Source organism: Danio aesculapii, chromosome 6 (assembly GCF_903798145.1).
Source record: "Danio aesculapii chromosome 6, fDanAes4.1, whole genome shotgun sequence".
Classification (NCBI taxonomy): Eukaryota; Metazoa; Chordata; class Actinopteri; order Cypriniformes; family Danionidae; genus Danio; species Danio aesculapii.
Window position 1 is genome coordinate 5,640,853 of NC_079440.1, and position 102,500 is coordinate 5,743,352.

General features: G+C 36.1%; 4 protein-coding genes across 12 annotated transcripts in view; 3 read left to right on the forward strand and 1 right to left on the reverse strand.

The window, feature by feature from the left end:
• Window positions 1–3,735, forward strand: part of gad1b (glutamate decarboxylase 1b) — a 42,756-nt gene extending 39,021 nt beyond the window's left edge. For all 4 annotated transcript variants that reach the window (XM_056459375.1, XM_056459378.1, XM_056459376.1 and 1 more), the window contains one exon: window positions 3,004–3,735. In XM_056459375.1, coding sequence (XP_056315350.1) covers window positions 3,004–3,177 — 174 coding nt within the window. In that variant the 3' untranslated portion in view covers window positions 3,178–3,735. The remainder of the gene's footprint in view (window positions 1–3,003) is intronic.
• Window positions 3,736–7,569: 3,834 nt separating this feature from the next.
• gorasp2 (golgi reassembly stacking protein 2) lies at window positions 7,570–17,503 on the forward strand. Of its 2 annotated transcripts, XM_056459385.1 has the most exons (11): window positions 7,570–7,756; window positions 8,448–8,528; window positions 9,166–9,369; window positions 9,641–9,727; window positions 12,184–12,314; window positions 12,395–12,527; window positions 12,612–12,735; window positions 13,713–13,799; window positions 13,945–14,085; window positions 16,680–16,950; window positions 17,314–17,503. In XM_056459385.1, the coding sequence occupies exons 1-10, from the start codon at window positions 7,694–7,696 to the stop codon at window positions 16,928–16,930; spliced, it is 1,302 nt and encodes a 433-aa protein (XP_056315360.1). In that variant the 5' UTR covers window positions 7,570–7,693; the 3' UTR covers window positions 16,931–16,950; window positions 17,314–17,503. The 2 variants fall into 2 exon arrangements, with proteins under 2 accessions (XP_056315360.1, XP_056315359.1); XM_056459384.1 differs by having other exon boundaries at window positions 16,680–17,503.
• Window positions 17,504–18,641: 1,138 nt separating this feature from the next.
• Window positions 18,642–67,011, reverse strand: tlk1b (tousled-like kinase 1b). Of its 2 annotated transcripts, XM_056459386.1 has the most exons (22): window positions 66,697–67,011; window positions 53,251–53,369; window positions 46,664–46,735; window positions 46,540–46,578; window positions 44,481–44,556; window positions 42,566–42,609; window positions 42,245–42,334; window positions 39,853–39,939; window positions 37,219–37,311; window positions 37,003–37,113; window positions 34,579–34,715; window positions 32,238–32,423; window positions 31,922–31,988; window positions 31,481–31,578; window positions 31,047–31,128; window positions 28,615–28,706; window positions 28,446–28,535; window positions 26,098–26,267; window positions 23,616–23,751; window positions 20,999–21,110; window positions 20,801–20,908; window positions 18,642–20,339 (listed from the first exon to the last, which is right to left on the reverse strand). In XM_056459386.1, exons 1-22 carry the CDS (start codon window positions 66,830–66,832, stop codon window positions 20,175–20,177), a joined length of 2,310 nt encoding a protein of 769 aa, XP_056315361.1. In that variant the 5' UTR covers window positions 66,833–67,011; the 3' UTR covers window positions 18,642–20,174. The 2 variants fall into 2 exon arrangements, with proteins under 2 accessions (XP_056315361.1, XP_056315362.1); XM_056459387.1 differs by lacking the exon at window positions 46,540–46,578.
• Window positions 67,012–76,791: 9,780 nt separating this feature from the next.
• Window positions 76,792–102,500, forward strand: part of dync1i2b (dynein, cytoplasmic 1, intermediate chain 2b) — a 27,849-nt gene continuing 2,140 nt past the window's right edge. The window contains exons 1-17 of one of the 4 annotated variants that reach the window (XM_056459388.1): window positions 76,792–76,915; window positions 80,657–80,765; window positions 81,591–81,705; window positions 83,163–83,253; window positions 86,170–86,229; window positions 88,055–88,170; window positions 89,663–89,749; window positions 90,109–90,271; window positions 92,071–92,170; window positions 92,721–92,846; window positions 94,899–95,045; window positions 95,120–95,233; window positions 97,289–97,422; window positions 98,015–98,159; window positions 100,004–100,144; window positions 100,219–100,344; window positions 101,979–102,500. The exon at window positions 101,979–102,500 is cut by the window's right edge and continues 2,140 nt beyond it. In XM_056459388.1, the coding sequence (XP_056315363.1) occupies window positions 80,658–80,765; window positions 81,591–81,705; window positions 83,163–83,253; window positions 86,170–86,229; window positions 88,055–88,170; window positions 89,663–89,749; window positions 90,109–90,271; window positions 92,071–92,170; window positions 92,721–92,846; window positions 94,899–95,045; window positions 95,120–95,233; window positions 97,289–97,422; window positions 98,015–98,159; window positions 100,004–100,144; window positions 100,219–100,344; window positions 101,979–102,092 (1,887 nt within the window). In that variant the 5' untranslated portion in view covers window positions 76,792–76,915; window position 80,657 and the 3' untranslated portion in view covers window positions 102,093–102,500. The remainder of the gene's footprint in view (window positions 76,916–80,656; window positions 80,766–81,590; window positions 81,706–83,162; window positions 83,254–86,169; window positions 86,230–88,054; window positions 88,171–89,662; window positions 89,750–90,108; window positions 90,272–92,070; window positions 92,171–92,720; window positions 92,847–94,898; window positions 95,046–95,119; window positions 95,234–97,288; window positions 97,423–98,014; window positions 98,160–100,003; window positions 100,145–100,218; window positions 100,345–101,978) is intronic. The other 3 variants (XM_056459389.1, XM_056459390.1, XM_056459391.1) reach the window with 3 other exon arrangements.

The following is a 102,500-nucleotide window of genomic DNA, read 5'->3' on the forward strand; positions in this document are numbered from 1 at the left end:
AAAACATTGGTCATTTCAGAAACATTTGAGACCTGGCAAATCTGTGTTTGATTGACTGGGTCAGAATCTCATGTAGCCTAGTGGACCGTGCGTGTGCTCAGAGTAACTGTGCTGCAAATGTCCTGAGTTCAAACCCGAATGTACAAATGCTCCTAAATTATGAATTTTTTATTCATGTTATTAATGTTCATTTTTTATGACCAAAACAAGACATTTTTAATCAGAAAGTGTTTATTCGGATGTCAAACCAATGTTAAAACAAAACACGTCACAAGAGCATTTAAAAACTAATGTCTATAACTGCATCACCCTGGATTCGAACCCTTTTTTCAGCATGCTAGTCAGGAACTCTCACTCCACTAAATCACTTGTAACCTCAATTCAACAATGTGGAGTATAAATCCTCAATTTGCGTAAATGTTTCTTTGCTGGAGCTGTTCCAGAGCAATACATAAAAATGACCACTAGGTATTACTGTACAGACAGGTTTAAAACGAAGCTTCGACACATTTATTTATTTATTTATTTAGGTTTTAATGCCATATCAGCAGCATTGGCTATATTCATGGCAAAAACATATACTAAATATACAATATTTAATCATATAATCATATCCGTTTCTTACCAAACAGACATTGTAACAAAAAACATACACGTAGCAACAACACGGAAAAGAGTCAGATACAATCTTTTAGTTTGATTAAAGATAAATATTCTAAAATTGCTATAGAAAGCACCTGTTTAAACATTTCCCTTAAAATATTTCCAGAATAAAAACGTTCTCTAATATCATTTAAAAATACACATTCTATTAAAATGTTTGTTGGCGCCAATAGCCTAGTGGTTAAGTGCGCCAACATATAGCACCATGGTGCTCACGGTGACCTGAGTTCGATTCCCGACTCGAGGTCCTTTGCCGACCCTTTCCCTCTCTCTGCTCCCAACTACTTCCTGTCAATTCTTTGCACTTTTCTATCCATTAAAGGTAAAAAAAAAACTAAAGAGCTATTAAAAATGTTTTATCGTCAAAATATTCTTACACCAGTCACAAATAGGTTTTTCGTCCCCTTTCAGTAAATATGCGTAAGTCTTGAGTGTCCGATTCTACATCTCGTAGGTCCAACTTGGTCATGTCTATCTTCCAAACTGTAATTATTTCTTTCATTTTGAAGCTTCGACACTTTTTCTTCGACTGTTTGTGCGTCACACATGGCACTATGGCAGTGTTTCCCAACCCTGTTCCTGAAGGCACACCAACAGTCCACATTTTCAACCTCTCCCTAATCAAGCACACCTGAATCATCTTATCATAACATCAGAAGAGACTCCAAAACCTGAAGTTAATGGGTCAGATAATGGAGACATCCAAAATATGTACTGTTGGTGTGCCTCTAGGAACAGGGTTGGGAAACACTGCACTATGGCGTTCACAGTGACCTGAGTTCAATTCCCGGCTCGTGGTCCTTTACCGATCTTTCACCTTTCGTTGCTTCCAACATTTTCCTGTCTATAATCTCCACAGTCCTATAACATTAAAGGTGAAAAACCCTTATCATGTAAACATAGCCTACGGCTGCATTCAAAATCACATACTTCCATACTATATAGTATGCAGTGTTGGGCAGTAGCTACTAGCTTAACTACATTTCTCAGTAGCGTGGCGGTAGCGTCGCTACTTTATAAATCCAATAGCTTTTCAGTAGCGAAGCCTTTTTTTTGGTCAAGTAGCACAGTAGCGGCCACACAAGCTACATTTACCGATCGCAGATCAATAAGTGACTGCACCGACATTCACGGAGCTGTGAGGCCGGTGTCTAGCCGATGAAGGTAAATCCATATGATGGCGAGCATGATGATTTCTTCTTCTTCCTGTTCGATCCTGTACGATGGTTGACAACAAACATTTTGGTGTGTTTCTGCCACCTCTCGCTCTGGTCGGTGACATCGCAAATCAATCATTGGGCTGACACCAGAAACTTGCTTGATGGAAAGATGACTGAGGGAGAGGAGTTATATATATATATATATAGTTTACCGTAGTATTTATATATAGTTTACTGTAGTATATATATAGTTTACTGTAGTAAATATATAGTTTACTGTAGTAAAGTATACTATGGTAATTACTATTATTTCATGATGATTAGTAATGATACCACAGTATGTAAGTTAGTGTAATTTAATGCTTAGTAGCTTTTTTTTTAGCAAAGTAGCTTTTAGCTTAGCTTGCTACATTTCCCAGGGTGTAGCTTTTAGTGTAGTTAAGCTACATTTTCAGTAGTGTAGCTAATAGCTTAGCTCACTACATTTTTCAAGTATCTTGCCCAATACTGATAGTACAGTAAAAACAGTATGCGAGCCGAGTAGTATGTCCAAATTCAGAGTATCAAAAAACAGTATGTGACATGACCTGCTACTTCCAGCAAGATTCTGTATTGTGGATCCAATGGACGCTATGCTATCCCATGATGCCACACGAGAGAATTCATGAATGAGAGCTAGGTCATGTGATCATGACAAATGGTGGATGTTGTGCATCTGAGTTCAGTTCATACTAATCACATTCATACTATATAGAACGGATTTGTCTAACAGTCGAGTAGTAGGCGATTTCAGACGCAGCCTAATGCCTCATTCACACTAGCAGCGACTTTGTAGCTGCATGTTGCTCTGGGTGGTTATCTGCTGCAAACACAGAGGTCTACATCGTGGAGAATTGGCTACTATTGGCTGTCGCTCAAGATAGTCGCTCCTCATTTGCATAAAGTTGAAGGAATCTCAACTTTGTCGGGTCACTCGACTTGCCCACCTGGTCGCCAATGGTCGCTGTTGCTCACGTAGACGGAGGCCGCAGGAAGTCGCACACACTCCGTTGATATGAACGGTCACTTGTTGCTTTGCCGCTACGAGTAGCTTGTATTGTGAATGAGGCTTAAGACTCTTTTAAAATCCCTATTGAAAATATCTGGCCTCTCATTATAACCCTCTGTGACTCTCCTGTAGGTGGCGCCAAAAATCAAAGCAATGATGATGGAGTGCGGCACCACCATGGTGGGCTACCAGCCACAGGGAGACAAAGTCAACTTCTTCCGAATGGTGGTTTCCAATCACGCCGTCACCAAGTCGGACATCGATTTCCTCATCGATGAGATCGAGCGGCTCGGTCAGGATCTGTAAAACGTCTATAATAGAGGCTCAGTGGTCGTCAACGCGTTTAATGGCTATGTTTCGACGTTGTGTAGTTCTGTCCTTTCTTCTCAATGTCTTTAGATCTTTATATTACAGATTGCATAGCCTGCATAGCTACACAGTCACCTTACGACATATAGTTGAAGAATCTATTGGGATAACAGCCGGTGCTTCGGTATGTAAATACTATATATGAAGCCGAGCAAAAGCGCAACACCCTTTTAACGAAGCCCCTTTCGGTGTAATAGTGGGGTCTGTGTTTAAACCAGTGGTGGATCTGTATTTAAGTGTTGTGTTTTTAGATCTTCCCTTGTAGTAGGTCTTGTAAAGTGTTTAATCAGCACCTTTGTGAGGTGAAACATAAGTATTCAATTTTAAGTTTGAAATATTCTACTGATATAGATATTAAAACAAAGACCTTTATTATATCGTGAGCCAAACAGTCTCTCTCATTTGTAATGGTTCTTCATTTGTATTGAAAGACGAGTTATATATATATATATAAATATATAATCAAATAAATTTAGGCTAATGTTTAATGGTCCAGTAGTGAGCCAAAGACAGAACTAGTGCCATACATTTTACAATATACTCCGTATTCTTTGAAATAAGCAAGCATATAAATGATAGTATCGATCTATACGCATTTATATAAATATGAATATATATATATACTGTGTATGTTTGTCAGTGAGGCCCTTAACTCTGTGCAATCAGTGTGTTTGTTAGTGTGTGAAATGTTATCGTGTGTATCTTTGACTGAATGTTACAAGCAATCCTATCAAATATCTGAAGGTAGTTAGTTACCAGATGTATATTGCTGATTATTGATATTCAACTCAGGCGATTATTGCATCATGTTTAAAAGAGAAAATACTAATAAATAAAAGGGGAAGGAAACAATAAAGCACAAACATCGAAGGAAGGCTGGACATGTCCTCAGGATGCTGGAAGATTGTGTTAATACTAATATTTATTAAAGGTTTATTATTAATATTTAGATTCAGCTGTTGTCTTTGGAACATGTGAACGATGACTGTTTAGTTCATGTTCTCTAAGTGTTGACAAATGCACAATAATCTTTTTCTTTCCTCTGTTGTTGACTGTAGATGTTGAATGTGAGGAGGTGGATCTGCTCTCCTCAGCAAGGCTGGCACTTTAAAATGCAATCACATGACTATATGTAAATGTTATTATTACACGTGTGTGTACGCGGCACAATAAATATATATTACAGTATATGAATGTTCTGTTAGTTGGTCGTCTTTTAAGAAAATGTCAAATCGTGCACCTTTATTTTAAAGCCTATAATAAACATTTCACACTGAGTTGGTTTGAGTTTCGTTTATCATTTTATTTCAGATTGACTGTTTTGGTGTTCAGATTTTTTATTAATGATCAGGAGATGTAAATAAATCAACGAATACAGGAAAGAAAGATGAATGAATGAAAAATTAAAGTATGAAGGTAAGAAAGAAAGAAAGAAAGAAAGAAAGAAAGAAAGAAAGAAAGAAAGAAAAAGAAGGGAAAAAGAAAGGAATGAATGAAAAAAGACAGTATGAATGTATGGAAGAAAGGAAGATGAATAAAAAAATAAAGCATGATAGCAAGAATGATGAATGAATCACTAAAGAAAGAATAAAAGGAAGAAAATGAGAAAAGAAAGAAATGAACGAATGAAAAAATAATGTATGAATGTAGAAATGGAAGAAAAGAAAGAAAGACAGACAGACAGACAGACAGACAGACAGACAGACAGACAGGAAGGAAGGAAGACAGACAGACAGAAAGATGAATGAATGAATGCATGAATGCATGCATGAATGAATGAATGAATGAATGAATGAATGAATGAATGAATGAATGAATGAATGAAAAAAGACAGAAAGAAAGGAAAAAGAAAACAAGAAAAGAAAAAATAAGAAAAGAAAGAAATTAATGAATGATGAAATATTAATGTATGGAAGAAAAAGAACAATGAATGAATGAATGAAAAAGAAAGATAAAATAAATGAATGAAAGAAAGAATGGGTGGATGGATGGATAGATGAATAAATTAAAGAAAGAAAGAAAGAAAGAAAGAAAGAAAGAAAGAAAGAAAGAAAGAAAGAAAGAATGAATGAATGAATGAATGAATGAATGAATGAAAAAAGAAAGAATGAAGGAAAGAAAGAATGATAAATGAAAGAAAGAATGGGTGGATGGATGGATGGATGGATGGATGAATAAATTAATGAAAGAAAGAAAGAAAGAAAGAAAGAAAGAAAGATAGAAAAATAATGAATGAATGAATGAATGAATGAATGAATGAATGAATGAATGAATGAATGAATGAATGAAAAAAGAAAGAATAAAGGAAAGAAAGAATGATAAATGAAAGGATGGATGGATGAATGAATGAATAAATTAATGAAAAATTAAAGAAAGAAAAATAATGAATGAATGAATAAACAATTAAAAAAAGAAATAGAATTAATAAAAAAAGAAAGAAAAAAAGAAAAGAAAGAAAGAAAGAAAGAAAGAAAGAAAGAAAGAAAGAAAGAAAGAAAGAAAGAAAGAAAGAAAGAAAGAAAAGAATGGATGAATAAATGAAAAAGAAAAAAGAAAATGAATGAATGAAAAAAGAAAGGTGATTAAAAGAAAGAATGCATGAATAAAAGAAAGAAAAATGAATGAATGAATGAATGAATGAATGAATGAATGAATGAATGAATGAATGAATGAATGAATGAATGAATAAGAAAGAAAAGAATGAATGAAAAACTAAAATAAATCAGAGTAAATCAGGAATCACATCAAGGACACCAAGATTCCAAATTAAGCATAAAGAATAAAACAGGAAAAGGTTTCAGAAACATTTCCAAAAGTATCGAAACGACTTTACTATCACGTGTTCCTGTAATTGACCTTTACTCTGCCACGGGGAGGCAGCAGATCTACAGCGAAAGGTTTTGATCGCCCCCTCGTGGTTATGCTACAAATAATTGAATGAGCTGAACAGTTTCCTACATGTTTTATTTCTAAAAATCAGAACAATAATTTAACACTTTATTAGTATTTATTTATAAGTAATTATTTTAATAACAAGGAACTGGCTGCATTTCCTGATTTAATTTAGAGAAGGCCTGTTTCCTGTGAATATTGTATTGCATTAAGAATCTAAGTCCCTTACCAGGTTTGTTTTCACATTTATGTCTTAAAATGTAATAGTCTCACTTTTTCACTTGTACTTGCGGTGTTTCTGAAATGGCTGCCAAACAAAATATTAATGTCAAAATTATGGGAAATATTAGAAAATTGTAACTCAATGTTATTGAACATTTATTATTAAGGCAACATATGTGTCGTAATATTCATAATAGCTATTATTCAGAATAATTAATAATAAGATCAGTTATATAACATATATTTAACATCATTTAATAATGGCGCTCACTCTTTTGAGATTATCTGTGTTGTTGCTGAATGCTCTTCTATTTTAATATTATTTAGATTTTAAATTTAGTTTTTTTGTTTGTTTGTTTGTTATTTTCTGTTTGTTAGAAAAGCAAGGATTACACAAAACTGCCAAGGGCGCATATTAACAGAACAGTCAAATACAGAGCCAATAAATAAAATTCACTATCAAGGACCCCGCTACAACCGTTGCTTGAAACTTTATTACTATTGTTTGAGAGAAGTAGGTAATAGTTAAGAAGATTGAGAAGAGAAGTATGGCTATTGAACCGGCTGATCAGGCAGTCTTGTCCTAGGAGACTCAGAGTGGGGGCTTGCTCTCATTGGTGGAGGTGGAACCTTTAGAAGACCCCTGATGCAGCCTGTGGAAGAGTAGAGGGATGTTGAGGTAGGAAATTGCGTGGGAGGGAGCGAGAATCTGAGACAAACGGTTTCCCCTACATAGTAGACGAGGGATGCTAATGGGTTTAGACGTGGCCCCGCTACTAAACTTTTGTCAATCCATTCACTCCAGATATATCTGTAGAGTTTAACAGAAGAAAATAAATATATAAAAATATGTATATATAAAATTGTAGAATATATATTAGCTCTTATCATGGTGATATACGGTCAAGTATGAGTTTTCTACACAGAACACAAATAGAAAACAAGTGGGTCATTACTGAAAGGAACAAATCGTTTGTCCGATTCAAAAGATTCATCAAGAAGATCCGACTCAAGCGAACGATTCAATCTGAATCCGGGATCGTGTTTTCTAAAGCTTTGGTTGAATTTCGCAACGTAATCCTGCGTTATAGCTACAAATGAGCTATAAAACTGCTTTACTTTACTGCTTTATAATGTGAACGCAGCATCAGTCGCAGTCTCACCTGTGCGCCACATAAGCACGAGCACGCGCACGCGCCCTTCTTCCGGCACTGCCACGTCACTGAGTGACCGCCGTCGCGCGCATCCCTGGGATACTCCGACGTGTCTGTCCACAAAACCGGCTGCTGGAGAAGAAAATAAAATAAGGCATTATAACCGGTGACACAGAGCGGGGATCATGGGGGGATCGCAGAGCGTGGAAATTCCCGGAGGCGGTTCGGAGGGTTATCACGTTCTCAGGGTGAGTGTGCTTTAGAGATGCGTCCGCTGTTTGCCTCTCTCTCTTTCACTCATACCGAAGATCGCGAGTCGCATGCGGCGGACATTCAAATCTAGCCCGGGGATGTCATTGCGGCCTGCTAATAGCGGCTAATGTAGCTAAATCAAAATCTTTGCTGTTACAATGTAAAGATGTTTACGCTCCCAGTGAGTGGACGTGCTTCAGCATTTGACATGCTTAGGCTGGTCCTGTTTAAAATGCACGCCTTAATTTATCTTGCTGTATTACGATATTTTTCCTTAGAATTGCTGCTGGGTGTGAGGTTTAAAAAAGCTTACATGTCATTATTGTGCTTTAGTGTTTACATGTTCAGCTTTCATCTGTCACAGCTCTGATTGATCCAAATGAGGGCATTTTACGCATGACCCATCTGAAACATGTAGGAAACAGCATCATTTGTGGATGAAAAGCATGTCATTATTGTTATTGTGAACATAGATGAATGAGCCAGTAGTTTAAAGGATAATATTTCACTCAAGTGTCTGATTGGAAAGCTGAATTTACTTTGACATTTTCATGTTACAAACTACATTACTGCATGATCATATTTGCTAGTTAATGTTTTGAAATGTATTTTATTGGTTATATGTACTTATTTGATGGTTCTACTGTATGCCATGCTTTATCTGGGGCTTTTTCCTCTTTTATTCAGGTGCAGGAAAATTCACCTGGACATAGGGCAGGTCTCGAACCCTTTTTTGACTTCATTGTGTCCATCAACAACACCAGACTGGTAGGTTTGATTCACATGGTGCATGATCATCCATTATTCAGTAAATTCTTGATTTTGAACTGCAGTTAGGGTTGCAAGTTAAACAGATTTTTGGATTTACTAATTATCGTTATGTATGTGTGCGCGCTTTTTCTTTATTTACTACCTATGACATTTCTTCCCAATTAAAAATAATAAATAAATGTCTTTTTTGTTTGCATAAAATGGCGATTGGTCAAAATGTTAGTCAAGTTTTCAGATGTTTATATTCATTCAAACCACACAAAACCAATGTTTTCAGAATTTATAAAATTAATTATGACTTTAATTTGCAGTAAAAACAAAAACTTCTGTTATTTTTGACCAATTTATAATAAAAACCAGGAAAATATTATATAATAACTTATTTGAAAATATGGAACAATTCTTATTGGACATTTAAACCAATATTATCATCATAAATTACTTGTATCCATTCCTAGTAAATCCAGAAAAACAATTTTCAAGGGGTCTATTTTTTTTCCACAAATAAGTAAATAAATAATATGATCCAGATGCCAGGTCTACATACATTTTAAAATAGTATCATACTATCCAGTCCGCATTCATATGCTAATTATTACAGTTGTTTTTGAATGGATTGTTTTTGTTTCCTAAGAACAAGGACAATGACACGCTGAAAGACATACTGAAGGCTAGCGTTGAGAAGCCTGTGAAGATGCAGGTGTACAGCAGCAAAACCCTGGAGCTGCGGGAAGCCACTGTTACCCCGAGCAACATGTGGGGTGGTCAGGGTCTTCTGGGGGTCAGCATTCGCTTCTGCAGCTTTGAGGGAGCCAATGAGAACGTCTGGCATGTTTTGGTAAGGAAATGAAAGGGAAGTCAATGTAAACAGAGAAAGCTGGTGGCATGAGTTAGTTACATTGCATATTTTGAATGGGTGGAGACGCTTTCAGTGAAAATAGAATGCTTTGATCTCATTTTGATTAACAACTTTTGGTTAATTAGTCATTATCCTGCACAAAGCTGAAATTGGGTGTGTTCTTGTAAGACAGACCGGTCGGTCGAGTTGTGGGATGAGAAATGCAAGCATTCAACGTGATTCCTTCATGCATATTTTTCTTGTTTTGTAGGAAGTGGAGCCAAATTCTCCTGCAGCATTAGCAGGTTTGAGACCACACACAGACTACATCATCGGAGCAGACACAGTCATGAATGAGGTACCATATCAGTTCAGTTGCAATCAATTCAAAATGTGAATAAATAGTCATATTTTGATGTCAATGGACACTAAAATAAGTGTTCAAGACATTTGGGACCTTGGATTTTTTTGAGACTGAGCTCTATTAATCACTTAAAAGGACAATATTGGGCTGAGATACAACTATTTGAAAATCTGAGGGTTCACAAAAACAGAAACGTATTGAGAAAATCACTTTTTAAGTTGTCTAAATGAAGCGGTTAGCAATGCACATTGCTTAATACTAGTTTTGATACATTTTCAGTAGGAAATTTACCAAATATCTTTATGGAACATGACTTTAATTACTTTGCTTCAAAAAAATCTATCATTTTCAGCCAGTTTTTGGCTATTGGCGAAAGTAAACCTGTGCAACATTAGAGCTGTGCAATTAATCGAAAATTCGATTTCGATTTTGGCTTTTAACGATTATGAAAGAATATTTAACTAGATAAAACAATTATTGCATCATATACCGCCCCCTTTCCAGTTGTACACATTTGTTGCTTTGCACAGCTCAGTTTCATGTGAACATGACTAAAAGCATGTAATGTAATGTAACGTTTGCAGCCAGGGATCCGCATCATTCAATGATGTATATTTGAATCATTCATGTTTTTAAAAGCACGAAAGAGATCGCATGCTGGTTTGTGTATGTGTGCGTGGGTGCACGACTGCGCTCAGCCTCAGAGACGAGCAGAGCACACACACATCTAAAGTCATCTTAATGCGAGCGCTTTAATGGTCAAATACATGCAAATTTGTGTCTGCATGGTGTTTAGTGATCATTCATATTAACCCTCATTTGTGTAATAAACAAGTTGAGAATCAAAAGACATGTGAAAGAGGAACCATATCAGCCGCACTATTCTTAAAGTGACAGTGCACAATATTCCTGCTGCCGACTGTTTTTATCATTAATCAAACAACAAAAGGAGAAAATCCCTCACTGCTCTTGACTGAAGGACTTTTGTAGCTGTAATTAACGTTTTTTTCTTACAGTGAAGATGCTTAAAGCACTGTTTTTCATATTTTTATTCTACTGTATTTCCCTTTTCTTATTTACAGGGAGGAAAATAACTGTATACAGAATTATTAGCCCTCCTTAATTATTAGCGACCCTTTATCCCCCAATTTCTGTTTAATGGAAAGGTAAAAAAAAAACAATTTCTAAACATAATAGATTTAATAAATCATTACTAATAACTTTTATCTTTGCTATGATGGCCGTATTAAAAAAATGTCTTTATTTTTCAAGATACTATTCAGCCTAAAGTGACATTCAATGGCTTAATTAGGGTAATTAGGCAAGTCATTGTATAACAGTAGTTTCTTCTGCTGACAATCATAAAATATATATCGTTTAAGGGGGCTAATAATATTGCCCTTAAAATGGGTTTCAAAATATTAAAAACTACTTTTATTCTAGCCAAAATAAAACAAATAAGACTTTCTCCAGAAGAAAAAATATTATTGGAAATACTGTGAAAATTCCTGAATCTGTTAAACATCATTTGGGAAATATTTATAAAAAAAAATAAAAATTCACAGAAGGGCTAATAATAATCGTTTTGAATAATCGTGATTACAATTATGATCAAAATAATTTTCCCATAATCAAGCGGCCATGTGCAACATAAGACTTTGATAACACCGAACATGCTTTTTGAAAGGTCATTTTGCGCATTTCTTATGCACGTTTCACGTTTTAACCGCCTTCTGTGCCTGACGTTTTAGGACTATTCTAAAGGCTGGTTTATACTTCTGCGTCGAGTGATCGGCGTGACCCACTGTGCCTTGCACGTAGCCATGCATTTGTACTTGTACTTATGTTGCTCTGCAATAACACTTCCGAAACGCTAACTTATGTTATGTAATGTTCATCTGTGTCGAGTTTCCTCATGTGTGTTTTTTTTCGTCTGAATGCTACCTTAATGTACAAGTAGCTAAAACTCGCTTATTTAGAGGCAGGAACCGGCGAACGTGCAACAGCTTTAATTATAAGGTAAACACAAAACAAAATATTCCATCTGGAGCTCCTTCATGGGTCTCCACACTTGTAAACACTCGCTCCATCAGGCTCGCGGCTCTCAGCACCACCCACACTTGTCACCGCTACCAATCACAGAGCTTGCGCTACGAGTTGTTGCAATGTGTAGTTACTTTTGAGAGGTCAGTGTGTGCATCAGCCACAGTGAGGGTTATGCTTGCATGTGCTTGATGCAGAAGTATAAATCAGCCTTAAGGGACTTTTGCACTTTTGGGGCCCCCAGAGATACTATTACTATTACTATAACGCTGCTCTTCACTTTTATCATGACACCCTTAACCCCCCCCCCCCCCCCCCCCCCAGCAGTTGTTGTAGTTTTTGTTTGTTTGTTTTTTATTAATATTTGACTGGTATTTAATTGTGTGTGCATTATGCTCTTTCTCCAGTCAGAGGACTTGTTCTCATTGATAGAAACCCATGAGGGCAAAGGCCTGAAGCTCTACGTCTACAACACTGACACCGACAACTGCAGAGAAGTGGTCATTACACCCAACAGTGCCTGGGGCGGAGAGGGCAGGTGTGTGTGTGTGAATATACTACCTTTCTGTGGTCCTTTACTCTGTTATCAAACCTAACATGATTATTTATCTAAACCAGCCTTGGCTGTGGGATTGGATACGGCTACCTACACAGAATCCCAACACGACCCTTTGAAGAGGGCAAGAAAATCAGTTTCCCCGGACACACCCCCAGTGAGCCTGTGAGCCCGCTGAAGGACGGTTTTACAGAGGTTAGTGTTTGTAATTGTGTTCTTCAGATGGTAGGTTTGAAAATATTTTATTCAGACGTTTGACTTCTGTACTGCTCTGTTTAGGTTCAGCTGTCTGCAGTAACTCCATCCCCCGTGTCACAGCCTGTTCCTACAGGCCTTGAGGACAGCCTGTCTGGCCTGTCACTCGGCTCTGCCCCGCCCACAATTCCCAGCGAGCTCCACACAGGTGATACACTTTTATTCTACACTTCAAATGTTTTTCTACTATAAATCAAGTATATTTATATTACGAAAAACCTGTATTGTTTTATTTTAAGGCTTTCTAATTTTGTTTTGGAAAACACTATAATAATACACATTGTAGCATCAGCTCACATTGTAGCATCAGTCTCCTATGTTTCTGAAGTGGTGGGTTCAACAATCCAAGTAGGTTTCCCTGCAGCTTGGAAGGATTACAAGTGGGAGGGATTACACCACAAGGCTGGGTTTAGGGTTGGTGTAGGTGTAGTGGACATTAATAAAACAAAACCAGTTACTGTGAGATTGGGTTTGGGGTATGTGTATAGGATAATAAAACAACAGGTTACTCTGAGGTTGGGGTAGGTGTAGACCAGGGTCACCAATCTCAGTCCTGGAGGTCTGGTGCCCTGCAGGGTTTAGCTCCAACTTGCCTCAACACACTTTCCTGGGTGTTTCAAGTATACCTAGTAAGATCTTGATTAGCTTGTTCAGGTGTGTTTGATTAGGGTTGGAGCTAAAATCTGCAGGACACCGGACCTCCAGGAACAAGTTTGGTGATCCCTGGTATAGACATTCATAAAACACAATAGGTTGGAGTTTAAATAATTAAATAATAACTTTAACGAGACATTAAATAAATGAGCTCTAAGTGGGCAAACAAATGTCCTGGAACTCAAGTCCCACCCAGTTGCAGCTAGCTCGGACCTCTGGTTATACCATTCAGAATGTGATCTCTCTAAACCCCTCCCCCTCTGAGAGCCTACTCTACTATGATTGGTTGTTGTTTACAGGCAGCTGATGAATCCTGTAGCCTGGCATTATGCAGATGTTTCAATTTAAGGCAGTTCAAAACTAAAAAAATTTTCTATGAATCAATAACTCTTTACAACTTTTTATACCTTTTATACCTGCAAACAGCTATATTACACACTGCGTTAAATCATTGTAATTTTTTTTTGTCAGGTGTTCCCACAGTCCCCCTGCTGCCCACTCATGTGACCCCCGGGCTGGGTAACCTCCCACTCATCAACCCCTCCACCAATGGACCAGGTAAGAGGACATGCTTTTTACTTTGTTTTACTGATTACTGAAAGCATGATGAAAATCAGCTATTGACCATTACCTAACTCTTGTTATTTTTAATTTAGTGAATGATTTTCATTTTGCATGATTTTTTAAAAATATTTGTTTTTAGGTCTGATGTCCTTACCAGCTGGCCTCCCTCCTCTGCCAAACCTGCCAAACCTCCAGAACCTCCCAAACCTCAATCTCCCTTTACCAGACCTCAGTGCTGTATCGTTAGCAGGAATCAGTGGGTTACCTCCTACTACAGCAGGTAAACATGCCAAGACGACAGTAACCAGGGTTCCCACAGTTCCTTAAAATTAAATAAAGTTTAAGGTCATTAGATGGCTTATATTTCTTACATGGTGCAGCAAATGAATTCATTGTAGGAGTAATTTAAATTCAAAGATGGTACTGTAGTAATTGTTATATTACTGATTAAAGTTAGTGCTGCAGGTTTTATGGTCAAAATGTCCAGACTTTTGATTTTGTGGTCCAAAGGTCACAATTAAGTGTTTTATGTGATAAGAATCACTTGAAAGCTGAATAAATGAGCTTTTTTGTTACAATACTACAGTATTTGGCTAGATACAACTACATGAGATACAACTATTTGGTGAGATGCAAGTATTTGAAAACCTGGAATGGGTTAAAAAAATTGAGAAAATCACCTTTAAAGGTGTTCAAATTAAGTTCTAATCAATGCAATCATTTTGCATCTACTTGTGAAACAAAACTTCCAGGGTCACTATTGTGGCAACTTCTAAAGTGCAAAGGTTTGCTCGTGCCACAGGCAGCAAGTTCACCAATCGTTAATAATTATTTACGGTGTAATGTTGAGGAATGTATGGTTTAACATTATGGCGCTTGTAGTGTAATATTTTGTTGATCATTGTTGTAATGCTTACGTTTATCTCTTATGTTCTTGAAAGAGTGACTGGAAATAGTGAAATATAAACTAAGAATGATTTAATTATTCAAAAAATATGTTTTTAATTCATAAAATTTCACAAAATATTTTTAATAACCCCCATTAAAGGGGTTAAATCTGAAATTTTCATCTGTAATTTTTGCACAAAAAAAATGAATTCGACCTCGTATTGGGTCAATCGTATTGATACCGTCTCCGAAACTTTCGTCCGTCATTAAAGTCGAACCGGGTTTAACTTTTTTTGTTTGTTTGTTTTTTTTCCTCTTTGAGTGGTGTTTTGACCGTTCAGAGCCACCGTACAAACAAAAAGCTAAATACAGAATGCGGTCAGTTGAACCACTGATAACTTTGACAAACACAGTGCATAAAATAAGACTGTGGCTGAGGGTTGACAACACCTATGCTGGATTCACTGACTGGCACACCTGTGCCCTGCTGCTGTTTGGGGTGTCCATACATTTGACCTACTACTATCTATAGGCATAATAAAAAGTATGGTCCAATTTCGGACCGTTGCTTCAATACGTCAACGCAGCCACCATCTATTATAATGTCTATGTACTGCTAGTCTCTATTCAGGATTTGTTTATGTATGGAAATGTGTGAAGTATCACAAGGAATGTATCAAAATTTGTGGATAATCCAGTGCAGCTCTTTAATAATGAGCTGAACTCTCCTTCCTCTCTATGCAGTATTGGATGAACACAATATGTCACATTTTCTACTTTGGAGAAGAGAGGAGAACAAAGTATCACTGCTTGAACTGACTCTGAAATGTTGTGCATATTTTCGTAATGGATTAATTAATACGCATCGGACTCCAGTGTGCAAAGACCTTTTTCCCCAATGAGTGCCTTTATAAAGGGTTAAAAACACTTAAAAGTCTTCATAAACCGGAATCTGCCACCATTTTTTTTCATACACAGTTTCTAGAGCAGGGGTTTTCAAACTTTTAGGACACACGCCCCCCCCAAGGTTGTCCAATTTCACTCCCACCTTCACATATTACTTGCTGCGTTTAAAGTGTGTAGAATTAACTACATTGAAACTTAAATATACAGCTTACCTGATTCAGTGTGATGGCTGAGCCTGTTTCTGTGAGGACAACATGCTAATCTGTGGTCGGATTCCTGACACGACTATCCGTAAATCATCCCACGCCGCCAATAAGCGTGAGCCATAGCCTACTTGCTTTTGATGTACATATAGAAAATGCTGCATCGCAAAGCCCTGACGGCGTGGTTGAGTCGAACACTGAGTATATTTACATGTGCAACAATACTTTAATACGATTAAGACAATACTCTGATTAGAGTCTACCATGTAAACAGTGATTTTTGATTACCTTAATCCGACTGAAGTCATAACTGAACTAAACAGAAATGGAATTAAGACATGTGGAGGATGCAGGTTTTAGTGGCATTATTGAAGTAAACACCGCAATCAAACTATCACCGTCATGTAGGACTTTTCGCCATATTTTGTGACAAGATCCACACACACACACACACACACGGCTGTCAGTAAAGGACCACACACACACGCACACACGTATAACAAAAAGCGGAAGTTTTTTTTCTTTCCACTCGATGTGCGGTATCAATAAAAGCAACAATCTTCCACCAGTCCTTCATATTCGCGTCTTATACCCCAGTTTGTCATGGGGGCATGAATGAAATGTTTGAGTGAAAGTTAAACTGCTGAAGTCGAGAAATTACATGAGAATTACATGAGACGGCATCATGAAAGGAATACTCGAAAAGCAACTGATGTAAATGTCTTAATTTTATTATTGTCTTAATTATATTAAGGCAAATAATTCGATTACTGATGTCCATGTAAACGTAGTCAATGTGAGCTAACAACATCACTATGGGTATTTTGAATTCATATGTACTTTAAGTGTTCATTATTCTCTGTGTGTCTCTCTACAGGTTTCCCACCTCTCCCTCTAAACCTGCCTGGCATCTCTCCTCTGCCCATGCCCTCCGTTCTTTCCTCCACGCTTCCCAGCATGCCAGGCGTCACGCTGCCCTCTCCGCTGGCACCGTCTGACCTCGTACCGCCCGTCTCCATATCGACAGAGCAAACGCCAGCGCTCATAATGGATGCCACGCCCGTCAAAGACACGCTCTCAGAGATGCCCGTTTCCACCGAGACGACGTCCCCAGCAGAGTCCTCGTAACGCCCAGAGCCTGACCCTCTGTATGTCCCTGATGTATTTATTCAGTACAACAAGATTCCAGTGTGAAAACAAACACACACAGAGACCGCCACAGTTCTGATGAGAGACGCCTGAGAGAATTGAGCATTTGTATGTACAGACATCTAACATTAAGAATGCCTTTAATAAATAAAGATGACTGGTGTATATCTGGTTTGCGCTCTCCTCAGAAACAGTGTCGTCTCTTGCTTTTTCTTTCTGTATATCCTGTAATCAACGTTAGTATAGCATTCCCTGTAATTACCAATTGCTATGTGATTTTACAATGTAACGTCTGACTTTTTTTTGTTTTATTCCTCCATTTCTTTGCACCACGGTTGTTTCGAATGCTTCGGTTTCCTCAGTGGTCAGACTGGGCCTCTGTTTCCCTCTCTTGCTCACACGCTCGCTGTAAGATCGCTCCGTCGTCAAGATGAATGCAAACACGGATAGAAATGTGCTGCAGAGCTGAATGTGCGCTTGTGCAGTTTGAAGATTGTGAAGGATTCTACGGTTCAAACATACACAAGCAATAAACTACCCTGTTTTACACTACCACCGTCTCTCTGTCTTCAGTCTATAATAGGGCAATTCCATTCATTTAAAATATATTTATTAATTAAAAATATTAAAATGTTTATTCATTTAAAATATATTTATTAATTAAAAATATTAAAATGTTTATTCATTTAAAATATATTTATTAATTAAAAATATTAAAATATTTATTCATTAACAATATATTTATTAATTAAAAATATTAAAATGTTTATTCATTTAAAATATATTTATTGATTAAAAATATTAAAATGTTTATTCATTTAAAATATATTGATTAAAAATATTAAAATGTTTATTCATTTAAAATATATTTATTGATTAAAAATATTAAAATGTTTATTCATTTAAAATATATTTATTAATTTAAAATATTAAAATGTTTATTCATTTAAAATATATTTATTGATTAAAAATATGAAAATATTAATTCATTTAAAATATATTTATTAATTAAAAATATTAAAATGTTTATTCATTTAAAATATATTTATTAATTAAAAATATATTTATTAATTTAAAATATTAAAATATTCATTTAAAATATATTTATTAATTAAAAATATATTAATATAAAATATTAAAAGGTTTATTCATTTAAAATATATTTATTAATTTAAAATATTAATTCATTTAAAATATATTTATTAATTAAAAATATATTTATTAATTTAAAATATTAAAATATTCATTTAAAATATATTTATTAATTAAAAATATTAAAATATTTATTAATTTAAAATATATTTATTAATTAAAAATATATTTATTAATTTAAAATATTAAAATATTCATTTAAAATATATTTATTAATTTAAAATATGAAAATATTAATTCATTTAAAATATATTCATTAATTAAAAATATTTATTCATTTAAAATATATTTATTAACTAAAAATATCTAAACATTATACTTTAAATTTAACATAAGCTAAATCAGGTCATAAGCATTATTGAATATTTTTCTACATTTTATTTTTTTGCCTGTAATTTGTTATCTAGCAGGGGCCCTAAAAGCAAACGTCAAACACCATGAACTCACAAGAAAATGTCAAATGCATTAGTCAACACACACACACACACACACAACCCCACACACACACAACCACACACACACACACGATGCGTCCGAATATTTTCAAAATGTTTATTTCTCTTTTGGCTACATTCTCTACAATCGCAGCAGCACTTTAGAGACAGATCACCATATGTGGAGCTGAAGACTGCTTTTCTGGGGGGTTGAGAGAGTATTTAGAGAGAGGAGACCACAAAAAAAGCTGAGATTCTTCCCCTGAACACAGACTCTGGAAGCGTTGACAGTCTGATGGCGGTCCGGTCCTGATGCTGACCTGACTCGGGCTCCGGGATCAGCCAGGGACCTGCTAAAGCAACATGACAGCACTGGGTCTGGGCATAAAGGGGTTCAATGATCAAGGGTGGGATCCGGCCCACCTTCCGTCTGCTCGCATTCACACACACACACACAGCGCATTCACAACCACACTTCTCATGCCGTTTCCTGGGTAATCCAATTTATAATCTTCATCGGAGTAGCAAAATCAACTAAAAGCAACATCAGGTAGCAGCGAGGTGATGCTGCGTCGACAACAAACGTGGAGAAAAGAGCTGGATTCATTGTTACACACACTGTTATTGGAGATGATTTTTTTTAACGTCTGATCCTACATGCAGGATGAATCTCCCAAACTGGTCAACAACATGTCCAGGTCATTTTCCACACCAAAATCTATTAAAAAGACTCCTGCTGTCTCATTCTGACTAAGTTTAACTGAAATAAATGACACCGTATACATACTAAACTGTTGTGTTTGTGTGTGATATTGCCTTTAATTCATGCTGACGACGTCGAACTAGTTTTTATATGCAAATTAATATTAAATAATCTTAAATTATAACAGAAAAACTCTTGAAATAGTCACAATGTGCCTATAAACACCACAATGTTCATGGCGACTATTGTAAAGTTTACTGTCACACATCATTTATATGAAATGAATCTGGATTTCAGGTGTGAAGTGTGACCTGGACATTTTGAGCAAGATTCACGCATTTATACTGTTCATACATCTTACTCTCAAGTAAAATAGACACAGCATTTTTGTAACGCGCGCGCACACATACACACATCTTGCTATATGTGTCCGACACACATGTATGTTATAAACAGCCAACATATAACGCTGTGGCGTGAACCATCCATTCACAGACGCATACACACGATTCTCTTAGACACTTTTGTGTCACATTAAATCACTCGCTCGTCTATTTCCAATCACACTACAATTAATTGCCTCTAAACTTCACACTTACACAAAACAAAACACCTCCATAGAGGTGTAGCTCAGGGAGGATATCAACAAGAAGCTAAAACGTTAGCGCAACCCTTCCAAATCTACTCCAACAAGATGCCTCTGGTAAAAAAAAAAACCAAATATCCACTTTTCAATGGTTCTAGCTCTGACTGACATCTGGATCCACACAGGAAATGACATCGGCCATTCCTGCGCCAATATCAATGGCAGTCACTGCGGCCGGTGTGGGCGTGTCCTACATCATGTAGCTCCTCCCCCTTTTATCCGCCCAAGGCGGTGAGGGGAGGGAATTTGCCATCAGAACTGTCAATCGTGATCGATCAGCCAATGAGATCAGTAGGAGATGATTCCTGAAGGGGCGGGGCTGGCAGGCGTGGCCTGTAGGTTTCCCGACGAATTGGATCGTCTCATGTGAGGAAGAAGATAGGAGTCACTTCCCAGCTGGTGCACGTCAAAGCGATCCTCCTTCCTGTAGGCCAGACAGCGGCGGATAAACGCCTGCAGAGTGCAACAAAGAGATCAGGATATTGTTTCATGCGTGTATTTATGGGTTGTTGACATGATGTTGCATTTTCACTCACACATGACAAAACTTATAATCAGCACTGACAATTTAAAATGCAGTGAATGGCTATTTAAGGGTTATTAATCTTTATTAAATTTATTAATCAAGGGTCGCCACAGCAGAGTGAACCATCAACTTATCCAGCATATGTTTTACGCAGCGGATGCCCTTCTAGCTAAAACCTATCACTGGGAAACATCCATACACACTCATTCACACTCATACACTACGGTAACCACTCATACAGTACTCATCTATACTGATCACTGTATTTCTTTGTCTTCAAAAATGGAGTTTTACAAAAAAAAATGAAATAAAATAGTGCCATTTATTTACTTAGCATTTATTTGGCAACTAGCTATACATAGAAACTCACATCACAAGGCAAACTAACCTTGGCCTCATTGCTAGCCACAGGTTTGGCCGGAAACTGCACTTCAGTGGCTTTGAGGATGGTGTTCTCTTGAAGGATGTCTTGCTGGGATTGATTATGGCCAAACGGCTACAGAAACACACCAAACATTCAATGCAGATTCATCCTAAATGCACAGCACATCAATAGCCGCGCGTAGCTTGTAAGTAAAGTGTTTACCTTTCGTCCATACAGGCACTGGAAGAAGATGACGCCAACAGACCACACGTCCACTTTATTGGAGATCTTTGGAGGCTCTTTACCAACGACAAAACACTCGGGTGGCAAATACCTGGAACATCACAGCACTTTTGTTAAACATATAATCCCTAAAAACCTTTTCATCTAATACACATTTATTATTATGTTGATTTATTTATTATATCATATTAGATGCATTATGATCATTCATGACACCTATACCTATACATCCCCTGTTGCGATGTTATGTCTATGTGTTTATGTGCTTGTTGCTGGGGCTTTTATCCCCTTGATCTCATACTTCAAGGACAATCTGGGAGGGGCTTTTTTTGCCTCCCTTTTCCCTAATGTATCTTATTTCCTCTTTCTAAAGCTACCTCTCGTCTGACCTGTCTTCCCCTGAAATGTGTGATGTTTGTGTATTTTTGTGTTTGTGTGTGATATTGCCTTTAATTCATGCTGACGACGTCAAACTAGTTTTTATATGCAAATTAATATTGAATAATCTTAAATTATAACAGAAAAACTCTTGAAATAGTCACAATGTGCCTATAAACACCACAATGTTCATGGCGACTATTGTAAAGTTTACTGTCACACATCATTTATATGAAATGAATCTGGATTTCAGGTGTGAAGTGTGACCTGGACATTTTGAGCAAGATTCACGCATTTATACTGTTCATACATCTTACTCTCAAGTAAAATCGACACAGCATTTTTGTAACGCGCGCGCACACATACACACATCTTGCTATATGTGTCCGACACACATGTATGTTATAAACAGCCAACATATAACGCCTTTTATCCCCTTGATCTCATACTTCAAGGACAATCTGGGAGGGGCTTTTTTTGCCTCCCTTTTCCCTAATGTATCTTATTTCCTCTTTCTAAAGCTACCTCTCGTCTGACCTGTCTTCCCCTGAAATGTGTGATGTTTGTGTATGGTCTGAGGGGTCCAATTTCGCTACATGTAAAAGTGTATATGACAAATAAAGGTATTTTCATCATTATCATCACCATCACAATCATCATTATCATCGTCGTCACATATTCAAATAAAAAACACTAAGCAAACTTAGCAAAAATATGCATTTTGTGCAAATGATAGTATTTTATATGGATAAAAAACAATTGTAATGTAATGAGATCTTTATAACAGCATTACAGGCTATTCAAATATGCGTAAAATATTAGGTACATTACATAAGTAATAATTAATGACGGTTTATTGAATTTTTCTAAATTAATGCACAGCTGAATGGGTCACAACATGTATTTACCATGATGACAGTACAAAATATTTCACAAGATATTTTTCAAGATGCTAGTATTCAGCTTAAAGTGATATTTAAAGGCTTAATTAGGTTAATAAGGCAAGTTAGGGTAATTGTATAACAATGGTTTGTTCTGTAGACCAGGGATTCTAGACCGGTGAGCCGCAGCCCACTAGTGGGCCTTAGTGATCCTGCAGGTGGTCCACGAGATGGCTTAAAATTAACTTAAATATTATACTATAATTATTTGATTTCATTATTAAATATCTCATCTTAAAATGATCGAAGTTTTAGCATTTCCGGTTTTCTATATTGAATAGGTTAATTCGGACTTAAATACAGACATATCTGTTGCTTAAACTTCCAACCGTTGCATGTCAACTAGGACTACGTTCTCAGTTGTATAAATCAAACCTTCACGCAAACGTAACAATGGTTATGAGTTATAATAACCAGTTCACGTGTGCCTCACATCTGCAAATCGTACTGTATCAGAGTCGCACAAGTCCTGGATTCACAAACTATGCGTGCTCTCTTTTTGTGAACACTAAAATATCTGTATAGTATCTGTAGTTATTAAATGTCCTGCGAGTGTTTTACAACGGACGCGTGCCCATACAGTAGGATCTAGTGAGACTCTGTGGTGTTTCAGTGGTGAACAGCTGTTGTCAGCAAACTGGAATAATATTCAGCTGCAAACCCTTCAGAATCAGATCGATGTGTTTCAACAGATTTAGAGTGTTGGTACTGTATTTTACATTCCTTTGTTCATTTTTTAATGGATATAAACAGTAGATCAATAGATGAATAGTAGTCAGTCCAATTTAAAGCAGCAGCAGTTTTTGTCCTGTCAGGTTCATTTATTCAATAAAAGACCCAAATGCAGTTGTAAAGAATAACTGAAGAAATCAGCTTTGAATCTGTGTAAAAAAAAATTTATAAATAAAAAAAAAATTTGATAAATAAAAATAATTAAATAAATGTAATATATATAAATATAATATATATACATAAATATAATATATATACATAAAAATAATATATATAAATAAATATAATATATATAAATAAATATAATATATATAAATAAATATGATATATATAAATAAATATGATATAATATATATATATAAATAAATATGATATAATATATATATAAATAAATATGATATTATATATATATATATATATATATATATATATATATATATATATATATATATATATATATATATATATATATATATATATATATATATATGGGGGGGGTAATTTTGACTTCAACTGTATGTGTATATGCACAGTGCTGTACTGACCAGTAGGTTCCGGCTCCCTGTGATGTCAGGTCCATCCCGTCTACTCCATAGCTGTCGTCATCCATAATTTTAGACAAGCCGAAATCTGTAATCTTTATCTCCCCACATGCCGTTCCGTCCACCAACAGGATATTTCCTGAAAGACAAACAAAAACATTTCCTTTATAAGTCTGTTTAACAAATAACCATTCTTTAAAAGAAATCATACATACAGCTGGACAGATACTGACACCAACTCAAATATATGAACGCTTGGCTCGTTTCTCTTGATGTTGAACACGCCCAAGCATGTTTCAGATGATGAAACTTATATTCCAGAGTATACAGAGGGGTTGCACAATATTTTCAGCATCAAGACAACAATGTGCTAATATAACTTGGATGTGTGGATTAATACAGACAAGAAACTGTTGTTTTTTTAGCTAGTACAATGATAATTAAAAAAGACAAAAAGACTGGTTCAAATTAGAGTCACCTATGGTTGAAGAATGGATTGATCCAGCGCACTGATTACATTCAGTAAACTTTTTCATGAAGAACACAGAAGACTTTTTCCTAATCTGAAGTACATGGATTGATTATATGAAACCAGTATGTCCACATTTTCCCTGAATTGTAACTTGTTTTTCAAGGTAATCTTTTGAATTAATTAAATGAGCTGCCCATGTTTTTTATGGCATATAGTTGCTGTTAAAGGAAAGAAAATACAACGCACATGTAAGAAATGTACGTCTCTTGCTGTCTGAGATATTATGCATGTCCTATATCCTAAATAATCACATTTAAGAAATTAGTACTACATACGAGCATTTCAATGGAATTTAAAAAAAAATAATTTATTTGATTTATTTATTTTCGAACAAAAGTATCATACATAAAATATCATTAACAAAAAAAAAAACAGTTCAACATGGCCGAAAATGGAGCAGGATGAAGCATAAGCTTATTATTTTCCCACCCCATTACCACATACATCATTCATCTATTACTTAAACTTATTTCTTCTTTTACTTATCTCTTCTTTTTACATGAAATATATTTTATCCTTTTGGCATCTTTGACAAATTATATGTTTGATTCCATTCATATAGATTTCATATATAATATATTCATTCATTCATTCATTCATTCATTTCTTGTCGGCCTAGTCCCGTTATTAATCCGGGGTCAGATGTGAAGTTCAGCGGAATGAACAGCCAACTTATCCAGCATGTTTTTACGCAGCGGATACCCTTCCAGCCACAACCCATTTCTGGGAAACATCCACACACACTCATTCACACTCATACAATAGGGACAATTTTAGCCTACCCAATTCACCTGTACCGCATGTCTTTGGACTTGTGGGGGAAACCGGAGCACCTGGAGAAAACCCACGCAAACGCAGGGAGAACATGCAAACTCCACACAGAAACGCCAACTGACCCAGCCGAGGCTCGAACCAGTGACCTTCTTGCTGTGAGGCGACAGCACTACCTACTGCGCCACTGCGTTGCCCACTATATATATATATATATATATATATATATATATATATATATATATATATATATATATATATATATTTCATATAAAAAAAAAATAATAATAATAAAAAATAAATAAATTAAAAAAAAATTAAAAAAAACAAGACTGCATCCGAAATTGCATAGTTCCATACTATATAGTACGCTAAAAACAGTGTGCGAGCCGAGTAGTAGTGTTGGGCAATGTCGATCAGTTTGGCATCGTACGATGTCTAATGTGAAACATTGCGATGGATGACGGCATCGCGCCGCAGGCAGCGGTGAATTAATTATTCATGAATAATTAATTATTTGTAGCCTACCCTTTCAACTACCTGACCTGCATGGTCTTTGTTTTCCATAACTAAATCATAAATAAATAAATAGAAGTTACACACAAATGACCACCTGTCAATCACTTTTTCTGCAGGACTCTAGCATGAATAGTCAGAGTGATCTGTGTTGTTATAATGGCGTCGACAAACTTGGTTGGTAAAAAGGTGCACAACCAACAGGAACCAACCAACAGTATCTGAGGTTTGCTACAATTACTAAATACAAGCGTGAAAGCGAAAGATTGAAGCAGTGTACTGACGCTTTGATACGTTACCTGATAGTTTCAAAAGACACAAGAGTCGTTACATAGAGACAAGATTAAATATCATGTTAAGCTATAGTGATCCAGTGGTACATCCTTGATAAACTGTGCGACGTGCACTAGGGCTGTGCAATTAATCAAAAATCCGGTTTCGATTTAGATTTTGGCTTCTAACGATTATGAAACACCATTAATCGAGATAAAGGATTATTGCATCATAACCCCCCCCCCCTTTCCAGTTGTACACATTTGTTGCTCTGCAAAGCTCAGCTTCACATGAAAATGACTAAAAGCATGTACTGCAGTGTAACTTTTACAGCACGGGATCGCAGCGGTTTATCCATTATCATGCCAGCCCTGTAGCGTGAGCTGAATTCACCTGGCTTCAAGTCGTAGTGGATGATGGGAGGTTTGATCTCGTTGAGGTATCGGAGCGCATTGACAATCTGCATGACGATAGATCGAGCTTCTTTCTCGGACATCAGCTTGTGTTGCTTCAGATAGAAATCCAGATCATTCCCCTCACAGAACTCCAGAACAGTGCAGAATCTGAAGCAAGATAAATAGCAAACCCAATTAAATATACAGTTGAAGCCAGAATTATTAGCCCATCTACATATTTTTTTGTCCCAATTTCTGTTTAACGGAGAGAAGATTTATTCAGCACATTTCTAAACATGATAGTTTTAATAACTCATTTCTAATAACTGATTTATTTTATCTTTGCCATGATGACCGTTAATAATATTAGACTAGATATTGTTCTAGACACTTCTATACAGCTTAAAGTGACATTTAAAGGCTTAATTAGGCAAGTTAGGGTACTTAGGTAAGTCATTGTATAACGTTGGTTTGTTCTGTAGACAATCGAAAACAAATATTGCTTAAAGGTGGAGTATGCAAGCTTAACACCCAGTGGTTGAACTAGGTATTGCACACCTGGTTCAAATATCCCACAAGGGCAGGTTGCCAGATTGAGGACCAACAGGAGTGAGTCTGACAATCGAGTCGAAAGGCTGATTTAAATCATGTTCTATATAAAAGCAACGGCATACGATAGGAAGAGTATTTTCATTTTAAAAGTTTTTGTCCTAACCAACACCTCAAATTGATATATTAGAAACGGCTTTTATTTCTCACCGGTGAACAACAGAAAACTGACAATGATCACCTCGGGTACACCTCATGTGCTTTATTCAGAGTTAAATGCTAGCAAAGTGAGTTTAAATGCCATTTTATTATTATTATTATTATTATTATTTCTTTATTTAGCCAGGAGATCACATTGAGACAGTAAGTCTCTTCTTCCAGTGAGACCTGGTCAAGACGGCAGACAGCACATAAAGTTTCACATAAAAATCACAAAAAACAACATCACAAAATTACAAAATCACCATTTATAAAAAGGTCAGATCATTAAAAACAATTCCAAGTATCCTTTAAGACGTTGTACAGAAGATGTTTAAAGATACTCAGAGTCAGAAGCGTGTCAAGATTAGACTGATTTTGCAGGTCATTCCAAGCTCTAGGAGCATAAAAGGGAAAAGCACATTTGCCAAGTTCTCACAATACCTTTGAGACTGTTAAACGAATACCGGAACCGAATCTAGTGGGTTGGTTATTTATGTGAAACAACCAAATTATTTTACATGACATTTATTACCATATACTGCAGATAGTCCACCTCAGATCTTGAAAATAAATCGTTTAAAATTGAACTTTAGATCTGTGACTCAAAACCAACACGAGTGATTCAACATCTACATTTAATAATGTTAAAGAGGTTTAATATGTATTAATTAGATTACAAACATCACCATTTTGTTGGAGTGCAGTGAGTGCACTATTCTGTGCTTCTGAATGGCTGTATTTAAATTTCTGCCTGGTGCAAACGACCAAATCGCCTATCAATGCAAATCTCATCATGTAGCATTTGTTAGGACACGGGGTTACAATGTAACCTGCACACCTAATGTTTACGTTTGTAATACTTATGTTATTTGCTAATTAATAACCACCTCATGTGGAACTCTGTCTTTGGCTGCTATTGTCCACTGTCGCATTTCAGTCACAGACACATACTTTGAGATCCTTCCTGCCTGAATGAATGAATGAATGAAATACTTGGTTTTTCACCAAGGCAACCGGAGTGCTGAAATATAATTGGCTAAACTGGCATTTGGCGGATTAAAGGGACAAAAACAAAGACAGCCGTTCCGGCACATCAGGGGTCCCGTAAGGGGGGGGTAGTAGTTAGGAAGATTCTAAGGGCCCATACATTTAGGGGGGCCCCAGAGACATTATCAAGGGTCCGCCCCAACCCCTACCCCCACCAGCGGCGCCACTGTGGCACATAATGCACATTTTCAAAGCAGAATATCTGACTTCAGCATTGTTTTTTAAGACAAACAAGTATTCACTTAGCATGTTTCTTAAATATCTGCAAACATTTTATGATGTTTTTATGCTTTAAAAGAGTCAAAAACTTACAGCACTTTTAAAAGGGTTAATAATACTGCCCTTAAAATGGTTTAAAAAGCTTTTATTCTAGCTGAAATAAAATAATTTCTCCAAAAGAAAAAATATTATAAGAAATACTGTGAAAAACTCCTTGCTTTGTTAAACATCATTTGGGAAACATTTGAAAAAGAAATTCACAGGAGGGCGAATAAGTTCGACTTCAGCTGTATAAAAACACAAGCAACAATCAGACTTAATCAGACTTACGTGTCGGTGTCCAGCGAGAAGTAATCATAGAGTTTGACTATTCTAGGATGGTCCAGTTGCTTGTGGATTCTGTATTCTCTACAGGCATGTCTGGAGCGGACGAAACAACACATGAGCATGAAAAACATCGGAGAGGAGGGAAAGACATCAGAAGCGATGGCCAACATACTTGTGGTAATTCTCTTTCTTCTCTTCTCTCCAGTTCTTGTTGAGCTGGTGGATCTTCACCGCTGCGTATCGCTGCTCAAACAGGTCAAACGCCTTCAACACAACAACAACAACAACAAACAAGTTTGATTAGTCACAATAATCACAAATTAAACTCTCTGACATGTACATTAAAGTTAATAGATGATCTCAATGGCTGGCTGACATCTTTTTGTAACTGGATTAGCTGTAACCATATCTCTTTCTCAATAGATTACTATGAAACTGGTTGTAATTTAATATTGAAGATCTGGGATATTAGATTGCTGTTTTATAACAGTATCAAGTCAGTCAAGGTGTGTAATCTTACTATGGTGAAGTATGTTGTGGCTTTTAATTATTATACCCACTAAATACACGTCTGATCTTACTGTCAAACATTAAATTATTACAAGCAAAATAAATTAAAAACAAAAAGTTTGACTTTGTCCAGCACTAGGCACTTTTTGGGCATCAATTATAGTCAATTTCTGAATGCTTTCTTTTAGATATTGAGCTGTGCGCCCTAGTAGCATTATATGGACTTAACCCTACAAATGTTGCCTTGTCATCTACACAATCAAATGCACTTGTCTTCTGTTTAATAATTGCTATTAGGCTTATAACACTGAACTGGAAAAATCCTTCCCCTCCCAGTTATGTACATTGGATGCATGATCCGATGCAGTCTATGCAAATAGAAAAGATTAGATATACAGTTAGCGGTAAAACTGAATAATTTGGCACTATTTGGCAACCCTTCCTTTTAGATAAAAAAAAATACATAAATAAAAATAAATAAATAGGTATTTAGGTGTTTTTTTAATTAATTTATTTTCTACTGCTGTACCCTTTGAATATTTTTATTTATATATATTTTTTGTATTGTTGTAAGGCCTAATATGCTTTACTTTTATCTATAATGAAGAAGAAGAAGAAGAAGAAAGAGCTTTATTGCCAGGTATGTTCACACATACGAGGAATTTGTTTTCGTGACAGAGCTTCTACAGTGCAACAGGATAACAGAGACAGGACAAAAAACAGATAATAAATATATTAAAAAAAAAAAAAAAAAACAAGAAAAAAAAAAAGAAAACAAAAGAAAAATAGAAAAAAATAGAAGACAAAAAAGAAGAAAAAAAATAGAAAAAATAGAAAAAAAAATAGAAAAATAGAAAAAAATAGAAAAAAAAGAAAAAGAAAAACAGAAAAAATAGAAGAAAAAAAGAAGAAAAAAATAGAAAAAAATAGAAGAAAAAAGAAGAAAAATAGAAAAAAATAGAAAAAAAAATAAAAGAAAAAAATAAAAAATAAAAAAATAGAAAAAATAGAAGTTAATATAATGTTATTTTATCTATCTTATTATTAAATTTTTGTATTTGTTTTGTGTGCTTTTTTTTTAGATTTTCCCTAAATGCAAGAATGTGTTATTGTATTGCTTTATTCAGAGAGAAAGAAAATGTGATCAAATTGTGTTCTGCTGCTAGATTAGAGCAGTTGGTGTCTAATGATTCTTCTTATTTGGTGCTGTGGCTCTCTGACTAATATCTATCAATAAAAAACAGAGTTAAACTAAAAATAAAACGTTTTATCTTGCTTAATCTCTGAAATGACTATATTATAGTCTCATGATATAGCTAATTTGATAATTGAAGTTCTGGTCCTAATACAATCACGATAAAATCATAACTAGAGCAATTTTCTACATGTGTATCAATAAATACCCAGTTTCAGTGACAACTATATCAGAAACTTCAGAAGTGAAATAAATTAAATGTTTAATGTTTATAATTTTTGCTTTAGTTTTTACACGAACATAAATGGTCACCATTGACTTCCATATGGAAAGAAATACTATAGAAGTCAATGGTGACCAATCAATCTGGAAGTGAGCTCCTCCTTTACCAATATTGCTCTGTAGCATGTATTCATAAATTGTATGTTTATAGACAAACCTTTTTGACCCAGTCTCAGTTTGAAGATTTCCTATCATTTTTACATGCCATAAGCTCAGCAGCTGTATTTAAAGTAATGTGTTATTTACAATTTAAAATAACTGTTGTATGTAAATATATATTTAAAATGTGACTTATTTCTGCAATTCAAGACTGAATTTCCAGTCTTTAGTGACACATGATGCTTTAGAAATCAGTCAATTTGGCTGATTTTCTAATCAGGAAACATTTCTTATAATTAATATTAAACGCAGTTGTGCTGATTATGTTTTTGTGCAAAATTAAATATGTTTTAGGACTAAATAAAATGATAAAAGTCACTTTTGATCAATTTAATGTCCTTGCAGAGTAAAAGTAAGATTCTTTAAATAAATTTACTAACTAATAAAACTAAATTAATTTACTAAGGACTTATAAATAAAATAAAAACTTATAAATTATTATATTAAAAATTAAATACCTTATAAACTTCACTAAAACCTCCTCTTCCCAGCAAGTGTAACAGAAGATATCGTTCATTAAGAGTTGGATGGTCTTTAAACCTGCAAAAAAATAGATATAAATACAAGTATATTACGTATATTACTCGTTTTCAGAAGCAGCATAATTTGGTTTGCAAAGCAAAAACAATCAAATATATTATATTAACAATCATATATTAGTACATATATTAATATGTTTGTTTGTTTTCAGGTTAGTTTGTTCATTTGCTTTAAAAATGACAAAAAAATTCCCACTGCAACAACAGAGACCCATATTTAAGACCTCCACAAACAAAATGTAACATTTAAACGAGTAAATATTATATAAAATATAAATATTAGTAAATATTGTAAATCAGAATTAGTGTTAGTGTTATTATTAATAATGGTATTATTATTATTAATGGCTTACTGAGAACTGTCCTCATTGTTGATTCTCTTAAGCTCTCGAATGTGCAGATTCCTCACACGCTCCAACCGTTCCAGCTCTGCCTGGATCTCTGCCTCCTCCTGAACACACACACACACACAACACACACACACACACAACACATTAATGTAACGTACTAATACTTTATTTACACTATCTTTCTTCTGCCGATTAAATATTTTACAAATGTTGATATCTGAACAATTGATGGTTATTGATGGCACCATTGACTTCTGTAAGTAAAGATATACTATGGAAGTCAATAGTGACCATCCCTGAAGTTAAAGGTAAAATCTGGTCACTAAATGATGACCACTGACTTCCATATGGAAAGAAATACTATGGAAGTCAATGGTGACCAATGATTCTTTATCCACATTCCTCTGAAGCATGTGTTCATCAATTGTGCAATTATACACAAACCTTTTTGAGATGACCCAGTCTCAGTTTGAAGATTTCCTCCTGCTCATGATACTCGGCCACAGTCAGCCTGAACACAGACATATCGATGATATAAAAAAAAATTAACTGCATAAAACACTTTTTACACAAACCATTGCACCATAAATCATGCACGCTTAAATAATAATCCCAGAATGATGATTTGTGCACACCAGTCCTACTGAACTCATCTTAACCGCATTAGAAGTCAATGGGAGTCTCGGTTTGGAGGTAAATGAGTTTTTTTGCGTGTGTGTGTGTGTGTGTGTGTGTGTGTGTGTGTGTGTTGATTTCTCACAGTGTCGGCAGGCTGGGTTTGAGGAAGGGATCGTTGTCGGCTCCGTTCACTGCTTTGGTCTTTCTCTGTTTGGACTCGTTGGGGGTCGGGCTCTGGGAGGAGGGTGTGCTAGGAGGTTTGCGCTTCGCTAGAAGTTTCCGCTGCCTCTCAATCTCTTCCCGCTGCTGGTTTATCCACTCCTGCTGCCTTTTGACACACACAAAACAAAAATAAATATATACGAGAAAGCAAAAAAATCCTTACCCATAGATTACAGAACAGAACTTTTTTTTTTTCAAAGTTTGGACCGAACATGTTTGGAAATTAGTCTTTGCCCTAACATATTGAAAGGAATTTTGCAACTGTATTATTATTATAATTTTAAATACATAAATTAGGGTTGGGTCGATAGACGATGTCATTGTCCATCTTGATGGCTGTCGGCCATCGGAGATGCTGAGCCGGCATCACGATCCTCCACCCGCCCCCATTCCAGCAGCAACCCACTCGCAAAATATACACTCTTAGGCCCTGTTTACACTAATACGCCTTTGTTTTAAAATGGCATTTTAGAACAAAAACTACCCACGTCCACACTGGCGTTTTACCTAACATTTCCAAACAGCTCTCAGTCCACACTATACCGCTGAAAACACAAATCACGTGACCACAAACACACACACTCTCTGTCACGTGCTGCAGCGTCTGAGTTCCAGCAGTCAGCCCAGAGAGCAGTGCACGTCGGACAGTTTATCAAGGATGTACCGCTGGTTCGCGTCTCAGTATAGTGATATTTAATTAATCTTGTCTCCATCTAACGATTCTTCCGTCTTTTGAATCTATCAGGTAACGTGTCACAGCGTCAGTACACTGCTTAAATCTTTCACTTTCACGCTTGTACTTAGTAATTTTAGTGAAAACCGCAGATACTGTTGGTTGGTTCCTGTTGGTTGTGCACCTTTTATACCAATCAAGTTTGTCGATGCCATTATAACGACACAGATCACTCTGACTATTCATGCCAGAGTCCCGCAGAAAAAGTGTTTGACAGGTGGTCATTTGTGTGTAACTTCTCTTTATTAATTTATGATTTGGTTATAGGTAAAACTAAGACCATGTGGGTCAGGTAGTTGAAATGGTAGGCTACAAATAATTAATTCATTATGAATTAATTAATTATTCACAAATAATTAATTCACCGCTGCCTACGACGACGATGATGCCATCGTGATGTTTCACACTAGACATCATATGATGGCTAAATGATCGACATCGCCCAACCCTAACATAAATACAATATATAAATACATAATTACTAAAAGAAAAGCAAAAAAAACTTGCCATATAAAATTTTACATTGGCTAGTCTACTTTTGTGATTACAGATGCATAATGTTTGAATAAATACTTTTTTAATGTTATTATTATTGGCCTTTTTAAATTATCAGTCAGCTATTTTAAAGCTGATAAATTTGGAATATTTCTACCAGTTAAATCACTTCAGATATGGGTTTTTTTTGTAAACAGGAACATAAAAATCAACATTTTATTGGCCAAATTTTCAAAATTCTGTATTTTTGTAAACATCTGTATTTTGATTTATAGGTTATTGTAAATCTCAAATTATATAGGGTTTGACCTAAAGTCAACACAAAAATGTGAGCATGAAATCAAAACTGACAATACTTGACCTGTCTCTTATTATTTTATGATTAAGTTATTATTTTAGTATTAAAGAATTTGAAGTCACATTAATCAAAATACGTTCCGTTCCTCTTCCACAACATTTCCTTACTAATGATGTGTTTACTGGTTTAAAGGTGGGATCAACCTGTCACTCACATGAGATCCACCAATAGCAAACCACAACATCACATCAACCAATCAATTACATATAGACAACACCAAGCCCCGCCCTACATTAGTTCAAGAAGCTAGATCAATCAGATATGCATCATAAAAAGGTTTCTAGCCACAGCAGCCTTGAAAATATCAACTATTTACATTTTACTTTTCAGTCAGTCTTTGTACACAATGTAACTACAGAAGAGTCAAAGTTTTAAAAAGGAGAATTACACATTTTTTGGACGAGATGCTAATGGTCTAATCCAATTCAGCTCTTTATGCTAAGCTAAGCTAAAAGTGCTCCCGCCAGACCCAAAGATTGGTCGAAGGAACAGTAAAAAAAAACCGTAAGGAGAGTTATAAAATGAGCCTATTTCCCCCCCAAAATGGAGTGTTATTTTATAAGTGGTTTTGTTTGCATCTAAACATGAGGTTAATTGTTTTTAAAAAGAAAATAAAAGACAACAAAATCTGGATGGTAAATTTGGATACAGTGTTAGTTTGTGTGAGACTCTTACTTGACGAGGTTCTGGAAGGCATATCCATCAGTCCACTGTTCGGAATAGGACGCCCCGTGCCGGACTGTGGTGAAGTGTCCCAGACGCAGCCGGTCCTGCATGCTCTTTTCCCGGCAGGACTGTTTCTCTTGAGTGCTCTAGTGAGACGAAAGCACAATTGAGAGTCATCCAATAACCTCTGACACAGCTGTAGGCTTATGACAGTATTAGATTTTGTTTGTTTGTTAGTTTATTGCCCCATCAGCAACTTGCGGCTATTTCAAGACAAGATTAACATAGATAAAAAATTATTTTATAATAATAATAATAATAATTGCAAATTCATTTTTCAATAAAGAGTTCATACAAAATAAATGACTAAAATGTACATTAAAAACAGACATGATCAGTTTAAATTTTAATAAACAACTTATAATTCTTATGGGGATGCATATTTTTAAAAATCCATCAGTGCTCGGAGTATAAAAATTCTGTCTGGAGAAAAATTCACATACTACTAAAATATGCTTTATTGTAAGAGCGGTATCAGATTTATATGCTGCGATTAATTGCTGAGACTTTTATCACGGTATACCGTATCATCACGATATTGACCTAAGCTGCAAAAAGAGGTTACTTTAACAGGTATAATAATTTAAAATATTTCTATTGCTTAAATACCTGCAGTGCATAATGTATCTACATGTTCAGAGTTAATAAAATGTTTTAAACTAATTAAATTGCCAAAAGGATTAAGTACAATAGGTTACACCTTACAATAAAGCTTCATTAGTAAATGTCATTTAATGGATAAAAAATAAATGAAACTGAAAAAGCCAGATTTATTAGTTACAATTTTAATATTGGTAAACAAAAACTGAATTTAAAGCAATTAACTCCAATAAAAACATTTACAATAACATCACCTAAGATTAATAAATGCTTTTGTAGATTCAAAATGAAACCTTACTGTAAAGAGTTCAACAAAAGGACTATAAATAATCACAGAAATTTCAATGTTGTAGGCAAGATTAACATGAAAACGTTTATGTTTGCAAATAAACCAGCATTAAGTCTTCTTTTCATCTGCTGTGATGTACAATCACTGAATATTCCTAACAGGCACTCTAAAAGGTTCAATAATATAGAACTATCCACTGTATTTTGAAGTGCCAATGATATTAATACGGTGCATGTTCATTATTATGATATATTGTATTTTATACAACAGTTCTGTCTGGTTCTTGAATCTGCTTGACTGATAGCAGTGTGATATTCTGCTAGTAACAGCACTCGACCAGCCTCTTCACCTTTCTCCCTTGTGTATTACTCCGCCCACAAACAGCAACAAGCAGAGGACACTCTACAGCAGGGGTCCCTAATCTCGGTCCTGGAGGGCCGGTGTCCCTCCAAGATTTAGCTCCAACTTGCCTCAACACACCTGCCTGGATGTTTCTAGTCTACCTAGGAAGACCTTGATTAGCTTGTTTAGGTGTGTTTGATTAGAGTTGGAGCTAAAATCTGCAGGACACCGGCCCTCCAGGAACAAGTTTGGTGATCACTGCTCTACAGTTTGACAAATATTGCAGCTGTTGGGCGACATAATGTACTTTTCAGTATTTTTTTAGTCGAGAATGTAGTTGTTTAGATTGCAGCTGTGAAGTTTTAGAAGTATAGTGCCTATTTTAAATAGTTATAATTTCTGAGAGACAGAGCGTCTGCGGCCATTAGCCTGTCTGAGCAAAGACAGTTGATGATGTTCATCCACAAGATGGAAACAGGGACCGCATAATAAGGCCTAAGAGAAAACCAGTGTAATTTTAAACTACAGCTGATCAAGTCATTATTAAACAGGTAAATGACTTTCTAAGTTGATCTCTCTCTTTTGAATGCTGTAGTGCTGTATTTATAGCATAGTAATATTGTGATCTCCTGATTGCAACAGAGAAATACTGGGAGATATCACTGTAGACTGAGATGGCATGATCCTTATAATCTAAAAATGTGAGCAAAATCACCCGTTTTGTCATCACTTTAGACATTACGCTAGAGAATCACTCAAACACTTGCTCTAAAATGACGTTGGTGAATTAGTAACGGTTTCTGCTGTTCTGACGTCAGCTGCAGATGTGAATGAATGGTGGAAGAAAGTAGTTCCTTTTACAAAAGGGTTTTGAGACTCTCCATGTTTGATTTTCTTTTTTATACAACGATTATGCCGTCGAACTGTTTTATAAATTTAATATCACACTCGTAGCAGTGCGCTGTGGCTGTATATCGTCACAGGAGCGTTAAGGCACGAAGCCCTAATGCACGCCTCCCATCAGTGCCAATATACAGCCACGTCTCACTGCTACGAGTGCGATATTGCTCATATATATTGAATGACTAAATTACACATCGGCATTTGTCTACACAGCTGCAAGCACATGAAACACAGCTCACCTTCTCAATCAGGAGTTTTTTACTCATCGTAGTGCATTTGTTCAGACGCTCCTTGAAACGTTCCAGCAGTTTCTGCTGCTCATCTATCTGTCTTCGGAGGTCACAGTTCGCCTGGGTGGAAAACATCAGAAACACTTACTGTCTGCACTCAGATGCCACTTCCAAAAGCGCAAAATGAGCTCAAGGACAGGTGAAACTCATCTGTCTGTTTCTTACCCTGAGTAGATCATCTATTCTGCCCTCCTTCTTCTCAAGGTCAAGATTCTTATTGCTCTCAAGTGCAGCCAGTTTCAACAGTGTCAAATCCGTCTGAAAGCAGAGGAGAAAACGAGTTAAATGTGGAGAACAGCAGAGATCAGCATGTGTGAGTCTCAATAAACAGTTCATCATACAGTTGAAGTCTAAATTATTAGCCCTGTGAATTTAGTCTTTTCCTTTTTCATATATTTCCCAAATGATGTTTAACAGAGGAATTTTTCACAGTATTTCCTATAATGTTTTTTTCTTCTGGAGAAAGTCTTATTCGTTTTATTTTGGCTAGAATAAAAGCAGTTTTTAATTTTTTAAAAACCTTTTTAAAGTCAATATTTTTAGCCCCCTTAAGCTATATATTTTTTCGATTGTCTAAAACAAACCATCATTATACACTAGCCCCTTTCACACAGCGATACCGTTAAATATCTGGAAAATTTCTGGAACGACTTTACCGGTGAAGTCAAAAGAACGCTGTTCACACAGACGAGGACGTTCTGGAATTTTTCCGGAAAAGACCATTCACACATCCATTCCAAATTACTGGTAAATTCTGACATCATTAACCAGAAGTAACCTCTAAACGGCTGCGCTTGTTTTTGTAAACACAGAAGGGGTCGGGCTTTTGTTGATGGTTTAACTTTTTTTGAAAAAAGCTTTAGCATTATGCTGCTGCTTTGTCCGAGAGACGTCCAAAGGCAGATCCGCGAACCACAGCTAAATGTTTACACATTTGACGACATTACAAATTCTGTGGATCGGTAAGTATTGTGAACAATTTCAATGAAAACACTTTCGCATGTTGCGACGTACATAATATGTGTGTGTGCTGGAGCTCACCGGCTGCTTCACGTGCACACGAGTCAAGCAACTGAAGCAGAGCTTGAAGGTAAACAAACAAACAGTGGTTTATCATAAGTTTTATATCGATAATTTTTTACACAGTTGGCAATCAGAAGAAAGATAGAAACACTATCTGACAAACATCTAGCAGCTAAATGTGTCAAAGGCTTTTATTTTCATAAACAAGCGTAGATGTGAATGCGTCTGAATGTTCTGATTGGCTGGAGTAGACGTCTCACGTCTAGAATGCGCTCTTTCCGGCAAATTTCCTTCTGCATTCACACAGAACAGCACTCCGGCAAATTACTGGTAATGTTACAACTTCTCTTTCCGGAAAATTGCAGAACTTACTTACTGGTATTTTCAAAAAAGGCTTGTTCACACATGATCCCTTTCTGGAAAATTGCCTGTATTTTCCGGAAAGATCTGTATGTGTGAAAGGGGCTACTGACTTGCCTAATAAACCCAATTAACCTAGCTAAGCCTTTAAATGTCACTTTAAGCTAAATAATAGTATTGTGAAAAATCTCTAGATAAATATTATGTACTGTCTTCTATTATTTATAATTTGATGATAAATCAGACCTTCCCCCATAGATAACATTAAAGCCTGGGAGGAGGACCTTGGTATTCCACTTTCAGATGATACATGGAATGGTGCTCTCAGCAAGATTCACTCATCATCCATTAGTGCTCGACATTCTCTTCTTCAGTTTACAATAGTACATAAAGCTCATTTATTTAAAGTTATATATTCATATATAAAAGTTTGTTTCCTGGTGTTCGCTCTTTGTGTAATAGATGCCAGGCCGCTGAGGGTACTTTAATGCACACATTCTGGATTTGCCCTAAATTAGATAACCTTTGGAGATCAATATTCGATACCCTTTCTGTTGTGCTTCAATATAAATTAGAGCCGGAACCACTTGTGGCTTTATTTGGAATCGCCCCAGAAGACTTATGTTTCTCTGCGTCAAAGTGTAAGATTCTTGCCTTCTCTTATTTATTAGCGCGCAGAGCGATTTTGCTTAAATGGAAAGATCCCCTTCCACCCACCTTTATTCAACGGACCAGAGAGATGATGTCTTGTCTTTACCTTGAAAAAATTAGATACTCTATAAGAGGATCGAGTAAACAATTCTATAAGATATGGCACTCCTTTATTGATTATGTTGACTGTATTATGTAATAACCTACAAATATAAATGTATATATAATTTTGAAATTTATTTATTTACTTTTGTTTCGTTTTGGTTTTATTTTATTTATTTATTTATTTATTTATTTATTTATGTTTTTGTTGTTGTTATTATTTTTATTATCATTACTAACATTGCTATGTTTCTCCAAACACTTGTAATTGTAGCCTGAAGTGATCGACAGCTGTGTTTTGTTCAATTCTATGTAAGGGTTATAGGGTTTGTGAATGGATATATTTGAAAATTAATAAAAATATTTAAACAAATAATATTATTTACTGTCATCATGTCAAAGATAAATGAAATCCGTTATTAGAAATTGAGTTTTAAAAACTCTTATGTTTAGAAATGTGTTGAAAGATCTTCTCTCCGATAAACGGAAATTGGGGGATAAATATACAGGGGGCTAATAATTCAGACTTTAACTGTAAGTGAAGTACACAGATTGAACATTGTGCTGCAGACTGACCGAACATCAGAGAGAGCAGAGCCTGTTTACCAATGCCAGACTGTGCAGTGTCTGTGTGTTTGAAAGCAACAGTGATGTAAATACTACCTGGACACTTCTGCTGCTCAGCTGTTTCAGATTCATGGTGTGATCCATGAAACACAGGCTGGTGGGTGATGAGCTGTTCTGTCTGACCTGGAGAGTGGAAAACAGCAGCATTAAAATGATTGTGTGTTATTTAAAGGATTAGTTAACTCAAAAATGAAAATTCTGTTACTAATTACTCATCCGTATGTTGTTCTAATCCCCTCAAACCTTCTTCTGAACACAAATTAAGATATTTTAGAAGAAATCCTGGAGCTCTCTCATCCTCCATAGATGGCAATGGAAGCAAAAATATTGCCAAAACAATCCATGTGACTTTAGAGGTTCAAATGTAATCACATGAAGCTCCAAGAAGACTTTTATGAGGCAAAACTAAACTGTAAATACGATTTTGTTTTGGTTCCTTTTGTGGACTTCAGGTCTCAGGAGCATTGCCGTCTGCACGTCATGATTTTACCAAGTATGATGCGATCCTGGATTAACATCTATGTTGATCCTGGAACATCATCTTGTTGGAAAATGTAATCCATACATATTCCCACCCCTAAACCCAACCATAACTGTAAATTATTGCCAGAATCAGAGGCGAATAATAGTTGGATAATAATAATGTAGAAGTATATAACCCTAACCGTAAGCCTAGACTTAACATGAACAGTAAACATATCCCTTAAATCTGATTGGCTGATTGAAATTATGTTCCAGGAGCAACACAGACCTTAATCCAGGAACATGTCCTACTCAGGTTGGCAATTATCATCTATGGTGGATGAGAGAGCTCCAGGATTTCATCTAAAATATCCATATTTTTGTTCCAAAAATGGGGTCTCGGGAAATTGGAACAACTTGAGGGTAATTAATAACAAAGTTCATTTTTGGGTGAGCTAATGCTTTTTATTTTCCTTCCCGCTTTATTTTCATCTTCTCTAACTCAGCAAAATTTGCAGACAAACTGAATGATAAAATGACATGTTTATGCACAGTCTGATGATGATGCATTTTGAGTCTATTGCCATATCAGCTTCGCTGGCTATGTCATGGCAACACTTAAAAGTCATCAACAGCAATAAATTATACAAAAGATAAAATACATAAATAATAATATCAATAATAATAATAATAATAATAATAATAATAATAATAAAGTTTTTTAGGGTTTACTTTTGATAAAAATTGGATTCACATTTTAAAATTATTTCATTTAAAGTCTCTCCAGATAAAAATCATTGCCTGATAACATTAAAAAATAGGGCATTCCACAAGAATATGTTTAACAGTTTGGTTTCTGTTGCAATATTGACACTTTACGCACAGTCTAAACAAAATACAGCAACATTAATCAAATAATAATAATAAATACAGTGGTCAACATAAATGAGTACACCCCATTTTGAAAATGAATATTTTTTCCATTTCTCAGTGAATATAGGTAATATATATTGGTGCATTTAAGCAACAGTCATGATTTTACCAAGTATGATGCGATCCTGGATTAACATCTATGTTGATCCTGGAAGATCATTTTTGTTGTAAAATGTAATCCATACATATTCCCTACCCCTAAACCCAACCATAACTGTAAATTATTGCCAGAATCAGAGGCGAATAATAGTTGGATAATAATCATGTAGAAGTATATAACCCAAACCGTAAGCCTAGACTTTTTTCCATTTTTCAGTGAATATAGGTAATATATTTTGGTGCATTTAAACAACAGAATAAACAGATATATTTAATAAAATAACATTTTAGTCCTCAAACATCTTTAGAAATAGAAAGATAATACATTTAAATGCAAGGGGAATATTGTGAAAATTTATATCATTTATTTTTTCATTTATTAATATTTGTAATTAATTATATATATATTAAAGTATATACATTTTTTTGTTTGATTAGCTCCAGATTTGGCTTCAGTACTGACTAATTTAATGTATATACACAAATAAATTACTGTAAAGCATCCTATAGAAAATATGAATTCATGCTGAGCACTGCAAATAAATAAAATAAAACACGAACATGCAAAATATCACAGGTGGGTTGTTATAAAAATTTTAATAAAATAAAAATACAATTATATTCAAGATGAAGTTGATTATTAATCTAGTGGGAATGAAATTGAGGCTGACCCAATCCTTTAAGGAGATAGTACACCCAAAAATGCTGTCATCATTTACTCACCTGTTTCATATCAGTTCAAGTTTCTATTGTGCACAAAATAAGATATTTTGAAAAATGTTGCACTCCCGTAACCATTGATTTTCTTACTATGGAAGTAAATGGTTAGGGTTTCAAACATTCTTCAAAATATCATCTTTGTGTTCAAGTATGGAACAAGTACAACAATTTTTGGGTGAACTAACTCTTTAAATCCTCAAATCCAAGCACTTACGATGGCTCCAGGTGCAGAGTGAGAGTTCTGTGGTGAGCGCAGGACCGGAGGAAGACCCCGGACTGGACTCGATCCGTTTCCTCCCTGGAACTACAAGAAGATAATTTGATGTTTTTAACCGCACCACATAACATACTAGCAGGACGTGACGTCATCACGGTGTCATCAATAACATGCATTTCACAACTCCACAAGTCAAAACATCTACCGAAGCGAGCAGCCATTGGCAGCAGCAGTCTGACTAAAAGCTCAATGACTCCTGACTGACATTTAATACAGAGCTGACTAAACGCAGAGTCATCCTCACAAAGCTGTACTCACATCAAAATAATCGCTGATCTTGGGGCCTCGGCCGGAAGACTTTCCTGAGAGGTAAAAAATATATACAAGTCAATGGCTACAATCACTTTTCTGTAATTGCACTGCATCATTTTTGTGCTAAACATTAAATACTGCATCCCCCCCAGCAAAAAAAGTTCATGAAGCACATAATTCTGGATGTTTCTGAAATGCCAAGCCTTCAAACAAACTATTAATGTCTTAATTTAAAGAACCACTCCACTTTTTTTAGGAAAGAGGCTCATTTTACAACAATTGAGTTTTACCATTATCGAATCCATTCAGCCAATCTCTGGGTCTGGCGGAAGCACTTTTAGCTTAACATAAATCATTGAATCAGATTAAAGCATTAGCATCTCACTCAAACATTCAAAAAAGAGATTAATTTTCCCTATTTAAAACTTGACTCTTCTGTAGTTACATTGTGTAATAAGACCATACCTGCCTACACTGCCGTTTTTCCTGGGAGTCTCCCGTATTTCAGACCCATCTCCAGTTTTGTTCTGTCTCCCGGAAAACTCCCGGAATTTCCTCCCCCCCAGCTGAAACCTGGTGCTTAACCACCTCCAACCCAGCCTTCAGTTCTCGCACACCCCCCACTCCCCCTCCAGTGTTCAGTTCGCGTAATTTCTTTTCGTAATTTCCAGCATGCCACTCTCTGCACGACACATCCCACCCTTCCGCCTCTGCCTCAACCGCCCATCCCCCCTGCCCAAATATGGTCAATATGACTAGGAACTACACTAGCTGAAAAAAAGTCTTGTCATTGATCCCAGTTGTAAGAGCAACAAATAATAACTTGACTTCTAGAAGGTCGGTTTTTCTGATGAATTATCTGTTGAACTGCATCCCAACCATCACAAACGCTGCAGAAGACGTACTGGAACCTGCATGAACCCAAGATTCAGCAGCCTGAGGTATCAAGACATTTGTGCTGCCCATTACATTACAAACCACAGGAGAGGGAAAACTCTTCGGCAGGATAGCGCTCCTTCTCATACTTCAGCCTCCACATCAAAGTTCCTGAAAGCAAGGAAGGTCATAGTGCTCCAGGATTGGCCAGCCCAGTCACCAGACATGAACATTATTGAGCATGTCTGGGGTAAGATGAAGGAGGAGGCATTGAAGAGGAATCCAAAGTATCTTGATGAACTCTGGGAGTCCTGCAGGAACGCTTTCTTTGCCATTCCAGATGACTTTATTAATCAGTGATTTGAGTCATTACAGAGATGTATGGATGCAGTCCTCCAAGCTCATGATGGAGTCATACACAATATTCATTCCTTTTCCACTGCACCATCACTTTATATTCTATACTGGACATTATTTCTGTTAAGTGACAAGACTTTTGTCTAAGCAAAGTCAGACCTTACTGTCCTAATTAAATCATTAAAAATCAAATCATGTTCATATTTTATTTTGGTAAAATAAGCGTAGTCTAGAGGCCTTTGCCTTACATATAAGCCCCTTCTGATGCCAAATCAACTAGAAATCAAGTTATTATTTGTGGTTCCTAAAACTTGGATAAGCGACAAGACTTTTGTCAGGCAGTGTATACTCCAGAAATTATTACGCAAGATATAGAGTATAGTTCCTAGCCATATTACCCTAAAAAATAGCAACAATTCATTTTTCGTTAGTCTTAGTACATGACGTAACTACAATTAAAATCTAAATAGGAAACTGTACAAAAATTATTTATAATTATCGTGAGATGCTAACGGTCTAATCCAATTCAATGGCTTATGCTAAGCTAAGCTAAAAGTGCTCCCGCCAGACATCGAGATTGGCTGAATAGAGTCAAAAATGGTAGTCAACTCTATAACTCTTGGGGAGCTGTAAAATGAGCCTATTTCCAAAAAAAGTTGAGTGTTCCTTTAACGCAAGTTGACGTTACCTTGGCTGCTCTCGGATTGGTTATCAACCTTCCTCTTTCTTCCTCTGGACGACTCGGAGTGCTTCTTCTCTGGAGTCTTAGGAAAACAGAAAAAAAAAGCATCACTATTCCACTCAATCAATAACTTCATTGACTAAATCAATAGGATCAATATTAATGCTTCAGCTAATTTCCTTCTGAAGGTCAATTCAGGCCTCACAGGAGCTGTAAACGACTCGACACTGTGCGCTTAAAAATTCAGGCATCATTTACCACATCATTCCAAACCCATTGGACTTTTTATTAATGTCCTGGGTGCTCTTTTCGGTGCAATAAAAGTGAGTATAAACAGATGCTGTCAAACTCAAAAAATACAATCAAACCATCATAGATTTATTCCCTGAGAAGTCATGGAATATTAAGAATGGAGAAAACAAACTTTGTTGCATTGTCACAAACTTAGGAATACATTTGTATGGACAAGCTTAATGGTTAAAGGATGTTTATTCAAAATTTAGTAGTCTGTATGACTGATATTTCTAATTTTCAGGATTTTTTGGACAAAGTCAGGTTTGATTGTTTTAACTACTTTTTTGTATAAAAATAAATAAAATAAATAAATATATAAAATAAGTAAAAAAACAACAACAGCTAAAAATTTAAGCAGAGTTTACCACATCATTCAAAGCCTATCTGACTTTTTATTGTTATACTGGGTGCTTTTTTCAGTGTAATGCTGTCTAAACAAAATACAACCATAATAAATGTGATTTAGGTTATGCAATGAAGAGTCATGGAATAGGGTATTACAAAAGTAAAAAAAAATAAAAATCTAATTTCTGACATATAAAATGAGACATACGTGACATTATCACATTAATGTATGGACTTCAGAGACCTTGGAATACATTTAGCCAATATTTATGGTGTTTATTTGAAAATTTGCAGTCTGTAATATTGATTTTCCAATTTTGTGTGTTGATTGTTTTCCAACTAATTGTTTTACTGTACAAACGCACAAAACAAAAAAAAAAAACAATGACAAATATTGTACATTTTTACAAAATGCATTTTTTGTAAATATCCTGTGTGCTCTTTTCATATAAACAGGAATGGACAGATGCTGTCAAAAATCCCCATAATACCGATTATGACATGGCTATGTACGCCAACCGGCCACTTTATTAGGTACACCCCTCCAACTGCTTGTTAACGCAAATTTCTAATCAGCCAATCACATGGCAGCAGCTCAATGCATTTAGGCATGTAGACATGGTCAAGACGATCTGCTGCAGTTCAAACCGAGCATCAGAATGAGGAAGAAAGCTGATTTAAGTGACTTTGAACGAGGCATGGTTGTTGGTGCCAGACTGGTCTGAGTATTTCAGAAACTGCTGATCTACTGGGATTTTCACGCACCACCATCTCTAGGGTTTACAGAGAATGGTCTGAGAAAGAGAAAATATCCAGTGAGTGGCGGTTCTGTGGGCGCCAAATCAGCAGCAACTGTGTGATGCTATCATGTCAATATGGACCAAAATCTCTGAGGAATATTTCCAGTACCTTGTTGAATCTATGACAGGAAGGATTAAGGCAGTTCTGAAGGCAAAAGGGGGTCCAACGTGTTACTAGTAAAACGTACCTAATAAAGTGGGCAGTAAGTGTATAACTCAGGCATGGGCAAACTCGATCCTCGAGGGCCGGTGTCCCTGCAGAGTTTTGCTCCAACACTAATCAAACACACCTGAACACCCTAATTAGTGTCTTCAAGGTCACTAGAAAGCTACAAGCAGGTGTGTTTGATTAGGGTTGGTGCAAAACTATGCAGGGACATCGGCCCTCCAGGATCGAGTTTGCCCATCCCTGGTATAACTGCTGGTTAACTATACAATTTTGTAATAATAACTTTTTGTAAAGCTGCTTTGGAACAATAATTACTGTAAAAAAGAAGTGCTATACAAATAAACTTAAATTTAATATTAGGAAAAGTCATCAAAATATAAATTTGATGAATAATTATCCTTATTTATGAATAATTATTCTCTTTAAATATAAATACATGTATACTAATCAAACTCACTGAATATGCAGGTGATCCTCCTTTCTTTATGTCAGAGTTCTTTATGGAAAAAGCACACGAGAAAGCGTTCAATAAATAAAGCTTAAAAACCAAATCTTTAAGTTTGCATGTGAATATTGTTTACCTCGGACTCCTTGTCACTCGATGACCCCAGGCTGCCAAAACTGTGACTGGAGCACTCGTTATTGTTCAAACCCTAAAAAGGAAGTTCACAATCAATAGATCAATACATCAATAAGTCATTATGATAGATTGGTTGATGGCAAACACAAGACTGTTTAAACATCACTTGTTTAAGCCTTTTCAGAGCAAATACATACAAGTGAAGATTATGTACATGCATTTATTTACAGTGGGGGAAATAAATATTGAACACGTCTCCATTTTTCTCAGAAAACATGTTTCTAAAGGTGCTGATGGCTTGAAATTTTCACCAGATGTTGGTAACAACCAAAGACATCCATATTTGCAAAGAAAACGACTTGCAAACGACCTGAATGAGTTTTACTGCCGGTTTGAGAAAACCCCCCACACCCACTCTGAACTGCTCTTCACGCCACCATTAACACCACCATCCCCCGCCTCCCTCATACCTGCCCTACAGTTCAGTGAAGAGGAGGTGTGCCAGGTCTTCCGGAAACAGAAGAGGAAAAAAGCACCAGGCCCAGATTTTATAACACCAGCCTGTTTAAAATCCTGTGCTGACCAACTGGCCCCCATCTTCACCCTGATCTTCAACAGATCACTGGAGCTGTGTGAAGTGCCCTCCTGCCTCAAACGCTCCACCATCATCCCCATCCCAAAGAAACCCAAACTTACAGGACTAAATGACTACAGACCGGTGGCACTAACATCTGTGGTCATGAAGTCCTTTGAAAAACTGATGCTGGCTCACCTGAAGGACATCACTGAACCCTCACTGGATTCTCTTCAGTTTGCCTACAGAGCAAACAGGTCTGTGGATGATGCGGTTAATATGGGACTGCATTATGCTCTGCAACACCTAGACAGACCAGGGACCTATGTGAGGATGTTGTTTGTTGACTTCAGCTCGGCGTTTAACACCATCATCCCAAAACTTCTCCTGCCCAAATTAACTCAGCTCTCTGTGCCCACCTCTGTCTGTCATTGGATCAACAGCTTCCTAACGGACAGGCAGCAGCTGGTGAAGCTGGGAAAATTCTCATCTAGCATCCGCACAATCAGCACTGGCGCCCCCCAGGGGTGTGTCCTCTCCCCACTGCTCTTCTCCCTGTACACGAATGACTGCACATCAAAAGACTCCTCTGTGAAGCTCTTGAAGTTTGCAGACGACACCACACTTATCGGCCTCATTCAGGACGGTGACGAGTCTGCCTACAGACAGGAGGTTAAGGAGTTGGCTGTCTGGTGCAGTAACAACAACCTGGAGCTCAACACGCTCAAAACAGTGGAGATGATAGTGGACTTCAGGAGAAACCCCCCTGCTCTCCCCCCACTGAGCATCATGGACAGCATTGTGGCAGCAGTGGAGTCATTCAAGTTCCTGGGCACCACCATCTCTAAGGACCTGAAGTGGGACACTCACATTGACTCCATTGTCAAAAAAGCTCAACAGAGGCTGTACTTTCTTCGTCAGCTGAGGAAGTTTAACCTCCCAAAGGAGCTGCTGAAACAGTTCTACACCTCCATCATTGAATCAGTCATCTGCACATCAATAACTGTCTGGTTTAGCTCAGCTACTAAATACGACCTCCAAAGACTACGTCGAATAGTTCGGACTGCTGAGCGAATCATTGGTACAACCCTTCCTACTCCCCAAGAACTGTACTTATCCAGAGCGAGCAGAAGGGCTGCCAAAATCACTCTGGACCCCTCACACCCAGCACACTGCCTCTTTGAACTTTTACCTTCTGGTCGACGCTACAGAGCACTGCGCACCAGAACAGCCCGACACAGAAACAGTTTCTTCCCTCAGGCAATCCATCTCATGAACACTTGATGATAATAATTGTGGAACCAACATCACTACTTGCTATACACTTTTATACACATATACACTTATTTAACAACACACTTTACATGCCAATTTGCACATAACAGCTGCACACATAACGTTGTATATAGTAATAAACATGTACATACACTTGTCAATCTGTATATTTGCACTCACTACTTACTTCTATTTTTAAAAATATATATTTATTATCTGTTTTTTGTCCTGTCTCTGTAATCCTGTTGCACTGTAGAAGCTCTGTCACGAAAACAAATTCCTAGTATGTGTGAACATACCTGGCAATAAAGCTCTTTCTGATTCTGATTCTGATTCTGAAAACAAATCTAATTCGTTTACAAATGACATTCTGTGTAATAAAATGAAATGACTCAGGGGAAAAAGTATTGAACACATGAAGAAAGGAAGGTGTAGAAAGTAGGCCTGTCACGGTATCGATTTTCTGCTGTACGATATATTGATTTATAGCGATTGAACAATATTAAGACTATTTAATGCCACTTATTATATCATGCCGGAACGACAATATAATATCACCACAACGCAAATACCCTGCTAAACAGAACACATCATATTTCATTCTTAAGAATATTTAACTTAATTATAGTCATTTTAACTATTTAATAATCAGTCATTGGAATCAGAATGTGAAAACGCATATCCTAAATAAATAGTAATAACAAAAGTGCAAAATAGAAAATAACATATCTGCTACCAGATCTGTTATCAGGTGTCTGACACCCATATGAAAATACACTATAGTAATTTATAGTAAATACTAGTGTTTTTTAACCATACTGATACTGACACCTCGGTGAGCCACTGCCCCTCTGCCCTCATTCGCTGAAGTGGCCCTCTCGCCTGTATCCTCTACCTCTAATGCGTCCGTGCCCCCGTCACGACCCCCCCCCACTTAGAGTGACTTCCGCGCGACCGTCATCTCCCCCCCACTTAGCGTGATTTCCACGCGACAGTCAACCCCCCACCACCAACTTAGCATGATTCCCGCGACAGTGTCAGTAAAACTACTCTAGCCTAGAGCTGCATGATTCTGGCTAAAATGAGAATCACAATGTTTTTGCTTAAAATTAAGATCACGATTTTCTCGCGATTCTGTAGATGTAAAATAAAGACTAATAGGAGTAGGCTATGTTTATTCTCAATTCTCAAACATATGGTTAAACAACAATAATAATAAACCTATGTGTAGTAGAGGTGTGAACCTACACTGGTCTCACGGTTCGGTTACGATTATCATGTCATCGATTCAGTTCAATTTGATATCTCGGTGCATCACTGTGCATTGACGATGCTTTCCATACACAATTTTATGTTTTACTTCACAGGCCCTGTTCTCCGATGAGTGACACTGATAAAACAGCAGCGGCGCAGTGTTGCCAGATTGGGGATTTTGAATAGGCATTTCAGCGGGTTTTGGAAAGTTTTGGGGCTGGAATCAGTCAGCTACATCTGGCAACACTGCAGCGGCGATCACAGCTGATCCATGATAGACGCAATGGAGAAAACTTGCAAGCTCGTGTCTGTATCCACAAGTTATCACTGTAACAGCCGAGAGGAGAGGAAAAGTCAGGCCAGCAGGTCAAATTGGGCACAGTGAGAGAAAGAGAGAGAGAGAGAGAGAGAGAGAGAGAGAGAGAGAGAGAGAGAGAGAGAGAGAGAGAGAGAGAGAGAGAGATGGCGTTTACTTTCATTCTCTCAATTGCAGTGAAATAGGGGCTTCATCTTTAAGTGTCAGTGAAAGACTATCCAGCAAACACACATGCAGTGAAATTGTGCACCGTTTCTGTGTTTTTAAGTAGTTTGAGCATTGTAAATACTCGCGCTCGCCTACCTCGCCACAGTAAGCTACGGCAACATAGCGCATGTGATAAATGACGTCAGTATATGAACCAATACAGAAATGTCCGCGTCTGCATCACGGTGCACTGAAGAAACTATACATTTTGACACCCATAATGTGTAGGTCTACTGTTGGTTAAAATGCATAATTTTGTATAGACCTTGAATGGTGGACTTGAACAGACTTTAAATATCCTGATTGGTAATTCACAGTTAAGTGATGACATCAGAATACTATTCATAATACTGAAGTTGAATTATCATGTTTGAGACATGCTTGTCATGTCACTGACAACATTATTAGACCATTTTTTTTCACTGGTAAAATCAAACACTTGTCATTATCAGATTCCCTCTTGCATTACATTGAACATTATATAGGCTGGAGTAGTTATACTGACCCAGTAAACATTTATTTTCATGCACAACACTGTGTGTTCGCTATGAAAGAACATAGCAAGCGCTTGACATAATCATTAAACTAAAATTCGTTCTGTTCACTAAAGTAGACATCAATGGCAGACACGCGTGCATCCTCACGGTAGTAAACAAACAGTGTGTACGCCCACTTGTCATTTCGCGGCCGCTGCTACATCATTACATGAAGACAGAAATGACATTTTTGGGTGAATTATACCTTATAAATACAGTATGTGACTCTTTCAACACCATTTGGAGGTGTCCATGTTGCTCATTGCTGTACATGTTGCTGTGAAGACTTTAAGCTTCTCTCCTGACCTTGAAAATATAATTGGCTGAATCGTAGAAAAGCTGAATTAAGATCGCGTGTATCTTTTTTTGATTAATAATGTAAGAGGAACTCTGACAATGACGAATGTAAAAAAATGGTCTAATAATGTTGTCAATGACAGATTATGTGTCTAACATAACAATTCAACTTCAGAATTATGAATGGCTGTAATTTGATCCCATCACTTTACTGTGCATCAACAACCAGGAAAAATGTACAGCTTATTCAAGTCCACCATTCCAAGTCTATACAAAATTGAGCATTTTAACCAACAGTAGACCTACACACAGGCCTAATATTATTGTTGTTTGACCATATGTTTGAGGATAACAATAACTAGATATTAAAGTTTGAAGACAAACTTTATGGTGGCTTGAAAAGCCGAGTCTAAAAGTTTGAAGTCGTTTTAAAGTGTAAATAACTGAAGCAGTTTTTATGAAGTTTGAAACAGTCTGCATAGATAAGTACATTTATGTTAGCATGTTTCTAGGTTGTTGCTAGGCGGTTGCTAAAGTATTCTGAGTGGTTGCTAGGCAGTTACTAACATAAATTAGCATGATTCTAGTATTAATTAGCATGTTACTAGCATGTTTCTAGCATGATTCTAGCATGAATTAGCAAGTAACTAGCATGATTCTAACATGAATTAGCATGCGTCTAGCATGAATTAGCATGTAACTAGCATGATTCTAGCATGAATTAGCATGTAACTAGCATGATTCTAGCATGGATTAGTATGTTGTTAGCATGATTCTAGCATGAATTAGCATGTTTCTAGCATAATTCTAGCATGAATTAGCATGTTACTAGCATGATTCTAGCACGAATTAGCATGTTATTAGCATGATCCCAGCATGAATTAGCATGTTACTAGCATGAATTAGCATGATTCTAGCATGAATTAGCATGTTACTAGCATGATTTTAGCATGAATTAGCATGTTGTTAGCATGATTCTAGCATGAATTAGCATGTTACTAGCATGTTTCTAGCATGAATTAGCATGTTGTTAGCATGATTCTAGTATGAATTAGCATGTTACCAGCATGTTACTAGCATGAATTAGCAGGTTACTAGCATGATTCTAGCATGAATTAGCATTTAACTAGCATGATATTAGCATGTAACTAGCATGATATTAGTATGTAACTAGCATGATATTAGTATGTTACTAGCATGATTCTAGCATGAATCAGCTTGTTTCTAGCATGAATTAGCATGTTGTTAGCATGAATTAGCATGTTACTAGCATGACTAGCATGTCACTATCGTGTTGCTAGCACCTTTCTAGCAAGATTAGCATGTCAGTAGGAAGTTTAAATTGTTAGCATGTGTTAGAATAGCTAGTCACAGTCTCTGGGACAGTTGCTAGGGTGCTGAAATTGGTTGCTAGGGGAGTGGCTAGTAAGTCTAAAGGTAATCAGTGATTGGCTGCTGGCTAGACTGAGTTGAATGAGGCCAGACTCTAGTCTGTAGGACAGTCTGATGCAGAGTTATGAGCTCACAAAGGTTGATCCATTGTAAAAGACTGTCATTGACTTAACATTAGAAGTCTACGGGACAGTTGCTAGGGTGCTGTAAGTGGTTGCTAGGGAGTGGCTAGTAAGTTAAAAAGTCATCATTTATTGGCTGCTGGCTAGACTGAGTTAAATGAGTCCAGTTAGAAGTCTATAGGACAGTCTGATGCAGAGTTATGAGCTCACAAAGTTTGACCCAATTTTAAGTCAATGGGACTTTTGGGAATTTTCTACGTCGTTTTTCGGAAAACCCAAAGTCGGATCAGTTAGAAAAGATATAGCAACCCGAGTCAGACCAGTTTGAAGGTTTGAAGTATGTAGCTTGAAAGGCTTAGGAGGAGATACACTTAGAAATTAGTCTCAGAAGAAGAAGATGAAGAAGTTTTGATAGATAACAATATGCTGGCTTTTCAAGCCACCATAATAATAGCCTACTCATATTAACCTTTATTTCACATTTACAGAATCGTGAGAAAATCGTGATCTTAATTTTAAGTAAAAAAAAAATCGTGATTCTCATTTTAGCCAGAAACGTGCAGCCCTAATACATGCTCCTAAAATCAATTCAGAAAAAAAGTATGTGTGCATTACTTTAGGCCCGCCACTCGCGCTCCCTGTGCTTCCTCCTGTGTTTCCGCTCACTGCCCCAATGAAACGTGCCTCCAAAAGCTCCTGCCGGCGTGGATCCAGAGAATGCAGCTCATCCATACCTACAAACACACACACACACACACACACACACACACATATATATATCAATCTCCAGTGGTTCACACACAGGTAACAGGGCTCAGGTTCAGGAGGGGTGTGATCATGATGACGAATCCTCCAGGAATCTTACAAAACCATCAAGTCATTGTTTTCTGATCCTCTACCACCCTAAAAAGCCAGAAGATAATACCTACTTGTATTACAATCTCAGTGGCACACCAAGTACAGGTTTACAGTCGCAAAACTACTTTGTATATCATGCATGTTAACGCATATCAATAGGTCTAGTATTATGCATCTTAAAGGGACAGTTCATCTAAAAATGATTCATGCACCCATAGGCCATCTAACATGTAGGTGTTGTTTGTTCCTTCAGTAAAACATTAAAGCAGGGGTCACCAAACTTGTTCCTGGAGGGCCGGTGTCCTGCAGATTTTAGCTCCAACCCTAATCAAACACACCTGAACAAACTAATCAAGGTCTTACTAGGTGTACTTGAAACACCCAGGCAGGCGTTTTGAGGCAAGTTGGTGCTAAACCCTGGAGGGACACCAGCCCTCCAGGACCGAGATTGGTGACCCCTGCATTAAAGGATAGTTCACCTAAACATAAAAAAACTTGCCAGGTTCACCTTTCGCGGTCTTGCAGTTTTGCAAATTTTTTAGTGCAGTTTGACACGCTTATTTTAAATGTTTTTTTTTTTACAGCGCATTGTGTTCTGCGTCCTGATTGGCTGTAGACCTCTGTCAATCAATCACCGTGTCTCCTACAGTACAGAATGTATTCAACTTGCCAAATTAACATAAATCTTCAATCACTAGCAGTGTGAGTTCCAACAAGGATGCAAAAAGGGTTGCAACTGTCCTCAGCAAGACCATCATAAAAAGGGGTTACACACTGGATGTGCCATGACGCAGCCATGCATTTTAGAGAAGCGTAAGGTTATATCAAGGTACGAACTCCGGCGCCGCAAGTCGGCAGATGTCTCTGGTGCACAGCTACTAGGGTTAGGCGATGTCGACCAATATGGCATCGCACAATGTCTAATATGAAACATCACGATGGACGATGGCATAATTGTCATAGCGGTGCACATCGTCATACCAAACACTATAGGTGAATTCACAGCGGTGAATTAATTATTCATTAATAATTAATTAATTCATAAATTATTTGCAGCCTACCGTTTCAACTACCTGACCCGCATGGTCTAAGTTTAACCCATAACTAAATGATAAATAAATAAAGAGAAGTTACACACAAATGACCACCTGCCAATCACTTTTTGCGCAGGACTCTGGCATGAATAGGCAGAGTGATCTATGGCGTTCACAAACTTAACTTTAAAAGGTGCACAACCAACAGGAACCAACCAACAGTCTCTGTGGTTCGCTAAAATTACTAAGTAAAAACGAAAGATTGAGGCAATGTACTGACCCGCTGACTGCCTGGACCTGCTGTTTCCAGCGCATGACAGTGTGTGTGTGTGTCTGTGTGTGTGATGTGCGTTTTCAGCTGTAGTGTGGACGGAGGGCTGTTCAGAAGTGCTAGGTAGATGTGGATTGTTTTCGTTCTAAATGCCATTTTAAATCTAACACATATTAGTGTAAACGGGGCCTCAGTGTGTATTTTTTGCGAGCGGATTTAAGCTCAGGATTCGGCCAGGTCCAGGATATAAAAACCTTGGGATCATCTCGTCGTTGGTCTTGGATCGAATCAGTGACTCTGCATAGTCTGAGGGCCTCGGGAAGAGTATCCCCAGGTGGAAATGGAGAATAAAGAAAATAATTAGCGTAGCTGATGTTCACAGTGTATATCAACAAGATGCATAATCTGTGTGGAAGCCCCCAAGTGGTGCACTAAGTGTATGCTTTACTGAACAGATAGGTCTTTAATCTAGTTTTGAATTGGGAGAGTGTGTCTGAGCCTCAGACGTTATCAGGAAGGCTATTCCAGAGTTTAGGAGCTATAAATGAGAAGGCTCGACCTCCTTTACTCGACTTTGCTATTCTAGGTACTACCAGGTACTACCAGGTACTATCATTTTAAATAACATGTGAACGTGCGCGTCTGGTGTGTGTTACTTCCAACTGTCATGTGCACGGCGCATCCGGCGTGTGACCACCTTAAGGATGGAGTCTGCTTTAGTTTTATGGATCAGTGATTGCAGGAAAAACAACATTATGCTGGATGCCAACATTATCCGCACAAAACCTATAAAGCTTTATGAGTCTTTTGCTGACAGCGATGAATGTTTGCGCCTGACAACAGGTTTTGATCTTTGGTTTCATTCTAGAATACTGAACTTAATTTTTCTTTTTTTTCTCCATGTTCTCCCCATGTTGGCGTGGGTTTCCTCCGGGTGCTCTGATTTCCCCCACAGTCCAAACACTATAGGTGAATTGGATTGATTAAATTGCCCATAGCGTGTGAGTGTGTGTGTGAATGCGAGAGTGTATGGGTGTTTCCCAGTACTGGATTGCAGCTAAAAGTACAACCGCTGCTAAAACATATGCTGGAATAGTTGGCGGTTCATTTCACTGTGGTGACCCCTAATAAATAAGGGACTAAGCTGAAGGAAAATGAATGAATTAATGAATGAATGAATGAATGAATATTTGGTGCCAGTTCATCAGGAAGTGATGATTTTGTTCTTTGACTAATTGAATGGAAACTATGCTTTATTCAATGTTTTATGCTATATTTCAGTTTAATTCGTATATTTGGATGGAAACATAGCTAGTGAGGTCTCATGAAGTACCAGAACTTGAACATTATTTACAACACTGTTACTTGTAACCATAAACTTATACAAACAACACTCGGCTTGCAAAAGAATCTTACTTAAGAACCGGACCTTGACCGAGAACCTGATGAGTCAATTCATCAAATAAGACTGAATCATTAAAAAAGTGAACGGTTCATACATACAAGTTACTCAAACACAAAACACACTTTCAGACTTGCCCAACAGTCACCCCTAGTTGAAACAAGCCCAAATTCCAGTGTTCATGATCAAATTTTGCCAGGTTTCACATATCATTCACCAATCCAGTTCCTCCAACAATGACTAAATTGAAAACAAGAGCTCTGATTCAGACTGAAGAACTAATAAGCTATATTAGAACTTGGAGAAACTGAAATTTAAGTTTATTGTTTCTTATGGTTCATGTTAGACTAATTAATTCACATCATACGTTTTAAATATGTAAAATATCCATGTTTCAAATCATTATTGGGTGCTTTATGTAATTATATATGTCATGGTGTGTTTTCAAAAACGAACCAGTGAATCAGATGCTTGAACCACTCAAACAGCAGAAAGAATCAGTTCGCTGAAAAGATTCACATTCACCTGAGACTGAATTAGAGTTAATAACAATGCAAATAATGTTGATTTTCTTTGACAGAGCAATTTTTTTACAGATGTTGCAGTTTATGAATTACCAAAGACCAGTTGAAGCCCAAAAACATTTTTCAAATATTCTTCTGAAAAAAATATTAGTCACCTGCATCTTGGATGGGTAAATTAACAGCAAAGATAAATTTTTGGGGTGAACCAGCCATTTAAAACCAAAACTGCTAGCTTATTAGTAATTTTCACTGCAAACTTTGCAGAGCTTTTTCCTGCTGGAGACAAACAGGAAGTACTATGAGACGTTTCCTGCTCATTATCAGCTGATGCCACTGACAGCAAAACTCCAACTTATTTTAGTCTCTGAAAATAATGACGACATTTTGGGTGCTATAAAAAAACATTATTCAGGAAGAATGCATTAAACTCATCAAAAGTGACAAAATAATGTTACAAAACTGTCTCATCTTCAAAGAAACCTGACAAAGTGTTTGCATTTCTTACAACAAAAATAAAACACTAAATTCTTGTGCAGGATCTTAACATAATCAAATGATTTATGAAGGATCATGAGGCAATGACAATGATGCTGAAATTTCAGATTTTCATCACAGAAATCAATAATATTTTCAAATATATTAAAATAGAAAACTGTTGTATTAATACTAAAAATATTTCAGTTTTCATTAAAGAAATGTAGCTTGTTTGGCAAAAAAAGACTTTAAATAATTAATCATTTGAAATAATAAACGCTAAAGCTATGCATAATTTCGACTTAACTTTAAAGATAACGCTCTGATTAAAAACGCAGAGGAGAGATTTATTCAGAATTAAAATGTAAAAAAATTGTCCAAAATATACTCGTCAAGATAAGTTTTAGATTTTTTATTTATTACTTATTTTTATGGCTGGGCAAAAAATAATCATAATTAAATCGCATCCAATAAAAAATATGTTTTGACATAAGATGTGTGTGTGTGTGTGTGTATGCGTGTGTTATTTACATATTTATATTTTTCCAAGTTTTAGGAACAACAAATAATAACTCGACTTCTATTTGATCATTTGGTATCAGAAGTGGCTTATATGAAAGGCAAAGGCCTCTAGATTACGCTTATTTTACCAAAATAAAATATGATCATGCCTTGATTTTTAATGATTTAATTAGGACAGTAAGGTCTGACTTTGCTTAGACAAAAGTCTTATCACTTAACAGAAATAATGTCCAGTATAGAATATAAAGTCATGGTGCAGTGGAAACAGAATGAATATTGTATCTGACTCCATCATGAGCTTGGAGGACTGCATCATACATCTCTGCAATGACTCAAATCACTGATTAATAAAGTCATCTGGAATGGCAAAGAAAGCGTTCTTGCAGGACTCCCAGAGTTCATCAAGATTATTTGGGTTCATCTTCAATGCCTCCTCCATCTTACCCCAGACATGCTCAATAATGTTCATGTCTGGGAACTGGGCTGGCCAATCCTGGAGCACCTTGAGCTTCTTTGCTTTCAGGAACTTTGATGTGGAGGCTGAAGTATGAGAAGGAGCGCTCTCCTGCTGAAGAGTTTGCCCTCTCCTGTGGTTTGTAATGTAATGGGCAACACAAATGTCTTGATACCTCAGGCTGTTGATGTGGCCGTCTACTCTGCAGATCTCTCGCACGCCCTCATACTGAATGTAACCTAAGGCTGCTCGATTATGGGAAAAATCATAATCACAATTATTTTGGTCATAATTGTAATCACGATTATTCAAAACGATTATCAGTTTTTTTATATGAATATTTCCCAAATGATGTTTAACAGAGGAATTTTTCACAGTATTTCCTATAATATTTTTTCTTCTGGAGAAAGTTTTATTTGTTTTATTTCGGCTAGAATAAAAGCAGGTTTATATATTTTGAAACCTATTTTAATAGCTCAATATTATTAGCCCCCTTAAGCATTTTATATTTTTGACTGTCAGCAGAAGAAACTTCTGTTATACAATGACTTGCCTAATTACACTAATTAAGCCTTTGAATGTCACTTTAAGCTGAATACTAGTATCGTGTAAAATATCTAGTCAAATACGATTTACTGTCATCATGGCAAAGATAAAAGAAGTCAGTTATTGGAAATGAGTTATTAAAACTATTATGTTTAAAAATGGGTTGAAAATAAATCTTTCCATTAAACAGAAATTGGGGAAACAGGGGGCTAATAATTCAGGAGGGCTAATAATTCTGACTTTAACTGTATATGCACAGTTATTTTCCTCCCTGTAAATAAGGAAAGTGAAATAAATACAATAGAATAAAAATATGAAACAAACAGTGCTTTAAGCATCTTCACTGTAAGAAAACTTCAGCTACAGCAGTCCTTCAGTCAAGAGCAGTGAGGGATTGGATTTGATTCATAAAAAAACAGGCGGCAGCAGGATTATTGCGCGCTGTCACTTTAAGAAGAATGCGGCTCTGATATGGTTCCCTTTCAAATGTCTTTTAATTCACAACTTGTGAGGGTACACAAATGAGGGTTAATATGAATAATCACTAAACACCGCGCTCTGATGTATTTGACCATTAAAGCGCTCGCATTAAGATGGCATTAGATTTGTGTGCTCTGCTCGTCTCCAAGGCTAAGCGCGCACACACACGCACACAGCAAGCGCTCTTTCGCGCTTTTAAAAAACATAAATGATGCGCATCCCGTGATGCAAACGTTACATTACAGCACATTTCACGTGGAACTGAGCCTTGCAGAGCAACAGATGTGTACAACTGGAAAGGGGGCGGTATATGATGCAATAATCGTTCATCTCGATTAACGTTTTTTCATAATCGTTAGAAGCCAAAATCGAAATCGGATTTTCGATTAAATTGCACAGCCCTAATGTAACCCCAAACCATGATTTGGCCTTCACCAAACTTGACTGATTTCTGTGAGAATCTTGGGTCCATGAGTTCCAACAGGTCTTCTGCAGAGTTTGTGATGTTTGGGATGCAGTTCAACAGATGATTCATCAGAAAAATCGACCTTCTGCCACTTTTCCAAACGATCAACTAGAAGTCGAGTTATTATTAGATTTTTTTGTTGTTGTTTATTTACACACACACACACACATATACATTTAGATTTTACATGTTATATAATTAAGTTTTAAAGTAAATAACTTAAATAATTTTAGTTTTAAATGTATATATAATTTGTATCATACACATATAGATTATCTAAATATAAACATTTTTACATATACAGTACTTACATCTAAAATAAAAGTTTGTTTTGACATTATTTAAGTGTAATTAATTGTTGCCCAGCACTAATTATTAAATACGCACACTGAAAACAATTCCGTTGACATCCAAATGACAGTAAAGATGGTGAAGCTTAAAATAATTTTGTGAGCCCGATCCTTACACAAAGTTACTGTATGATAAAGAACACACATTTTTGGTTGAGCCGTGCCTTAGTTGAACATGTCTGACATGATCTGGCACCAGATGCCTGAAGACAGAATTCATCATCATCGATGCAGCCGCCAAATGGCCCCATTTCTTCAGCACAAGAGACTAATACAGTATCAGCAGCCGATAAGAACCAGCATCTAATAACGGCATGAATCATCATTATAAAGCCTGTCTAAAAAGTATCATCTGGTCTTCAAAAGCCCATTACAGTGACTAGACAAAACAGCCCGGGTTCACTTGTGTTCTCCAGCCATCAACAAGAATGCGGTGGATGCGTTCACTGCCATGATAAGACTCGTGCCAGAACGAGCTTCAAGCCAAAGAGATCCCAAGATGGTGGATGGGTGGAAAATTATGAAGGTCAGCAGGGCAGGAAGAGCACAGCTGCCCAGATAAAAGGACACAGATGATAAATCAAAACCCTAGGAATGAGTAAACACAAACCTAAGGCCACGTCGGGTTTGGCATATAAGCCAAGTAGGCAGGGAAAAAAATTTAAATGCGCTTGGCTAAATAAGACACCTCCCTGACACCAGCACTAAACATACGTGGAAGAGTGTGATACAAATGACCAGGAAACAAACAAGCCACATCCTAGTTTGTGCAGTGGATGTTTCAAGCTTTATCAAATTAACTTTCGTTTGGATGTCACCTAGATTATATTTCATTTACCTTGACAATCTATAATTTAAATACTGCATTTCGTTGCCTTGTACATGTGTAATGACAAAGTTGAATCTAATCTAAAAAATCTAATCTATAATATATTGGATCATTTTCCAATTTTAATGCACTGGAGACTCCAATATGGTATGATCCATTTCTGAAGTGTATGACCCATAAAGTATTTTTTTAAAAATGGACAACCCAAGTGTTTTTCCTTCAAAAATGCCTGAAAAGCTTTACCATCTTAACTGTTATTTGGATGTCACCTAGATTTTTTTTGTATACGTATTAAATCTTGACAAACTAGAACATATTGGATCATTTTCCAATTTAAATGCACCACAATTGTAAAAACATGAAAAAAAATTCACATTACAACGATATGGTACGATTAATTTTTACAGCTGGTTGCATATCTTGTGCTGAAGTGATATTAATGTTTGAAAGTATTTGACGGTATTTCAAATAAATAGATAAACCAAGCATTTTCTATGCACCAAAAAATGCCTGAAAAGCTTTACAACCTATTCACCTTATTCTCCGCGTACGAGTGGACGCAGCCATTTGAATCATTTTGGCTCGAAACTTCCGGTTTCATTCACTTCCATTCATTTTTAAACGTTAAAAACAGCTCGTTTTGCTGCTTGGTGTTGCAAACTGATATTTTCTTATTATATTATTCGTCTTTGTCTGTATTATAATGCAAACACTTGTTTGTAGGGCAAGTAGTTTGACTGTTTTTTGCCTTTTATTATTTCTAGTCATTTCTCCCATAGACAGCTGAAATCGGAAGTTCTAAAACAATCGCAAAAACGTGCGCACTTCCGCATTGAAGAATAAGGTCAATAGCGTGCATTCAAATGGGGCTTCAGCGTCAATGCTTGACCGAGGGCGTGTCTGAAGTTGGGGCTGACTAGATCATCATAGCAGCATCAGCCAATGAAATTAATCCGCAATTAGCTACTGTCTGAGCTGGGGTATTCGCATCTGTCTGGCTGACGCTTCCGTGGCGCTTGAAAAGTTGACAAATTCCCAACTTCTCCAGTGAGCAACGCCACTGAAGCAGTGCCGATGGATGCACAATTCAGTTCGGCAACGCTTGACGTCACCCATTCAAAGTGAATGGGAAGTGTTGACGCCCAGTGTGAACGGGGCGTAAAGCTGGAGTATGCAAGTTTGATTCCCAGTGGTTGAACTAGATATTGCATTCCTGGATCAAAACAAACGCAAGCGCAGGTTGGCAGATTGAGGACCAACAGGAGTGATCCTGACTATCGAGCCTAAAGGCTGATTTAAATCGTGTTCTATATAAAAGCAACGGCACCAGATAGCAGGAATATTTTCCATATTAATGGAGTTTTTGTTCTAACCAACGCCTCGAATTGATAAATTAGAAACGGCTTAGAAACTGAAAACTGACAATGATCACCTCAGGTACACCTCATGTGCTTTATTCAGAGTTAAATGCTATTAACGTGTGTAATGATATTTTACATGACATATATTGCCATATACTGAAATCAGCAGCAGATAGTTTACCTCAGATCTTCAAAATAAAACAAACCGTTTGAAATTGAACTTTAGATCTGTCACTCAAAACTAACACATATCAGTGATTCAGCATGTACATTTAATAATGTTAAAGAGGATTAAAAAGTATTAATTATAAACCTCACCATTTCATGCTTCTGAACAGTTGTATTTAAATTTATGTCGTGTTTCGTCTGGTGCAAACAGCTTACTGCTCATTTTGTCACGTAGCGTGTTGTTAGGACATGTGGTTACAATGTTACCTGCTCACCTAATATTTACATTTCTAAGATTTATATTATTTGCCAATTAATAACCTCATGTGGAACTGAACCAGTGTCTCATTTTGGAGTCTACTACTGTCCACCGGAGGTCGCATTTCGGTCACGGACGCATACTTTGAGAGTCTTTCTGAATGAATGAAATACGCAGCCAACCCAGGATGCTGAAATATAATTGGCTAAACTGGCATTGGGCAGGTTAAAAGAACCAAAACAAAGACAGCCGTTCCGGCACATATTTCCATCACACATTTTCAAAGCAGAATATCTGACTTCAGCATTGTTTTTCAGAATGTTCACGTAGCATGTTTCATAAACATCTGCAAACATATTATGGTGTTTTTATGCTTTAGAAGAGTCAAAAACTTACAGCACCTTTAACTGTTATTTGGATGTCACCTGGATTTTGAGTAGGCATATTTAATTTTTTTATCAAAACTGATCTTATCTTGACAAACTATATATTGGATCATTCTCCAATTTGAATCCACTGGAGACTAATTGTGAAAACATGAAAAATCCCTTTACAGTGATATGGTACGATCCATTTTTTGGACGAGTTGCATCTCGTGTTGATATGATTGTAATGTATAAATGCATTTGACCCATGATGCATTTCAAATAAATAGACAAACCAAGTGTTTTTCAGGCTCAAAAATGCCTGAAAAGCTTTACCATCTTCACTGTTATTTTAATGTCACCTGGATTTTTTCAGTATACCTATTTATTTAATTAAAACTGATATTATCTTGACAAAATTGTATCATGTTCCAATTTGAATCCACTGGAGACTAATTGTGAAAACGTGAAAAATCACTTACAGTGATATGGTACGATCCATCTTTACAACTAGTTGCTTCTCGTGTTTATGCGATTTTAATGTACAACATCTCAAATAAATGGATAAACCAAGTGTTTTCTATGCTCAAAAATGCCTAACAAGCTTTAAGATCTTAACTGTCATCTGGATTTTTTATAGTAAGCATATCTACATATTTTTTTAATCAAAACTAAACTTAACATACTATATATTGGATCATTTTCCAATTTGAATGCACTGGAGAATGCAATTGTGAAAACTTGAAAAATCCCTTTACAGCAATTTGGTATGATTAGGCCTGTCATAATAATCAATATATAGACTTATCGTGCAATACTTGGAGACGACCTTAATCATTTTTGGCATTGCAATATACATTTACAAATTTACAAATAATGTTAAAGCCATTTTACAATGACATTTACATTCTACCTCACTGGTTTCAATGTTTATAATTGGACATTTACCTAATAGGACATTTAATAGTATATATAATAGGACATTTAACTTTTTAACATCAAATTATAGAATCTAAATAACCTTAAGATTGATACGTATTTTAAAGTGTTTATGGCTTTTTGCATTATAATGTTGTTATGTAATCATCATATAATCAGTGGCATAAAATAATCTCAAAATGACAATAATATTGCAACAATATATCGCACAACAAAAATTCCCAACATTTTTTTACAGCTAGTAGCATTTCTTATGTGAATGAAAATTATGTGAATAAATTATGTGAAATTATGAAGTGATTTTAATGTATAAAAGTGTTGGATGGTATTTCAAATTAATAGATGAATCAAGTGTTTTCTATGCTCAAAAATGCCTGAAAATTCAAATCCTGTGGCAATTATTAACAGCATTCAATTTTAGCATTATACTTTAACCCACACCACAATTTGCAAGTGTAAAGATGGTAATCGAGTTTTAATTTTAAGGGATAGTTCAACCAAAAATTTAAATTACATCATAAACGATGCGCTCCTTTCTTCTGTTCAACACAAAGATTGTTTTTCTTAAATGCTGGTTTCTAGCATGTATTAACATTCATAGTAGAAAACAAAATACTATGGAAGTCAATGGGTACCAGCTGCCAGCATTTTTCAAAATATCTTCTTTTGCATTCAATAAATTAAAGAAACTCAAAGCAGTTTTGAACAGGAAGCGCGAGTAAACGATGGCAGAGCTATAATTTTTTAGGTGAAATATAGATTTTTAATAAAATAATAAAAGTTCATTTGATCAAAAGAACAGTTAAAAGCAGGAATATTTCATATTTTAATAATTACAACACGAGTATATTTTAAAATGTAGTTTACACCTGAAATCAAAGCCGATTTGCTGCACAAGAATTTTTTTTTTTTTAATGCTGCAAACAGTTGTGCTCCTTCATATTGTCAAACCCCAGAACACTTTTTTAGTATCCTTTGATTAAAAAAAAAGTTTAAAAGTCAAACTATTTAACTTTATAATTGTCTTTACTGATCAGTTTATTAATGCATCCTTGTTAAATAAAAAAAAACTAAGTTGATTCAGTCAAATTGTATTTACTGATGATACTACTACTACTAACATTTCTGAAAGAAATAAAATAAAATCCCCAATAAAGACACCCATATAAACATGGCAATTTCTTGGTATCATGTCCATAATATCTTTGAATTATTGCCAAGATGTAAACGCTTCAACGATTTCAAAACATTAATAAAAAAAAATTAAAAAGGTACAGCAAGCCATGGCGGAGAACTTATTCTTGGACATGAGAATCTGAGTAATGAATTAACACACATATGATATTACACTCATCAGTGCACATACATGTGTTTACAGCACACATCAACACACACCAGCCTGAGGTGCACTTGATAAATATCACTACCACTGCAACACGAAGAGATTCGTTAAGTTTTTCCAAAACACATCAAATCTGCAAAACAAAAGACATTTCACCTTAAAGCACTTTAGCTTAAAGGTTTGAACTCATCTAAATTAGTTAATGGACAAAACTAACTGTCAGGTAACAATAAAAACACCTCTCCAGCATATGCACATTATTTAACATAGCATGCATTAATAAATGATGCTCAATTAGACCCATTTTTGTGCATAAGTTTGTTTTGCCAACCAAGAAAGCAGTTCTAAGGTAATGCAATGCAAGCAGAACAATCACACCACTAATTAGCTGTGCAGCAAAACTTAGTCTGTTGCCTACATTGACAGCATGACATGCATTGAGTGCTGTGTAAAGATACTTTCAAACATTAAAACACAAAATAGCGACCATTCATAGACTATGCATCTTCATGCATAACACTTCAACTATCTAATAATAAACTATATAAAAGATCCACACATTAATATCATACACTAGCTACTGGTGTCAAAAGTAAGCAAAATGCATGTCTGGTATTTCATGTTTGCATTAGTGACAAATCTATATTGGCAACCTTTAAAATATCAACAAATGTGTGTCAGGTACAGCATCCCTTAATGTTATGGTTCCTACACAAAACATAGGTTATTACGATCCATGAGGTGCTGTTTTTATTAAACAACCGCTTCATGAAACTCGTGTTTATCAGATAACTGATGGTGTCCTAAAATCCAGCCAGTTTCTTCACCTACCCAGCATTTTTGGGCCGTTGCATTGCATGCACGGGTGATAAACATTCTCAAGCACACAGACAACAACTCATGTTTATCATCAGGTACGGGCTGAATCTCATTTGAGAGCATGCATGGAAGATAAACATAGTTTAGACCTCAACTCGTAGATCACACTGACTACAACACGTAACAAGGTGCCAACCTAGACACAAAGACAACATTTTAGGGCATGCACAGAACATACGCACCTATGATGTCCAAACATGCAGTCTAGGTAGACATCACGATAGGTTTTGAAACGCGGCCAGCGACTGAGTCTCCTAATAGGTGACCACGGGCATCATCGCTTCAAATTAACCCTGCAATCAACACAAAACGCGGCGGAAATCCGTCGCAAACTGTTTAAACACATCCAGCACATCAGCAGGACTCGATGCTGCTTATAAAACACAGAGAGTCACAGTAAGCAAACGAGAGATCAGCGGCCTCCGACACGACCGCTTCGATTAAAGGCCAGATTTACGCAAAATTACGCGTCAATCGAAGACAATCCCGACCGATTCCGTATGAACAAACTTTAAATTGATATTAGAGTTGGATTTACCTTCTTTATGCCTCCGCGGAGCGAATATATCGAGCGGAGAAACTGAGCCCGGGGTCGGAGATCCAGTCGAGAACTGAGAGCAAGATGGCGCTCCGTCCAAACTTCCACTGCTGTTGCTGTTACTTTGGACACTCATGAAGACACTTTCCCCCGCGAAGAGACGCCCAGCGCATCGCGCGCATGATCTCCGTCAAATCACACCTGTGAGTGTGTGTGTTTAATGCATCACGCACAAACATTGATGATCAATGCAACGCTGCTCATGTTTTCAGCTCCGCACTGCGCAGAGATCATCACTCACTCACTCTCAGTGTGTGTGTGTGTGTGTGTGCAGCCGATGCGTGACGCCAGTTGCAAAGGTTACACACGTACACACACTCACACTAGTGCAAAACTTCAAATCACACATGCATTTTGTGTATCATGTGAGTTCTATTTTGAAACCTGCAGAAAATGTTAAGTATAAATCACTCTCTGCATAAATAGAAATATAATAATCATGTACATGTAAATAAATAAAGCCTAAACTACATTTTAAAGCTGACCATGACCCCCTCATTTCTGATAAATCTGTCACTTTTTGTTCTGCGAATAAAGATATTGTTTTATTTGACAAATTATTGACTTTGGATTTTTCTAACTGGGCAGTTATTGCTGAATTTAGCTTGTATTACCTAATAATACTTAATATTGCTTAATTTATTAATTTAATGTTATAATATATGACGTATTAATTATAACAAAATTTAAGGGAATACTTGCATAACTTCTGTAGGGTTACAAATTATAGATAATATAAAATAGAAGTAATATAATAATAACTGATCTACCAGGCAAATAATATAATATAATATAATATAATACAGTATAATATAATATAATATAATACAGTATAACATAATATAATATAATATAATAAAATATAATATAATATAAGATAAGATAATATAATATAAGATAAAAAAATGTAATATAATATAATATAATATAGGCGACGCAATGGCATTGTAGGTAGTGCTGTTGCCTCACAGCAAGAAGGTCGCTGGTTCGAGCCTCGGCTGGGTCAGTTGGCGTTTCTGTGTGGAGTTTGCATGTTCTCCCCACATTCGCGTTGGGTTTCCTCCGGGTGCTCCGGTTTCCCCCACAGTCCAAAGACATGCGGTACAGGTGATTTGGGTAGGCTAAATTGTCCGTAGTGTATGTGTGTGAATGCAAGAGAAGTATGGATGTTTCCCAGAGATGGGTTGCAGCTGGAAGGGCATCCGCTGTGTAAAACATGTGCTGGATAAGCTGGCGGTTCATTCCGCTGTGGCGACCTTGGATTAATAAAGGGACTAAGCCGAAAAGAAAATGAATGAATAATATAATATAATATAATATAATATAATATAATATAATATAATATAATATAATATAATATAATATAATATAATATAATATAATATAATATAATATTATCATTTCTAATTGCCTAATTAAAGTCTTATGGTATTCATTCATATTATATATTATTAAAAAAATATTAATGATCATAGAAATGTTAAAAATGCTTCTTCACAAAATGAGTACAAATTGTTGTTGTTGTTTTTTTTTTGCATATTCATTAGACCTACATGATGCGTAAATCCTGAACTGCCATTTATTTAGTAAATCAAACTTCAGTGTGTCTCTCTTTGTGTTAAAGTGGCTGTCCATGCAGATTTCTGCGAGACACAGAGACATGGTGGTGTGTGTTTTGCTGACTCAGAGATCTGCCCGGAGCTGAGCTTTACCCTCTGAACAGCTCCAGACACACATTTCACAACAAACACCACACTGCCGTTATCTTCCTCTAATACAGCTCATGAATTGAAGATCGTTAAAAATGCTAAGTCAGAATTATTAGCCCCCCTGAATTAATAGCCCCCCTGTATTTTTGTATTTTTTCTCCCAATTTCTGTTTAACGGAGAGCAGATTTTTTTTCAACACATTTCTTAACATAATAGTTTTAATAACTCATTTCTAATAACTGATTTATTTTATCTTTGCCATGATGACAGTAAATAATATTAGACTAGATATTTTTCAGGATAGTAGTATTCAGCTTATAGTGACATTTAAAGGCTTAATTAGGGTAATTAGCCAGGTCATTGTATAATGATGGTTTGTTGTAGACAATCGAAAACAAATATTGCTTAAGGGGGCTAATAATATTGACCTTAAAATGATTTAAAAAAATTAAAAACTGCTTTTATTCTAGCCAAAATAAAACAAATAAGACTTTCTCCTGCAAAATTCCTTGCTCTGTTAAACATCATTTGGGAAATATTTAGATAAAAAATACACAAGAGGGTGAATAATTTTGACATTTTTATGTCAACGGATGACAGCTGTAGGGGTTCTCAGGCTGATCAATACATAAATATTATGCTGAATCACAGCAACCTCTAATGCAGTGTTTCCCAACCCTGTTCCTGAAGGCACACCAACAGTACACATTTTCAACCTCTCCCTAATCAAACACACCTGAATCAACTTATCATAACATCAGAAGAGACTCCAACACCTGAAGTTAATGGGTAAGAAAAGGGAGACATCCAAAATATGTACTGTTGGTGTGCCTCCAGGAACAGGGTTGGGAAACACTGCTCTAATGAAATGCTGCTTCATCTGACCAGACGGTTCCTCCTTTACCATCTGATGGAGGACGTGGAATATTTGAGACTTAAAAGGTGACCTATTGTTCTCCTATTAACAAGATGTGAAATAAGTCTCTGATGTCTTGAGTGTGTATGTGAAGTTTCAGCTCAAAATACCACACAAATAATGTTTTATAACTCTTCAAAACTGACCCTTTTAGGCTTTGATCCTATAATTATGCCATTTCGGTGACTGTCGCTTTAAATTCAAATGAGATGCTCTTTTCAAAAGAGGGCGGAGCTTGAAACACCTGTGTGTTAGCATAGCAACAGATTCAAAACAAGACTTATTATGTCTGTGAAAAACTGAAAATGTGAAAAATAAGTGTTAGAGAAGGTGGTACGAACAATAAATTGTTAATTCGTGCACCCTAAAACTCCACGTTTATAATCCTCTAAGTCGCTGACATTATCTTCAGTAGGTGAAAACTGATGGTGAACAACTGCTTCTCACTCAGGGCTGTTTATGCTATTAAAGAGCCCATATTATACATGAAATAGGGTCATATTTAGGTTGTAAGTGTCTCCAACAACAGTCTAATATGCATGCAAGGTCAAACAACACTTGTATGGTCTTATAATCTGCATTTATTTTTACCTAATTATCCCAGCGACTCCCATATGAATCGTTCAGTGATTCATTTGTTCCCAAACCCCTCCTCAGCGCGAAGCTAATTTGCGCTGATTGGACCGATGACAGCCTGCTACGATTGGTCGACGACACTGACAGGCTTCAGCGCGAGACAGAGTGAAATGCCCAGCAGATTATCAACAATATAAAAATAGTCACAGTGCACACACGCTTCATAGTGGATTTTGGCTGCCAGTGGGTGAATGTAAATACAGACGATGGACTAGAAAATACTGACGACGAACTATTTTATCAAGCAAAAAGTCCAAGAACTGGCAAGGAGATCTCCTAGCCCATCACAGTCTACCTGCTCTTTTCTCACACACACACACACACACACACACGTCGGCGACACCTCCCTCACCACGATTTCAACCGCGAGAAACTGATTCATGATGCACTGATCCATGTTCTGACAGTCTTTACTGATCCTTTCTTTAACAAACTGATGAAGTCTTCTTTGTAAGCATGTAGTTTCCAGAAGCACTCGAACTGCTCAAGGCTAGGCTATATTGCTGAGGTTTCATCTTTGGGAGGACTGTCAATAATATCCATCTGCACAGCGTGACTTCATTCGACCGGTGTCTGTGTCTGTGTGTGTGTTTGTGTGTGTGTGGCTTTTTTTCTGTTAGTGGGCGGGGCCGCAGGTTTCAAATCTCCCGGGTTTGCGCACGCAACTACTTGTGTTTCGTAGGTGCGTCATCACGAAACATCTAAAGACTCGTTATCAAGACAACTCGTTTGAAGCACTATGAGTCGACTCTTTTATAGATGAATCAATAGTTTTAAACACTGTACACTTTAGCCTTAGCTGGATATTTCACTTCACTTAGAGCTGTGTTACACACTATATGGAAGAGCATTTTCAAAAACCCATAATATGGGCTCTTTAAGGGAGAAATCATTACTGGGCGCTGCTTTCCCCAACATGCTTGCCATATTCTGCATGAAGTGTTCAAGGGTAAAATGGCGATATGTCATCATGTCTTGCTCTTTGTAGACTAGCATTTATCAGTTCTGAGCTTTAGTCATATGCCACACCAGTCCATGTCCAATGTACAACAGTCTTCCTCAGATGACTAGCCCATAAAACTAGACCAGTCCATATTCATATCGTTAAAGCTGCTAAGAAAAGTGAAAAACATTCAATTAGGGCTGCACAATACTGGAAAATATGTGATATTATTGTTGAGTATTGTGATAACAATATTTCCTATGATATAAAATTACCTTACAAAAATGATTTTTTTGTTAGCTATGCTTTTCAAATCATTTATTTGTACAGTTTTATCAAATTAAACAGTCATTCGTTTATTTTTCTTCGTCCCTTATTTCATCAGGGGTCGCCACAGCGGAATGAACCGCCAACTATTCCAGCATATGTTTCACACAGCGGATGCCTTTCCAACCACAACCCATACACTCTCACATTCACACACACACTCGTACACTATACGACCAATTTAGTTTATTCAATTCCCCTATAGCACATGTGTTTGGACTGTTGGGGAAACCGGAGCACCCGGGGGAAACCCACGCCAACACGGGGAGAACATGCAAACTCTACACAGAAATGCCCAGCCGGGACTCGAACCAGCGACCTTCCTGCTGTGAGGCGACAGTGCTAACCACTGAGCCACCGTGCCACCACACTAGTCCATTTATATTTTTAAAGCAGCTAAGAAAAGTTGAAAACATTCAATAAGGGCCGCACAATTCTGGAAAAAATGTGATGTTGTTGTTGAGTATTGTGATAATGATGTTTCTTACGATATAAAATTTCCCTAATAGATATATTTTTATAGTTTTTTTAATAGTTTTGTTTAATTGCTATGCTTTTAAATCATTTATTTATAGAATTATAATAAAATAAACATTCATTCATTCATTTTCCCCCGGCTTACTCCCTTATTTTATCAGGGGTCGCCACAGCAGAATAAACCACCAAATATTCCAGCATAGGTTTTACACAGCGGATGCCCTTTCAGCCGCAACCCAGTGCTGGGAAACATCCATACACTATAGCAAATTTAGTTCATCCAATTCACCTTTACTGCAGGTCTTTGGACTGTGGGGTAAACCAGAGCACCAAGAGGAAACCCACACCAATACAAACTCCACACAGAAACGGCAACTGGAGCAGGCGGGACTCAAACCAGCGACCTTCTTGCTGTGAGGTGACAGTGCTAACCACTGAGCCACAGTGCTGCTAAAATAAACATGCAAACTATATTTCCCATTACTTTGTTGTGGGAGGAAGGGCATCCGTAAAACCAATGTCGGAATAGTTGGCGGTTCATTCCACTGTGTCGACCCCTGATAAATATAGTTAATAAAATGAATGAATGAATGCATTTAGAGAAGTTGCAGATCCTATACAATCGGGTACAAAAATTAATACAATGGTAAAACACAGGCGGCATGGTGGCTCAGTGGTTAGCACTGTCACCTCACAGCAAGAAGGTCACTGGTTCAAGTCCCGGCTGGGCTAGTTGCCGTTTCTGTGTGGAGTTTGCATGTTCTCCCCGCGTCGGTTTCCTCCGGGTGCTGCGGTTTCCCCCACAGTCCAAACACATGCACTATAGGTGAATTGAATAAACTAAATTGGCTGTAGTGTATGTGTGTGAATTTTAGAGTGTATGGGTGTTTCCCAGTACTGGGTTGCAGCTGGAAGGGCATCCGCTGCGTAAAACATATGCTGGAATAATTAGCAGTTCATTCCACTGTGGCTACCCCTGATAAATTAGAGACTAATGAATGAATGAATGTTAAGATACAATATTAAGTTTCAGAAAATAAGAGTTATTCAGGTTCTAAAGTTCTTGAAATGCAAAAACAATCATTTTTAAATGCATTTTTGTGTGTGTCCACTGTAACACTTTAATAAAAGCAATGTTTTTCGCTAAATAATTTGTGTTTTAAGATAAATCTGTGTATTTTAAACACAAATATTTTTGCAGCTTGTTCAAACTACATATTTAAAATGAGCTGAAACATCACAATTCTTGATTTTTTTTGAGACAACCTAATTGTATTAAGTTCAATCCACTGAAATATGCATAAACAATTAAGTCAACTTAATCGATTTGTGTTGGGACAACATGAAAGAATTGTGTGTGGAATTGTGTGCCTTTTAACTATAAGACCCTTGTGAATCTACGCAGACTAATGTGTTTGCGGTCACAGGTGACGTCTGTGCCTGTTGCAGATATATTTCCTCAGATGCTGTTATTGATGTGGGGCGATAAAATATAGTGAAACATCTGCACTTATATATATAAACATGGATGTTCATGCACCTGCTAACCCATAACCTGATTTTTAGTCACAGACATGTTGCCATGGAAACTACAACGGCCTTTTACAGCCACTGTCATATGGCAAAAGACAAAGGAGATGTGGGTTAAACACACACACACACACACACACACACACACACACACACACAAATGACTTCACCAGCTGAATCATGCACACAAGCTCCAGCATGCACACTCACTCTCTCTCTCACACACACACACACACACACACACATAGTCAGTCTGCAATATTTCCCCTCATATATCAAATTCACAGCACTTCGTGAATGAAATCAGCGATAACATTAGCAAACAGGGTGTGGTGGGAAAACAAAACATGTGATGACAGTTTTACTTTTCATTTGTAATGTTTTTATTGGTGGCATTTAGAGAAAAATGTCTTTGGTTCTTGCTTATGTCATGCTACAGTGCACTAGATGCACAGATGTTTGTCATTTTTAAGGTTATATTACATAGTATTATTTTGGAAATTCATATTTTTATTCATTCATTTTCCTTCGGCTTAGTCCCTTTATTCATCAGGGGTCGTCACAGTAGAATGAACCGCCAACTTATCCAGAATATTATTTACACAGTGGATGCCCTTCCAGCTGCAACCCAGTACTGGGAAACACCCATACACACTCATTCACACACATATACTACGGCCAATTTTGTTTACCCAATTCACCTATAGCACATGTGTTTGGACTGTGGGGGAAACCGGAGCACCCAAAGGAAACTGACGCCAACACGGGAAGAACATGCAAACTTTATCCATCATATATAAAAACGCTATATTCAGATGTGCATGTATTCTCTTTTAAAGAGATTTTAAACAAAGGAAAAAAACGACTGACGAAGCATGAAGCAGTGCCATAAACAGAGCTCAGCATGGACTGCCCACACATATTCATCTTTCCTTTTATAACACTGAAGGGTCAGTCTGTAGTGGAGCACACGTATTCAATGCGTACACATCATCATTCCTCTGATACTACAGAGGATTCTATTTTTTTCTATTCTATTGTGTTCAATTCTATTATATTCTATTCAATTGTGTTCTATTCGAATCTATTCTATTCTATTCTATTCTGTTCTATTCTATTGTATTCTATTCTATTGTGTTCCCTTCTATTTTATCCTATTCAATTGTGTTCTATTCTAATCTATCCTAATCTTTTGTGTTCTATTCTATTCTGTTCTATTCTATTCTGTTCTGTTGTGTTCTATTTTGTTTTATTCTATTCAATTGTGTTCTATTCTAATCTATCCTATTCTATTCTTTTGTGTTCTATTCTAGTCTATTCTATTATGTTCTATTCTATTCTGTTGTGTTCTATTCTATACTGTTTTATTCTATTCTATTCTAATCTATTCTATTCTGTTGTGTTGTATTCTATTCTATTCTATTCTATTCTATTGTGTTCTGTTCTATTCTGTTCTATTACATTCTGTTCTATTCTATTGTGTTCTGTTCTATTCTATTCTTCTATTCTATTCTGTTGTGTTCTATTCTCTTGTGTTCTATTCTATTGTGTTCTATTCTAGTCTATTCTATTGTGTTCTATTCTATTCTGTTGTGTTCTATTCTATTCTATTACATTCTGTTCTATTCTATTGTGTTCTATTCTGTTCTATTCTTCTATTCTATTCTATTCTGTTGTGTTCTATTCTCTTGTGTTCTATTCTAATCTATTCTATTGTGTTCTATTCTATTCTGTTGTGTTCTATTCTATTCTGTTCTATTATATTCTGGAGTGTTCTATTCTATTGTGTTCTATTCTATTCTATTCTGTTCTATTCTGTTGTGTTCTATTCTATTGTGTTCTATTATATTCTGTTGTGTTCTATTCTCTTGTGTTTTATTCTAGTCTATTCTATTGTGTTCTATTCTATTCTATTGTGTTCTATTCTATTCTGTTGTTTTCTATTCTATTGTGTTCTATTCTATTTTATTTTATTCTATTCTATTGTGTTCTATTCTATTCTATAGTGTTCTATTCTATTCTATTCTATTTAATTCTATTGTGTTCTATTCTATTTTATTCTATTCTATTGTGTTCTATTCTAGTCTATTCTATTCTATTTTATTGTGTTCTATTCTAGTCTATTCTATTCTGTTCTATTATATTCTGTTGTGTTCTATTCTATTCTATTCTATTGTGTTCTCTTCTATTCTAGTCTATTCTATTCTGTTCTATTCTGTTGTGTTCTATTCTATTCTATTCTATTCTATTCTGTTGTGTTCTATTCTGTTCTATCCTATTCTATTGTGTTCTATTCTATTCTATTCTATTCTATTCTATTCTATTCTATTCTGTTGTGTTCTCTTGTGTTCTATTCTGTTGTGTTCTATTCTATTCTGTTCTATTTTATTCTCTTGTGTTCTATTCTATTGTGTTCTATTCTATTTTATTCTATTCTATTGTGTTCTATTCTATTCTATTCTGTTGTTTTCTATTCTATTGTGTTCTATTCTATTCTATTCTGTTGTTTTCTATTCTATTGTGTTCTATTCTATTCTATTCTGTTGTTTTCTATTCTATTGTGTTCTATTCTATTTTATTTTATTCTATTCTATTGTGTTCTATTCTAGTCTATTCTATTCTGTTCTTTTCTATTCTGTTGTGTTCTATTCTAGTCTATTCTATTCTGTTCTTTTCTATTCTGTTGTGTTCTATTCTAGTCTATTCTATTCTGTTCTATTCTATTCTGTTGTGTTCTATTATATTCTATTACATTATGTTCTATTCTATTGTGTTCTATTCTAGTCTATTCTGTTGTGTTCTATTCTCTTGTGTTCTATTCTATTGTGTTCTATTCTAGTCTATTCTGCAAAAATATTGTTTAAATAGTTTTATAATTATGTAAAAATTTTAGGTATTATTATTAATTTAAAAAATATATAAAAAGAAAAACACATTTCTTAATATAAATTTCTAAATCATTATTATTTTTTATTAATGCTAGGATGGATTGTGCTATTATATACTGTTGTTGTCCTGCATATAATTCTGTGTGTATGTGTGTGTGTGCGTGTGTGTGTGTGTGTGTGTGTGTGTGTGCGTGCGTAATGGTTTTGTAATGGACCTTGAAAAGAATCTTCAAAAGAATTCATTTTTTGTCACTTATTTCTTATATTGTATTTTATTTCTAATTTTGCCTGACTGTGGTCCTTGGATAAAAATAAATTATTGTTACAACAAATTTTGTTCGAATCTTAATTTATATATTACTATTATGTACATATATATATATATATATATATATATATATATATATATATATTTTTTTTTTTTTTATATTAATATAATACGTTCAAGTCATAGACTGTAAAATAGGTTCAAGTACACACCATTTGTTTAGGGTCAGCATCCTAAACGACCAGTCCATAGTTTAAGTGCAAAGTTCGCCATCTAGTGGTCAATTCATAAAACGCCTCATCCGCTCAATTTGGAAGCAGCGCCTCACGGCACCCGTAGCCGCATCCCAGATCCAGCGCCGCCGCTGCTGTCACAACAAGAGAAAGAGGATAATAACTTATTAGTCCGCTGAAGAACAATAACCCTCTCCGTACAGACTCCGAGCCGCTAACAATTTATTTCAAGTAAGAATAACGTTTACCCTCACTAACTCTAATATTTTCTCTGTTACAGTGAATTATAGTGTGTTTTTAATGGCGATGTTTCTGCATTGATTCCTGAGGGCCGTTGACGTGTGCGGTTAACTGTCATTTATACTGTACGTTAGCCTATATAGACTTACTGAAATTAACTTAAAACACAACACAAAACCACCTCCGTTTTAAAATATGAACACAAACGGAGTTGGAGTGTAAAAAACAAACATAAAATGAGCAGCTAATGCAACTAGACTGATGGTGTATTATTATTTATTGCGCTTCAAATCAACGGTTTCGCGCGCGCAGCTTAAATAATCGAAATAAATGTTATTAAAGTGTATTTATAGTTTTAGATAGTGAATTTATGTTAGTGGTGAGCTTTCAACCGGGGTTTTCGCGATGCAGCCATATTGACTGACCATCCGGGACTCTTACAGGAGTGTCCCGTGTGTGTATGTGTGTGTGTGTGTGTGTGTGTGTGCGTGTGTGTGAGTGAGTGTACGTGTTTTTGTGACATATCAGGACACAAATCTGTATAATGACATAGGTATGACACAGGTATTACAAAAAGGAGGTGAAATATGAGGACATTGGTGACGTCCTCATTTCTCAAAAAGCTTATAAATCCCACAGGATGAGTTTAATCAGAGAGTAAAGCTGCACACAGTGTCCTGGGATGGTTGGGTTTAGGGGTAGGGTGGGGAGAGGGCATTACAATTTACGTTTTGGACAGTATAAAACAAATGGAAACCTATGTAATGTACCCACTTTTCACAAAAACAAACGAGTGTGTGTGTGTGTGTGTGTGTGTGTCATTGGGTTTGTATACTAGGCTGAACAAACTCATCAAGCTCTCTATTAGTACGTAGAATAACAGTTATTTATAAAAAAGTATTATTATTATTAATATAGTAATGATTATTATTAAATATTATTATTGATAAATATCTATTCTAGCATACTGCAAACAGTGATGTCATTCAGAACTAGTTTAAAGGGATTGAGTTTGAGGAAAAGGAATCGCTCCAATATATTAATAGCGAATATACAATTATAGTGGCAAAGGAGCTGATGCTAATTGACTAGTAAACTTGCTGTCAATTGGATAGGTTAGAATAATTTCATTGTAAAGATCTCTATGTTGAATTGTTTTTTTGTATTTACTTAATTTATGTAATTAATTGTTTTGTTTATTTTGTGTTGTTGGTTATGTTTGTATTTTTTGGATGTCATGTTTGAATTGTATATTTGCTGTTCTTTAATAAAAATAAAAAAACAAGCTAAAAAAAAAGAGTTTGAGGAAAATGGGGAGGACATTTACATTTTTGGGTGAACTATGCCTTTAAGGTAGCGGAATTAAAATGCAATTGGATCAAAGAAATTAGCGTAACTACTGTAATAATGTTTTTATTACATATTTCATATTTTAGAAACGAGCATGTTTTCAGTAGTGCTTGAACTTTAACCTGTTGAAAACTTAATAAACTAAATACTGCATGGAGAAATTAATTAACTTTTAAGAATATTTTCATTTACATAATATTTTATAGTCCTGTTTATTTGTATTTGTCTGATGAATGTGGACATTTATGATGCCCTGTTTGAAATATTAAATCTGGTTTGATGGCTGTGATTTGACAAGATTAATATTAGCTCAGTAAAAAAATTAGGTTGATAGATAGATAGATAGATAGATAGATGGATGGATGGATGGATGGATGGATGGATGGATGGATGGATGGATGGATGGATGGATGGGTGGGTGGGTGGGTGGATGGATGGATGGATGGATAGGTAGGTGGACAGACAGACAGACAGACAGACAGACAGACAGACAGATAGATAGATAGATAGATAGATAGACAGATAGATAGATAGATAGATAGATAGATAGATAGATAGATAGATGGGTAGGTAAGTAGGTAGATGGATAGGTAGGTAGGTGGATGGATGGATGGATAGACAGATAGACAGACAGACAGACAGATAGATAGATGGATGGATGGATGTATGTATGGATGGATGGATAGATTGGTAGATGAATAGATAGATGATGGATAGATAGATAGGTTAATTAAAGTTCAATCAAATGTAAGTTGACATGACTTGTAAAGATAATTTGATTAAACTTAAAAATTTAATGCAGCAATTATTATTTTTGCAGTGGGATGATCAATATTTAAAATAACTTTAACAGAGTTTAAAAGGTTTTTTTTTCAATGATTGAAATAAGAATTTTAAACCATTTATATTTTTGGCCACAAGATGTTCTTCCACTTCAAATTCCAGACCAAAATGTTATAGTCTGGGGTCCAATTAAAGTTCACACTCACAAATTCTGACTTTTGCTCAACCCTTAAACTCCAAAGTACACACACTCTATAGTAGTTATTTGAGCAGTGGCTTGTTGAATATGCAGTGGTGTGTTTGTAATGCTGGCTGAGCTCATGGGTGTGGACCAGAATGACCTCAGTCTGATTCCCACAATGACCACTAGAGGCTGCTCATGTAATATCAAACTGCTTATAAACAGTAAGATACTGTGATGACGTAGTTATCGGATATGAAAGTTAAAACTGTACAAATGTTGTTCTTTAAAATATGTGAATTGAAGTAAAATAAATAAAACATTTTAAAAAAGCATTAAATGATTGTATTTCAGCTAGTTACCAAGGCAACTTCCATTTAGTTGAACTTAAAGCAATAAAATAATTATTAGTAAATCAAAAAATTCATTACATTAAATCAAAATTATATATACATATAAATGTAAATGTAAATAAATTAATAAATAATTTAAACTGTATAGACATTAAAAAACAAACAAAATATTTATAATAAATTACCAAAATGTTGCATTTTAATGAAAATAATATATAAACAAAAAACCTAATAAAATTTTGCCAAACACTCTATAATAGTGACACACAACACCGGTTACATATATCATTCATTCATTCATTTTCCTTCAGCTTAGTCCCTTATTTATCAGGGGTTGCCACAGTGGAATGAACCGCCAATTATTCCAGCATATGTTTTACACAGCAGATGCCCTTCCAGCCCCAACCCAGTACTAGGAAATACCCATACACACTCATTCACACACACACTCATACACTACGGCCAATTTAGCTTATCCAGTTCCCCTGTAGCACATGTGTTTGGACTGTGGGGGAAACCGGAGCACCCGGAGGAAACCCATGCCAACACAGAGAGAACATGCAAACTCCACACAGAAGTGTCAACTGACCCAGGCGAACCAGCGACCTTCTTATTGTGAGGCGACAGTGTCGCCATGAATGACATAAAATTAAAATATATATTTTTAAATAATATTAAAAGAGTAAATAAATAAATAATTAAAAACTATATTTATAATAAATTACCCAAATGTTGCATTTTATTGAGAGTAATATACAGTATAAACAAAAGAAACCTTTGGAATTTGGAAATAGTGACACAGATAACGCTGGTTATATATCATATATAGAATAATTTGAGTATTATCAAAAGCATATAAGCAGCAGCAAGTAAATAAATATATCAAATATTTTGTTTTGAAGACTTTTGATTTGCATTGGGCTCTAAATAACACCACTAAATTTACAGTGATGCATTTATAGCTTTTAATGCAGCATCCCTAGCTTTTATTTTACTTATTAAATTGATTGCTTGATTTACTTTTGCCAATACACTAACAAGGCCTGATTTGATTTAAACATGCAGAATGTCTGACAAAAGTGAGCTAAAAGCGGAGTTAGAAAGAAAGAAGCAACGTCTGGCCCAGATCAGAGAGGAGAAGAAGAGGAAAGAGGAAGAACGCAAGAAAAAAGAGGTGAGACGTGGCCTGAGCTGCAGTCATAGGATCTCATTGTGTCTTATCTCTCTCTCTTACTGTTGTAGAGGATATTAGTCCTTCCTAATCTTCTGTCTTTTATAGAAAGATGTAAACTACAGGAAAAATTATTACATTTAGTTGTTAATTATTTTATCTTTATGTACTGTTATTATTTATGCATGTAATTTGTTCCCTTTTGTACATGTTGCTCTATTGTAATGTGAAGATGTACTAATAACGTTGGACAATAAAAAATTGTACACTAAAAATTTATTTACGCTAAAACATCTTTAGCAGAAAATAAGAATAAATATTTGTCCTTGCTGGAAGCCTTTTTAAAATAAAAAATAAAAGTCAAAATAAAAGTCCCCTTTCGAAAATGTTCAGGCGATCTACAGTGGAGAATATTGCATTATGGTTTTTTATTTCCATTAATCCAAATAGTTTGCCCTCTTGTTATTTCTGACATGAAATAACTCATGAAACTTTTTCATGTTTTTGCTGAATGTTCAAGATTGGTTCCACATTTTACATTGCTTGAATGGATTATTGAAGGATTGAGCTATAGTTGTAACAAAACATTTATTTATTTATGGCTGTATAAATAAGGAACGATGAACTTTTGCTATTTTTATATCAAAAACTGTGTGTAGAATGTTTTATTCTAGCTTAAATAATAACAAAAAAATCTCCAGAAGAAAACATATTATAGGAAATACTGTGAAAAATTAAAAAAAGTAAAAAAAAATCACAGAGGGCTATTAATTTTGACTTCAACTGTACATTTAGATGACATATAATAATCTCTCTCTCATGCTGTAGCTGGATGGACGGAAGGATGGAGCATCTCCTCCACAGGAGGACTCTGATCTGGAGAGGAAGAGGAGGGAGGCAGAGGCTCTGCTGCAGAGCATGGGGATCACAGATGCATCCATGGGTAAATACATTCAAAATCACTTAATTAAGTCACTTCTGTTTTTAAATTTATTATTTATTTAATTATTTGATGAAATTATCATCATGCGCATTCACGGCAAATTTGTCCTGCATTATCTGCAGATACCCAGATATCTTTTCAATCACGTCTACTGAGCAAGCCAAAATTTTGGGAAAATCATCCGTCACTAAACTATAGTGAGCGCCTTGACTCGCTTGTGCTCTGCATTTGCTGTGAAAACGAGTGACTAATAATGGCAGCTCCCAAATTGGAATACAGCCATTTATATTTGAATATTAAAGAACAGGGGTGTCCAAACTCGGTCATGGAGGGCCGGTGACCAGCTGAGTTTAGCTCCAAATTGCTTCAACACACCTGCCTGGAAGTTTCTAGTATATCTAGTTAAGCTACGGTCACACTGGGCTTTGTGTGTGCGAAATTCTGTCGTGCGGCACTGCGAAAAGGGGCGGGATTAAACAAGATGATTAGACATTTAAAAAAGTGAGCAATTGCTCCATGTTTTAAATTTCTGTCCAGGGAGGTCGTGTTTTGATCCTCGATTGGTCTCACGCAGTCAAGTGATGCGATTTCGCAGGTCAGAGTTCACCAAGCTTGAACTTTGCACCGCAGCGACATGCGAAACTTGACGCATGACCTTGCGTTTCCGGTCTGACGCATTAGCGTGCTTATGAATGGAAGTCTATGGGAGGAAAAGCCCAATGTGACCGCAGCTTAAGAGCTTGATTAGCTGCTTCAGGTGTGTTTGATTAGGGTTGGAGCTAAACTCTCCAGGACCAAGTTTGGACACCCCCGCTATAGACAATACACAAAGCACATCCACAATGGACAAGTCTGAAAATGCCCTAAAACACATCTTAAATGTTTAAGTCAACGCTATCAGTAACCTGATCCGCTCAGTCCTTAGGAGATAATAGAGAAAGCTGCATAGATTGTATTATTCATTAAAAACAAATATGATATGACCCATTTTTCATCAACTGACAACAACTCAAATCTTTAGATTAAACCAAATTTTTTTGTACTGATGTAAATATCATCAATTTCCTGTTTTTATTTTATATATATATATATATATATATATATATATATATATATATTTTTTTTTTTTTTTTTTTTTTTTTTTTGGAAACAACCTTTCTAAGGAATGATCACTGATGTGTTTTTAACGCATGTGGATCCTGCATGAATATTAACCACTGCCCTTTTTGTCTTTTCTTTTTTGTTTGGCTCAATCCTCTTCGATTTTGCTGTTTTCTTTGTGCTTATTATGCCACCTTACTCTTGCTTTTTCCTGCTATCTGTTTATTTTATTGTGTTTTTCCATCCCTTTGCTTATGTGTGTGTGTTTGTGTGTGTTCACTGTACATGCATGTGTGTGAGCGTAGTTCAGCCTCTGCGTGTGGTAACAGAGGATACGTGTCTGTTTCACTATTTAGTCCCCCCTCCCATGTCCCCTTCTGCCAAATCAGTGGGAACCCCCAGTGAGACGGGTAGCCAGGACTCCGGAGACGGCGGGACGGGCCCGAGGTGAGACTGTATAGACATTCACACTGACACCAGAGACTCTAGAGCTGGTTTGACCAAGATCTCATATCACAGACTTTTGTATTATAGTAACTCTATCCACCTTTTTCCAATAGCCCATGATGCTTTGCGTGAACTATGGGAGTAACTTCTGTTGAAATGTAAAAGATCAGTTAAAACTGGGCACAGTGAGGTGTTTTTATTCTCCTCATAGTTCATTAGAATTAATAAATGTCTTTTAGCAGAGCAAATAAGTCTTTCGGAAGCAAAAGTATTGGCATATATTGAGTATTTTGAATGGAAGTTCATGAAAATGAACATTGAACTTATAATTTGAAATAGTGTGTGGAAAAATATGGTGGAAATAAAATAACATTCAACAGTTTGGAGTCAGAATGCCAGTAAAGACATTTGCAATGTCACAAAATGTGTTTCTCAGCCACATTCCTAGAGAACCACCAGCTCTGCATATTTTCCATGTCTCCTTAACCAAACACACCTAAATCAGATCATCAGCTCATTAGCAGAGACTGAAAGACCTGTAATGGGTGTAACAGACAAAGGATACATCCAAAACATGCAGTTGGTCCTCCTGGAACGTGGTTGAGAAACCCTGCTTTATATAATAGTTTCCGTTAAACATGAAGCAGCACACACTGATAATAATTCAAATTGTTTCCTGTGTTGCAGTTTTTGATATTAGAATATAAACAAATGTTGATTGTTAAATTGTACAGTTTATTCTGATTTATTATCATTATTTTTTTAATTAGTATTTTATATTTAATTATTTATTTATTTTTGTTCTTTTATTATTAATTTTTAATTATTTATTTTATTTATATTTTATTTTTTACTACTATGTTTTAGTGCTACTTCTAAATGTTTTCTTTTTAGTATATATTTGTATTCTTTATAATGTAAACTTTATAAATGCTTTGGGAATACATTTGTAACATTTGTCATGCCAACATGACATGCCAAGCAATTCTTGAATTTAATTGATATTAGAATGATTTCTAATGATGCCGAATAATCAGCTTTGCAAGACAGGAACAAGTAAAATTTTAATTTAAAATTAATTATAATACTATTACACCATATTACTATTATACACACACTCACACACACACACACACACACACACACACACACACACAGTGTGTTAAATTATGTTAAAGCAAAGCAAGGAAATTTTCACAGTATGTCTGATAATATTTTTTCTTCTGGAGAAAGTCTTATTTGTTTTATTTCTGCTAGAATAAAATCAGTTAAAAAATGTTATGAACCATTTTAAGGTCAAAGTTATTAGCCTCTTTAGGCTATTTTTTTTCGATAGTCTACAGAACAAACCATCATTATACAATAACTTGCCTAATTACCCTATCTTGCCTAGTTAACCTAATTAAGCCTTTAAATGTCACTTTAAGCTGTATAGAAGTGTCTTGAAAAATATTTTATTATTTACTGTCATCATGGCAAAGAGAAAATTAATCAGTTATTAGAAATGAGTTATTAAAACTATTATCTTTAGAAATGTGTTGATAAAATCTTCTCTCCGTTAAACAGAAATTGGAGAAAAAAATAAACAGGCAGGCTAATAATTCAGGAGGGGCTAATAATTCTGACTTCAACTGTATATATAAAACATACTAACCCCAGACTTTTGAATGGTAGTTCAGTTAATATGTGTTTTAGTTAATAAACAGGCATACTGTTTTACACCCTGGTTGTGAATAATTAGGTGAATTAAATACTTTGCAAAGAAATTATTCTTTATCATATTTGATTTGTTAAATTTAATTATTTACAAATTAATGAATTTTTAATCATATTTGATTTGTTTCATTATTCATTATATAAATGAAGAAAAAACACCTATACTGTATGACAATCAAAAACAACTGAACTCTGCTTAAGGCTCTTCAGTTCATATTTCTTCTTGTTCTATGCTTTCATCTTATTTCCCATTCTTTTAAAATCATCAGTATTTTCTGTCATGTCTGTTCATTGTTTTGAGTTGCATCAGTTTATTTCAATGTTGGGGGAAAAAAGTGTAGCAAACTTATCACCGCAGGACGGCAGTTTTTCATCATTATTTTTATTTTATAAAAAACATTAGCCAGGAAATTCAGCTTTATTGGGCTGAAAATGATCCAAATATATCAAAACATTAATTCCATATTCTAAAAATAGCACTTAAATGGGGACCTATTATGCAAAAATCACTTTTATAAGGGGTTTAAACAGTTATGTGGGAACAGTGTGGGAATATAACCAGCTTCTAATGGTAAAAATGTATTATTTGTAATTTTTTTATAATCACTCTTTATTAAAACAGTCTGCAGAAACACTTTGATTGACATTCTCCCTTTGTACGTGTCATCAGAGGGGGAAAACCCCGCCCATTAGTGACGATCTGTCTTTCATTAGCATAGGAGGTTAGTCTTGTTTTTGAATCTGTCACAATGATGACACATAGGCATTTGTAGCCACGCCCTTTTTTGAAAAGAGCACAATCTCATTTGAATTTAAAGCGACAGTCACCAAAACGGCACAATTAGCATCAAAGCCTAAGAGGTTCAGTTTCAAATGAGCTATAATACATTATTTGAGTGGTATTTTGAGCTGAAACTTCACATACACACTCTGGGGACATTAGAGACTTATTTAAGATCTTGTAAAAAGGGGCACAATAGGACCCCTTTAAACCCACTCAACCCAGTTACTCACAGACAAGCATATAAATGCATTATATGCATTAGGTAGTGACGTATATTGTGATGTGACTCTGCAGTAGTCTGAACTGTATTTTGTATGTGTGTGCATGCACACGTATATTAGTGTGTAACAGCGACTCTGCTCTCCCTGTGCCTGTCTGCATGCACGGATGTGTGTGTGCGTGTGTGTGTCTAACAGGACTCTTCACTGGGACTCTGACCCTTCTACTCTACTGCTCCATTCAGACTCTCAGCTCGGGTACTGCTGTCTCTCTCTCATTAACACCACTCGACTTCTGTTTCCCCTCCTGTCATTCATTTACCCTTCTGTCACACTTGTCCTCACACTCTTGCTGTCTTTCTTCACGGACGGTCATGGTGAACCAACCAGAGCATCGTGTGTGTGAATATGATGTGAATTACATTTTCAAGTAAAAACCCTTGCAAACTAAATCTGTTCATATACTTTATAGCATTTATTAACTGCTGGAAAGCCTATAGTGAATATAGTTATTTTTTATATTTGATTATTTCATATTCCTTCTATAACATATATAAAATACGGTGTTATTTGTTAAGCTTCAACCTTTTGTTTTGACTTTCACAAACCTGCAATTCACATACTCTTAAAAGGACATATTATCACCCCTCAGGAAATGGGTTTCTAGGTTTCATATGTGCATACATACATGTTTATTACTATTTAATTAATTAAAAAAATTATTACATGTGAACTGATTTATTAGCAATTTTAGGTATTTATTTATTGTGATTAATTAGTTCATATTAATTAATGGATTAATTTTTGAATAATGCTTAAAGCTTTTAATCCAACATTATTAATTTATTTGCTTTAAAGTTTTTAAATATAAAAAGAATGGAAACTTTGCTAACACTTTATAATAACTACACACTATGAATCATTTACTAAGCATTGGTATCAAGTGAATTCATTATCTGTTAAGCATTAACTCTACATTTAAAAGTGTTAGTAAGCAGTTTATAACTGAAGCTACAAATGCTGCATTCTTGACTAAATTAAGTACTGCATTATATAAAACCATTTGTATTTAAGACTAGTTGGTGGTTTTTAAGATCATTCAGAATGAGTTATAAATAAATAAATATGATTAATAAACTATTGAAATCAACGTTTATATATCTGATAATTCAGGCATATAGTAATGGTTATATGCATGTTAATAAATGCTTTATTAACTCAACTTTATGCAGTTTTGTGACCTAATCTAAAGCGAGAACTCGTTATGCTTTATAAATCCCCTATAAATGACAATTAAAGGCTCTGTATCAAATAAAAAATAATCTTCTCTAAAAGGTAAAATTACTGTTAAGTTTAAGCATGTCTAAATAACAACATTAAACTGGATAAAACAACAACAATAAAATAATTTAACAACATAATAGGATGCAATGTTTAAACTGTAAAGTAATCTTATTTTAGATGAGGTTGCAAAGACTTATTTTTCATTTGATACGGTTTCATTTGTCTATCTTCAAACAAATAGCAATGAATAATGTTGTTTATGTACTTTTTACTGTTTAAAATATAACTGAGCCTTTAATTGTCATTTATAAGGGTTTTATAAAGCATAAATAGTCCTCACTTTAGATTAGGGCAAGTTGAGTTAATAAAGCATTTATTAACACAAATTAACTATTAGTATATGCCTGAATAATAAGACATATAAACGTTCATTTCAATAGTTTATTAATCATTTACTAACTCATTCTGAATGATCTTAAAAAACAACCAACTATGCTTAAATAATGCAGTACTTAATTTAGTAATGAAAAATAAATCATTAAAAATTTGCATTTGTAGCTGCAGTTATAAACTGCTTACTAATGTTTGATAATGTAGAATTGATGCTTAACAGATAATGGATTAATTATTTGCTAATGCTTAATAAATTGTTCACAGTGTGTAGTTATTATAAAGTTATATATATATATATATATATATATATATATATATATATATATATATATATATATATATATATATATAATTTTTTAAAAATAATTTTATTTGGTCTAAACATAATTTGCTGTATTTTCTGCAGACGTGGCCCGCTGAAGTTGGGCATGTCGAAGGTCACACAGGTTGACTTTCCTCCTAAAGAGATGGTGTCGTACTCAAAAGAGACCCAGACACCCACACAGACTCATCACAAAGATGGTAAACACACACACACACACACACACACACACACACACACACACACACACACACACACACACACACACACACACACACACACACACACACACACACACACACACACACACACACAGATTTGTTCCCATATCCCAGTGGGGGCTCAAGATTTAATCCCCCTTCCCAACCCTCACAGGAAACAATCTACATTTTTAAATTTTCAAAATACTTTCTGTCTGATTTATAAGCATGTTTACCCATGGGGCCCACATGGAATCTGCTCGCGCAGAATTCCGCAGATTTACCAAAGGTTTCCGCAGATTTTTAGCCCATCATTAATTCAGTTTATTTACTTATGTAAATGTGTGTAAATTTATATTTATTCTGTTTTTAAATTAATTACAGTAATATTATTGACTAATGTGAAAATGTTCAACTGATTGATGTACAATGTACAGTAATATTTTCTGTCTTTTAGTAGAGATATTATATGAGAGACTTGCTTTGTTTACCAGATGAAGGGAATCTAATTGGATTTGCATTTTAAACATTAAATAAAAGTAAAAATATATATTTTTTTGATTTAATATATTAAGGTTTTAGTTATGATACTCCCAAAAAATTCAGCAGAAATCTACAGATTTTTACCAAAATACTCTGCAGAAATGGCAAAACATCCGCAGATTCCATCTGGCCCTATTCATGGGAACATCTATTTTAATCCTCATGGTGAGAAAAGTTCCCATAAATGTGTGTAAATACAGGTTTAAGTCCCCACCGGGATATAAAACCAAGTACACACACACAGCTTTTCTATAATGCTTATTTCTTTAAAGCTTCAGTGTGTGTATATTTCATCATTGAATCAGTCATCTGCACATCAATAACTGTCTGGTTTAGCTCAGCTACTAAATACGATCTCCAAAGACTACGTCGAATAGTTCGGACTGCTGAGCGAATCACTGGTACAACCCTTCCTACTCCCCAAGAACTGTACTTATCCAGAGCGAGCAGAAGGGCTGGCAAAATCACTCTGGACCCCTCACACCCAGCACACTGCCTCTTTGAACTTTTACCTTCTGGTTGACGCTACAGAGCACTGCGCACCAGAACAGCCCGACACAGAAACAGTTTCTTCCCTCAGGCAATCCATCTCATGAACACTTGATGATAATAATTGTGGAACCAACATCACTACTTGCTATACACTTTTATACACATACACACTTATTTAACAACACACTTTACATGCCAATTTGCACATAACAGCTGCACATATAACGTTGTATATAGTAATAAACACATACATACACTTGTCAATCTGTATATTTGCACTCACTACTTACTTCTATTTTTTTTTTTTATATATTTATTATCTGTTTTTTGTCCTGTCTCTGTTATCCTGTTGCACTGTAGAAGCTCTGTCAGGAAAGCAAATTCCTCATATGTGTGAACATACCTGGCAATAAAGCTCTTTCTGATTCTAAAACTAAACTCTCACTGCTGTCTGTAGATGAGGAGGAGGAGGAAGATTTGGCTGTGATGCAGCCTGTCCTGGAGCCTCAAGAGGAGAAAGACTCTCAGAAAGAAGAAGATGAAGGTAGTGCTGTCAAACTATAGAAAATATATATAAACTATATCAAACAAATATGAATTGCGAGTGAAGTTGGAGACATGAGACAGCTCAACTCAGCTAAACACTTTTTGTTGCCATGGTAGTATGGAGGAGTTGAGCTGCGTTCATGTTACGTAAAACCCAGAATTGGTGCAAACTTAACTGGATAGCCAGCTCTTATGGCTTCATTACACAGGCCCCTGGTCCTTTAAGAGGTTTATGTTTTCTCATATGAGTAGAGACTCGGTCCCAGAATCTTTATTCCATACTTCACAGCTTAACAAGCAGACTTTAACTTCTGTTTGCTGCCGGCTTTAAGTGTGTATTGATGCTTGTGTGTGCAGCGGCTCCTCATGAGCTGACGGAGGAAGAGAAACAGCAGATTCTTCACTCGGAGGAGTTTGTGACATTCTTTGACCACAGCTCTCGTATTATGGAGCGCGCTCTGTCTGAGCAGGTGGATGTGTTCTTCGACTACAGCGGACGAGACCTGCAGGATAAAGAGGGGTGTGTGTGTGTGTGTGTGTAGGGCAAGATAAAAAACACATTTGCGCTATAGCAAACCCAAGGGCCCTCAGAATATTTTCATCATTATAATTATTATTATTATTATTATTATTAATTTGTGAATTAATTAGATTTTCCACAGTTATATATATATATATATATATATATATATATATATATATATATATATATATATATATATATATATATATATATATATTTGATTATCATTAATATTTTCAATTTTATTAAAGTAGGCCTACGGTCATACAAAACGTAACACATTAATCACATAATATGAACTTCACACGGCCTGCTAAAAACATTCGCAATACTTCAGAAATGAGTGCTTTACAATAGATACTTTAAATAGTGAGTGCTGCCTTCTGGTACAATCACAGAGAGGCTGTGTCACTTTCCAAAACCTGTACATTCAATGCTCCTCACTGGTGGAATGATCTTCCCATTCCTACATGAACTACCGATTCACTAGTATTATTCAAACGACAACTAAACCCATCTCTTCTGCAATGCCTGAAATCATGTGAACAAAACCAGGACCCCCTCACTGTCAAAAAAACAAAGTTGACTCAACTTAAAACTTAAGGCAACACCTTTTATTCTCAACTTAAAATCTGAAGGCAACAAACTTCAGGACATTTTTGAGTTGACTGATTTTTCAACCTAATTACTGCACTTGACCTGATTTAAGTTGATTAAACTCAAAAATGTCCTGAAGTTTGTTGCTTTCAAATTTTAAGTTGAGTCAGCTTTCATCTTTTACAGTGCTCTTCTATCCCCCCAATACCACATGAAAACTTTAAAATATTATGCAATTCTTAGTGTGCCTCACACAGGTGAGTGGGCTTGACAAACCACCTGTAGAAAACACACTCTTTCATCTCTGTGACACTTTAACCAACACTTGCACCAGTTTTTGCACATTTGCACCAGACGCTTACTTACAATCACTCTATTAAAAAAACATCAACATTGTGCATTTATAAAGTGTGCCTCAAACAGGTGAGTGGGCTTGACAAACCACCTGTAGAAAACACACTCTTTCATCTCTCTGACACTTAAACCAATACTTGGACGAGTTTTTGCACATTTGCACCAGACGCTTACTTACAATTACTCTATTAAAAAAACATCAACATTGTGCATTTATGAAGTGAGCCTCACACAGGTGAGTGGGCTTGACAAACCACCTGTAGAAAACACACTCTTTCATCTCTGTGACACTTTAACCAACACTTGCACGAGTTTTCGCACATTTGCACCAGACACTTACAATTACTCTATTAAAAAAACATCAACATTGTGCATTTATGATGTGTGCCTCACACAGGTGAGTGGGCTTGACAAAGCACCTGTAGAAAACACACTCTTTCATCTCTGTGACACTTTTTGCACATTTGCACCAGACGCTTACTTACAATCACTCTATATCTATTAAAAAACATCAACATTGTGCATTTGACGTGTGCCTCACACAGGTGAGTGGGCTTGACAAACCACCTGCAAAAACACTCCCATTCCTTACTCAAGCACTTAATTCTCTGAGCATTAACAGTTCCTTTGTATGATTAGTGCAAATTTCTTGTGTGTATTGCCTCTTCTTGTTAAATCACTGAATGCCTCCTCTATTGTAAGTCGAGTAAACGTTTCTTTAGAACTTTAGCCTAGCACAAATCCCTAATCTTTAAAAACCATGCTTCTAATTTACAAAGATTTTGGTTTTGTGAGTCACTTACAGAAGCAATATATATATATATTGTTGATTGTGTTCGTTTCAGGGAGTCTCAGGCTGGAGCCAAACTCTCGCTGAACAGACAGTTTGCGGACGAGCGCTGGTCTAAACACCGAGTGGTCACCTGTCTCGACTGGTCTCCGCAGGTACACATAAGGCTGCTCCATTCTGTTCTTTCCAACTTTACACTGCTTATTATTGTGCCTGAGAGGGCTCAAATGGACTGGATGTTAAGAAAATACATGCATACAGAAAGACACTAACAAACTGAGAAAACATCTGCGTCAAAAAACACACACACAAATTCGCACAACACATGCAAATGCAGAAATACACCATGACAGAAATGTGTTGGGGGACCCGAAAATGACAAACATGGCCGCTTCCTGTTTAGAGTCAGCAGTTCAAGTAACGTTAATTGTAGAGATGCACCGATTTCAGTTTAACTTACGCATTTAAGTCATGCTGTCAGAAGAATGGGTCACCAAAAAGTAGCCATGTTGTTTTTTCTATTGTGGTCTGCACTATTTGCAGTGCGTTTCTGTATTTGCATGTTGTGAGAATTTGCATGCATGTGTGTTGATGTTTTCTCAATTTGTAAGTGTTTTTTCTTGCAGTGCATTTGAGCTCTCCTGGCCACCATAGTCATATTATATTGAGTTAAACACGCTTTATTATTATTCTTGTGTGTGTCAGTACCCTGAGCTGCTGGTGGCTTCATACTGCAGTAACGAAGAAGCTCCACACGAGCCGGACGGCGTTGCTCTCGTCTGGAACATGAAATATAAGAAAACCACACCAGAATATGTCTTCCACTGCCAGGTGAAAATCCCACTGCATAAATCTGTGAGAGGTATACAGTTGAAGTCAGAATTATTAGCTCCCCTTTAAGATATATATATTTTCAATAGTCTACAGAACAGACCATCATTATACAGTCACTTGCCTAATTACCCTAACCTGCCTAATTAACCTAGTTAAGCCTGTAAATGTCACTTTAAGCTGTATAGAAGTGTCTTGAAATATATCTAGTCTAATATTATTTACTATTTCCATTCTATTACTGAGTGATTGTTCTACATTGAATCTCTCCAAGCTACAAAAGGCTGTTTGGCTAGCTTAACTTCTGGAAAAAAACTACTACTAGCCCAACATTGGGTGCCTCCACATAATTTGGACACATACAAGTGGTTTGTGCAACTTCAGGACATTATAATGTTGGAATTATCCACAGTTCGGGTGAACTTGGTACAAAAGAGTACATTTAAGATCTGGACTTCAGCTGCTGACAAAATCTCCATGTTTATTGCACAAAGCAATGATCAGGATCCAGAATGATTGCCTTACTTTGTATAATTGATACTTGATACTGAACTTTGTTTTTGGTCTTTCTGTTAACTTCTATTCATTGGACACCCCAATTTAAAGAGACCGTAGAGGAGGGGGTAGGCGTAGTTTACATTTACATTTAGTCATTTAGCAGACGCTTTTATCTAAAGCGACTTACAAATGAGGACAAGGAAGCAATTTACACAACTATAAGAGCAGCAGTGAACAAGTGCTATAGGCAAGTTTCAGGTGTGTAAAGTCTAAGAAGCAAAGCATTAGTAATGATTGTTTTTTTTGAGAGAGTACAGTTAGTGGTATAGCCAGAGAGGCAGTTACAGATTAGGAAGGAAAGTGGAGACTAAATAGTTGAGTTTTTAGTCGTTTCTTGAAGTCAGCAAGTGTCTCTGCTGTTCTGATGCAGTTAGGGAGTTCATTCCACCAACTGGGCAAATTGAATGCGAGAGTTCGGGAAAGTGATTTCTTCACTCTTAGGGATGGAACCACGAGGCGGCGTTCATTCACAGAACGCAAGTTTCTGGAGGGCACATAAATCTGCAGAAGTGAGAGCAGATAAGAAGGAGCAAAGCCAGAGGTCGCTTTGTAAGCAAACATCAGAGCTTTGAATTTGATGCGAGCAGCAACTGGCAGCCAGTGCAAACGGGTGAGTGGCGGAGTGACATGTGCTCTTTTGGGTTCATCAAAGACCACTCGTGCTGCTGCGTTCTGAAGCAGCTGAAGAGGTTTGATAGTTAGCTGGAAGCCCGGCTAGTAGAGAGTTGCAATAGTCCAGTTTGGAGAGAACAAGAGTTGAATTGATGTATTATATTATTTTTCAGACTGTTGGCTTTGTTAACAATAAAAAATAAAAACCCACAAGTGATTTGGTCATTTTTGGTGATGGTGGATGGATTAACTAAATTAAACTAAAATATATACATTCACATGGTTTATTATTTATTTGTTTATTTATGTTTACAGTTTATTTTAGTATTAAGTAATAACTAGGGCCAGATGGAATCTGCGGACGTTTTTTTGCTATTTCTGCTGAGAATTTTGGTAAAAATCTGCAGATTTCTGTGGAATTATTTTGGGAGTAACATAACTAAAACCTTAATATATGAAATAAAAAATTGAACTTTATTTAATAAATTTTAACTTTTATTTAATGTTTGAAATGCAAATCCAATTAGATTCACTTCATTTGGTAAACAAAGCAAGTCTCTCATACAGTATATCTACTAAAAGACAGAAAATATTACTGTAAAAACTGCATTGTACATAAATCAGATGAACATTTTCATATTAGTCAATAATATCACTGTAATTAATTAAAAAAATTAATAAATATGAATTTACACACATTTACACAAGTAAATAAACAGAATTAATGATGGGCTGAAAATCTGCGGAAATCTTCGCGTGCAGATTCAGTGTGGGCCTAGTAATAGCAAACTATTTTATTGTAGTATTATTTTATGTGTATATTCATTATACGTTATGTTAAGTCACAGGTTATATTAGGTATTTGTCTGTTTTTCTCTCAAGTCTGCAGTGATGTCAGCAGCGTTTGCGCAGTTTCATCCTAATCTTGTGGTTGGAGGCACATACTCGGGTCAGATCGTCCTGTGGGACAACCGGAGTAACAAACGCACCCCAGTGCAGAGGACCCCTCTCTCAGCCTCGGCTCATACGGTACAGCAGAATAACAATCTCTGCATGTGCTTCATCTATTGACCATCGTATTGACCCTGTCTTTCTCTCTCCAGCACCCGGTGTACTGTGTGAATGTGGTGGGGACGCAGAACGCACACAATCTCATCAGCATCTCCACTGATGGCAAGATGTGCTCCTGGAGTCTAGACATGCTGTCTACACCACAGGTAACCCATGCTGGAGCTCTATAAGATCTGCTTTTTAAAGGGAATCAAGACTTTTAATTCGATTTCTGTTAAATAGTAAGCTCTGTTTTCACAAAAATGTGCTGCAAATACAATCTTACAATATATTGGATCATGTGGCATTAAAGGGGTGGTCCACTATGATATCTTATTTTAAACTTTAGTTGATGTGTAATGTAGCTGTGTGAACATAAACAACATCTCTGATTGTAATACGCTCAAAGTTCAATGCAAAGGGAGACATTGGTTTTACAGAGTTAGCTTAGCAAAGCCTGTAGAGAATGAAGTTTGGGGACTACAAAAAATACACCCGGGCCAGGGAGATCTCAAGGGTTTCCGGTTACACGCATTTACCATGCGCACACACCCTGCGCAGAAAAGGGCGTGGCCAGAGGCGCTATAATGTTATAGCAGAGAAAATTAAAATGCCGTCCAAACACTGCTATTTCCACAGAGCTTCTTCTGTTTCTGTATTCAGGCTTCCAAAGGACACGACACAAATACATAAGTGCCTAGAATTATTACAAATATATAGCTAGCATTTGACAAAGGAGAACTTCCAGAATCTTTCCCAGTTCAGTGCTGGATTCGGTTACCGTGTCTAGCGTTAACGGTATGTTGTAGCAAGGATGTAAACAAGGGGAAATGCTGTTTGGCACCGCTAACAATTTAGCTACAAATTCATATTTATCCGTCAAACTCCCACAATCTTCACCAGCACTGCAGTGTCTCTCTATATGGCCACTTTCTGTGTGTTTTACATCTCTGATAACAAACTCACAAAAAATACGTGAACGTTTCATATTACTTACACATGCTTATTCCGAATATATGTGAAAGACATGTAACGCGGTGAGTTAGGTAAAAAAAAATACAAGATGGCTCGCCTAACTCGTGTTGCAGCAGAAAAATCAAGCAAAGCTCACACAGGTCGCATTCCAAATCTTGCTTATTCGTATGTCAACAGCGTCACTGTATATTACAGAAAAATAACTTAATTCGAGCATCAGAGAAAAATTAAAATAAACATCGGTGCCGCACACATGCGGTTCTCGTGTTACATGCGTCTACAGACTGTTCACACACACATAACATGCAGATTTTTCTCTTAAAGGAGCCACACCCTATTTTCACTCATTACAGACAGATGTCAGATTTATTTTTAGAGAGCGGGCATGAGTTTCATCCTTTTCATTCTCTGTCTGATTAAAGAGCCCCTATTATACATGAAATAGGGTCATATTTTGGTTGTAAGGGTCTCCAACAACAGTCTAACATGCATGCAAGGTCAAAAAATACTTCCATTGTCTTATAATCTGCATTTATTTTTAGCTAATTATCTCAGCGACTCCCATATGAATCGTTCAGTGATTCATTTGTTCCCAAACCCGTCCTCAGCGCGAAGCTAATCTGTGCTGATTGGACCGATGACAGTCTGTTGCGATTGGTTGACAGCGTTCTGCGCGAGACAGAGAGATATTGCTTATAAACAATATTAAAGTAGTCAGAGTGCAGTGTATGTGTGAGCATACCTGTTTCTCCCAGGAGTCTCCCGTATTTCAGACCCATCTCCAGCCACCCACCAATTTGTTATTTATGCCGGAAAACTCCCGTAATTTCAACCAAATCAATAATTATCATGTTATTAGCATAAATTTACATGTTTAAGAAACATGTTTTAATTAGTAGCTAGCAATAATTAGCATGAATTTACATTGCTAACTTGTTTCTAACATGTCTGACACTGTTAACATGTTTTAGTGAGTTGCTAGGAACATCTGAACTTTAGTTTTGTTGTTAGCATGCTTTTAACTTGTCATAGCAATTTAAACATCTTTCTAGTGTGTTTAAGCACACATTTGACATGTTGCTCTTCAAAATTTGCATGTTTTTTTTAACATTTAACATGATTGTAGCATTTTTGCTAACAACAAAACCATAAGTACAGTTTAAATTGGAGTCATTTGGTCTCAGTCATCCAGATCCTCAACTGCAGTCAGACTCAGCTTGTGTGTGTTTGTGTGTGTGTGTTTTCAGGACAGCCTGGAGCTCGTCTTCAAGCAGTCCAAGTCAGTAGCTGTGACCTCCATGTCGTTTCCTCTGGGTGACGTCAATAACTTTGTGGTGGGCAGTGAGGACGGATCTGTCTACACTGCATGTCGACATGGCAGGTGTGTGTGTGTGCAGATTTATTTGTTGTATAATGACATAGGTATGGCTAAGTTGTACAATATTAAGCTGGTTTACAGAGACACTGTAATTCAAAGTCAGTTAGAAATCATACTTAACGGGGTCTTTTGTCATTCATATTTAGCCACAGGTTTTCTATTAGGGTTGGGTTGAGGCTTAGGGCCATATAATAACCTTTTTTACCATGTAAAATACACTACGCCTATGGAGTGTGGGTAAAAACATCCTGTGAGTAAACTAAAGCCAGTGACGCAGTGCTTCTGGTGTAAAGCATGCATTCAGACAGCAAAGAAACAGACAGACCAGAAAGATAATAGCTTAAAATAAATAAATAAATTTTAATTAATTAAAAACTATTAAAATAATTAATTGAAATAAGCTAAACTTATGACTAAAATAAAGCTTATTTTTCTTTCAGGAGAGAAAAACCAGCTCTGCTATTACCTAAACGAGTTATTATTAAATGTTAATTACTTAAATTGAGTGTCCCTGTAAACTATGTACACAAGTGTGTGTCAGTTTCACACCTGCACCGCTGATTTATGTTAATGTGCGTGCGTGTTTGTGTTGCAGTAAAGCGGGCATCAGTGAAATGTTCGAGGGTCATCACGGACCAATCACAGGCCTGGACTGCCACACAGCAGCAGGACCGGTCGACTTCTCGCACCTGTTCGTCACTTCCTCTTTCGACTGGACCGTTAAACTCTGGAGCACAAAGGTGACTAACACACTATTGCATGTACACAGCTGACACCATAACTGGGTGCACATTATTTACGGACCATTATTTGACATAGTAATATTTAGAATAAGCTTTTTTCAGTTTTTATAAAAAAAAAGTTTTTGTTTTTCTAAAAAGGTATTTTTTTAGTAATTTGAGGTTTTATGTATTTTTAAATTTATTTTAGTTTATTTCATTAACATTTATTGTTTCTCTCTGTTTTGAGGCTAGTTTTTTCTCTCCTAAAAGAACACCAAGCTTTATTTTATTTCAGTCATAAGTTCAGCTTATTTCAATAGTTTTATATTAATATTTATTTATTTTAAGCTAATATCTTTCTGATTTGTTTGTATTCATCCTGACAGAAGATGCTTTTTTGTTTTGTTTTTCTTTTAGGAACGCATCAATTGTTTAAATTTTCATTTAAGTGATGCTGGGTTTCACCAGACGCAAAGCACTGCGTCACTTGCTCTAGTTTACTCATTGGATGTTTTTACCCAAATGCACATTTTTACTAGGGATGAAGTATTTGAACTTGCACAATATATGTAATTCAGGGCAAATTCCACATGTTTCCGGCAAACGCATCGTGCATTCTGCGTCATTCATGCCAATAACATTTGTTAGGCTATTTTTTAAGGTAACATTTATTTAGGGTTATTTTTGCTAGGGATCAAGTATTTTAACTTGCACAATATATGTAATTCAGGTCAAATTCTACATGTTTGCGGCAAACATGTCATGCATTCTGCGTCATTCGTGCTGATAACGTGTTACTGTATTGCAATTTTGACTTTTTTTGTAATTTACGATTACTTAATTGGTGTGTTTGGTGTGAACCCAGCTTTATTTTTAAGATTTTTTGAACAAAACAGTTTTCACTTCAGCCATGCAGGGTTCACATCAGCCTAAGCACTGTGTCACTCACGGGATGTTTTTACCCACACATGAATTTTTCGCTTGGGATCAATTATTTGAACTTGAACGGTAGAAACGTTTGAGGCGAATTCCACATGTTTGCGACGAACATGTCATACATTCTGCATCATTCGCACTAAGGTTGACCGATGTCGACCAATTTCATAACTAATTAATTATTTGAAGCCTACCGTTTCAACTACCTGACCCGCTTGGTCTTAGTTTAACACAAAATCATAGTTTAACAGTTTAACTAAATCATAAATAAATAAAGAGAAGTTACACACTAATTACCACCTGTCAATCACTTTTTCTGCGGGACTCTGGCATGAATAGGCAGAGTGATCTGTGTTGTTATAATGGCGTCGACAAACTTGATTGGTTAATAAGGTGCACAACCAACAGTATCTGAGGTTTTCACTAAAATTACTAAGTACAAGCGTGAAAGCGAAAGATTGAAGCAGTGTACTGACCCTGTGACACGTTACCTGATAGATTCAAAAGACCGAAGAGTCGTTAGATAGAGACAAGATTAAATATCACATTTAACAACTATAGTGAGACGCAATCCAGCGGTACATCCTCAATAAACTGCCTGACGTGCACTGCTCTCTGGGGTTTTGTGCTCAAAGCACCGGCTGCTGACTGCCTGGAGCTCAGACGTGTGCATATGCTGCACCGCATGCCTGTGTGTGTGTGGTCACGTGATGTGCGTTACAATGGCATCGTCTATCGACCCAACCCTAATTCGCACCAATAACTTTGTTGTAATTTAATTACGTTGTCATTTTGACTTTGTATGTAATTTATTTGCACGTTTACTTAATTCCATGTTTGGTGTGAACCCAGCATTATTTTTACTTTTGAATCTTTGGTTTTATCAATAACATCAGTTTGTCCTCCGTCTGTGTCTCTCCTGACAGAACAACAAGCCTCTGTACTCTTTCGAGGATAACTCCGATTATGTGTATGATGTGATGTGGTCTCCTACACACCCTGCTCTGTTCGCATGTGTGGACGGTGTTGGACATTTAGACTTGTGGAACCTCAACAATGAAACTGAGGTACACAAATCAAGCGGTAATATACTGTAATATGAACAAGTCCACAAACATTAAAGTGTTACCTGCCGTTTCAGGTTCCCGCGGCCAGCGTGACCGTGGAAGGAAACCCGGCGCTGAACCGCGTGCGTTGGGCTCATTCGGGACGAGAGGTGGCTGTCGGAGACTCTGAGGGTCAGCTGCACATTTATGATGTCGGAGAGGTGAGGAGGACAACACACACACACCACTTTAATTCTCAAAAATGAAGCAGTTTTAATTTACTAGAACTACACCAGCATTCTACATTACTCTCCTGCCTGCCTGAATTGCTGGAAGGTTCCACTATTTGAAATATTAAGGCATTGTCACTTTTTCTTTATCTTTGTTAAGCTGCTTTGATACAATCTACATTATAAAAAGATGAATTTAATTGAAACATTACCTGCAGTGTTACCAGCTTTGTTTCCATCCACCTATTTTTATGCGCATTTTGAATATGCGCCACGATTGATGGAAACGTCAAGATGTGCATCAATTTTAAAATAAAAATACATGCGCATAACTGTGTAGGATACACTTTTTATTCGCAAAAAAAATTTATAAACTACGATGGAAACACTTTTACCGAACAAATTTCAGTGTGCGCATTAAAAAAAAAGGTCATGTGATTTTGTTGTAAGAGATCATATGATGATTAAAACGTGTGTGAATGGGCAAACCAGCAGGCTGAGCACATTGTAAAACATCTGAAGTGTTGTTTTGGTCATTCTATTCGCCTTAACCGTTTCAGTATGAGTGTTATTATATTAATGACCTCCAAAATCAAGAGCGTCTGCACTTCACGTCTCACGCCTTTAAACGCCACAACGTGTTCATTGTGTGTCGGCATTGTCTTCTGAGGCGCAAGTGATTTATTAAATAAAGAAAAGATTGACGCAGCTTCTACCACAGCAAATTCTGTTTTTACTGTTGATATTTGGTGCCAGTTAATCAGGAAGTGATGATTTTGTTCGCTTTGGCTCGTTTGCTGCTTTATTTGCACGTCTTTTATGCGATATTTCAGTTTTGCACGTAAATTGAATTCACATTTTTGCATGGAAACATAGCTAATGTCGTTGTGGGATTTGTTTTAGCATATTTGTAGTCAGCAACAAATTTTCACTACCGGAAATAAGTCAATATAAGCCTCATTCACACTACAAGCGACTCACAGCGACCAATTGAGGTAAACACAAAACAAAACTTTTTATCTGGAGCTTCTTCACGGGACTCGACACTTGTAAACAGTCGCTCCAACGGACTCGTGCAGCTCTCGGTCCCTCCCACACTCGTCAGCGCTTCCAAGCCGACCAATCACAGAGCTTGCGCTACACGTCATTGCAAAGTGTAGTTACATTTTTTTGAGAAGTGCGCATCAGCGACGCTGACGGCCACGGCGAGGGCTATCCGTCCATACGTAGGCTGTGCTGTAGCATATGCGTGCGCTTGACGCATAAGTATAAATCAGCCTTAATGTGGCAATAAGATCGTAGCTATACTGCGCATTTACACCGTGGCTATATTCATCACACGAAAACAACATTAACATTATAGCAGACACTGTAAACAGCTTATTCCCAATGATCTGGGAATAAGCCAATGATTATTTACAATGATCTTTTAGATATTATTAATTAATAGATTATGATTAAACCTGTTAGATCTTAACACACAATCTAGAATAGAAACTAAATCTTGAGTAGATTCAGTCGAATGTTATGAAAATAATTCATGAAATATGAATATGACTTATAATATAATGACTTCTATGACTTAAATAATCAAAGTGAACTCTGCATCTGGTGTTTCTCCGCAGCAAATCTCGGTGCCGCGGCAGGACGAGTGGACTCGGTTTGTGCGAACGCTCACCGAGATCAACGAGAACCGCGAGGACGTAGAGGAACTGGCTGCTCAGCGATTGGCTGCATGATCACCATAGCAAGCCCCCGGTGACCAATGACGTTTCCTCTGCATTTGCATAACTCCACCCTCTCTGAAGTTATATTTAGTGTTACTGGATGACAATCTAGGGCTCTTTTAATTCTGAAGGTGAAATGTTTTCAGAGTGCAAGACTTTGCTACCAATAATTGAAGCACTTAGTCAAATTTGGGAGTAAAATTCATACTGGGATGGGACGGTTAATGTAGATTATATAAAATGGGAATTATGCCTTTTTAAAAATCTATTTATAGGATTAGAGGTTTATTTGAAGGGCGATTCGTTCATTAATGCTATGAATATGCAAGCAGTTGTACAGGATCTTTATAAACACTGACGCAACCTAGAATAACTGGGGTTTTTTAGGAGGTGGAATATTTTTAACATTCAAACCTGAAC

Excerpts from the sequence above, each read along its gene's own strand:
- gorasp2 (XM_056459384.1), top strand. The coding sequence starts at position 7,694 with ATGGGGGGATCGCAGAGCGTGGAAATTCCCGGAGGCGGTTCGGAGGGT. Across the intron at positions 7,757-8,447 it reads AGGGTTATCACGTTCTCAGG|GTGCAGGAAAATTCACCTGG; the intron begins GTGAGTGTGCTT and ends TCTTTTATTCAG. Across the intron at positions 12,528-12,611 it reads TGAAGGACGGTTTTACAGAG|GTTCAGCTGTCTGCAGTAAC; the intron begins GTTAGTGTTTGT and ends TGCTCTGTTTAG.
- tlk1b (XM_056459386.1), bottom strand. The coding sequence starts at position 66,832 with ATGAGTGTCCAAAGTAACAGCAACAGCAGTGGAAGTTTGGACGGAGCG. Across the intron at positions 42,610-44,480 it reads CCAATCCGAGAGCAGCCAAG|GAAAGTCTTCCGGCCGAGGC; the intron begins GTAACGTCAACT and ends TTTACCTCTCAG. Across the intron at positions 34,716-37,002 it reads AAAAACTCCTGATTGAGAAG|AGCACTCAAGAGAAACAGTC; the intron begins GTGAGCTGTGTT and ends TCGTCTCACTAG.